Below are 111,270 nucleotides of genomic sequence, written 5' to 3'. Positions count from 1 at the left end.
AAAGCAAGGCGAAACAGAAAGGAGACGAAAGAAAACCCAACATGTGAGAGATGCCATTTTACCTGCTGAGGACCCACGCTGCTCTGGAGATGCAAGTCTCGTTTGTCTTCGCATGTCACAGCTTGTGGGGCTTCTCCTACTTTATGCACATTTATTTTGTGTAAGTCAAGATACAGTAAAATATAAGTAAACCAGAATAATTCTTCTTTAAGCCATAATTGTAAAATTCCTTCCAAATTTTTTCCTGTGAGATCATCAGTAAATCAATAGGGAGAATCCTATCAGATCGTGAGTAACATTAAGTACAGTAAAAAAACAGTCCTCACAAGTACAAATCACTTTTCTGTGTGCGAATCAGTTTTATTATAATCAGTTTTATTATATCGGTATCCTTAGGTCACAAGATGACCACAACCATTTTTCTTCTTCGCTGGTAAAGTAATCATTGGCACTATTTACTGATGTTCCAGTGGATTTGGCTTTCGGGTGAGTTTTGCTTTTGATCTCATGGCTTTGGGAGAATATCTCAGAGCCTCTGCCAGGGTGGGTGCAGGTGCCTCTGCAATTCCCCCCGCAAGGATGACACTGGCACAGCCTGGAGACAAGGTGTCCCCTGCAAAGGAGCCCAGGAACCAGCTCCTAAACCCTCGTCTCAAGGAATGTCTTAAGGGAGGGAGAGGAAAGGTAAGTGAGTCAGTGTGAAATGCTTTGCTTTCTTCCAAGCAGAAATAAAGGTCCCAGGAGCCTCCTTATGGCTGGAAGGGTGAAAGCCTGTGTGTGTGCATGTTGCCACGACACTGGCCACAGGGGTCTGGGCAGCCGCACCCTGCCAAAATCCCTGCTGCTTAAGCTGGGTTTGACCTCCTGCTTTTCACAGGCGGTTTCCTCGTGGCTGCTGGAAGGTGAGGGCTGGTTACCCTGGCCCCAGTGCAAGCACAATACAGCTGCACCCCTGCTCCTCGCACCTTCCCAGGGTGGCTCTGTGAGCCAGCCTGCCCTGATGCCCACCAGCCAGCCCCAAGCACCCATGGCTGTGGCCAGAGAGCCCGCATCATCCCACCAGGTGCGAGAGCCCTGGCATGCCAGGGGCTGCACGAGACCATCTCCTGCATCTTCGGGGCGCGGGGTTCGTGTGGTGCCCCCCTCCCGCCTCACGCTGCCTCCTCCGCCACATCTGCATCACCAGGCTGCGGTGCAACATATTGTACTCTTTAGGAAACAAGCTCAGCACTCCTGGAATTAGGATCCGAGTGACGCTGGCTGAATCATAACCTTTAAAAAATAGCAGATTTTTTTTTTTGGTCTATTTTTCCTGCAGTGGAACAAAGCCGGATTTAAAAGGTCTGCCGTGGGTGGATGATTGCAACCCTTGATCCCCAGCCAGAAGCATTACATTACATAAAGAGTTTTTTTCTTCATTAGGAATTAATCTGTGCTAACCAACTGTCAACTGCTGGTAACGACCATTTATTAACATGCTGCCCTCCCCGGATGAGGGGCATTTAACTGACTTATTACATTAGATGTAATATGAAAATGCACTTATCCATATCCCAGGCACGCACGGGGCCCAGCTTTCTGCCTGCCTGCCTGCCCACGCGTCTGCTGGGGCAGGGGAGCGAGGGCAGCGGGCAGGGCAAGGGCTCAGCCGCCCTCCTGCCTCCCCACTGCCCGGCTGCAGGACGTGGCCTCAGCTCATCAGAGCTTCCCTGCTGGAGGAGCAGAGCTGATCAGAGAGAGCCATCCTGTCAAAGTCCTGCTTTGGATTATACTGGGGGCATTATTGGCCACCATGGCAGGAACCAAAGCTTGCAGCGATGCGGAAGGCATGGAAAAGCACTTTGATGCGTTTACAGGATGTGTGAGTTTATTGTTGATTAAGGCAGGAGAGGGGTTTATTCTGCCCTGTAGAGCTTTTGTAAGTGTTCAAAACTAGTCACTTCTGGGCTGCCAGGTAATCTTAGCAGGTATTACGGTAAAGATGGGGTTGTTATTCATGGATGAGTTATCACCTCTATGTGGTATAGTGAGACATTTAATGAAAAACATACACCCTAAAAAAAAAAAAAAAATCAAATTCCAACATCAAACCATGCCGCTTCTTCCACAGAAGGAAATGGTGGGGGCAAGCAAGGCTGCTGTGAGGCTTTTCTGTGAACAAACTGGGGGCCTTCAAGGAGGGTCACAGACACAGTCCAAAGAAGTGAAGAGCCGAAGAAACCTGATAGATATCTGCACAATCTGAGGTACATAAACTTTCCTTCATACCCACTGCAGGTAGCACAACGCGTAACAGGCCCAAATTACAGCAAGGGAGATTCAGCCTGGTAACCAGTAAGCACTTTCTAATTTTAAGGCTGGTTAACCACCGGTATAAACTGCCTGGGGAGACTGGTGGATTGCAGGTTTTTAAGAGCAGGCTGCACGAGCATCTGTCAGAAATGATTTAAGTGCAGTGGATGCTGCCTTCGGGTGCAGGAGCTGGCTGGCTGGCCTCCCCACGGCCCCACCAAGCTGGTTTCGCCTGGCTGCTGCGGCTGTGCTTGGCATGGTGGCCTCGTCCCAGTGGTGGGGACATGCTCTGAGTCTACCATTCCTTGGCCAACAAGGTGTTGGTGTGGGAGCCAGGCTGGACTTCACCACACCATGGCAGAACCCCAGTCCCCACCAAGCCTTTGCACCATGTGTGCGCGCAGGCGCCCAGGGACCAAGCTCAGCAGCTTCACCTTCTCCAGCCTGCCCGTGCCTTGAGAAACGGAAAGAAGTACTGCAGCTGCCATTAGCTTGTTTCTGGGCAGTTCCCGAACTCCTCTCGCGGCCTCATGAGGAGCAGAAAGCAAGGTGCTCAAGGTGTTGAGGCACATCCAGGTTCAGGGAGGCAGGTGGGAAATGGCACTAGGGGCAGTTTAACACCACAGGGCTGAGCAGGGTGGACAAGCCTGAAGGCTCATCAGAGCATTCAGCTCCACCCAGGCTGCACCAAGGACCAGGGGCACGCCTCGGACCGACCATGAGGCTTCAAGGTGGTCTCCATACCAGGAACGGACATGCCTGGAAGCAAGTGGGAGCATTTTAGGACTTAGGCAGCAGCCCACCAGCACGGGATGGAGAAGCAGAGGAATGAAACTCTGGATCTAAAGTGCTTCCTGGATGGTTTCTTCAGTCCTGGGTGCACTGGTGGTTCCTCCTACGGGCTGCCTGCTGGACCTGCACCCGCCAGCCATCCGGGCCAGGCCTCTCATGGCTGTGTGCTATGCATCTCCACCATGTTGCTTGATACATGAAGTGATGGTGATCCTGTGACTTCTTTCTGAGGCTGCTTCCTCCTCTATGAAATCAAACAGAATATTTTTAATTTTGTTCTTTTCAGGCTTTGTAACAGGCTGGTTTACCTCCTCCTAATTAAACTGCTTCAAATAATTCTTTTATTTGCTTCATGCGGTAAGGAAATGGCCTTGCAGACAGCATTTGTACTTGTAAAACAGCCTCGATGGTTTCTTCCCTTGGCAGCACACCAGTACAAAGGTGTTTTGCACTGGAGCTGTTAGTCACATATTTTCATGGCTTTTGTCACCAGCTGAGACGTGGGAAGAATATTGACATGCTGCAATGTTTACGTCAGCTGCCAGAGGACTAAGGAAGAGAAAGCACATACATTACTGCCCATGATTAAAGAAAAGCTGGAGAAGTGAGGAGCGGCTAATGGCTTGGCAAAATACTGCCTTTGGCACAGTCACAACAATACTTGCTTTCATTTGTGGGGGGCACTTTTTCCCTCTTCTTGCCTCTTTCCCTACTTTTTTCTCTTTTTTTAAGGAAGCCATGTCCTGTTAAGCTCCTTATGGCTGGGCCTGCACGAGGGTGGGCAGGAGATGGGGGGAGCCCTTCTGTGGGAGGCTGAGCTTGGGGAAGGGCAAGCTGATGGGCAGCGTTGCTCCTGGGCAGCATCACTGCTGGATACCATCACCACCAGGCAGCATCACTGCCAGGCACCGGGCATTCCTGTGCATGTTAGCGAGGTAAAGATTGACATGCACAAAGCCCCAGCCTTACTCTGCGTGAGTGGCGATGACGGCTCTGGGCAGGTCAGCAAGTGCCACTTCCATTTAGCAGCTCAGTTCAAAATCGAGCTGCACATTTTTCATATCCTCTGTCATTTAGGGCACAGAGTGCCCAAGAGCCCGGGACAGACCATTTGACCCCAAGTAATCATAAGGCCCTCCCATTTCGATCCTTTCCTTTGCTTTCTGTGCTGTTCACCAGTCCCTCTCCAGACCAACCAGGCCTTTGAAGAAAGGGCTCCTCCTCCTCTCCTGGGCCACCGCTGGGATGAAAGGGAGGTCGGATGTGGCAGGAATCTGACAGGAAAATCCTGCAAACAGCCACCACATCCGCAGACTAGGGCACCAACCTCCCCATGGACAAAACATGCCTGGAGAGCCCCCACCCCAGCCCCAGAAGAAGAGAAACGTTTCCTGCAGTGTGCCATCCTGGGGCCAAATCAGAGCCATTTGGGGCAGGCGGACACTGACCCAGCAAAGAAAGGGTCTCACAGAGGCACAGCACGTGGGACCAAGCCCTGAGGAAGCATCCATCGTCACCTTCCCCAGGGTGGCAGTTTGAATGCATGTCACCATCATGGATGGCAGTCATGGTTAGGGTGATGACCATCTGAGGTGGTTAGTGTCTCCAGATATGGCCCAAGCAGGATTTTTCTTTCCTCCCCGGGCAGTCTTACAAAGTCCTACTCATTACCACCCCCGAGCACCCAGCAATACGCATCAGATGTCAAGGATTCTATCTATGTGGCGCAAATGATATGGTCTTTCTCTTGTCCAGCTCCTTGGAGAGTGTCTTGCCTCCCTGATGAATGGCTGACTAACTCTGCCTTTCCCCTTTTGTGGAATGGCGGCTGTTTGTCCTGAAACTCCAGGTGAAAAAAAGGAGCAGTATTTTCACTTGGAGGCTGCCGCAACTAAACAATCTGCACGCAGCACTGAAGGCCTCCTCCCAACTGTACCTATAAAAATGTGGTCATTATGCACCTTAATAAGAAAGGTTTAAAATTTCATGGTTGAAATAAATTTGGATCCTAATAAAAATCCAGATAAAATGGAAAGAGCCAGGAGGCAAGAGAGTTTTACAGCTCTAATGTTCTGTCCCATTTCCCAAAATATATTTGTTCAAGTAATTCAAACTGTCGTTACAATTAACTTGTCCTTTCATTTCCCTCTCCGAATTCCCTCTAAGCTAAACACACAATTTTCTTCTATAAATCTGCGTGACAAGTAGAGCAGTAAAATCTTTTTTTTTTTTTTTTCCCCACATCATTTATATGCGTTTTCCACGGAATGAGTTGCCAGGCGCTTTTCCCAAGCTAAATTCTATGGTTGCAAGTTGCACATATCTACACTCGGAGACCCCTAAAGGACTCGTGGGAGAAGTCCAGTTTGGACAACTGGCCATGATAAGTTTCATGCATTTTCTCAAAGGCAGGAAATCTTAAAATTCAGTGTTCAAATTATCTGCTAAGGACTTTGCTGCTTGCTCCGAGGAGCGGGCAATGCAGGGCTGTCCTGGTTTGGAGGTCTTCTTTTGTGGGCGCAATGCAGGCTAGTGTCAAAATTCGGCGGCACGAGGCATGATTCATTTAGAGAAAATTTTGTGGACAGCTGTGGGTGCAGATACTGCTTGTCTGTCAAGGTCTCCCTGTCTCAGGCCCCAGCCCATAGCCAGCCTAATCCTAGCTCCCAGCAGAAGGCAGCTTTTTCTTGCCCAAATCAAGGAGGGCCGTACATGGTGATGTGTGACGCCCAGGCGCAAAGTGCTTGGGAAAGCCGGGTCCTCCGATCCTTGCCTCCACAGTGGGATCTGATCAGCCTGGAGTCGCCCCTGTCACCGCCGCAAGAGCCAGATGCCAAGAGCAGCACCTTGCCCCTGCTCGTGCACCACTTCCCTCCCCACCCGTCTCGCTTCATCCAACACGGCAATTCCTCTGACCAGGAAAGTAATGACCCTGATACATTATTTTAAATGTCGTTTTTGCAGAGGAATTAATCAGCTTAGTGTGAGGCTGGATTACATTTTAATTTTAATAGTGCTAGAGTCTTGCTGTTTTTTAAATACGTTTTTCTCTTCTTTATATTTCACTTAGTTAGACTGCACCTTGCTGTAATCTCTCCATTGTGGAAATTTGACAGACAATAGCCATTATTCAGTGGTTTCGGTATCAGCCTGGCTCGTGCACATTTCGTTTAGTCCCATTGTCTGCATTAAGGATAATAGATGAGATCGGGCAGCCGGGACCTCAGAGGGGTTTTATCTTCCCTCGGTAAGTGTGGAGACAATCTTTTCAAAGGCTCAAAGGAGGAATTAAACGACAAGTTCTCTTTTATAGTCTAACGGAGATCGAGAAATATACCTGCCATTTGGGCTTTGAAAATGTGCCTTTAAGTGTAAAGTAATTATTAAAATATCTTCAGTTGTGGGCTCCAGTTTTCACAAAATGTCTCTGTAGCTTATAGCTGTAATTGACGGCTCAGTTTTCTCAAGGAGCTTTGCATACTTCAAAGTACTTGTCTGTTTCCACTACATTTCTTCCACCTTTTTAGGTGTTTTTTATTTAAAATCAATTACAAATGAGGTGTTTATTTAAGTCCTTTACCACAGGGCATTAGCTCATAGGTAACAGATATCCGAACAGAATTAAAATCACATTTTAAAGTTCACACCACGAAGTGGACTCTTTTCCACTCTTTCCATCTGTTATTTTATTACCGGGTTTGATTACAACAAGCAGCACAGTGGCATGTACACACTGTACAACCAGTTTAGCATCAGCCTTTCTTGCAAACTTCTCAACGCTTCCTTTTTCAGAAGGAAAATGTAGGAGAATCCATAATTTTTATTTATGGAATAACTTGCCATACCTCATTTCTTGGCCCCTGGCTGACAATAAGAGCCTTTTTTCAATTCAACATAGTAAGTTTTCTGGGCGTAATAAATGGTAATTTACATACAATATATTACAATTTCATGTATGTACACTATTTAATACAGGTACACGTCCCAGCGTCTTCCTTTGTTATATGCTATCTGCATATACATTATACATACAGAGAGAGAATTACTTTCTTTCAAAGACAGGATTTGGTTAGGAGTAAGTAAAAGTACAATGGAGCCAGATGCAGAACGAGCAGGGCTGACATTTTCTCTCTTTGCCGTTGGATCAGGTTACTTGGAGAAGGCATATTCATCAATGGGCTTCATTTGCCCAAATCCCTTATGAAAATCCTGGCCTTCGGTAGGTTAATCGTCCAGACGCTCAGTGCTTCACAGAATTGGATTGTATCCATCAAACAGTACTCAGAGCCCAGCTTCAGGCATTATTTCTCAAAACATTGGTTGGATGTTGCAGCCAGAAGTCAGGCAGTGCTCGTGAAGTCTCTTGTAACCCAGGGGAGATGAAAGGTGAAATACATTCTCAGGACCACACTTCACACATTCGTTCTAGCTTCATGCGCAGCCACTCTCCTCTTAATAGGCAGAAAAATACAATTCATACGCTGCCTGAAGGACATGTCTAGGTTTTATTTGCATATATACTTTTCATCTATTGTCTTAATGAACAATAATTGTAAGTGGTGCCCGAGATAGGGACTTTTTTTTTCCCTTTAATGGAAAACTACCCTCCTTGATGGTTTTATAGGCTGTGTAATTGTGTCTGGTAGAAACACACATCAATTTCTATCAGTTATGTACACATGCATATAAAATAAGAGTAAGGTAGCCTTTCCAGAAGATGTTTATTAGCTGGCATTTAAACTACAGGCAGCGTTAGTGCAAAGACGACAGGATCTAAAGGACTGTCTCTGCCACCACATAACCTTTAAGGAAACAGGAGCTGTAATAAAAAATGGCAAAGTAAAGCACTAGGACTTCTTTTTTTTTTTTTTTTTTTCTATGCCAGGAGGCATTATTCATTGACAATGTTCACTTTTTGGCTGTTGGGCTACATTTATCTCTGGTTTAATATCGTTATAATGCAGGGGAGATACCTGCTTTCTTCCAGCTGGACTGATTCAGAGGACACATTTGATGAACTCACTGGTAACTAAGACAAAACCCTTTGGATTCCCACCAGGTGACCCGCTCAGAAATCATAACCGTGCCTCACACACATGTTAGTTAAGCAGGTGAAGCCCCTCGGCACCTCATGAGGTAGGTAAATGTTATTGCTCCCCACTTTCCCGATAGAGATGAGGCACTGAGAGGTTAAATGGCATCCCGTGCCACAGGTGATGTAGGAAGACCGGCAAAAGGGGGGGCACGGGAACTGAGTTTCCCGCTCCCTGCACTGGCACCTTCCTGGTGCAGTTCTGCTGCCTTCCCCCAGCAAAGGTCCCTCCGCTGCGCTGCCCTGCTGCCAGTCGCGGCGTTGGTTCCCGTTTTACACTCCAAAACCGCTAAGGCTGAAGAACACACACCGTTACGTCCAGGCTTTAACCTCTCAAAAGATGGGTGAGCTATGTCTTTAATATTTTTTGCCTCTGTATTGTAGTGCCTGTTGATGGGAGAAGTACACAGGTTTCAGCTCCAAGAAGAGCTGTGCGTGGTAAATTCTCAGGAGAGAAGTCAGATACTGCCCTTCCATGGCTCCCCTTCTCACCAGTGGTTTCAGGACTGTATTTTCTTAGTTGTATGACCACACAGAACTCTCGTTAATGTCAGTTAATGACATGGCTGATGAAAGGGGAACAGAGTTGTTATTTTTAGTTTCTCTTGTCAATTTTCTTTCCAGTAAATCAGTGTGACTTAGCAATACTAGAGGCACAAGAAAAATTCTGAGTATTGTTGACAGCCTGGAGTTGACACTCCAGTGATGGAGTTCCCTGACATCTTCTACATCCCTTGAGACTTCAGACATAAGAATTACTGCTACAGTAAGCAGAAAATTTCACACACCAACAAATAGTTACGGTTGTATTAGTATTTTTGTTTGTTTTTTCTTTATTCGTGTGATTTATCTGAATCTTCATGGCCCAACCCCAGTCAGATGTGTAACTTAATCTCATCATTGAGGCAGCTTCTAACCTCAGTCCTGGGTGTTCACGCTTCAGGCTCTGCCCACCCTGCTGAGTTTGAGCTTAGTAACCAAATGTTTTGGTGAACGTAAACTCCGCCAAAGCCAAAAAGTCATGATGTTTTCTAAAAATAAGGAGCACGCAAACCTGGGCATTGTTGTCTTGCTGCTATCGTTTTTCTACATTTGGATTTTGCTGTCAGCTTTGTTAGCAAAGGAAAGGGAGATATCACAGGATGAAAAATGAAATGCCAAGCACAGAAGCTCGTTACAATGCTCTCCAGCAGCTTAAAATGACTTACATGGCCCTTGGAGCCAGAGGCCAAACAGGGTCTCATTGAATCCCACAGTATTATTCTTGGCCGTTCAATCTCTGACATGTCTGCGTTTCTGCAGAGAGAGGTTCTGGCAGACATCCCTCCCTCTTGATCCAAAATGCCTGAAGAGAAGGACAATGCGTTGACTGGGAGAGGCACACTGGGATATACAGTTTCTCTGTGGGCTGCACTTTCCTCACAGGGGTTAGGAAAATCCTCGGAAGCGACCAGTGCTGCACTCAACACTGTTTTCTGCTTCTGGAGAGAGAAAGTGATGGTCCCAGAGATGCTGCCTGTTCACCATGTGCTGACTGTACTTACTACACACCATTTTCCCCTCTCATTTTGGAGGGCAGGTGCTATGTATCACGTGCTGGGCTCAAGTTACATGGAGAACACATGCCTAAACAACCCTGTTTTCATTACTCATGTACCCAGTGAGTCTGTGAGCTTCTTTGCTCTGCTTCATCATCACTCCTTACCTCTAATCTAGAAAAAAAAATTACCACCAAGTCAAACTTACCACCTGCGCTCTGTAACCAACTCTGCTGATCCCGGCCAGTCAGCTGTCCTAGCGGTATCAAAGAAGGTCCTAGCCAGAGAAAGCAGAATTTGGATCCTAAAAGGGGATTTTGTTTATAAACTAATGGAAAGAAACATGATGTTCCTACACCAAAGAAAAATAAAAGGATTTGCTCAAAAGCAGAGATTTTGAAAAGGAAAGGCCTCATTCAGTTCCCTTACAGGAGATGCACTCTCCAGACCCCTCGTTGCGATTGTGCAGTCCCTCAGGACAGCCTCTGTGAGCATTGTGTCTGGTTGTCCATTGCACAGCAGGCACCACCAGTGTGGCCGGCCTTAAATGAACATACAGCACCTTTTGGGTGAACGGCGAGCACGTATTTTCAAGTAAGAGAAACGACGTGTCATAAAGCAAATAGGAGCTGGGGTGTGAGTTGGGAAGCAACCGCCACAGCAGGTTCCTCCATGATACCTATGCATGGAGTTGCCCACTGGAGGATGCCCTCCAAAGAAGCAATAAAATAATCAGTTTTCTGGCTTTGCATCCAGATTAGACTGAAAAAGAACCAACAAAAGAGAGTTTTATAAATGTCTTCTGCTTCAGTCACTGCTGTGCCAGCATGCTTAGCTAAAGACAGACCAATATATCAAATTAAAAAATATATAGGTGCCTGGAAATATTAATCTTGAGTATTTATCAATTGCATGAGTGTTCTGGATGATGCGCAAGCCCACATGGCCCTTCAGGCCTCTCTTCCTTGATGAATTAGATTCATTGCTCATAGCTAAGTGCACAACCATCTTTTCTTGTTTTTCCTCCTCTGGGACCACCTGGTTTCTTGTATATCCTGCCAGGCTGTTGGCATCAGATTCACTGTAGTTTCCATCCAGCATCATAGTTTTCGAATGAGATATTCCACACGTGCATGGAAACTAGGAACATAAACAAGAAATATAGCTGAACACTGGAAGAACGCATTAGCAACAGAAACGATGCCTTTCTATTAACAAACAGCTTGTAAACAGTTGAGCTTGAAATTTTAGTTGAGATACTATAAAGATACTATAAGTTTCTCTTTGGAAAAAAAAAAAAAGACACTTTTTTTTTCTTGCATTCCAAAAAGGAAAAGACATGGTTTAGCTACACTGCTTGGACGAGCAGCTTCAGAAAAGATTAGAAAAATGCTGTAGGAGACACGAAAACTAACCAAAAGGTTTTCTTAGCTTGCTCTGTTCGGCCTTGCTGTCTTGAGATTGCTTTTTTTGCAGTCTTTGTGTTTATAATTATTCAAGGACAAGAAGCAGTTTTATCTGTGGAAATGACTTATCCAGTATATGTTATGGAAAAAAAAAGGGGCTAAGTTCTGGTTTCACAGATTCACATTTTCTTTGTAAATCTGATTTTAAATCAAGGAGAGGACCAGTTCAAAGCCTAATGTAAAACCCCAGCTCTATTGAAATTGATGTCAAAACTTGCATTGACTTCAGCAGCACCAGCATGAATCCCAAAAATCTAAGAAAACCAACGAATAAAGGTAGAATTTTGCATAGCAAATGCTGTCTTTTACTGTTTAAAATCTGCAGTTTTTCTGTCTCAGAAACATGGATTATATATTTGTATGTAATGAAAATGGACTCCAAAACCTCCCTTCTGCCAGGAGGTCCTGCCTCTGATTCCTCACAGGCTGCTTTCCTTACCCAAGAACAGTTTGCCCCCATTTCCCTCGTCCACCAACTTTGATGTGTGGCTTTTCCAAGGACTTGTTCAGGACTTGTCCTGAAAGGACAAGGAAAGTCCAAGGACTTTCAAGGATAAGTTCAGCTAAAGTAATTAAGTATATATACACAGAAATTTATATACCCTGGGGGGGGGGGGGGAAGGTACATATACCTGAATATGTAATATTCAGGGTGCCACTGGAAAACTCTGCACTAGAGGCTTTTTCTTTGAATTATTTAACCAACAGATCATATTGCCTGCTGAAAAGCTGAAAATCAGTTTAGGAATTGTTTTCTGTGTTCTGGTCATAATCAAATGATTTGGTATCAGCAGATTGCGTGCAGAAAAACATGACAAGTTTGTAGCCCATTTGCTCTACTTGTTAGGCCCATCAGTCCAGGAATTTTTTGGAGCACTCCATGGGTACAGTTGAACATCAGTTGGGATTTAAGACATATTTTATACTAAACCGGTGTACCTAAAAAAAAAAACAACCCACCACCAAAAAAAAACCACAGGGAAGAATTACATCAAGCTCTTTATCATCAACTGATGACAGGTCTGGGAGATGGTGGGTGGGTGGGTGGAAGGGAAAGCAGTTAGTGGCAATAAGCTAATTGCTGCAGGACCCAGAAGAGAAAGAAATTCTGCAGATTTATTCTTAGCCCGCAGGTCAAATTACAGTTCCCTTGGCTTCACGAACAGGTGACAACAGTCACCCCTATGGACAAGGGAGCCTAATGTACCAGAAACCCACCTCCACAGAGTCTTGAATTACACCCATCTTCACATAGGCACACACATGCAGAAATACGCTACACAATTTCACCCTGCAGCAATTTTAGTCTGTAGAACACTAGTGTAGAACACTAATAAATTAAACATGGCCAAAGAGCCTCCCTGGGCACGGGAACTCAGCTGACAATACTATTAGAGTGTCAGAAATGTCTCCGGCCTGAATTTTGTCCAGGCCAACAAGCACCAAAAGTCCCTGTGTACAGTTCAAGAGTTAGCATGGGCCACGGACCATTTGCCACAGGCAATTCACAGCAACTACTCTGATTTTGAGGAAAAGAAGGTTTCGCTTTAGTTACTCCAGGTCCATCCGCCTTGGTCCCAGGCACATTTAATTTCTTAATGTAGACATAACATAGAGCTCTTCTCTGGGAAGCCTGACATATTCGTATTCAGATTCTTTGGGTCTTTCTGTATTTCTCAATTACAGTGAAAAATGTCTCTTCTGCTTCTTCAAGAGCATTCACCGACATTTTGACACAATCCCCTCAAGTAACGCTGCTTATTATCTCTGCTCCTATTATCATTGTTGAGGATTAATATTGTCACGTGCTGGAGACTGGATAGAATATTTTACCTTGTGTAGTAAAAACACGTTTGCTGAATATAGAATTCAAGGCACAAGACTCGATAAAGGGCAGATTTGTGATATAAATAACACGCTACGCCACCACTGGGTGTGGGAAAACCTTCCTGAAAACTTAGCAGAACAGTAACAAACCCTCTCAAGTTCATTTCATCCCTCTGATACAGAAGGGGAGTTTTCTTGCCAGTAAAAAAAAGCAGGTTTATTCCAGGCATGCCGAACCTAGAAAGAGTGATTTTTTTGTTATTTCCTGAGTACTGTCAAGATGCGCTTTACACAAACACTGTCTTCTTTGGACATGGGAAGTCTGAGCAGGGCTGGCTTCAAGGCCACAGGCACACTTGACTTGCTGCGCACACACAGAGCATCTCTACCTTGTGAGCAGAGAACTGCTGGGCCCTGGGTGGGGACTAGGATGGGGACACAGATAAATCAAGATACCCAGGATCTGTTCAACTAGCTTTCCAGAATCACACTGTTGTTGAGAAGGCCTTGAAAAGAGGTCAGATTTTGTTGCAGGAGTCTGTTTAATTTATTCCAATTGCTTTTTAAAATGTATCTATCTGACTATGTTTTTGATGAGATGTCAAATAGGAAAGGTACTGGGCTGATAGATGGTGTATTCTCTACTTCAAGGAAGTCCTTCAAGGGGAAGAGAAGGACATGCAAAGCCAACAGAGTAGTTCAGAGAGGGAAATGTCACGGTCAAATCATATGAAAAATGATTCTGCATTGGCATTTCTGAAAGGCTGAAATAAATTTCTCCAGGAGTCGGAGTAAAAGGCAGTAGGTGACCAATTGTTACCTGTGAACTGATGTTGGGAGCTCCTAATGGGAAGAAAGAAGCTGTAAAACACAGTGATGTTCTGGCTGTACAGGGACTGAAAAAAATTAGGTCCCAAGCCTTAGTGTTCAAAAGGTGATGATGTTCCATTTAATGACAAAGAAGAACGAATCACAGATCTGTAGGATAATTCAGGCTGGAAGAGACCTCAGGAGGCCTCTAGTCCTCTCTCCTGCTCCCAGCAGGGCCAGGCTGCTTGGAGCTGTATCTAGTCAGGTCTTGAAAACCTCCAAGGATGAAGGATAAGACCCTTCATAGCACATCAGAGCATAATTTGGCTGATTGTTATTTGAGTTTGGTAATAAGGAACAATTCCACTATTACATCCATTGAATCCAGTTTCTGGAGTGAAGCTGACTGTAGAGAGGGGAAATGAATTTGCTCCAAATAACACCTTTAGTTTAAAAATATAGCAATTGTAGCAGACGCAGGGAAGTATCAGATTTGATACTTTCCCCTCTTGTGATCTTCACACAGTCCCGGGTTGCAGAATTCCCCAGTTCAGGTCACACTCTCCTCTGCTCTGATGTTTCTACAAAGACCCATGAGACCAACTCCTGTTTTTCTGGTGTTAGCAATTCAGCCTGAGATGCAGCGGTCTAAACAGATCCACTTATACACACATGGATGTCAGTGTTTTCCCATTCAGAGACACAAACCAGTCAATATAAAGACCAGGTCAGGTGTAAGAAAAAAAGGAATAAATGGATGAACAAAACAAAAGTTTTTCTCACCCTCTCCCGCAGTTTCCTCTCCTTCCGCTCTTGCACCGTAGTCAGGTAATTCACTGCTGCGTATTCCAGCACCGAGAGGAAGACAAACACAAAACTGACCCACAGGTAAATGTCCACTGCTTTGATGTAGGAAACACGAGGCATGGAGGCGTTCACCCCAGTGATGATCGTGGACATGGTCAGCACAGTGGTTATCCCTAGAAAGAACAAAGAGAAATAAATTTTATTGACTGATACAGTCCATAAGGCTTTTGCCTCAAGAGAAACAGAAATTACGCTCTACATGATAGTCTAAAAGATGTTAGATACGAAATAAATTTGTGATAAGTATCTCTCCTGTCAATGCAGAACTGTTCCACTGTCTGCACTTTTGTGCGCAGGATGGGTTTAGTTTTGAGTAGCAACAGAAGAGCCATCGTTTTGCTAGGAACAGCATTTAACTCCCTCCCCAACCTCTTTTTTTTAACACATGCTTAGAGTCGGGTCTGCTAAGGCCAGGGGTGACAAGGACGCCTGTTTCCTACCTGTACCAATCTGTGCTACAGGCACCACCAGAAAGCAATCTAGTATTGATTTTTGGTCACAGCTAAAGAGGATTTGATCTAAACCACTGGTCTTAAAAGGGATGTTCAATAATGATAAAATGTTTTGCATGAAACCATGCAAAAGGAAAGCATTATATTTTTACCTCTAGGAATATTTGTTTACAGTTCAAGCTGTGTGAATCAAAACAGTTTTGAACAACAACCATTGTATTTTTTATATATATATGTGTGTATGTGTTTATAAACCTATATGTATGTATTTATGTTTATATACATTTATATGTGTGTTAATATGTATATATATACACGCGTATGTGTGTATATATATATTTAGACAGATAGAGATAAAATCCTGCAAAATAGTATGTACTTTGGGTCATCATAGAGAGAAAAATATTTACAAGTTCCCAAAGCCACTTAAACAGAGAACACAGAGCCAAAAAGCATTCATAGCTACTTCAGCCATTTCAAAATGGTGACCACCGTAAGCACAGCTGCTGTTGTTCACTTTTCATCAGGATCTAATTTATTTTTTTTTAAATAATATCCGCTGAACACATTTCTTTCAGTGGAGCAGACTCTCGCCTGCCTCTTCTCATACGTTTGCTGCAGTGCGTGGCTCTCCAAGTGAGACAAACTTGTGGGGCTAAAACACTGTTTTTATGCTGTTGGCATCGGAAGCCTTACACATTAACATTCAGAGGTTTTTCCTATCACATTTTTGCCTTCCTCTAACCTATGCATGGAATGATGAACAAATTGTCTCTCTTTAGAATCATAGAATCATTTAGGTTGGAAAAGACCTTAATGATCATCGAGTCCAACCGTCAACCTAGTACTACCAAATCCACCACTAAACCATGTTCCATTTTTATGCTCAGCTGAAAGAATTCCCTCCACTCCTGACACAGACAAAGCTCCTCCTGATGGGTTTTAGATGTCCAGAGAGGCAGGTTGGTGTGTGCAGGACTTTCAAGCAGCTCCTTCTTTGTGTTCCCACTCCCTCAAATGAGAGACCTCCCTGCCCCAGAAACACTGGACCGTCAGCGAGAGGCACCCTTGGGAGAGGAGAAACCCAACCTCCAATTCACCTCGGGGCTGGTGGCCTCTCATCCACAGCACTGCAGATGTGAGAGGAAAGGCATGTTTCCTTCACTGCCCCACTGTTGTCCAAGGCCTGATGTTACAGACATGCCCTGAGTGTCCCCAGGGGTACAACAGATGGAGGGACACGTAATAGGACAAGATCCTTTGCTGCCTTTCTTTCCCAGCTTTGTGAAGATGTGCCACATTGGTGCCCCCCAGGCAGCCTGGAGAAAGCCACCGGCCACAGCACCGCGCCAGCTGGTTGGGAAGACACATACCTGGGCTGGGTCACCCTCTGTGGCAGCTGGGACATGGCAGGATCCTGCTCACGAAAGGCACTCATGAAAATTGTCACAGAAGCTTTTAACTCCCTGTAGGTGCCTAAACTCCTATGAAACTCTACCCTCCCCAATGGCAATGCGTGTCTCAGAACTGCAGGGCTGGACAACAGGGAATAATCTTGATTCACTGACTCATAAAGACTGAAACCTCTCTTCTCTGCCCAACTTTATTTTTAAAACCACAGCCCTTTCTGTCCTGAGCTAAGTACAGATCAGGAGGATTGCTTAGTGATAAAGGACTTGAAACAAACTCCAAGTTTGACATTATATTAATCATCAGATAAAACAAACATTTGCTTGCCCAATATCTTTAACCATCAAAATGAACAGTTCCCTTTCCTGTCAAAACAGTCGCGTTCAAAGATTTTCACGCAGTCATGGCTTGTTGCAGCTGCTCTCACCCAAAGAGACTCTGGCAGGAACTGCTCGGCGATCGATCCAGAAGGACACCCAGGACAACATGACCATGAGGGTGGCAGGGAAGTAGGTTTGGAGCAAGAAGAAGAAGATGTGTCGGCGTAAAGTGAAGTTTATGTAGAGGCGATTGTACCAACCTTTGGGAGGGGAGGAAAGACAGAATCAGTGAGAACAGCCGAGATGGTAGGCACAGAGAGACAATATCTTTCTTTTGATTTTTTTTTATTTCTAAAGCATAGTGAAAAGACAAACTGGTCTTTCAAAACATGTATTGTCCAGACTGTAGAGACTGCATTTCAGTGACATATAATCCCAAGAGCTCTCTCACAAGTAGTTAATACGGCATTAGCTTTAGCAATAAATCGGAAAAGGCCATACCCGTGCTACTGTAGAAAGCCAGTCTTGATGTAGTGTGGAATTTTTGGATCAAAAACTGAGACAAAGAAATCTTTTCATCAGTTTTCAGAGATTCATTCCCATTTTTCCAATACAGCATCAGATCTTCATCAGTGTAAGCATCTTAGGAAAGAAGAAAACACAATGTGATATGACTTTATCTTGGAGGGGAAGCAGAAGTTAATAGATCCAGACAAAATTAATAAACACAAAAGCATCTTTGGCATGAAATAATGCCACAAATAAGTTTTCTAACAACAGTGAGTTGAAAAGATCTTGCCGTATGATGTACCATGACAACAATAACAACAACAAAAATCCAGATCACCCTGATTCAGCGAAACACACCCTCTTTTTACTCCACACTGACGAAATCACAGCTAGAATGGTACTTTTCTGAGCATCACATATCAAAAATCATAGACAAGTAATTGCTAAATGATAAGAGTAACTCAGGAAATAGTCATGGGTAAAATGGCTGAATTGAGAGGAAGGAGGAAACACAGAGGCACCTCAAACTATAAAAACAAAAGCGACACGTGTGATTCAAAGCAAAAGTCTAGAAATACTTGAAGAGGGTAAAAGAAAAACTTAAAGAATTAGTTCGCATGCTAGGTAGCAGGAATGGGGAATGAAAACAGTGTTATCAAGATGGTCAGGGGGCTGGAGCACGTGGCATAAGCTGAGAGGCTGGCGAAGCCGGGTTTGTTCAGCTGGAAAAAGAGGAGCCTGTGGTGGGGTCCAACTGCTGCCCTGCTGAGGGTCATACAGACGATGAAGATGGGCTTTTCTCAGGCTTTTCTCTGAGGTGCAGAATGAAAGGACAAGAGGAAAGGGATGCTAGCTGCAGCAAGGGATTTTTTTCCAAGCAGGTAAAAGGAAAATTTTTCAGGATAAGGGCTGTCAAACATTTCAATAGGTTGCACAGAAAAGTTGTGGAATGACCACTACCTTGGAGATGTTCAAAACCCAGTTGGACACAGCCTTTAACAACCCACTCTAGAGCTCCCTGCTCTGAGCAGGGTGTTGGAGCAGCTGACCTCAAGATCAACCTAAAGCTCTCCTCCCAGTCTAAATTACCCAATGACTCTGTGATCCTGTTGTTTATAGAGGAAAATTTCAGTTAAATAGCTGGGAAGACCTCAAAACAACTAGATTGTTAGCCTTGGCACACCCTGCAGAAAGTTTACAGAACAGTCATGAAAATCTTACTCTTTAAATCAATTTGTCTGCAGAATAACTCCTTCCCAAAGAAGCCGACCCCAAGTCGCAGTGTTTGCATGATCAGAATTATATCATACATAAACCCCTTTGGTGACAAAGTTTAGAGAACATTAACAATCGTTACACTCAACTTTTTACTACGCCACTTGAAAGCATCACCTTCCTGTCACAAGCCATGAACAGTGCAAAACTTCTCCCCCAGATTTCTCATCAGCAAGCTGCTGAGAACCAGTATATATTGAACATTTCTGTTGGTGTTTTTTTTTGAAAGTGCCATCTACTAAATGCTTTCCTTGCAAATTCCCGCCTTGCAGCATAAGGGCTAGACACACAACACAGGAAGTTAATAAAAAGACTCCAAATAACTCTGGTGAGCTTTTCTTTCAGGCTCTAAAATAGACTGTAAGGTGAAATGCCTCCGGTCTATGTGTGTGCAGCCAGCCATGGAGCATGTCTAGCTAGAAACATAGACACAACGTACAGCTTTCCAGCTCCAGAGAACACGTCTGAGAGTCCAGGGGGAAGCGGCTGAAGTCCATGTTACACATTGCTGTCACTGTGATTCTAGAAGTCAAAAATGAGAAAGGCTGGTTTCTATGAGGAGCAATGAAGGGAGAATGTTAACACAGATAAATCATTCTGCAACTTTAAAGCCAGCAATTATGCATAATGTTAGCATAAAAATCCCCAGGAAAATGCCTTACCTATTCTCCAAGTCCAAATCCAAGTGAGGTGGATACACAGACACTCCAAAGGCAGCTGTAATTTCAATACCTACCAGGAAACTAAAGTTCTGTCTTGGACATTACTGTAATACTAATGTCAGTACAGATACTTCCACCATGTTTTATATCCAACTATTTCCCTACAAGACAACAACATAAAATAACTTCAGCATTTACACTTGAAGGTTGCCTCATGTCCAGTTTAATTGAGGTTTCCTCATTTTCTCCATTGCTCAGTTCCCTCCACAGTCACCCCAACAACAGCCCAATCCTGAGGAACACGACCAGCCTTAATACAAGCCACAACGTTCCTCCGGTGTATACATTATTAAGGCAAAAGCAGTTTCTTGCAATCCTTGATCAAATTCTTTTACTCCGGGGGCTGTTTTTCTGGGGCAGGGAGTGTAAAACAGGTGCAGCTGTTTTTCAACAAGTGAGATTTGCCTCTCTTAAGTTTGTGTCTTAGGTAAGGAGCTGCAGCAATCACAGCTCCCAGTTTTAAATGAGTCCAGTTGTGCACATTACGTAACGAGTCTTCCAGTGGGTCACTGAACTTTTCTCTTGTGGACAGATTTGCCGTGGAGCTCCCGATTTAGTAGGGGCAAATCATCTGTGAGTCATCATTTCAGAGGCCGACTTATGTTGTCCGTGACCATTTTCTAGATTCGTTGCAGATGTTGATAAAGAACTTTTCTTCTGTTCAAGGGATTGTGATCCAAATCCTACTCTGACCTACACACTCATCGCCCCTGAAAAGCACACGCTGTTCATTTTGACTATAAAACTAAAGCAGAATTTTGCCGCGTGAGCTAAACTTAAAGAAGGGTTTTGGGGATATGCTCCAGAAAGTATATTGTAGCAATGACCCCCCGTAGTTGGGTGTAGCCTTTAAACGTTGCATGACTCGGTCTCATTATAGTGTTCTATTTTCTTTCCTGGGGGTTACTTAAACTGTGGCACAACCTGTGGTCATAAACAATTTGTTAGTCAGGGGCAGCACAGAAACTCAGCTCGTCAATAAAATATTCCTCAACTCAAGCCCTGTGCCAACCCCATGCAGATATCTCAAGACATCTTGGCATATCATGGAGGACATTTCCAATGCCACTGGACACCCATGCTTGGACAGCCGGATCACATTCTGAGTGTCCTAAACACCAACAGGGCCCAATATCATGTAGATTCTTGCTCTCCTTGGATTTTATGAATCAAAGTACCCTTTTAACTCTTGTGCAGTCAGCTGTGGTTACTCACATCCTTCTCTCTCGTGTGGTAACATAAGAAAGTCACATCACCTCCTTGACAGCTCACAGAAAATTTTGGAAGTAAAAACTCTGCATGTGCGCAAATGAGCAGAGCTAATGTTTTCTATTAAAAGTACTTGTTCCTTCATTTTGGCTGTTGAGCACTGCTAACTAGTAGTGTGACGCTGGCTTCAGCACATGAGAAGTGCGGGACGTGAGCAATGGAAACCAATATTTAGCTGTTCCTAAATGTTTAGTCAAGATGAGATTTTCATCATTAAGGCCATGCAAAACAAAGTGGCTATGTGGTGCATACTCTCTTTCTTACACACCCACACTTTTCTTTGTGATTTTAATAATTTGTCCAGGTTTTTTTAAATAAATTAATTAGAATTATACTTGGACTATGAAACCAGTGAACTTTAGAGCCCTCTGGTTCGGTAGGATATTGTCCTACTTGGGACAATATCATCCACTATGCTCATTCTTCAAAGAGAAATAGCGTCCTGAATCAAACTTTATAAAAAACCTTTCCTTGTTTTTGGAAATTATTTTACCATAGCTTAAGTGAATAAGTTCCAGAAAAATCCTAAAACAGAAATCCTTGTGTTTGTTACAAAACATTCAAAGGTCACTGTACACTGAGAGCAAGTTTTCTGTCCTGGGGAAATGTTCTTTTGTCTGAGCTCTCAAGTTTTTCTCCTCTGGCAGTGTGTTTTCTCTGCATCTCTTTTTACATTCTTCTGAAGGAAATGAAATCTGCTGGGATGCTGATGTGAGCAGCCACAAAGGTGTCCTGGTTAGAAGGGGAAAATCACTGAGCAAAAGAAAACATCCACTGAAAAATACTGTCAGAGAAAGGCCTGCCAGCCCGGGAAGCTGCAGCATCCTTGAGAAGTGCTGCCACCCTCTTTGAAGTGCAGCTGGGTACACAGGAACCTGAAACATCCTGAGATACCATCAACAAGCACAAAAACAAAGGACTGTAACAGCAATTTATTGTCTGAATAGGTGGAAAACAGTCTGGAAAATAAAAATTGGTCTGAAAGAACAAAACCCATCATCATCTATTGACCGTTTCAGGTGAAAAATAGAAATGAACAGCACCTATTGGCTGCTTGAAGTGGTGGTGTCCTGCATCCTTTTATACCTCTTTGGTTAAGGAGGACTTAATTTTTAGCCAAAATGGAGCCTCTCTCTCTGAGAACTTCCTGTGCTGCATGTACTTTTCCATTCCTAAACAGGTTGAATTCACTGCGTGAACTTTCTGCCAGCTCTTGGACTCTCACTGGGGACGCCCGGCTGACTCCAAACCTTGTGACACGGAGCATCGCTGAAGTGAGACTCTGTCTGTTGTCGCGTTGATCCCCCTCTGGGCCTACTTTTGGGGCTGTTTTGGTTTGTCCTCCCACCACTAGGATAATTTTGTTCACTTGATGACAGTTTCACTTGGTACCAGTATTATACATCCATATAAGCATATCCATCGTAAGTATATCTGCTGTTATATTGTCGATGAGTTGCCCCACTAATGATAAATTTGTAGTAACCTGTAATAGTATATACCTACTTGGTTATTGCTGTTATTGGCTGTTGCTATATGATTTACTGATGCTATATTATTGATCGCTGACAGTAATTTGTAAAGTCATGATACATACATACTCACTTTATTAATCATAGGTATACTTGCTAGTGGTGATTTTTGTGGTATTTTTGGAATCTGTAATAAGGTAGAGAAGTTTTGAGGACAAAGCCTCCATGTCCTTGTGTATTACAGAATCCTGCAAACCCACAGTCACGATCTCTGTACACCCGCAGGCCGGGTAGCCCTTTAGGTCATGACAGACACACATCAGGATTCTTCCAGCCGACAAACCTGCTAGAAAATCAGGGACTACAGGGGGCCTTTAATGCTGCCATTTCATAAATAAACTAAACTTAAACCTTTACATCAACATGAAAATGAAAAAAAAAAAAAGTTTTTCTAGACAAACAGGAAGCAAAATAGGATAATTATAGAGGTCACCATCTGGTATATCAGCAGCTTCCAGTTTAATCGCACACTGACCCCGGGATGAACATTCCCGCTTGACTAAGCCCTCCTCTGACTGCAAAGAATTAGGGAAACGTTTCCTCCCAGGAGAAGATTATCCTGTTACTGCCCACAGCATGGGTTCTCGCAGCTTCCTGTGAAGCGTCTTGTACTGGCCACGCTGGAAACAGGTTTCTGCATCAGCAGTGGGAGTAGGAGGGTTGGCAGTAGCAGTCCTGGTCGTCACCAAAGCCACACTGGGAGCAAAATTGACAGTGAAGCCCCGGGGGGTGTCCAGGAGCAGTGCCGTTACCTCATGCTGTAGAGGACATGACCATCGGGGAACACTCGCAGCATGATGTTGTCCGTGGTGGTGTCGTGAGTGAAGGACCTTTTGGAGTGCACAAAGAAGACGTCGGGGACCCAGATCTTCTTCACCAGCCTGCCATCAAAGGTCATGCTCTTGTTGGTGGTGCTGGGAAACGAGAGACGCTCATCCCTCCAGTAGTGCCTTAAGTACAGAGTCATAGTGAAATCCTTCACGAAAAAGGAAGAGAAACAGAGAGAGGTCTGTCAGAGTTGGTTTCTACACCTAGGAAACGCCAGAAATAAAACTCACTTCTACCAAGAAGATGAGATCCCTCCCCTCTCAACTCCTGTTTCTTCCCTAGACCAGTGCTCTTTGTGAATAGATTTTCCTGACAAAATTATTTCAGACAAAAAAAAAAAATAAACGCCTAATCAATGTGTTACAGTATTTAGTAATGTTCAGTCCTAAAAGGTGTATAAATATTCCCTGAGAGCAGCACTGCCCTGCAGAAATGATTCTTCCATCCCAGCAAAATTATCTTGTAGGACTACGGTATCAATAACATGTTCAAGAAGGAAAAACTTTCAGAATTACCTTAATGATCAGGCTAAAGACTAAGCAATTTATCCCCAAAAGAACTAAATTGTTACAAACAGCAACCAAGTGAGGGAACCATTTTTCCTACTGTACAAGTGTATAAATAAAGCTCTCTTTTAAGCTCATTGAGGGGGCAGGAGCTTCAGTTACACAAAGGAAAACATCTGTTTGTTGATCCCAACCTGGCAGCTGCTGCTTTCAGAGCGGAGTTTACTCTCTCATGCTGTGAGATCAAATACAGTCATTTTCTTTATATTCCCAATTAAGCCAGTGGTTACAGGAGCCGCAGCTGCCAAGCCCGGGCAGGCAGCAACGCAGGCTGGGATCTCTTTCTAACCACTTGGCAACTGCTTTCTAAAACCACCATCACCACCTCATTTTGCTTTCCCGATGACAAACCATCGGTTAACCCAACTCTCCATTTCAAAGGGCTGCCCTGGCAACAGTCTCACATTGCCAATAGGTTTTTCCATTAATTTGTCAAAGAATTCCCCAGCGCCAGCCCTTGCCTTGCTGTCCTGCATGGGGCAGAGCTGGCCAGACACCTCCCTCTCTGACCATGGCAGGGACCTGCCAGAAGGGACACTTCTGCTCACCCACCTGCAGGTCCCCGCCTTGGCAGACTGGTCCCAGCCTCCATCCCTGCTCCCCCCAGGGATGCTGCCAGATCCTGTTCCCTACTGGACACTGGCCACCTTCCTCTTCCAGCTACAGTCCCAAAGAAACTCTTCTAGCGACTGCTGCTACCAGCAGGGCTGAGGTTGCAACCTGGCTGGAGAAGTCAACATCAGGGGCTGGATGAGGAAAGCACATCAGCTTGACTGGAGCTGGGGAAAAGGAAAGCAGGGAAGAGGCGTAACTGATGGTTTCTTAGGAGTTAGTGCCACTTACACCAGAAGGAAAAAAAGGGGTAAAAATATGGTTGGCTATTCAGGGTGAACAGCTCTGACCAGCCCTCTGGCCGTGGTGCAAGAGGAGGGCCAGGCAGCCTAAGGCTGCAGAATGCCTCTGGGCAGCTCCATCATGGGAGCACAGGGACCAACGTGGCATCCGCCAGGCACCCCCGGCGTGACTTACAGCCACCACAGTGGGGCACAGAGACTGCCTGCAGGGACAGCGTGGGAAGGGCTGTCCTTCCCAGGTGTGGCCCTTTCCCCATCCCGCCAGGCAGGAGCCCTCTCCTCCCTCGCCTTCTGCGCCCTTCTCTCTCCAAACAGGCCCCCAATGGCCAACACACAAGTTGGCCAATGGCGACCAAGTGCTGCCAACATCAAGCCCGAGTGGCAGCTGGCACAGCTTCTAGGCACAAAATCCAACTTATGGATGTTTTCTCATGGACTGAGTCAAAGGAGGCAATTTGCAATCACTTGTTCCGTTCTGACCAGCACACGTACTGGTTACAAACCAAGAAAAGGCATTTATTTCACCATTCATGAGCAGGAAAATCCCTTAGGAAACAAGTTTTACAATGAGTGAGAGAACGATGGTACCTGCTGGAGGCACGGTGAATGAGCGTGCACAAATGCTTCACTTCTGGCAGCACATTTCATGTTTGTGCCGTGCTCCGGGCAGCCTTGAGAGCATCCCCCACCCGTGCACACAGCAGCAGCCAGCTTCAGTGTGCTGCCTCTTTGGGACACCAGGTGCCTGTTGAAGCAGCGGTAGCCAAATGCTTCCTGACCAAGGGTACCCAGTTTCCAAGGCCACTAACCCTTCAGAGCAGTTTGAAAGTCCTGCCTGCAGCTCTGCTCTGCAGCGGGGAGCCGAAGAGGCTAGTCTGGTGCAGGCACAGTGTTATGGTTTGAGAAACCCATAACAATTTATTGTCGTTTAGACAATTATTCTCTCACCTGATGAACCCTCCCCAACCAGGAAGGAGAATCGGGGAAAACAAGGAAACACGAGGGTTGAAATATAAATAGATTTAATAGGATAAGACTAAACAATTAATAATATTAAAGAACCATATATATATATGGTGTATATATATATAGGTATATATAAAATATACAAGGATTATACTCAGCCAATGCTATCAGCAGGAAGCTGTGCACTCCCCGCAGGGGACAGCAAATGTGGGACACTGCAAGCGCTACGGCTCCGGGAGGAAGAGAAGGGCTCAGGGGTCTGGCACCGGGGCAAGGAGTTCTCCGGATCACCACCATCAAGGGAGAGAGCACCACGCAGCAAACATTCTAATTTAGATGGAATGTGACGTTCATGGTATGAAATAATCCTGTTGGCAGCTTGGGTCAAGTGCCCGGGTCTCGCTCCTCCTCATCCCTGCACCTGGCAAGGCTTGAAAACACCGAGACCTTGAATCCCATGTGGCCTAGCTGGCTATAAAGTAAATATTTTCATGAATTCAGACACTGGAGTCTTCTAAAAGTGTAGTTTTCCCAAGCATTAGAAGATAAATTAGTCCTGTGTCGCTCAAACCAGGACACACAGCCAACCTGGCTCCCCTGGCTGTGCTTCCTGCCCGCTCTCCTCTCCGTGAACACCCACGCTGGGCCAAACTGCTGGAAAACCAAACCAGCATATCCCAGGCTGATCTGGGAGACCGTTCTTCTGCCCCAAATACAAATCAGCAACTGCTGTGGAAAGTACTTGTCCTGTGCTGGGAAAATAGGACTGCAGAGCTGTCTACAGCAAAGGGAGGGAGAGCTGCCCTCAGAGCTTCCTGATGGGCAAGACTTTTGTTGAAATCAGATGCTCCTGACAGAAAGCATTGCAAGTTATTTATTTGCACTAATTGGGTCTTTTTGCGGCTACGACATTCTCTTGATACATTAGAGCAGCAAGTCTCCTTGCGACAGCCATTGCCCGCACTGAAAGCTCCCTCCCACCCGCTTCATTGCAGGCATCCCCCCAGGCCCCCTCTTCCAATATTCAGGCAGGCGAGCTCCCTTCTTTTAATGATAGATGGTATTGCACCACAATAAAAATTCATCAGCCTAAAGCTCTTCCTTTAAGTCTTCATGTCTTGCCTAGACCAGAGAAGGTGCCCAAAAGCAGGGAGGAAAAGGCAGAAGGAGGAAGGAATCAAGAAGCTTCCGCTTCTCCTCTATGTTCCCCTTTCCACTTCTCTTTCCAGTGTTTTAATTCCATTTCCTATAGTTTGGAAAAAAAAAAGACAAACCCAAACCAAAAAAGCAAACCCACCCCAAAACCAAGCAAGAAAATGCTTGTGAACACTCTTTTCACTGGAAACACCTTGAAACCTGTTGAGGGTTAACAACGGCATGTATTTCCTCCTGTTTTTTAATTAATTAAAAAATAAAGTAAATCACAATTGAACTTGGTGCAAATCTCCTGAACAGCATCATCAGTGACTGAAAGACTATTCCCTCACACCAAATTCCAGTTGTGCAGAGGCAGCCCAGGCTCCCCCCTGGCAGCCCCTCAGTGAGGTTACTCCCAGTGATGAAGGAGCAGGAGCGGCTCCTTCTCATCTACATTGCCCACTTAATTTTCTAACGCACCTCCCAGAATTACGCATTTAAAACAAATGGACTCAACGGTTCCCTAAGGAAGAAAACTCCTACAGTTAAGCGCAGCTTATGTGAACTTCACCATATATCTTCAAATCTTCTTAAGCAGCCATTTCTATTTTCGGTTGTGATAGATCCTTCATAGCACTGATTTTTCCCCCACTTAAGGCCCCTTTTTCCTTCATACTTTTAATCTTTATCTGAAGATCACCCGATTTTATCAAGTCTCAGGTTCTGAGTATCAACCTCTTTGCATTTGCCAAATGCTGCCATTACTTTCCTCTGACCAATAATTTGACATCCATAGATTTCCAGTGGGAGGGACTTTTTATGACTAGGAATAATTGAGGCTTAAAAGAGGATTACGTACCATGTCAACCTCAGAAATACTGTCCAAGCTTTCAACTTGCACATCCACCCCAACAGGAATTGCAGGGCCTGTAGGAGAATGAGATTTAGATATGTAAATAACTGTTCTTTTACATCATTTGCATTTAATTAGCACTATAAGGTAGCATGCAAAACATTTCTGAGCTTATGCTATACTTTTCTATCCATGATTCTTCATGAGGGGGCTGATGGAAGAGTCAGTGAATAACCATGTAAGGCCCCTTCTGAAACACTGAATTATCTTGCCCTTGGCAAGCACTGCAATGTTGACACTGCCCAGCTAATCCAGAGCTTGGATGAAACATTTGCATATGTTTCTAAAAGCTGAGCCATCCCATCATAAATTTTAGGCCTTTATGAACAAGTGTGGCTGCAAGAACAGGGGACTGAGAAGAAGAAACTGCGAGTAAAGAACTCTGCCTCGCGGGCTTCTCATTTCTTATCAACAAGACAAGCTACATTAAACTCTCAAGAGCCCATCACCATTTTCTTTCATATACCCATTGATGATGTTAAGAGTTTTCCACAGCAGTTTTAAAATTAGCAATCAGAAAATTCACAAAGAAAATTCATACTCCTCTATAACTAGAAACCCTATATCAAAATTTCACCGTAGACTGCTGCTCATTAGTGAAGAGGACCTCCTCAGGTTACTCACGTTCCATATAGTGTGTCCTTATACAGCTTTTTTTCACCTTTTCCAGTGCACTGAGGAGGTAAGTGCCTACAGAGATGTGCCCACCAAGGCAGGTCAGCTGGAACTGCTGAGGAACAGTCCAGGTGGATCCACTGTTACGTTGAGCTCTCAGTGTGTGGCAGTGGGTCTCACAGGGCTTGTGCCGATGCGCGTACCTAGAGCGTACCTCCAGCCTGGCCACTGTCAGCGAGACAGACTGCTCTGCTGACATGTCTGGGACTTGCCCTGCAGAAATGAATTTTCCGAGGACCATAGTGGCTTCCATGAAGGTTTGCAAAGATTTTTAGCACCTAGGTCTTGAACCTGATTAGCAGTTGGATGGTATTTAAGAGGCACCACAGTCCCTTTGTAGACCCAGACCCATATCTGCGCAGTGCCATGCAGTACTTAGCTACAGTAGCATCTTCTTCAAGACCACATCCAAGCTCTGAATGCACCGTAAGCCTAAGAAGGCAGCAGAACTGCTGTTTTGAGACCGCAGAGCGCTTTTGCAAGCTGCCATCCATCCTGCTTCTGTACCTGCAGCGGCACACACAGAGTCACACCCATCTTCAGGGCTTTTGAACACAACCTTGCATTTTCCTCTGCTGGAGGAGAAAGAAGCACCAACTTGGCTTTGGTAGGGAAAGGGTAATCACAAAGCCCATGAGACAAGCTGATTACTGGGACTGGCCCCGATACAGGTTTTGCTAGGGCTTTGGTAAGCCAGCCTCACCGAATTAGAGCAGAGCGTGCTGACGGTGACACTGTCCCCCTTCCACCCGCCCTGTCCATCAGCGGCTGTGCTGGGTACAGGCACCCTGAAGCGAACCCTGTGGAGCAGGGCCAGGGTCCTCGGCACCACCAATTCCAATTTAAGTGACTGTTGCCCCCAGCAATGAAGCTGAAACGTGGCTAACCCAGCACTTTTAGATGACTCCTAGATGCTTACAGACACCTACCTGTCACGTTCAGATGCAGAGCTGCGCAATTCATGCTTAAAAAAAATGCCAGCAAACATTTCCTCACTCCTATTTGTGTCTTGCTGGTGTCTGTCCAAGCTGAAGGGTGTTTGCAGGAAGATTTACTTGGGGAGAAATTTCAATTAATCAGCACTGGCATGTTTCCCAGGAGCCTAGAGACTTTGGTAAGATTTTTCACTCTAATGACATGAGCCCATCTTGCTCCCTGTTATAAGGAGGCCAAGGAAATTCTCACCATGTTGGTGTTCAGTTCCCCTTCTCCCAGGTATTCCCCAAAACTGGGAAAAGCCACAAAGCCCGAGACTGCACCCACTGATGAAATGCAGACATGCTGCCACAACCATGCCCAGCAGCGGGGCTGAGAAGTGCTGAAGATTTTTTTCCTCTTGCACACAGGGCTTCACAACACAGGGGTGCTCGTTCAGCAGGCCAGAACGGCCCTCAGCCCCCTGCCCGAACTACACAGGGAATGACTTTCAGCAAAGGGTGAAGTTGCATAGAGGAGTAGACCGAGCTTGTGATGGGACCTTCTACAAGGCTCTTCAGCTCACAGAATATTAACCCAGCCAAAACCAACAGTAGCAGCAGCAATTGGACTATTTTCTTCCAAATCAGTGACTTGAATCAGGCCAGGGAAAGACCTGTCAGGTGGCTGAGTTGGCCACCAGGGCCGGGGGAGACAGGCAGGGAGGAGGACGGCAGGTCAGAGAGCCCTCAGCTTTTGGTCACCCCAGCTCAGCTCGTCAGGAGCCAGTTCCTGCCTGCTGGGCCAGGAAACGTGCTCCGTTCCTACTGATCTGGCTACAGGATGCAACCATTCATCAGACAGTAGATTCCTTCTCAGACCATTGTAACTTATCAAAGAGAGGCAAATCCGTGGCAAAATCACAGATATCTTTTCCTTGTCAGCCTTGCCGTGCATCCTTTCTTTTAACTGGCCCCTTGCTCCAGGAGGAGACATCGCAAGATGTGTCCTTCCTAATCTACAATCCAGCATTCAGCAGACAATGACTAGCACACGGCCCTTCTGTCACCCCACAAATCCATCACCTTCTGGTTTGACCAGAGGAATTAGCGGCTTCATTAAGTGGAAATATTGTGGCAATAGCTTTGCAGTATTCTGCTCCCCTTCGTCCTTGTCAGTTGAGTGGTTGTGGAATATGACAAGATCTAACAAGCAAATCAGCTTATAGAGTGCTGTTTTTAAGGAGGTGGTTTGTTACTTACGGTTCTTTCAGTTGATCCAATAAGTGATGCTACATCTCACTACATACCCTGCCCATCTTACATACAGTATTTGAAAGCAGTTCCTTTTCAATCAGAAATCACTCTGTGAGTTTACACCTTGGTTGCAGCCACACTTCCTTCTACTCTCTATGATTATTTAGGACATTGATGAAAAAGAAGTTAAACAACGCCTAAAGAAAAAATTTCTATATGACATTCCTCCAGCTTAGTAAAGCTTGCTTTGTTGTTGTTTTTTTTTTAAACAAGGCAGTGAAAAGTACTGTATCTGTGGTAATAACAAGTTGACATGCAGTATTATCAACAGGGAACCAACACAGTGCCCTGTTGGTAGCCAATTAGCCTTTCTTTGCTCAGATATCTCGTGAAGTCACACATGGTGGTCAAGAAGAGCCTAAGCAATGACTGAAATATTTATCTATTCCCTTAATGTCTTTAAATAACCTCATAGCTCTTCAGCGTAGACATGTTTGTGATACTTGGGCCTCTGCTACAGCAAGGCTCAATGCTCGGAGTAAGTCACTTCAGAAAGGCTCCACGGTCCAACACAGCCCACGTCAGGGCAGGCACAAGGCTGGCCTCAGCACTGCCTCTGGCCCTTGCCAGAGAAGGCATTTGTAACTAATACTATTTGTTGTCACACACAGCTGTTGACATCGCAGTCGCGCCCGCAGTGCTTCCAAACAGCCGCGTCACGGGAGGCACAGTGCGAAGAGAGAAGGCACGGCCCCTGCCAGGGCGGCTTCTCAGCGCAATCAGGGTGTGCTGGAAGAGGAAGGCAGCAGCCTGCCGTGGTACTTCCCACTGCATCTCCCCGGTGCCCAGGGGCTGCGTGCCCACCACGTGATGGGCAGCCCCCCCTTCAGCTTCCAGACTGCAAGAGACACTCTCCGTGTATCACTGCTTAATTTAGCCTTGATTCAGGAAATCAAAACCAATCCAAAGTCTATTTACTGCTGCAATTTCCACGCCTGTCTGAACACTAATCAGAGACTAAAAAAAAAAAAAAAACCAAACCAAAAAACAAACCAAAAACAAAAGCAAAACCACAAAAAACAAAACCACAAAAAGAAGATCACTCTCAAGTTGGCATTTGTCCCTCTCTCCTGTTCCTTCCCTATCTGCTCTTGAAGATAAAATACCATGTCCATATTCTTATTTTCATGTTCCTGCACCAAATGCTCAGTTTGACTCCCAGATAACCAGCAGTTACCTCATTGCAAGGACAAGGTCTAAAGTTCATTCTAGAGCTGCCATGAAGCTTTATTAAATCCCAAATAAAGGGTGTTCAGTGTGAAGCTGGGTGGTCTGGAAAGCCCCTGAGAGAAGAGGCCTGAGGTTGGGTTATGTGTCTTGCACATCAATGACACTGCTTTTACTTTTTTCTTTTCTGCAATTAATCACAAATTTGAGGGATGATAAAACAGTGAGTATAAGAGAGAGAGGGAGAATTCATTTGAGCCCTGGACTCAAACATGAAGTTCTTAATACAGACAGTATGAAGATGAGACTGTAAAACTTACTTATCAGTGGAAATACTTACCCTGCCTTTCTTGGGCAAATTCCTACTATAATCAGCAGGAGAAATCACTGCTTTTCCCTTCTGCCTGCTCCTCACTCAGCACCTGGGGCTGAGGCAATGAGAAAGCGCAGGAATAGGGATGAGGGCATGTTGAGACACTGACACCCTTTGGAGGAGGCTTGGCCAAGAGGTTGGGCTGAGCAGGGAAGAGTGGGTGAAGGGCCAGTGGGGACAGCCCAAATGTTACTGATCTCCAACTCCTGCTTTAGACAATGAGCATAACTGATAACGATAATGATAATTGCATATTCACTTGGCCCATCACACTTCGATACTTCTACTAAGATGCAGTTCGGCAGAGGCACTTGATGCGAGGAACATTGTACATGCATGCACTGTCTGAAGCAAAAAACAGAAGTCCCATAAAGAAATGCCCTCTTTAAACCACAGAAACAAACCCTGGGTTTCCTTAAAGGTCATCTTGGCTACAGCACATACGATTGAATCAAACGGCTGTTGATCAGTCACAGAAAGTTGTCAAGAGATGTTTGATCTCTCTAATCCTTGGAGTCAGTCGGGAACTGCTAGATTTTTAATCCCGTTCCTCTGGAAACTAAACTGTTCGACCACTGGGACTGCAGATGCTTTGGCAAATTCCCCATCAAATGCCACTAGGGATGAGCAAACAGAAAAAAATCTCTTTATTGAGAGGGAGCAGAGGATGAGGAAGGTGTGAATGGGAAGGAAAAAGAACAGCTGAGATGGTGTCTGACACACTGAGCAGGTAGACAGAGGACAAGAAACCCAGATAACAGCACTGAATGTAAAAAAGCCCTCATCGACTAGCTTTTTCTTGTCATAAACGATATTTTATCAATATTCATTTTTTCTTCAGAGAGAGGAAATACAGAAGGATCAGCTTGGAGAATTACAAGCGGGAAAAGACCTGAATACTGAACACTGGAGAAATCTCAAACCTCAGGTTCCTCTCTAGGATGGGATCCTCACTGCTGGATGGGAAGCTACACGGATCCCTGTGAAAGCTGTGGATTTGGCTGAGAAGAGGAAGCGGTGCTGCTTTGCTCAAAGACTGCAGGCCAGCAAAGCTTTTCAGCTCATACTTTCAGGTCTCTGAAAAGTGTCATCCAAATTCATGGAATTATTCAAATTAAGCATGAGCTCAAGTATTTATAGATCAAGGTCCAGAGAGAAATTGTACAACCTTCAACTGAAGCATTTCTTCCAGAAACAGCAAACACGTCAACATCCATTATCTCCATCACTGTCCACAGCAGTATCTTGCAGAACACAAATCCTAATTCAGCAGGACTGACACAACCAGAAAGCAAAACCTGGAATCTTAAAAAGCTTCATAAAAGTCACGGACTTCCACTTAAAACACAGAAACTAACATATCAATAAACTATTCCCCTTGCACCTCAGACACAGCACAGTGGCAGCTTCCAAGTAAGCTCAAGACACTCACACAGTCATTAGCAAATCTGATGACATAAAAATTAGAAATGGAAAATATTTTTTCATTTTGAGGGAGATATATTATATTCGCATGCTGAGAGAGGATTTAAGTGACCTGAAGCACAACCCGAGGCTGATGGGAGCACTTCTACTTTCTCTCTTGTATTAGGCAGTAGCCTAATTTAGCTAGCCCCACAATTTCTGTATGGGACTTAGAAGTGATACGACAGAGCACCCTCGCACCTTCTCACTGTAAAGGTACCACCTTCTGAAACTGCATCAGCAACATCTTCTTTCTCTAAATTCCTGCATGTCAGTGTCTTTGCCTCAAACAACTGAACTTGGGTATTAAAAAGATAATCAGGGACCAGCCTGATTTGTGGCTGGCCACCAAGGTGTTTGTGGCTTTATAGGTCTTTATTCCTTTGCCAAGTTCACAACCCAGTGTCCTGAGAATCAGCAGTAAGAGTCCTCCCTCGTTTCTCTTCCCTCTGCAGTGAGCTGCTCTGTTTTGTGACCTGCTCTTCAGTAGAAAGACACATTCGACTTAGGTGCTGCATATAGAAAAGATGCATTACAAATTACCTTTAGAGAAGACTCACTTTGCATCTGCATTCAGTGGTTGTACATACAGAACAGATGGATCCAACAAGTCTCCATTTTGTGTGGGTTCTGACACTGAGAAGGCTTTGTGGCTTGTTTCACCTTGCAAAAACTCCAGTTTGAATACTAAACTCTGTCCCAGGTTGAATGGAACATCTGGTCTGGAGCTAAACCCTCCGGGGAACCCAGGAGGTTTCCACAAGTCCCCTTCAGGAATGACTTCAGAAGGTGCCCAACATTAAAGCCTGTCGCATCCCAGCGTGTTTTGGCACCTAAAAGCACCCACTGAGGAGCAGCCAGTAAAGCTGCAAAGGGTGAGTCCGTTCCCAGTCAGAAACAGGTGCTGAATATAAACATGGTTTTTATTTTTTAACACTGCAGCAGGTTTTGGAAGACAGGGAAGAGCGTGCTACCGTGAAAATGCCTGGAGTCAGTTCTCCACTCCAACTCTGAGACTAAAGCTTCGCGACATCTCTTTAATATTTTCTCTTTGGCTGTGATTTCAAAGGCTCACTGGTTTTCTCTGAGACAGTCTCCCTGTCCCCTCATCTATCTTTGAAGGAGTGAGGCAGATGTAGGCCCCGAGATAAAAATATCTGCATAGGAAACAAGCAGGTTTGAGACTTTCTTTGCTGCCAGATATTTTGTGCACGCCCAGAGAGCCTTGCAAAAGTCCGTAAGAAAGCCCACGTCTGCAAAGGGCGAAAGAGCCTTCAGTGTTTCTGCATGAGTGTGTGTGTGCAAATATATACATATTATTTATTTTTTTAATGAAAGTATATGTGTTTGGGACCTCTTAGGTGTGGGCAGCTTGCAGGCAGCCACCACCAGGATGCTCTCCTCAGCTGCCACATGGCTGTGGAGAGCTTCATTCCTCTGCATCCCACTGACGGCTGGTCATCGAGGGAGAAGCAAGTTTTATTCCAGCCCTTGATACTAACCCTAAGGGAACTACTTATGCTTCATTCACCCCACCATTCATCCATCCACCCTGACAAAAATACCGCCCAGAAAGGGCAGCGAGGACCAGCTGACATTAGGCTATTGGGCTATGAAGAAATATAATAAAAGTACAGCATTAGGTTGTTCCTCAGCGAAGAAGATACAGCTATTTTAAGTATCAACTAAAGCTGCTTATTCACAAGCTCCCTGTAAAATACGAGATGTCATAGATGAAATGCTTAAAATGGATGTTTAAGGAAGGCAGCAAAATAAACATTTACATAATCTTTAAATATTAATATTTGTAAATAATACCTGAACATCTGCTGGCTAGAACAAAGTCGCTGACATGGAGATAACTCCCTAAGGGCTAAAACAAACACAGTCTATTTTCGCTTATGTAGGCTACTTTGAACATCAGCAAAGTAAAAATCTCTGTCATTACCACCGTAGCCAATAGCCTGTCTCTAATGGGCTGAGAGCAGGCAAGACAACCGTGCTCACTGGGCTGTTAATAACACAACTTACACAACACTTGCTTGCTCACTTGCTCTTTACAAAGATACTTTTTCTTGAAAAAAACCTTCACCTTTCTCTAATTTCACCTTGCAGAACCCCAGACTGCTCTGGCCAGTGGTCACAGCTGTGGTGGGCTGGCAGCTTGATGACTGGGCTCTGCAGACCAACAAGAGTCACCGTGGCCACAGTAAAGCAGCTGCAGACCCCATCCCCTTTTTAGCTTAAAGTTGTAGACTAGTCTACCAAAAATATTGAGTCATGGAATTGCCTAGGTTGGAAGGGACCTTTCAGATCATCGAGTCCAACCGTTGAAGGTTAACAGCTGCCCATTATTCCCCCAAGCTTGAGAACCATCGCTTTTACAGTACTGGGTTTCTTTATAGTCTAACGTCACTCACAATCTCCTTATGATACTATTTATGTTTTCCAGAGATGAGTTGCCTTTCCCACCTGCGCCATAACATCAAAGTGCCAATGCAATGCCATGGGGCTGGACTCTCCCTTAGACCATGAGCTGCTCTTAGAAAGCAGAGACGGTCTTAGGGCAGTGAGCAGTTACACACACATCCCATGAGCTCCTCTACTCCGCTTCAGGAGTACAAAAGCCTTTTTCTCCTGTGCGGGTCAGACCACATCAGTGTGACTGGCATTGCCACAGGAAAAAAACTGGAAGGACTCACAGGGCGTAGCAAATCACTGTGACTGCCCGATGAATGACATACAGAAGAAAATGTAAGGATCGCCTCTTACCAGGCTTTTGTTTCCTTTCCTTTATATATTCTTTTTGGTCAGGCTTATCATCTGTCACTAGAAATACACTGCGTAATTCTGCAGCTGCGCAAGAACCTGTAGCACCCGAGCCACCTCCATGCATGTGAATCAGGCTTTCCAAGGCTGGAGCCTCGACAAAGCTGTCGCCGTGTTTTGTTCTTTACCACATGCAACTTTAACGCAACTATCCTAACACCCCATCTTTGTCCCAGGTAGCTCTACAAGATAAGGAGGTTTTGAGCAAAAATTACAGAAACACCATGTTTTTCCTTTACAGAAAGTCACCTTCTCACTGAAGGCTGTTAGGATATTCCTCAATTTTATAAAGGTTACTCCAAGTTTTTAGGTTTTAGCAGTATCCTAATGCCTGTGATGGGAGCTATCATGGGAAACAAGACAAGGAAATTAAAATGCAGTTCCATTAGCACCGGAGGAGTAACCATGTAACTAAGTGTGTCTTCTCAGTGGGAACTGTGCACAAAGGTGTTCCTCATGGGCTCTGTGACACTGATAAAAATAGTAAAAATTTGGTCTGTTTACATAAATACAGTGCAGTGGTGACACTGGACATGAAAACCTAAACTGTCAGTGCAACAGAACAAAACCCCTCAGCTTCCCCAAAAAGCACAGGCATCATGTCCCTGGCATACAACCAACTAGGGGAAAAAAGAAAAAAAATCACAGTGGCTCCCCAGCTATCTCCAACCGAGTCGAGGGAAGGAGTCCAGATCTCCTCCCAGAGAATCCCTGACATACCACTGACATCCCACCCCATCAACCCCAGGGGCCAGCAGGTATTTTGGCCAGAGTGGTGACACCGAGGAGAGAGTGGTGCTTCCAGTCTGTCCACATCAGGCATTCAGAAGTCATCAGCCAAACTGCAAAAAAATGAGGTTGGCTTAAAAAAAAAAATAATCTGAAAAACCAACATGGCACCACAATCTTTAATGATTTGGGTTTCTAAAGATTCAACGCACATGCTTTGAGGCTTTTCTCTGCTACCTAGATTACCAAGATTCTCTCTCTGACGCTGACATTGATTTTTGCCCCACCAAAGGGAAAGCTCCATCCCATCCCTTTGGGAAGAGCAGAGTTTGTCACTGACTTCACTGGCCGCGAAAACCATTTACTGTTAAACCCAACTCTACTCAACCCAGAGCCACCAAGACAAATAGGGATCCCATAGCTGCACTCTCTCTGAGCTGGCTATTTTTCTTTGCTTGTTCTATTCCCTTGCATTTTAATATGATGAAATACAGCTTGGATGGCCGCCCCCACTGAGACCAGTTCAGCGGTGACTGCTGTCTCGTGAGCTGGCAAAAGGCAAGCATTTGGGATTCCCCTCCTTCCCACCGCTGTAATGTACAAGCTGGGCATGGTCCTGTCCATTCAGAGCCTGCAACTGCATACGATGCACACTCTACCTGGCCCAGGGGCTGCCAGCCTGGGGTCCTGTGTGCTTTCCAATCTAAGCCTGACTCCACACTTTGCTTCTCCCCTCTCATTTGCTCCAGGAGAGCCGCTGGAATGAGCAAGCTCACCTCCTGACCGGACTAGAGGTAAGCAGGGATGGTCTTCAGCACAAGAAGCACCATCTTCTCTTCTCAGAGAGAAAAGGAACAATTCCAGCACAGGCACCAGCCTGGCAGTAAGGAGTGAAAATGGTCAGAGGAAAACGTATTTGCAGCCAGATTATTATATGATAGTGGTTCCTTCCCACTGGTACAGCTGGCCAGAGGCTTTTTTTTTTTTTTAATAATTACATGATTGTTTAGATGAGTTTTTATTAGATGAGCGTGAAATCAAGTGAACTGTTTTATTCTCACCTCCAAAAGCCGGCCGCATGGTGAAGTCATGGTCATCAACCCTGAGAAGCTGCTCCGTCTTTCCTCTCCAAGTTTTGGTCACGTCATGATTCTTCTTATAGATGTGACTGCAAAAGACAGTGAAAGCGTTGGTCTGACGTTCCTGTGGCCCAAGCAGCACTCTGCAACCGACTTCTGCCTGCCCCATTTCAGAGCCGCAGGACCAGCAGCTTTGTGGGCACAGACCCATGGAGGGAAGCGGGGCTGCTGCCAGCACCACGGCGTAGGTACCTGCTTGGCTGGGTACCAGGGTGATATTATCAGGAGAAAGATCTTTCTGACGGTGGTCACTCAATGTCATATGCTATTCTGAGACTACCTATCTGCCCCACGAAGTACCAGCAGTTTGTCTGCACTTGCTTTGCCTTTTAACAATGACAAAAATCACCCATTTCCCCGCACAGGAATGGCTGGAGGCAAAAGTTTAGCCTCTAACTGCTTGCTGCAGGGGGAGGTTGTGTTTCTCTGCAGAGGTCGGGGCTGCTGACAAAGCTCTCCACTTCGCAGTCCCCGGTATTGCCTCTGCTCCTGAAAAGCTGCAAGTGGAGAAGAATGATCCTGCTGTGTCTGCTTGGCTTTAACCATCAGGGAAAGGCCTAAGTACCAATAAATGTTCAATCAAATCTCTCTACTCAAAGTATGGCGGGGGGGAATCAAATTAAAAATCCAATAAAACTTTGGATTGCGTGCTGTATGAGGAAATAGTATGGAAAACCCTGACGGTATTACAACGCCATCCTGTAAATCGATGGCACGGCCTCGCTGAAATGCCAAGCTCTGATCAATTAGTTTAAAAATCATCAAACAGTAAATAGCACACAAGAGAGTTGCTAAGAACAAATCTGTGGCTGCAGAGGCTCCACAGGGCTGGTGGGGGACACCGACGCTGCCTTAGGAAGAAAACAGAGGTTTTCAGGAATTTCCTGAGCCTGGGATTACGTTTAATAGCCAGAGTTTAACCATCAGTTCATGCCCAGTCCTTCAGGTACATGACGGATGATTCCGAATTTACAGACAGAGGTCTGTCATTTAATTTTTAATCAATTTAACCCATTTACAAAGATTTTTGTATAGAGCTATTTTTAATGACAGGCAGTCTACACAGCCTTTGAAATGCATAACTCTTTTTGTCAATTTAATCCAAAAGCAAGACCAAGGTTGTTTGAAAAAAAAAAAAACCAAACAAACCCATACTTTACAACAGTGCGTGACAACAGCTATGCTGGTATCTTCTGACCCTTTCCGGTGGGTTTCCCATGCCGCCCCCACCACTCTTTGGCATAGGAAGTATCTCATTATCTGCAGCAAAGGTGAATAGAGCCGCCGGTGCCTTTGCAGAGCTGAAGGATGCTCTGGACACTCCTGCCCATCGGGCGCCTTTTCTGACAATCTGATCACCAGTATCTGGTAAATCCTCCCTGATGTACTTTTGGTCTTTAGCACTTCTGATCATAGCTTGGGGGGGGGTTCTTTCAGCTTTATGTACTTTCTGCAACTCGCCACTATTCATTTATAAGCCGCACATCTCTTTTTTTGCCATGTTTTTCATGTATAATTTTATTGCTGTTTACATGTGGGATGAGTTTGATAAAACTGTCTTTTGTGACAACTTGTTCCTGTTTATACAGGAGAGCAGGTGACAGGTATCAACTAAAGTTTCTGTAAAGGCTTCTCCATTATTGCCCTAAATTTTTTGATATATTTTTCTTTCCAGCCACTTTTAGTCAGAACTGTTCTTGATTGCATGAGATAGATCTTTTTTTCTTATTGCCAAATACATCAAAGAAAATTAAATTTTGATGGCATGAGAAATCACAGGTAATAGCAGAGCAGGACTCAAAAAAGCAGTGGGTATCTATGCAGGTGTTCAGACCTTCCCAGAGCAAGATAAAGAACTTATAAAATTGGAAACAATTGTCATGCTGTAAGGCATAAGGCAATGGCCAAGTGGTGAGCCTGAAAGGAAACATGATTCCCGACCGGAGCATGGTGCAGCTGCCGGCAGCCAGGGTCCGTGAGGTTTCTGCACCTCCCTCTGGAAAATTCAGTGTTGACTTTGGTCACAAGAAAATGGTATCTCATAGTCATGGGACATCGGCTCCTATTATCCCATTTTCTGTCAGGATTTGGTCAATATTTCTACAGCTTCAATGAAAATCTTACTGCATTTCAGTATATTCTCTGGGGAAAAAACCCAAAACACATTAGTTGAAGGTGCCATTAACTTTGTTTTTCTAACCAGTAAAATATATGACTGATGCAAAGGTGCCCGAGAAGATAAATGAAAAAGAGAAGGTGCAATAACAGTTTATGACTGCCATAACAATTAACTCGCTCCTAGATGAGCATTCCAAATTTATTCTCTCCATTACTCTATCAGCGTACCCCACATAGATGTGTATCTTTAATATTAATGTACACAGATCACATGGGATCAGATTCGATCGAGAACTTTCTGATAAGTTGGGAACATCAAGATCTCGATTTTGGGGAGGTCTCCTTCCATTGCCTGTTCGGGCCACCAATTCAAGGGCTTGACAAGTCCCAGTTGCCCAAGAGGCCCTGGTAGCTCCATAAAAAGACAGGTCTATCTGGTTTACATGAATGGCTGCACCGGTCCCTATTGTTCCCAAAGCCACAGGGGAGAGAGACTCTGTTGCCCCACATCTGGATATAACATGCTCCACACTTACACATCTGTGGTTTTACACCTGAAGCGAGAAAGAACGGAAAGTGACTTTCCTTGCCAGATTTCTAGAAAAAAAAACCCTAAATCATATCCTGGAAAATGATGGACACAAACTCAGAGGATGCACACAATCACTGTTATTATACAGATTAGGAAAATTTCACGGTCACACGCCTAACACACCTTATCATCTGTTGCTTAGGATCCCCCATTTTTGCTTGGTTTTGGTAAAGTACGGGTTTTAACCAGAAAAAAACGCCAAATCTGTTCTATGGTTTTGCATGTTTTCAGTTTATTAAAGATGAATGCAGAATACATTCGTTCTTTGCAGCAATAAATGGTACCTCTTTTTTAGCAAGTGTATCCCAAGCCCTGCACTCTTTGCTTCTCCCTACATCTATCCAGCCCAAAACCAAGAGCAGTAACACAAGCAGAAGGTAAAATGTCTCGCAAAGGGAGCTGAAGAGGCAGGAGGAGGCATGACTGCCGAAGAGACAGGGCTGAACGCAGGCAGGCTGGGGAGGAAGCAGTGTGGAGGCTCGAACATCTCACACTCTACACCGGCAACTGCACAGCTACTACAAAGTCAGAGGGGGCAACATTTGTAACAGCAGAGAAGTCGAAATGGCAAACATGAAGACGTGGAGCACGCAGCCAAGATAAGGCATGAGGTTTGCTTCTGAGACCTGTCATTTTTGTGTGTGCATGGCTGTCCCTGCTTTTGTTTCATGCTGGTATTTGGCCCTGCTACGGTGTCGGTGAAAAAAAATCTCAGGAGACATCAAACCTTGCAGAACTAGAGGCTGTGCAATGCCCTGGACTTGAACCCCAGGTGAGCAAGAGAATCACATGTAGCGGTCCCTCAGCATTATCAACTCTGAAGGTAGTCTTAAAATAACTCTGTATTTCTATCACAGCATTTACCAATGACCAGCTACTGAAAAAAATTAGTATTTTCTCAGCAGAGTAAACAAAGCCAAAATGCTGAACAAATCACAGAATGGTAGGGTTGGAAGGGACCTCTGGAGATCATCTAGTCCAACATCCCTGCCAGAGCAGGGTCACCTAGAGCAGGTTGCACAGGAACGCATCCAGGCGGGTTTTGAATGTCTCCAGAGTTGGAGACTCCACCACCTCTCTGGGCAGCCTGTTCCAGTGCTCTGCCACCCTCAAAGTAAAGTTCCTCCTCATGTTTAGGTGGAACTTCCTATGCTCAAGTTTGTGCCCATTACCTCTTGTCCTGTCACTGGGCACCACTGAAAAGAGCCTGGCCCCATCCTCCTGACAGCCATCCTTTAAGTATTCATAAGAATTGATAAGATCCCCCCTCAGTCATCTTTTTTCCAGACTGAAGAGACCCAAATCCTTCAGCCCTTCTTCATAAGAGAGGCGTTCCAATCCCCTCATCATCTTCATAGCCCTGTAAAAAATGGTTATCAACATTTTAACCACTAAGCCACTTACAAATATCAAATTTTCTGAAAATCCACCACAGAGCAGAAGGGATCAGTAGGGGTTGGGAGGTACCACAGGCCAGAAGACATGTCTGCAGCACCTGGTTGAAAGTTGGGGGGGGAAAAATGCAGCCCTGCAAGGTGACGGTGGGAGCATGCCTGCCAGCCGCAGACGTTTCAGCAGGGATCAGCAGATACTTGCCCCAGCGGCCCGCTCTTTGGAAAAACAGTCCATGTGCTGAGCCTTGTGCTGCCAATGCCCTGATGGTTGTCTTCTGCTTCTGGGTCCCAACCTAAGGCTGGCATGTAGCATGCCCTGAAAATTACATCTCTAATGAGATGATACTCCAAACCACTGACCATTTCCAAAAAACCTTGGCAGGAAGCGTTTAGCTGACAGAAGCTCAAAGCCACTTCAGTTTCAAAAGCCCAATGTTTCTGCTGGTTGAAGCACAAGGCTTCACACAACTTGCAGGAGAGAGGAACAGGCTCGGAGACTCGGAGCCAGATGGGCAGGGGCCACTGGAAACACGGCATTCAACGGCACAATCCAGATGGCAAATGTCTCCAGAGCCCTCTCTTCTAGGACAATTTATGCAGAGCAATAAACATTACCAGAAGCATTTTCAGCAACTTTTATAGAGCAAAAAGCACTGTTTTTCAGAGTTTCTCTTTTTCTGTGAGGAAATCCTGTCCAGCTGGATAGTCTGGGAGGACTGCCGGCACTTCGCGATTCCCGAGACGCCGCCGCTGCAGAGCTACTGAAGAGTACCCCACACGGTTTCAAAACCCCCACGTTGGACGTGCCAACAGCACTTGCTTGGCACTTCCAGTTCGGCTGATGCTCTGAGGAAGCTACAGGCCCGCGCACACGCGCGCTGTACAGTCAGTACGACGGTGATATATAAATGTCAGAGACTGCGTCGCTGGGAAATGTAAAACCCCTACTATTAAAGTACCAATTCTCAAGGAGCACACCCCCACTTCCTACGCAAATCCCAGGCTCTCCAGAGCACAACATGAAGCTGCACCAGGCAATGGTCATGGCAATGCGGCACAGAGGCAGTTTTTTAAGTTATACCTCACTTTGTAGAAGAGCTGCATTATCAGTGAGGCGGGGGGATGCAGAAATAAGGGAAAATTAAACATGACACAGTTTCTAATTAAGCAAGCGTTACCCATTCAGCATGCTGAGTGAGGTACCGCTCCCAGAAAAAATAATGCGTGACAGCTCAATATTGACGTAAAACAAGGAGAGTAATTAAGGATGCACAGGCAACCCTTCACCTGGCATTTCTCAGTTGGGGTTCCTAGCCCCACAGCCCTAACCTGGCTTCAGCATTTTCCTTTCCCATGAAGGCACGGGCTCAGCTTCTCTGCGTAGACTCGGCCGAGAGCTGCCTCGGCACCTGCAGGACCAGTGACCCCCCGCCCCCAGAGCCCCGCGGGCAAGAGCCTCCCTACAACCTTCAAGTAACGAGCTACAGAAACGGAGATGCTCTGCACTCGCGCAACTCAAGCTAGCTTCCTAAAATCAGTGTAAAGATCTTTAGATCAGGTTGATGCATCGCCTTAAAGGACACGAAGCATCAAACTTGTCAAATGTAGATTCCCAAACTTAGAAATAAATTTTCTTGGCTAATACATTTACTGTAAAATTTACTGCATTTCTTACGGTAAGTCAACAAGAGAAATACGAAGCAGAAAATGTGATGAAATTATTAAAAAGGACACTGTTTTCTGTTCTTTTGCATGATTAGAAAACCAGCACAGGAATTGGTTTTAATTTCCTTTTACTAGAAGTGTCCGCTATTCATTGCTGGTTTAGAGACAACTACATTTTTTCTACATAACTGAAAATTTAAAATATCAATGTCATGGCTCCATACACTTTTTTGGTTTTTTTTTTTTGGCAGTATTGCAGAATTTTCTGTATTTAAAATATCATTCACACTTGATAGTCCCTAAAACTTGATTTTATATACTTTTAAATAACTACATTGCATAGGAAATGTGTGTGAGTGTACATATATATCTCAAAAAGACATATACTTCCTCAGGTTCTACCAGGCTGGAAAACTGTTCATTAAAATCATTATTCCACAGGAAACCAAACGGTATCACTTAATTCTTTATAGTAAACTCATTTATATAAATAATTTTAGTGCTGCTTTGACTTCCACTCTATCAGAGCTTCAGAAAAATAACGGCACTATATAAATGGTAATTTATTTTCACAATGTTTAAATGAAGTACAAAATATTCAAACATCTTTTAACCCAGAGAATGGCACTACTTTGGGGAAAAGTCATTTTTAAAAGAAGGATTTATACTATTTGGTTACTTCAAAGTAGATGATCTCTACTACATGTGAATGGTTTGCAAGAAAATGATGCTGATGAATTCTCCGTATTTCCCAGAAATAGACTTGGAAAAAATTTCAAAGTTAAATGAAATAATGGAGATTTTGTGGAAATCAGTGGAAAATCTTCAGTTGGCTTTAGGATTTCAGAATCAGGCCCTAGCTGTTCCAGCTTTATAACATTTATGTCACTAAAAGCATATGCTACTGTATTTTCCAATATATAGTAAAAATCTGAGAGCACATTAGGTATTCTTTGCTTTCAATTGTATCACAACATTTCTTTGTAAAATGTTCAAGTAACCACTTGAATCAATCAAGTAATCACTCTCCACAGAAGTGTTGAGTGTTAAACTAAAAAACCCAACAAAATAAATGAAAAGACGCAGGTTTACAGCCATAGCGAAGCCGTTTAATAAGGCGGATTAACCCAATTTTATTTTTGAGCCCTTCAAACAATGAACAATCTTGTAAGATATAATTGCCACTGGATGACATAACTACAAAAAAGGATAACATACTTTGCACTGTCTGACAGGTTTGGAAGATTATCTTTCCTAATGTAAACCTCTGGTCAAATCTCAGCAACAGTAAATCTAATAAACTTTGCTAAGACCTTTAACTCTTTCTTGTGCCTTTATTTGATTTTAAAATATGTATTTTTGTAAAGCTTCCGTGTATTTCTTCAAAATGTATTTTTAATTTTACAATCCCTGGGTAACTTCCAGGGATTTAGAAGTTGTTAGTTAATACCACGCATGCTAACCAACACCCCCACCTCAAATTGTAAGAAAATAAATATATTTCGCGTGAATGTAAGCAGCACAGACATTCCAGCAAGCAGGGTAAATAACCTGCTCTTGAAACAGTGCTGAAACAACACGCAGATTTGAACATCTCTATTAATTGCAACTTCTCCAAATTCTCTCTGAAATTCACATACAAGGCTAAAAATATTTTTACCAAGCTGAAGTAGACAACCTATCTGCAAAACATGCCTCGTTAAGAGTTAATTCTCATTAAACACATCCATTTGCAGTTAAAACTGAATATAGTAGCAGACACGATTCAGAAAACATTACCTATAAAGCTGTTTGCCCGTACAATAGACACAAAGACACTGACAAGGCAGATTTTTATGTCTATGTAGTAATGCATTTATAGCATTACAGGAAGAGAAACCTACGTGCTTTAATAACCCTTACCTTGCCCTCTGCACCTCCAGCTGGCTTGTCCACCTCCTCCTCCTGTGCCTTCTGCTTTCCACAAGAAGAACTAAGCAGAAGATTAATAAAAGGAGTTTTGCAAAATAAGGCATCTTGCTGGCAACAGGAGCCGGGCACTCTGCGCTCCAGTAACCTCCTGCAGTGCAAGTCCCCCCGGGTTTAAACATCGAATCCACTCTAATTCCGGCGTCGCATGTTCGCCGGCGATGGGTGGTAGGAACGCTGCTTTCCCCACGCGGTGTTTCCGAGAGGCTTTCAGGGGTTTCTCACTCAAAGCTCTTCCCTCATCACCGCTTAACGATTGGCCATTACTCATGAAGTTTGCCTCACCAAACATTTCCACTGGGTCCTAAAGGATATTTACTAAAGCCATTACATAAAAACCCGCAATTCTGCACGCCAGCTTTTTGCTCAATCCCCTAATCTCGGGGCAGCGCTATCCTTCTGCCAGACTCTGTAAAACCGGGCTGTCCCCTTTCATTAGGCTTTCCAGATTTTCTGTTCCTTCGCCGGGCTTCTTCTTCCGCTGGGAAGTGCCTGTGCCATGTCTCAGACACATATCATTGTAAAATGTACATATTTCAATGGTTTTGTAGCAGTCGAGATTTTGTTTTCCAGTTTAGCCTGGCTCTTTGTGCTGTTGAAGATAAAAGATGAGCTATTTCCTCTGAAAATTAATTTTCTTTACTGTTAACTTTTAAAGGAGAATTAAAACACGGTAACCCCCGCAGTATCTATACATGCAATAGACTCTTTACATAAATCAAGTCACCATTAATATTTAATTTTTCAAATAGGTATTTGCACAATCAGGCATTTTAACTTTTTTTTATTAATAGAAGTCTGAAAATAAAAATGAAAAGCTACAAAGCAGCTATTTCTTTAATCACAAAGAGGAGGCCATTTTCAGAACCGTTCAAATCTTATTTTCTGCTAGCCCAAAGGGCGATGTAGGCTGCCTCTCTGCAGAAGACTTGGCTGCTTTAATAGCCAGCACGTGGTACAGGTAGGAGAGCAAAAGTTTGCTTGGCACAGACCAGTGAGTCTCCAGGGAAAGAAAAGCACATTCACAGCAGAGCAGTCAAAATCCAGCAAAGTTTTCTTTTGGGTCAGAGCCCTTCCAGAACCCTCTTCTGTGAGCCCAGGTTTGCAATATTTGAACAGAGCAGGTATTCAAGCAACATACCAACTAGGAAACACTCGTACTTTTATTTTAGAGGCTACAGGATCTGGAGAGGGTTTTGGGGGGATTTTGGTGACGGTTTTTCTGGTTGCTGTTGGCTTTTTTAAATTTCTAATGAAATAAACATACAAATTAGGTAAAACCACATCAATTAAAATACTGACATCAAATTGTTCTGCAGCAGAATGTGGAAGCAACTGCTGAACTGGCTGAACAAACTACACGCTTTTGTCTGAACTTAACAAAACTATTTTTTGATTTTTGTTCCATTGTACCTGCAAACAAGATTATCAACAACCCAGAAGAAGCGCTAAAAAAGAACTCAGGTTTTGTGGGTTTTGGTTTTGATTTGTTTTTTAAATTTCCACATTCGCCTTAGACACAAAATGGGCTTTCCTAATTTTAGATGTTATTTTACCTACTTCAATGTTTCAAAACATTAATACATACTCTATACTTAACAAAATTCTAGAAAGTTGCAGGCAGCCTGATAAATACTTGCTGAGAAACAGGATGACAATCCCACTTAAGTCAGTGCTACCAGGTTTGACAGCAACGTAATGAAAGTTAGCTAAATTTCATTGTCTTTGAAATAAACGTGCTAGAATACATTTAAATCTGAACAATAATACAAGAGGAAAATTATCCCACTGATTGCTTTCTTCTACTTCACTGCAGTACTTAAATGTTCACAGACAAAACCTCCCAAAACCCTTACAATTGTAGGTCTACTGCTTGTATATGTGATTTCACAGCATTCATGAAAATTACCAATTGTTTATTTTTTTAGTAAACTAATAATGCAGAAAGCCTCTGGGTCCAATATTGATTTTAGGTTTTGAAAAGAAACTGAAACTAAAAAAAAAAGCCACCAACCAAACAAAAGGCCATGTGATACTTGAAACATAACTGAAGACTGGCTTGAAACTCTTTATTACTACCAAGGTTTTAATAAATATTTCTCTTAAGCATGTTCATATAGATGAGAGTTTAAGTATAATACGGTTTAAATTTTCTTTAGTAATTAAAACCACACATGAAACATTCAGTTCAACACATTATGTATATTCTGGTATAATTAAAAGACAATAGCTCTGGGTAAATAATTATATTACATATTTATAACTATTGCAAGAATAGACATGTTTTATATAACCTTCAACTTTAAAAAAACAAGATATACAATTGAGAGTATTGGAAGAGGATATTCAAATCTTGCAAAAGATTATCCAATCTTTCTTCCAAAAAATAAAAATCAGAATAATGCAAGTAGTTTACTGGCCCCTTCTTTCCTCCCCTACTCCTTTCTCCCTTTCACACACACAAAGCAGCATCACAACCAATTTGTATGTGCTCTCCCTCTAGAAATGTGTCATGGTAAATAAAAGTGGTTACAAAACTGTACCCCCTCTAAATTAAGAGGTCACTGGACACAAACACATATTCGTGTTTCACTTTAGAATTCCTTGTCAAATGTTATACTAATTTCGATGGAGTGATTAATTGCATTTATGTTCCATAAAAAAAGTGAATCAACCACTTAATTTTTAAATTGTCTTTTTCTAGTTGATAAATTACTTAAAATGACTCCCCTCCCCACATGCCTTAACGTTACTGTTCCACCATACTCGTTCTCCAAGTATCTAGTGGGCACTCAATTAACACTTGTTGTAGTTAAATGTCCAACTTCGCTTTTCTTACAAGTAATGTATCTGTAGGTACATTAACATTCATAAGGATTTAAGCGTAAATACAAAAAGTAACCTTTGTAAACAGTTCTCATGTCATACCCAATACAGAATGTTCAATGAAGCATTCAAGTCACCGCTGTTACGACAGAAACAACCTTATAACTCAAATATATACTCGTTAGCCAAACATATTCTACGAAATATAAGAGCTGCCAATGCAAAAGTCAGCAGGACAATCAGAACAGTCGACCCAGTGTGGTTCATGTTGACTCTTGGTTGCTGTACCCGATTGAAGTCAGTTGAAGATGGAGGCCGCCTCTGACTCTGCTGCTGGGCACGGCGCTGCCGAGGGCTCATAGACATGTTGGTGGACGCAGGCGGAGTATGCTCTTGACCAGACGCTGCACCGCTATTCTGAGTTTCAGACTAAAAAGGAAACACGAAGAGTCGTGAGGCAAGGCAGTGCATATGATTAGCAAGGAATAAAATCATTAGGACTAAAATGCGTTCTTCAGATAATTGTTAATACTTGAAAGCCTGGTAATACATGTCACTAGTAGTTACCAGATTGTTAGTGTATGGACAAAAGTGATGGCTATCTTGAGAAGTCATCTATTTCAAGCTGCAAATTAGCAGTTCTAAGGACAAGAGAAGTGTGAAGAAAGTCTGTGAAACAATATTTGAATTCTGCCTGCGTTACAAATTAAGATATTTCAAGTATCTTTGTCCAGGATTTGCGTAACTCTTTTCAGTTCAAGTAATCTTCAATAATCCTGCAGATAGTTAAGGCTCTGAGAATTTGTAATGTCATCTCTACTGAAGGAAAAACAAGTTGGGGAGGGCAAGAAAGAAAGGACAGAAGTCCAGAGATCTCCAATTATGCAACACTGCCCAGCTTCCTGTGGACAGCTGGGTCCAAAATTCAGCTCTCATCACCAACAACAACAGTGGAAAAAACAAAACCCCTGAACATGAAACATCCAAGTGACTCCAGCACAAATTATGGAGCATTGTACCTACGCATGCACATACCCATTGCCCTCTACTGGTCAAACGTTGGTGTACCATTATATGCAGTAAAAAAATAAATGTTGACAACTGATGTTCAGAGTATTCTAAAGAAAATAATTTTTCAGTTTGTAAGATTGAAACGATGAGTTCTGATATTTCACTGGCCTAACACTGCTTGCAATACTAAAAGCCCAAACTTTCAACATTTCAATATTAAAAATAGCAACACAGCATAGTTGCTGGAAATAAACATTTTGACAAGGTTCCATTTTAAGGTGTTTTAAAAAGAAAGTAGCTATGACAAAAAGTTTGGGGTTTTTTTTTTTAAGTCTTCTTTTTACTTCTTAGAACAGTTTTAAGGTATTCCCACTGCAACTTGCAGCTATTTTCCAGAGTTTTTCCAAAGCTAGTTTTCCCCCCTCCTCCCTTCTTCTAAAAGATTGATCATCATTACAGCAGGTAAAAGTAGAATTCTGGACATTTTATATTTGCGTGCAAGCAAAAGCCTCCTACACAATATACATAACCCTAAGCACTGCTCTGGTCAGCTACTATATCCACAAAAGATATCCTTTCCATATGGCCAGTTAGGGAACGTCCTCAACTGCGTATCAGGTTGGATGATCCACAAGACAGTAAATAGTACTTGCCCCTGTGACTCTTTGGCCACATATTCTGTATATGGGAGAATAATCTCCAAATTTTCACCTAGTCGGTGATTTGACTAGCCCAGGGAAAAGACCTTCCTTTCTTGCCTCCTCATCTTTACTATTTCCCACTGTTCATTATCAGCAAGGAAGTACTGATGTGATTACTCACCACATTTGACAACTTGCCTATTTACATAGGTTTCTTGCCTAAGCAAGCAAGCAGCTATGGTAGCTTCAAATAAAAATGTTTGTAAGAGATTTATTTTATCAGCAGAGACAGCCAAGAACACCACAAGCAGCTTGCCATGATTTCCACTACACTGCAGAAGAGTGTCATTCTCCTTCATGCTGAACCCACTTGAAAGCTCCTCATGCCAAGGAAAATAAAGACTTAAGAAAGCTGAGCCTTTGAAAAGAAAGTTCCTAGATTCATCCACACTCCCATCTTTCAGAAGGGGAGAGGCAGAGAAGTGAATTCAGGAAGCAAGAACGGCAAATTCAGCAGGCAAAGTGTTATTCTTCTTAAAGTAGCTTTTTTTAAAAAGGAATTTAAAAAAAAAAAGTCTAGAAATATTCCTGATCCCTCATGCTTCCTAACTAAAGTAACTAGCATTAGTTGTCACATATGTGGGTTTCTACCCAACACTGCAAATTTTTAATTTAAAAATAAAACAAAAAGACCCCGTTCTGAATGAGACAAAGTGCCATACACTGACATGAACGGAGCTGTAATTCAAGAGAAACCTCACTGACAATTCCAAGGCTTCAAATTATTTTTTGGGAGGAAATCATATAGACACATCAGGGCAGGAGAAGACCGAGTGCTTCACCCAAAGCTGAGCTAACCCACTGCCTTGGGATTCCCAACATAATCAACAACCAAGTATTAGCAGACATGCAGAAGGAAGTTAGATAAGAAAGGAGCGATCATTACCCGATATAAACTTGGCACCAGATGCTAGCGTATCTTAAATAATATATACATCTAGAAAAAGATTTTTTTGTTTGAAGACTTAAGAATCCCCAAAATGACAGATGGGCTGTATGATAAATAAAATTTAAAAAAATAAATAAATCACAATCTTCGTGTTTTCACTTATGGCAAGTTTTTAGATTCTCCTTAAGCAAAAATGTCAAGATTCTTAGACTAACCCAACACCTCACATGACACAATTTCCATCCAATTTTAAGTATTTTCTGCCAGAGCATACTGACAATGTTGGGGATAAGAACTTAATAGACTAAAAATAAAAATATTTAATAAAAGCTACATTGTAGTCACCTTTAACATGTGATATTTACAGTCACTGAATACGCACTTTGTGTGTCCTATTATTTCTGAAGCTTCTGAAACTGTTAGGACTGGTAGAAAACTTTGCTTCAAGGACATCTGAGTTTGATAAATAAGGCTAGTTTAGTAAAATGGACATTTATTAGAATTACCAAAGAGTTCTATTTTGTAAGAAAATGCAAGTCAGGAAATCTACCCTGTGTTCAGTCTACTGCAGAATGGTAGCATTCACTGCATCACTTATGTCTCCAGGCCGTTATTTTAAAAACATTTATCAGAATGCTAGAAGTATTAAATAATCATCTTGGAAGGGATGTTTTAAAAATATAGCAAACTCTAGGAACTCAGAACCAACTCATACCTCTGGGTTACTGAAGCCTCCTTCAGTTATACTCATGATCTCAGAGAGATACAGAAACAAGAAGATAGAAGGATAGGTGAAATACTTGTTTGTCCATATAACTTCCAACTGAAGAACAGCTGAAGTTTGATACAGCAGGACTGAAAGGCTAATAATGAATCAAAGTCAGGCCAAGTACTCCAGATTGCCAAGACATTTAAAATTGTTGCTGTAGTACTACAAAACTTAAGACACCACTTAACAGGGATAAACAGAAACACTTTTTAACAATATATAATTCAGAACATATGATTAAAAATAAGGGCTTCTATAAATCTCATGTATCAGAACATAGCCTCCTTTTCTCATAGAAACCTCCCTCATCAGGTCAAGATTAGTTGACTTCAGTTACACTCTTTATGTCATCACTCCTCATTACAACGCTTCATCTGGCCAGTACATTAGTTGAGGACGCTACTACAGTATATCGTTTAATAGTAGGCGTACTGAGGTCTAATCTATTGCCAGGTTATCAGTAAAAAGCCTAACCACAGCTTTTAGCTTGTGGTTTTGGTACTTGATAAGAATTATAATTTTATACATCGACTGTAAACACCAAGGTGGGACATCACCAAAAGCTTCTGCTTCTCAGTGAGCCGAAGTGCTCTCCAGCCCCAATAACTAGTCCCACGGGCTGTGATGGGTTTTGGTACCAACATTTAGAGGACCAATGGCATAGCAGGTGACTTTATCCGGACCTGAGTCCAACCTGAGTATCTACAATATATTCATTCAAAAACATTCTTTTGCTCAGATGTGGAAGAATCTAATTTTCTTTTAATCAAGCCAACTTTCAGCAGTACTTTGCTTGCAATCTGAATATTCAAACAGGAGTAATGTACCATTACTACGCCCTAAGTAGATATCAACAGCTACTACAAACTTAATAAATTAATTTTTAGAAGTGTGTCTGCATACTTATAGAGTCAGAAGTAGTCTAGTCAGAGGTGTTTTGTAAGACTACTCCGCACTGGCTCTTCACACAAGAATTCCACTAAACCTATCCCAGGAAGGCATCTCTGTACTCACAATTGTCCTGCCATTAATTCATTGCAAAATCTCTATCCTTTCAAGCAGCTTCAAGGTAAAAATCAGGGAACAGACAATTGTTGCTGGAAAAAACAAACTTGCCCATGAAGCATTCTGTAAATTGGTTTTCCCATATAAAAGAGTTTACAGATTCCCTCTTCACCTACAGGTTCACCCTCTCCTTAGCACCTATTTCCCATCATGTTTTCAAGGAAGATCGGTTACAACTGTTACAAGAGCAGAAGAAAGGTAACACTTCATTCTTCCTGCATGATTACTGCTACTTTTTTCCTCTGTATTGTGTAGCAGGACATAAGGTCCCATGACTTCAGAATTAGGTGCATTAGATCTACTACACCAGAAGGAAGGATGTAAGCTAATACAAGGATTGAGCATTAAGTCTACCTCTGCCCTTTTTATTCTCAAAGGGCATAACATTTCAAGTTCCCAACAGCAAATTTTCTACGATAGCTTTTAATTAAACACGCATTTGTAGAGTAAGTGGTAAATATTTTATCCAAGAAGAGAACAAAAATATAATTTTGATGTTGCCCACATCTAACACTTACAACTCAGCAAGTTAGAATTACACAAGAACTAACCCAACAAACTGACTTTACACATGCAAGAAGCCCAGCCGAGTAGAAAGGGTCTGAGGTTTGCATGCCTTTTAGCAGTTCAAGACCTCCAGCCCCCTACTTTGGGACGACATGTATTAACTTTTGCATGTATAAGAACACAAAAATAGCAAGCTCAAATTCTTTACAATAGTCTTTCCTGTTACCCATTTCTTTCTTCCACTGTGTGGCTGTATGCTTTCACTCCCCAATGGCTCCAGAATATTACTAACACTTAAAATGTGGCAGCTCAGAAACACAGGTATTGCTTCAAACTCTACCAGTCATGAGTGTGACAGTCTGATCTCTTAAAACATGAATACATTTTTCATCATTTAAACTTTATCACACATAAATATTTTTACATACATTTAAATGTTTAAAAGTTTCATCTTGCATGGGACTGTTCTGATGAAAATTAAGTCAATCATTACTTACTAAATCAGCATAATTGACTAGAACAAATTTCTAAGAAGTGGTATTAATAAAAGGAAAAATCAGTCTCTTTTTCCTCAAGGAAATACTAGCAATGCCTTGGTATTTTGGCTAGTTCTGCTATATTAGCCAGGATTTGTAATAAGAAGAATAAAATAAAATGGTTTATTAAATCCTGGAAAATCTGGAAAAATCCTTATTGTGGGAAAAAAGTATGCTATTAGCACGTTTATATTTCTACATAGCTTGAAAATACATTGCAAACATGCAACAGATGGTCTGACGTTATTTGACGTGTTTTAGTTTTTTTAACCGATCTGCAGACCCATCCTCCCTAAAAAAGACAGCTTAGCTGGGATTTGCCTGCAATTTATCAGTGAATTCAGATTGCATTTGCCACAGTCATACCAGCAGCTGCCTTGGCCCACCACCAGGCCCCGGTCACTTCTGAAACCATTATGTAAGCCCTACACCTAGCAGTACTAAAACAGAAGTGTCATACTTCAAATGGTTAGAATATTTTATTCAGATTTACTTAAGAGGTTATAAAAAACAGGAAGATACCCTTAATTAATATTTAAAAGTTGCAAATTATCACTGAAACATTTTTTGCCTCTAGCTAAGAATTCTATTGCAAAAAACTATGATATGTTATGCAGATGGTAAATTGTAGTACTTCAGACACCGTAATATTTTAATGAACTGTTAACCCATACATTAAAGGAACTACTGGGAACAAGAATTGCTAGAAGAACATTATTTATTCTTTTTAAGAGAAGGAAGTGAAAGCAAAAAGGCTTATTTCTAAAAACGATTCAGCATACTGTTTGCTAAAGTTTACATGTAAATTTTATATAAAATTATGCAGAAGGTACAGAAGAAAAGCATGAACTACATATTCTTAATGAAGCCTCCAATCAACTTAATAGTATTGATTTCATGTGCAGACTATGCCTGTACTTGCACTGATAAAGCTCAAAGACGGACCATACCGCCGCACTTGTTGGATCCTGGAATGCTCTAGCTGCACCATCCTGCTGGGGCTCACGTGAAGCAGCAGAGTAGTTCAGTCCTGACACATTTGAGGGTCCAGCATCAGACTTCCTGGATGAATTGACTTCTGCCTACAAGGAGGACACACGTACGCTTCAGAGACAAGATGAAAATTGCTCCTAAGAGACTTGGCTTATTTTGGAATGTGTATTTTAATTTATGGAGAATATGAGACTTATTGAAATGTAATAATCAAGTACGCCAACTACATTTCACACCAACAGGTTTAAGAAAATCTCATTCTTTAGAAATAAGAGTATAGATGTGCAAATATCAGTTTAAAAAACAATTTTGTTTGCACATAACAACAGCTAAAACATTCAAGAAATGCACAGATGTATAGAGCAAAAAAGAAAAATCTTTAGAAGATCCAGGTCAACATTATGCCAGAAATAACACCATTTCTCAAAACTTCTGTTTCTCGTGTCCTTAAGTGAATGCTGACTACTGTTGTTACAAGTGAACTAATCTAGCTTACTTCTCACAGCAGGGCTAATGAGCCTCCAGTAAGCGCTAATTAAATGTGGCTATACTGGTTCGAGTACCAAAGCTGCTTCACAGTCAGAGTGAGCATATAGACCCTGCACTACACTGTGTCAGGCACACGTCCCTCAGTTTCCAGTATTTAAATTTCAGCACAAGCAAAAGTAAAAATACAAGTCTTATAATACCACTTCTGTACATGTGTATAAAATGTCTAATAAGCATCAATTCCCAGAATTTAGGTTTCATGCTTTTAGAAATTTTAGACAAGAGATCAGTAGTGACATGTACAAGACCATGAACAAACCTCTTGTTTAAACAGTATATATGCCTGTAATAATCCCTTGGGAATGGAAAAGGACATAGCATCATAGTTCTGAACTGAAACACTTTAAAATTGACACGTTAAAAAAAAATAAATTCATGACCAGATCAATTTTTATCAGCAAGCAAGTTACCTCCCAAGTTATGTATCTAGATCTCAATTTATTATAAAGATGACAATTCCAAATGTAGTATTTGTCTTCAGATGCAGATATAAGTAGTGGTAGTAGTAGTAAGAAATAGTGTATTAGAAAACAACCAGTTATGGTGATAAAAAGCTGATAAGATCATAAGATAACAATATTCTTTTTCATGATACTATTTTGTGTGAGGAAATTAAATTCCCTGTTTCTTGATGTATATTATCTTAGGAGAATATGAAAAATATATCACTGAAACAACCTGAATTTAAGACTTAAAAACACTTATAATCTGACAACACTGCTTTCCTTTTGCACTTGACTATTATGAACTCTAATATTAGTTAGGACAAGTTATGACTCAAATACAGACCAGCAACAAAGCAACACAGGATTATGAATCATTTAGGCTGGAATTGACCTCTAGATGTCACCTGGTCAAACTCCCTCCTCAAAGTAGAGTAATGTTCAGTCAAGTTTTGAGCATCTCCAGAGCTGCAGACTCCACAGCCTCTCTGGTCAGCCTACTCCAGCATTTGACAACCAGCAGGGTGAATTTTCCTTTCCCATATCCAGTTGCAAGTTCCTTCCCTGGAATCCGCGACCACTGCTTTTCATACTTCTGCTTTTTCCAAGAAAAGCTCACTTCATCTTTACTGTTAATCTCTACAAAGCACATACTCTACAAAATGTGTACTTGATTTATTTTAGTTCATGAAGGTACTAAGTCTAGTATGCTAGACTGAAGTCAGACTAACATTCAAATAAATAAAGTACTTGAAAGTTTCCAAAACTGAAATATTTTTTTGTCACCAAGTCTCTCTTTTCTCCAGCCCTTACCTCTGTGTCCAGAAAAGCTGGAGAGAATACAGAAGATCACCATGTTTAAAAATAATAATGAGGGTGAGTGGAGAATTTATTTTACTGCAAAATGTGTCTTGTGATGGCAACATGTAGATAAACTATATCGTTTTACAGTAATGCATATGCTATTAGTCATCTATCCTTTCTTTTTTTAAGGTGAATGGAATTTATGGTATATAGCACCTAAAATGCACAAAACAATCTGCAAGTCAATTTAAAGCTGATTAAAAAAAATAATGTAATTTTCTATTAAAACAGATGGGAACAAAAGGTGGAGGCTCACAGAAGAAGGAAAACTGCAGTGTGAAAACATGGTTTGTTTTTTTTTTTTCTCCTGAATTTCATATTCCTTTCTCGATACTACACATGGGTTGTTTTTTTTAAAGTTACCATTTTGCTTAAAACTGGTATTAAATAATTTCTCATCATCCCAGGATCACCTAGAAAAAGTTAGGAAATCTCTTCTTTAAGGATCAAGATAAGGTAGAGATTGCCAGTATAATTGCTAGTAGAGAGGCTCTCTCGAATTATGCACTCAATCAGCAATCTGATGTTAAATCTTACCCCATAAATTGACATGGGATATATCCAAACGATTAAAAACTTTTGTATTCCCTGCCAGTAATTCATACTATTTATTTACTACAAACACATCAATCAAATGCCTCAGCTTAACATAAATCAAACAAACAATAACAAAGCAAAGCAGAGAAGCATGAAGCTTAAAAAACAGATCAATCCCTAAAATTTGATCTGAGAAAGGGAGGGAAGGTGCAACCAGTGGATAGAACTGATTTACCTTGTAAAAAACCCACAATGGATTGTAAATGGCTGGAGAAACCTGAGGCGTTTGTTCATTTTTCCCTTGCTAAGTGCTTGTTCTTAGGAGGTGGAGTTACATGGAACGCACTAATATTCTTTAGAGATTGATGTCCCCAAGTCCTTCATTTTAAAACTGATAAAGGTATGAAATTTAAGTTAAGAGTTCTTTCAAAAAAAAAAAATTATACTCTGATATTTCTAGAATTTCTGTGACGAAAATTAGTAGTTCTTAAGCAAAAATTAATCCTGCACTTTTTAACCCTTATATGTTGTAAAAAAGCCAGGAGACAGCAGTCCATTGCTTCTCTAAGTAGCTCAGCTTTAAACTCTGTCCCTGTACCTTCTCATCTTTGTAAAATATTTTGAGATGTCTTTATCATAAGCGTTATTACACACAGATGCAACTGTGTCAACATGTCTAGATGTAAGATTGCACAGCAGTATGCAGGTCCTGCAAAATTGGCAGTAATCAGAGTCATGGAATCATAGAATTGCCTAGGTTGGAAGGGACCTTTCAGATCATCGAGTCCAACCGTTGAAGGTTAACAGCTGCCCATTATTCCCCCAAGCTTGAGAACCATTGCTTTTACAGTACTGGGTTTCTTTATAGTCTAATGTCACTCACAATCTCCTTATGATACTATTTATGTTTTCCAGAGATGAGTTGCCTTTCCCACCTGCGCCATAACATCAAAGTGCCAATGCAATGCCATGGGGCTGGACTCTCCCTTAGACCATGAGCTGCTCTAATGCTCTGCAGGAGGCAATCTTTACTCTCATGGCATTTACACACAGAAAAAAAAAGTACTCTTTAGGACAAGAAGGAGACCAATGGTGATAAAAGAGGACATACTATCATCCCTGACCTTAGTGAGGACGCATTCTGCACCAATGTCACATTGTCATAATATATTTCACTGCAGTTCCCTGCCTCATGCACAGCAGTCTTCCTTAGTGGCTGATTTAAGAGTTTAGTGGAAAATCCAGTGAAAAACACCACTGTGCATGCAACACATGCAATTTCCTAAGGCACATATTTGGCTAAACAAACCTTACTTTCACTGAAACACAAGCTAGAGAACACATTTTTGGGTAACAGCAACTTCCATACCAGAGTTCAACTTTCAGTATCTTCAGCTGTAGAGTAGATCAAAAGAATTTGCAACCATTTTTCAGTAGGAATATGTTTTATTCCTTCCACAAGCCAAAAAAGGGGGGGGGGGGAGGGGGACGGGGAATCACAAAGGAAAAAAAAAATTTAGTTAGCTTTGCCAAAACTTAGTCCTAACACTTTTTATGTTAAGACTAATTCTGGAGAATTTAATCAAGTTATTAGTGACTGAAAACATGGAAGTAAAAACAACATAGATAGGCAGTTCTTACCACAGTGATCACCACTGAAATTAAAGCTAATCAATCAGTGTTTGAGATGCACAATTTATTAATTGGCACAATGCAAGAGATCCACTCCTATTTTTCTTTTTTGGACTGTCCAAAAAAAAAAAAAAAAAAACAGGTTTCCACGTAGTGATTGATGAAGGTTTATGAAATGATGAATGTTTCTGCAATTTACAAGTTTTTCCTCAATAATTTTTTTACATCTATACAACAGAGATGAAAGTTTAAACAGTGACTTCACCTTGAAGCTAATTTGTCTTGCAAGTTCCTTAGCCTCCTTGTCTGCCTGGCTTGACACGCTTCCGGATGTTAGTGGTAAGAGGGCTGTCTTCATAGATGTGCCACACATTTCACAACAGAAGTCTTGTGACCTGGCCACAAACGACATAGCTCAGAATAGCATGTTCTCGTAATGTTCCTGTGTGCTTGTTTAAACAAACTATTTGCAAAACAATCCACAGAAAGACAATTGGTGTCAAGACCAGTAGCTTGAAAGTACTTCCCCCCGATCCAAATCACACTATCTTGAAAAAAAATACGTTAAGAATTATCTATACTACAAATAGATATTCTCTCATGTCATTTAGGAAAATATTAACTGACTTATATATTGTTATTATTTATACTTTATTAATATTTTTTTTACCATTTTAAAACTTACTTTATATCTGCAGCAAATTAAAATCGTAAATTATTACTATTAATTAACTATTATTACAAACATTAAATTTGACCCAGGAGCTTGCACCTCACATGCAGGAATTTCAGCTTCTATGAGAGCATCACCCTTCCTCTCTAGCACACATAATTTGTCTACAGGGCACACTGCAGGCAGCTCTCCAAGACCATGAGAAACCACACCGCCTCGATAGCATAGTATCAAGACCAATCCACCAAACCCTGCTTCTCAGTAGGGTTTATTAGCTTTGACTCAGTGCCACGCTGACAGAAAAGTTGGAGCTTCTGACTGTCTCAGAATACAGGCAGAATAAGCTCACAGCTGCCTTCAAAATAAGGTACTAGTTACAATTTAGAATACAGTAACTTTGCTTATAAGATAGGGATATGGTCAAGTACCTTCTCCTCCCAATACAGGGAAAGGAGAAAGATCAAAAAAAGCCCCCACAGGTGTAAGAGTTCATTTAAGGATAATCACAGAATAGCTGAGGTTGGGAGGAACCTCTGGAGATCATTTAGTCCAGTCTCCTTACTCAAAGCAGAGTCAAACAGAGCAATTTGCCCAGGTCTGTTTCCACTCACATTTTTATACCTCCAAGGACAGAGACTCCACCACCTCTCTGGGCAGCCCGTGCTAGTGCTTTGACCATCTTCACAGTAAAAAGTGTTTTCTTGCATTCAGATTGAATTTTGTGGGTTTCAGTTTGTGCCCATTGCCTCATACCAACACTGGATGCCAGTGAAAAGGCTCTGCCTTCTTTACACCTTCCTCTCAGGTATTTGTACATATGGATAAGATCCCCTGAGCCTTCTCTTCTCCAGGCTGAACACTCCCAGCTCTCTTAGCCTCTCCTGGTATGAAACACATTCCAGCCCCTCAATCACATTCGTGGCACTGCACTGGATTCCCTCCAGTAAGTCCGTATCTTTCTTGTTGTATGTTGATATGGACACAGCCCCGAATTGGACCCAGCACTCCAGATATCTCACCAGCGCTGAGTACAGATGAGGGATCATGTCCCTCAACCTTCTCGCAATGCTCTTCCGACTGCAGCCCAAAATATAACTAGCTTTCTTTGCTGCAAGGGCACATTGGTGCCTCATGATCAGCTTGGTATCCACCAGACCCCCAGGCTGTCCCCTTCCAAGCTCCTTTCCAGCTGGTGTTATTCCTCCCCAGGGGCAGGACTTTTGCGTTTCTTTTTATTGAACTTGGTGACATTCCTCCAGCCCGTTGAAGTTCCTCTGGATGGCAGCACAACCTCATGGTGTATCAGCCATTCCTCCCAGATTTGCATTGTCTGCCAACTTGCTGGGCGTGCACTCTGCCCCCTCATCCAGGTTGTTAATGACACTGAATAGTGCTGGTGCCAGTACCAACCCCTGGAGTACACCAGTAGCAATCGGCCTGCAGCTGGACTTTGTGCTGCTTACCACAATCCTCTGAGCCAGGCAGCTCAGCCAGTTCTTAATCCACCTTACTGACCCCACTTACCTAGGCTGTACTTCATGAGTTTCTCTGAGGATAGTAAGGAAGACAGCACCAAAAGCCTTGCTAAAGTCACGACAAACAACATCCACTGCTTTCTCCTTATCCACTAAGCTAATCATTTCATCATAGGCACAAATCTAATTTTAAGTTAATTTCCTAAAAATCATTCAGAAACTGGTGCTTCATATTTTTATTGTTGTTGTTTCATTATTATTTACTCAAGGGAAATGATGCATCATTGTTTTGGTTGTTTTCTCTCCCACTTACACTTACTATCAATTCCATCAGACTCATTTTCCCTCCACGCTGCAATTACCACTGCATCACAATGTTAATTGTACCTCTCAGAGTCAATTTCAGGCAAACCTCTAATTTGACCACACAAAGCTGGGAGGAACACAGCCCTCTCAAAGTATTTTATTTGACCATAAGTTCTGAGTTTGCACAGTGTTCAGGAAAAAAAGAAATACACAAGGTATAGACCTTTTTTTATATTTGTAATAAATGCAAGAGAACGGACTGAAGTGACTTACTTTCTACTCAATCGTTTACCCTAAAAGAGAGTGTGTGTGTGTATATATATATATACATACACATATATACACCTACAGTAACAAACTTAAGTGCTTACTTCTTTGCAAGAGCTCTTCTTTCTTCTGGTGTATAATCTAGAGATCCTATTGCTCCTTCACCTTTGGTTGGCATAAATCCAATAATGGCTAGTAAAGCTGTTCTTACTAAAATGGGAAAACAGAGATAGAAACAAGGTTGCAGAAACAACTATTATTTTATCTCACTCTACACGAAGTACAGAAAAGTTGCAGTTCTGCCTGCAGAACTTAATTTTGTCCAAAGGAGTAGTCTGAATTTCACACAAGCAGCACCGGCTTTTTTGGTACACAGCAAGGCTTTCTTCACTTTTTTTAAACTTCACATTATAACTGAAAGGCAAGCCCTTATTCTTCCATCAGTCAACACAGAGAAGAAAAGTTGTCACAAAAACATTGCATCAATATAAAGATTAGAGTTCCAGACGTTAAAACGGGTTCTGAAGAAATAAAGGTAAGGCAGTATTAAAATATAAATGGTGAGGAAAAGAAGAGGATTCATAACGCCACCTTCTTTTTGTGTGTGTTTTCTATTAGACATGAATTCCGCGATTCAGTGCGCACAAGCTCAGTGGTTTTCTTTAAGCAACGTACCACTGAATTTGTTCCTTGTATGTAATTATGCTGCGGAAAGAGCTTACTTAACTACCACTAACAGCTCATAACAGAATTGTCATCTATAACACCTCTTTTGACAATATCTATCCTTCATTTTTACAGAGTCATGAAATTTAAGAATTCAAGACACTTTGCTAGTAGATTTGGTAAATAAATATCACATGAATATAAGCACCACAAAACAGAGATAGGATATTTACACCTCCTACTTAGAAGACAGTATTTTCTACTCTTTAAAAATAACATAAGAGACTTCACAAAAGTTGAAGAGTGGTCTGCTAGAAAACTCCTAAGATCTTATCACCATCTTTTAAAAGCGCAACTGATATCCAAAGAAATAACTGATGTACTGTACTCAGCAAGACAAAAATTATATAAATGCAGAAATATTGCCTTGAATGAATTGTGTGAAGTCTCAATTTCTGCGATAATGAAATTTAAAAAAAACGGTAAAAAACATTCAGTTATTCCGAACTCAGACCACGTTGTCTTTCCTCTTGAGTGTTCAGAAGTACAGCACCAGATTTAAAAGTCGACCACACTCCCCTCTATCAACATTCAAGCTGATTTTAGTGATTATACAAACAGGATAAAGTAATACGATTTAAAGTATTTTCATAAGAACAATTTAATAAAAAAAAAAAAAAACAACAAAGAATATTCTAAGTAGTCTGAGAATTCTTAATGCTTGTGCATCCAAATAAATAAGAGCTTACCATCACCGCTCAGTTTCTCAATCCTTTCACCCCACATTTATTTAATACCATTCCCAAATCCTCCTATGTCGCTCTTTCATGACTTTACATTTCTCAAATTCTCCCGTGCCTTTAATCCCTCAAAATCTGTCTCCTTTTCCTCTATAAACACTCTTTATGAGATTATTTTTTTTCAGTTTAAAGATCTTGTTGCTTGAGGGGGGTAACATTTTCCAAATAATTGCTACTTACTACTCCATGAAGGCTGCCATGTTTCAGGATGATGCCCTGAGATGCTTAAACAAATTTTCTTCCCCACTTCAAACCTGCCATTGGCCTTCAAAAAAAGAAGGAGGATATAATAAAACATGCTGAAGTAAACTCTTGGGGTTTGGTACAAGTTGTAAAAAAACCCAAACAAATCATCTATATGCAAACAATACTTGATAATTATATTACTGCCAACCTCACAAAATTGGCATTCAGCTTTCTGAACAAAGAAGTCTGCCTGCTGCTTCTATTCATTCATGAAGAAACTCTTAACTGATACCTCAGATGTCCCAATGTGATATGGTGGCTTGCCTGTTGCTCCTGTAACCCACACACCACTTGCAAGATTGAAAAGCTATAGCTCTATTAAACTATGCAAAAATGTGGGCCTTTGCCCCAAACAATAGGTCTGCCTTCCTATATGTGACCAATGTCTCCAACAGAGACCAAGATGGCCCCATGGAGAGAAAGGAAGATGAGACAATCACATCAGAAACGCGACTGTCTCCTGGAGAAAACTTCCATCTATTAGGTGGCAAAGCTTCATGTAATTACAGAACACCAAAGTCACCTTGGGAGACTTCTGGCCTTCAGTTGGCAGCATTAACTGTACTATGCCACCTTTCTTACAAAAACAACATTACCCTAGATGTCAAGAATGTCCCTCTGACACCTGCAGTTAAATTGATTACGTAAAAAGGAAAAACTAGTAAACATGCTTACCGTCAGCAAAATAATGCTGGGTGGTTTCATGGGATATTCCGGTGGTAGTACTATTCGCCCGTGATAAATCCCTCCATCAAAATCTGAATCTGGAGGGCCTCTAACAGTAAAGTGCCATTCAAAAAGATTATCCTAAAATGTCCCCACCAAACAGAGAAGAAAAAAAAAAAAAGAAAGAAGAATGCGTCAAAGAAGTAGACAATTAAACACCATTTTCTTGACCAAGGACAGGCTAAACAAACAGTGCACAGCAGAATTTTTAAGAAGTCAAAATCACATGGAGAGTAAGACAACCAACACAGTACTAAGATTCTGGTTAAAACGATAAAGTATTCTAGCTGTCTGGTAATTTTCTTACACGATGGTTTTGTTGCAACCCTCAAATTTATTATTCAGGCTCTCCATTCTAGTTGTAACAATCATGACAAGAGTTTTATTACCTGACAGATGGAAAACTGAGTCAAGTAAGGGAATACTGGGTCTTTGCCCCAGTGATTAATAGTTTCTTGAGAACAGAGGGGAGACCTACCCCAAGAAAGAACATTAATGACAGCCTCCCCAAAGCCCCTTCCATGACCAAGCCAACACAGTGACTTGACTCACACCCCAGAGAATTCTCATCCTCTTTTGCTTCTCCATAGATGTACTGGGTTTGCATTGCAAGGTTTTGGTAGCAGGAGGGCTACAGGGGTGTCTTCTGTGAGAAGCTGCTAGAAGCTCCTCCACGTCCAACAAAGCCAACTGGCTACAAGACGGACCCACCCGCTAGTCAAGGCTGAGTCCATCAGCAATGGTGGTAGCGCCTCTGGGTTAACACATTTAATAAGAGGGAAATAAAACCTGTGCACAACAGCCAGAAGAGAGGAGTGAGAATATGTGAGAGAAACAACTCTGCAGACACCACGGTCAGTGAAGAAGGAGGGGGAGGAGGTGCTCCAGGCACTGGAGCAGAGATTCCCCTGCAGCCTGTGGTGAAGACCACGGTGAGGCAGGCTGTCCCCCTGCAGCCCATGGAAGTCCATGGTGGAGCAGATATCCACCTGCAGCCCGTGGAGGTCCATGGTGGAGCAGATATCCACCGGCAGCCCATGGAGGACCCCACACCGAAGCAGGTGGATGCCTGAAGGAGGCTGTAGCCCCATGGGAAGCCTGCGCTGGAGCCAGCTCCTGGCAGGACCGGTGGCCCCACGGAGAGGGGTGCCCACACTGGAGCAGGTTTGCTGTCAGGACTTGTGACCCCATGGGGGACCCACACTGGAACAGTTTGTTCCTGAAGGACTATACCCCATGGAAGAGACCTATGCTGGAGCAGTTGGTGAAGAACTGCAGCCTGTGGAAAGGACTCACATTGGAGAGGTTTGTGGAGGCAGGGACCCCAAGCTGGACCAGGGGAAGAGTGTGAGGAGTTGTCCCCCTGAGGAGGAAGGAGCGGCAGAGACAACGTGTAATGAACTGAGCACAACCCCCATTCCCCGTCACCCTGCACCACTTGCGAGGAGGAGATAGAGAATCCCAGAGTAAAGTTAAGCCTGGGAAGGAGAGAGGAGTCGGGGGAAGGTGTTTTAAGATTTAGGTTTTACTTCTCATTACACTACTCTGACTTTGGTAATAAAATCAAACAAATTTTCCCAAGCTGAGCCTGTTTTGTCCATGATGGTAATTGTTGAATGATCTCCCTGTCCTTATCTTTACCCACAAGTCTTTCATTATATTTTCTCTCCCCTGTCCCCCTGAGGAAGGCAGTGATAGAGTGGCTTTGGTGGGCAGCTGGCATCCAGCCAGGGTCAACCCACCACAATACTGAAATACGTACTGTGCCTTACTGCACAACAGGTGCAATTTGAAATTTGGAATATTATTTTCATTGGACATATAATGCTTAAAGAGAAGTTATTTATATCTTTGGGGTTCCATGTTTGGCTTTGTGTATCAGATCACGTGACACCCACAACTTCCAGGATATTTACAAACCAAACAACTCCTACTGTTAGGACAGGAGTCCAAATAAGCCTTGCTGTCAGTGAGCAACATCTCTCAACTAATGCTGAACATTGGTATCACAGGGCTGTGGCTGCCCACCTAGTTATAATTTTTTCAAGGTTGGGAAGTAACTGTGAACACTTGAAGCATTTCCTTTCTTCTGCTGCTCTTCTCTTCCCAGCGCATCACTGTTCTAACCCAGAAATAAGACCTTCATGTAAGTTACAAGTAACAGCATAAACTAAACTTTACATTTCACCACAAGAAGGGGAAACATAAGGTACAGACAAAAACTAGTCAATAATAAGGTATATTTTATAGCACCTAGGAACATGCTATTTTCTCTAAGCATGTTAAGTGCGCTATGCATTTCTGTGAACAGCTAAATCAACCCCCCTAACTGAATACCACAGAACATTGCCTTTTTTATTATTCCTATGAAATCAGATGGAGTTGCTGTTTAAGCTTCTAACCGCCAGAACTTCACTGCCCTCTCAGCCCAAAAACTTAACTGGGTGTTTATAAGGCTTCAAGAAGCTACTATTTAAGTGGAATCTCAGCATTTTCTCTTACAAGGCATCTGGAATTGCATCCATTTATGTTTTTCACAGTTTTTTGTATGCAAAATAGTCAGCTATGGTGAATCCTCATAGATCACCTAGGCTTAAGTGTTTTGTTGAGCAACTCAGCAACTGAGCCAAATGTCAGGTTTGGGTGTAAAAAGGTTAACTTAAAACATAATGCATTTATGTAGTCTCAGGAAGGAGGAGGAGGAATAAATGTATTGTACCTGTGTGATAAAATTACTCAGGTGCAATGTAAAATCACTATTATGTACTTTCCCTAACAACCCGGAACTACAATACTACTAAAGTGGAATTCTGCTGTTGATTCCCATCATAGGAAAAAAAGAACGGAATCAGTTCTAAAAGTATCTAGTATCTAAATATGTACATTTTAAATACATATTCAAATTTCCCTGTATGAATATATCTTAATAACACAGCCCAATTACAAGCTCTTGCAAACATACAGAGAAACAAACCTCCAAAGGCTGTGCATGATAATGATCTGTAGGATCCTTCAGTTCTGCGGCCTCTTTCATCAAACGTTTGACAGCTGAAAAAGAGAAAGCATAAGACATGGAAATAAAGAATAAAGTTAATACGCGTTGCATAAAAAAATATATGAACATTTCATGAAGAGCTCCCTTCAACTAACTAATTTTTTCAGCACGTCCCAGCTGCTTCAATTGAGTTAATAATCCAAGACAAAATATAAAATCCTCATGCTGAATAAATCTTAAATGAGTTATACAAAGTTATTAAAAATATGTCACTAAGTTTCTCAACACTAAACACTGGTACTAATGTAGTTTTACATTATTAATTGCACCAAAGACATGAGGAAAAACATAGGTGTCATTAACAGAGTTTCAGACTTTAAATACAAGGTGTACAAGACTAATAACCTCAATATTTTATCATAAAGGACATCATGTGCATCTTTAAACAACTGCTGAAAAGCCTTATCCTGACACCTCCCATGACTACTCCCTTAATTATTCCAAAGGAGGTCACAATACGATTTGAGAGAAACCAACCCACCAGTAGTATAAGGAGATGACATTTTATACTAGATTTGAAAACGCAGATGCCTAGCTAGAAAAATTTACCCAGGGCCTTTGAAATTTGAACCTTCTACTAAGTGTGGACACATAGGTATTTTTCTATCCTAAATTCAGGATGGTAATTAGTTACCCTCTCCAATCTTCCACTTCAGAACCACCAGCATCACCTGCATTTTCTGCGTCTCCTTTTTCCTTCCCCTTTAGTGAGTTCTGTCACATCACTTGTCCTGACACACACCCTCATGCGTATCATGCATTAACACCTAGTAAAGAACTGAGCCAAACTGAAGAGCAGACTAAACATAAGAACTACAGACAAGAAATTCAAAGATGCCGCCTCATGAATAAGGTTAGGTAGAAAGTTCTTACTCCCTCCTACTCACTGGAAAAAGTGCAAATACCAGTAACCTCTTTAAGCAACTACATAGGACCAGGATCCCTTAACGCATCCTCCATGTTCAGTTCGAACCATGGACGTCCCTCCCACTGTGTAGTTTTCTAACAACAAAGAAGAAGAAACACTGCCCAAATTCCCTTACAGTGTAAGCATAAAGATACGGTGAAACTGAACTGGAGTTCCTCAATTTACAAAGCCTGGCATCACCAGCTGACTGTCGGCTGCGTAACATGCTCAGACTCCAGGGCTTTACTTGCTTTCATGACGCTGTGAGGGAAGCTACCATAACCTTCCCACAGAGGAATTTTTATTTCAATCTACTGTGAGAAGTTCTTTTCCTCCTTCACACTTCTTGACAGCTATAAACAACAGCTCAAAGTCTGAGAATTTGACTTCTTACAACCCAAAAAGCAAACTGACTATGTGGAAATTTGCTGCTGCCAGTTGTCCCAATTCTGCTGCTGCCAGGGGGAGGCGTCAGTTAAACACCCTGCAGAGCCCATGAGGTCACACGTCACAGGCAGCAGCGTCCAGGCTCCACTGGAAAACAGTTTGCCTCTTTCATCTGCATTAAGGCTTACCAGTTCATTAGTGAGGAATAATAAGAAAACCAGCCTAGACCAGAAAACGCTTCAGACTCAGAACTGCTTCACAGCCAACAAGCCTGGATACTTGGCTTCAGAAGAGTGGCACGCACCAAGATGAGTTAATACAGAAGGGAACTCCCCATGAAGCAAAAGGGTAACCATGAGAAAACTGAGAATGGACATAACGAAGCCTAACGAAGACAGAATAGTTGTCGACAAGGCAGACAGCTCTGTTACTGAGATCTCCTAGATAAGGGACCAAGAAAGAAAAGAAATACAGTGCCCTTACATCAGCATCAAGTGGAGTTACCCATGTTAACTGAGGGAAAGCTATTAGAGCAAAATAAAAGTATTTTAAGACTGTTCTACAAAAGTCTACTGAGACTGAGCCTACCAGCCTAAAACTGGGCACAGGATTTTTGGCAGTGCAGATTAGCACTTTGGATTTGTCCCAAAAGGAACAACTTTTTGACCACCTTAGCTCCAAGGCTGTTCCCTGGGTGCTGAGTGCCAGCAGCTGGCAGGCAGACACACAGAAACCAAGGGTTTGCACTGAGAAGTAATCGAAACAGCAGCCAGGTGTGGACAACAAGCAGGTGGGCTCCTCTTTCATAGAATTTAAAATGGAAGCAGTTTAAAGCATGTTTTTTTAACATATTTTTGTATTTAATTAACAGTGACAGTGATACTGTATGTATTTTTTCATAGCATTACTTTATTATCAAGAAGTCAGACTACAAATATTTTAAGAAGCCAGCATAAAATACACTGAAAGAACATGAAATACTACTGCACTCCTGGAGCACGAAATACACCAAAATATGTAATTTAGCTTTTGTGCATCATAGAGACAATTTGTTTATAAGAAGTTTGCAGTATTAAGCAACCTAGGATATCTTAAGAAAAAGAAGGACATGTATATGAAGAAAGGCTGAGAGAGTTGGGGCTGTTCAGCCTGGAGAAGAGAAGGCTCTGGGGAGACCTTATAGCGGCCTTCCAGTACTTAAAGGGGGACTATAAGAAAGATGGAGAAAGACTTTACCAAGGCCTCCAGTGACAGGACATGGGGCAATGGTTTTAAACTGAAAGAGGATAGGTTTAGATCAGACATAAAAAAGAAATTTTTCACTATGAGGGTGGTGAGGCACTGGAACAGGTTGCCCAGAGAAGCTGTGGATGCCCCATCCCTGGAAGTGTTCAAGGCCAGGCTGGATGGGGCTTTGAGCAGCCTGGTCTAGTGGGAGGTGTCCCTGCCCATGGCAGGGGGTTGGAACTAGATGATCTTTGAAGGTCCCTTCCAACCAAAACCATTCTGTGGTTCTATTTCCACATTGCTGAAAAATGCCAACTGACAGGCTGCACAGAACAGCCTAGAACAATAAAGGTTCATTCTAAGAATGTATGATCTAGTGAAGAAAGCATTAAATTATTTCTTCTTTAAACACACCTGCAGCATTCGTGAACACAGTCCCTCCTTTGACTACTGAAAACTGCAATGGAAGAAACAAACGTAATTCACGAAGTCTGCCTGCAACAAGTACAGGACATTCTTATCCAAACTTCATTAAGAAGAATTTTGATTCAAAATATGGTATTTCAACCCACTTAAAAATCACACTGAGTCATCTGAGTAAATGTCTGGCAATGGCAATTCTGAAAAATGAGAACCGTTTGTGCCCATTCAAAATAAAGAATTGCAAACTGTCAAGAAAGTCAAAACGTATCACTAATTTGGCCCAAAAAAAAAAAAAAATCAAATCAAGACACTCAACTTGCTGAAAACAGGCTTTAGAGAAAAAATAATCAAGGTATTTTTTAACATGGCATGACTGTCAGCATGAAAAATCACCATGCTTTCACAGGTACACTTGGCAACAATTTATCATAATGTTCATTGACGTTAAATACTGAGGAAATCAAGTTTCTGGGCTAACTCTAGAGAGCACAGGAGAGTTACCGCTCTGGCAGGAGGGGTGGAAGCTCTCCACTGCTCTGGGGAGGAAAGAGCGGGTGCTGTGGGCCAGCGGCTCTGCCTGACAATCTGCCTCCTGTATTACGCCCAACTTAACCAAATTTTCCTGAAAAGCAAAATGTGGACATTAAAAATCTGAGAATCAAATTTAAAGCCACCAGCTTGCTGTAGGATTGAGTGGTGGCGGAATAACACGATTAATGAGCAAAATTTGTGTAACGCATGCATGTATAATCTGTAGATTTATTTCTGTCAAAAACTATCTCCTGATCAAATCCTACTTCTTATTAACATTTACTTTAATCTCTCCTGAAATTTCTGTTCAACGTAACTGCTTCTCTTGGATATATCTTGAGGTCACATTCAAGTACTCCTGCTACCATGCCCAATTAGGCAAGTCTGCGCCTTGTGTCCGTGGAAACCCTTCTGTACACAGGAACGCAAGAAAACAGTCTCCATAAATGTTAAAATTACTGCTTGAATAGAGGATGGGATTTGAATATCGGTAGTGTTCTCTTAGTAAAATATTATGCCTTATTTTTAAAAAATCTGTTATTGTGAAAATAAAAATAGTCTAAAAATAAAGCAATTCTATTTAGCCTTACAGAGCTTTGTTTTGTTAGTAGTCTTCTGTATTTAGTAAGAAAAGGTTTCAGTTCATTTTTACAATATCAGTGAACAGCACATGCGCCAATCACATGAGCCGACAAAGGTTAAATTAACGTAAACATAACACGCAATATTGCAACAGGATTTATTTCAGCATGACAAAGTTGCATACCTTTTGCTCACTGGAAGTTCAGAAAACCTGATACAAGTTCCAACTCCCACCAACAACCCAGACACCATTACAAGCTTCCTGAAGATCTGCCACAACTTGTCTACAAAAGGCACTGGCACTCAGGTACAAGAGCTCAACAGGAGAAACAGACCCGGGTGAGGGAAGTGGTAGAGGTGAGGTGGGTGACACTAATCAAACCCAAGTTCAGAAGCACGGGGAGGGTGGTCTCAGTTCAGCAAGGCTCAGCCCCTACTACTTCATCACCTGAAGAGACAGCATGTTGCACACACAAAGATGACTGCAAGATCATCAGTGAAACAAACACATATTTAAGTAATACGGGTTGCGCGTGACAGTATCTTCTTCAAATGGATAGCAACCATTTCATTCTGCCCATTTTCGGTTCTCTTGTTTGAAAAAGAAAGTACGTAATGAACAAATAAATAAAGGAACCTGAAACAGCTGGCATAAAGCTACAGACCTCTTCATCTTTCAAGTTGACTTATCTGATCTGGAAAAAAAGGAATAAAACAATCTGACAGCTTTTACTGCTTGAGCAAATGCTTTCTACCTTTTTTTTTTTTAATGGCTTCTATCTTTTTTTTTTTTTCTTCATTTTAAATAAGATTTAGAGGTCTACTCAGGAGAAATACAGAAAAAGTAGTAATTTTTTCCCATGGTTCTCCTGACCAAGACAGTATAAGGATGCAATTTCCTTATCGAATGCAGGTTTTCCAATGAATTAGTAAAACTCTTATAAAGTTTCTCTGGGATTAAAGGTTTTATAACTACTCAGCCCACTTAAGCTATTAGTAAAATACAAGTAATTCTTTGTAACATGTTTGTCTATTAATGATGCTACTATCTACATTTAGGAAAAAAAATACACAATAATACTAGAAAAATAAAAAAATTGAAACCACACAATCAATTTGAGACAAGCATCAAGGCCCTTCAATTAGATGATGGGTATGTTCTGGACGACATTTTGGGGAAAGTCTTTTTAAGTCCAGCTAGCTTTGGTTTTTCCCCCTCTGCTCAATACCCAACTGCTGAGCCAACAGTGCCTGGCCCATGGCTGGTGTAGCCACCAAGTGACTTCAGGGCTCCCAGTGCCCAGTGTCACCTGCTAAACGACCACTACCACCAGTCCCCGCAGCAGTCCAAGGCACCTGGGAAACCATTCATCCAAACTGCCTGTCTTAGCACTCAAAAGAAAATCCTGCCTACTAAAGGTAATTTTAAATTCCATGTAAGGGGAAAAATAACACGGAATCACAGTCAGTAGTACAACTGCACAAAGACTGGATCACACAATTAAAAAAAAAGTCAGGATTAAATTTATGTGCAAAGTACACAGAATTTCTCATAAGACAATAACACTCGATGAGCTTTGATGTTTTAAGTCAAAGAAATCACTTTAAATGATGTGGTCATTAAAGCATGCAAGAAAACATATTCAAAGCAAAGGGCACAGCAGACTGGAGAGTTATGAAATACTTTTACTTCAGCTCTTTGATATGCCGAACGATATTTTTTTAAGTAGTGTTGTAATAGCTAGAGAATGGTTTATTAAATCTATGCGTACAGAGACTCTAACAGGTTCACAGCGACCTGCACAGTGTCACTAGCTAATTGTGTGCCACATACTCACTGTGAATGTGATTTTCATTGACAGCTTAGAACCTGTGAATGGTACGTGATCATTAGCAAATAAAAAACAATAGAAGGGGGGCTTGAGACAAAAGTACCCTGAAATATAATCATAGAATTGTTAGGATTGGAAGGGACCTTAAAGATCATCTAGTTCCAACCCCCCTGCCGCAGGCAGGGACATATAATATAAATTCTAATGTAAATATATATAAATTATATATAAATAAATTACTATCCTTTTGCAGAATAGTGTCAAATGGTATCTACTCTAGAAATAAACCCACACTACCACACTTTCAAGTGAGTTCCATATTACTAATGCTATTCTTCTCTACCTCTGCATTTCTTGTGTTTATTCACTTTGCCCCCACCTTTCTTAACCCTTCTGAGTTCATGCCTGTCTTTAAATACATTTTTGAGTTCCTGTATATATTTTTGTATGTCATTTCACAAAAACATGACTATATTTTCATAAAAATCTGCACAGCAGTTTATAGTCACTTAATTTCGAATCAAGACCACATTTCCAGTTTCATTAGGACTGAGATACCCTATCTTTCTTCATTTAGGAAAAAAACCCAAAAAAACAAGCAACATACATCCCAGTCACATCCATCCAAATTGAAATCCCTGGAAGACACATGAAACTTCCAGTTGGGCATATCTTTAAACCACCGATGAGGAGAACATACTATATATTCTGTTTCTTTAAAGCTCTTTTACAAAGCTTTCCCTACTGCCTCTGTCTATGATGGGACAGTGGACTACACAAATCTTTGTTCTAAAACTCAGCAACAGAAGTATGTAGAAACAGGCATACTTGCAACAGACCATGCAAAGATTTCCATATTTTTTAGTCTTCTGGAACTAGAAAGCCAGCAGCGGAAGCAATCCGTAATGGTAATGATCCTTCCCGTACCACCGGCAACCACCTTATCAAACCTACATCCTGCAGTGCTAGAGGAATGGGCAAAATGAAGAAGAGTTAAAACTTCAGTCTCAGGTGAACAGCATCACCATTTTAAAGTAAACTCTACCCAAATGTACTCCAGTTTCAACATTATTCTAAACATCATTATCTGCAGAACACTATTTCTCCATACTTGAGAAATCACACTTCTCTGCCTAAATAAAAAAAATTGAGACAATGAAGTTGCTCATCATTCACTGCTTCTGTAATATTCTCCACTAGTCAAGTTCCCATTTTATGCTGATTTCATGTAACAAGACAAAACAACTCTTATTACAAAAAGGAAATCTGCAATTGCAGAACTGCCCCAGACAGTTGTTACAGTCATAGGGTCCAAAGTGACTTTATTTTAAAATTCAGTTTGATGGTTCCTTTGACTTCTGCTACAATAACAAATGGAAATACTGTTTGCCAAGAGACAGGCCAGCTGCTTTACAGCCTTGGGGGTCTCAGATACATCCTTTCCCAAAAACCACAAGCTGCCCAAACAGCTGCTCTATGTCTTCACAGCCTCATGTATATTCTTTAGCAAGACCCACGAGCCTTCTGTACTCATACAAAGTATTGAAACCCCTCTCCCCCCCCCAAAAAAAAGAGAGAATACTCTTAATTAGTCTGCTCTCTCTTTCCTCTCACCCTTAGAAGCAACAGACCTTTAGTCCTCATTTGTCTCAGAGCAGCAGGAAGTACAGGCCTCTTTCTGTAGTTACAATTCAAAACAACTGTTCAGCCAACACAAAAGGAGATAAAACTTATCAAGTGTAAGGTGCTTGTTGAAAACACTAAGATCAATGTCTTCAGCTTTAATCAATTTTTAACATCCATTCAACTTTTTATTTGTAAAAAATTGTATCTGTATTTCATACACGGAAGGTACCAAGAAGCACAGTACCTACTGGCTATTTTATATTAACTGTTTTTTATTAGCAAAGAACTGATGCATGCTTGTTGGCAAGGAATACTTGTTAACTTGTAAAAAGTATGCAGCGGAAAGAGGAGTACAGTTTGTAGGAAAAGCAGTATACATATTGAAGATGACAGCTAAGAGGATCACAGTCTCAGCATGTTACGTTCCCTGGGCGTCTAAGATCCAAAAGCACCGTCCCTGGGCAGCAAATGCAGGACACGCTCCACGCCTCCCTCCATGTGCTCTCCCCAGTCCTCCAGTGCCCTCGCTAGTCAAATTCCAGATGAGGTCGGCTGAAAACAAACCAGAAAACCCTCCCAAAAGAAAATAAAAAAGCACTGTTGTTTGTGGACTCCATGTGAGTCACTGTAAGTAGCTCTTCATAATTCTTCAAGTGTGCTAATACCCGCTCAGAGGACTGGTAACAACATCCTACATGAAAGAGGGAGACTGTCACTACAAAAACAGTGACTAAAAGATTTGGTGTCTGATCTTGCAGCAGGCTGTGGGTCACAGCTCTTGGGAAAAAAAGCAGAGATTAGTGCAAGTAGCTGTCTTACAAATTTCATAAAATAGGGATGTTCCTGAAGCATCAAGAGGATGAAGTCTGTGCTTTAGTCAGCTGAGCTTTAATATTGATGGGAGAGGTTTATCAGCCATATGGTAGCAGGCTGATATACATTGACTAATCCATTTTGAAATCCTAAAACAGAAAATAGCTTGCCCTTTTACAAATACCAAAACCAGGCATAAAAATATGAAGCAACAGCTTAAAAGGCTTTGCCTTATTGAGGCAATACAAAGAAGCCTGAAGTGTGGAGTGTGAAATTTCTTCCCTTCAAAATTAATGGTCTTTTGGGGAAGAAATAAAAAACAAACAAACAAACGTGTTCATAGATGGTGTGAGGAGGCAGCTTCAGGTGAGTTCCCCGACACCTCCCTGCCCTTATAGAGGGTAAGTGACAGGGGCCAGCAGCAACTTAGCACACCACCCTCACCAACCTCCTATCTGTCGCAGCCTCGACGTGTACCTATGGTAAACCAAGAGCTGCCAGAGCACCAGCTGCAGTGCCTCTCATCGACAGAGACACAGCGCGCAGTGGAACAATTTGCTTCATGTTTTGGAGAGTTACTGTCTTTTAGATACATTGAGATGAACTAACATTAGCTGAAGAAACTGGAATAAGGAAGAACGATGAATATATTGACTAGCAGCAATTAGCAGCAGGACAAAGCTGTGTAGCAACATTGCTCTTTATGTGGTCTATATGAAAGCACACAAAAAAGAAAGGCACTAGAGAGCCCAGCTGATCCTCCTTGATCAATCTGGTCTAGCACACCTACTCATAGAAGAGGGATCCACGTAGCCATGTATCACCATAGATGAACTGCAGCTCCTGTCATAGATCTACAGCAGATTTTAGCTTAAAAGCAAGATCAATAAAAGCACAGGTTTCTTTTAATGAAATTTTCCTACCTTAAATGTGTTTTCCTTTATGATATTCCTGATATAGCCTACTATAATCATTAAAATAACTTATACTAAAACTATAAGTGGTATTTGCTCTCTTTAAAACTACTGAGCAGACAGAAATCACCATCTGCAACCGGAGTTTGCTCAAGTCCCAAAACAAATTTCAACAGAAGCCTCTTGTGCAGGTACAAAACTATTATTTTCTTCACTCAGTCTCAAGATAGCACATTCCAAATCCCTAAAGCTGACCAGGACCTAAAGGTTAGCAGATGGATTTTTCCTCTATTCAAGTCAGAACAAGGAGAGCAACAGGCACGAGGACAGGTACTAGTTCTAAAGCCTTAGAGAGCTCAGTTACCAAAACAATCCCATCAGTCCACAGATGACACAATTATTTAAAACAGGAAATATGGTGGATTTGCTTTTATGTATTTCGGTGCATTGACATTAATTAAACCCACCTTAATATTAAAACACTCTACACTTCCATCTTAAGCCTTCAGTTGAATGGCAAGTGTAAGACACCATCATTAAACTGCACGTGTAGCCATAACAAGATGGGAATTTGTAAAACACACACAAAAATATTGAATCATTACATATGCTTATCTACCTGATTAGCAAGAAAAGTGCCAGACTAATAGCAATGGCTATACGTAACTGCAGTTAACTCATTTTCATGGACAACCACTGCTGAAGAAACAATATTTTAAATCAATTTTGGTATTTATTCAATACCTTTTTGCCCATCTTTTTTAATTAAAGATTTCACTTTAATTTTCAATTAAGTTACTATTGAAATAAGCGTTCTAAATAATATTAGAGATTTTAAAAAGTTATTTAAATCATTTATAGAATTTCAGCATCCACATGGAAAGAAATAATTTAATACATTAATATGCTATAGAGCATGTTTAATTTGGGGAATCAATATTGACCCATTGTATGAGTCATTCATCTTTGCCAAGAAGGTTCATTTTGCCACGGAACAGCACAGGTACCGAAAATCAATTCCAGTAAAGATAATTTTCTCATGAAAACAAGGGGAACTAGTAACAACACAGGGGAAGAACATTTTTAAATTAAACCACAAATATTTGCCCTCTCCACCCAGATCCCAGGAGCGCATCATACAGCACACCACCACTATTTCCAATGACGTGGCAAACCATAACTAGTGACCATGTTCATGTGGCCTTGTAAATTCACATATGCAACATATCCAGCATGTCTCCCCCCCCAAAAAAAACCCAAAAAAACCAAAAAAACAAAAAACAAACCAAAACAACAAAAAAGACCCAAACCACACAATCCTCCTTCCTGGTATTTTAAACTATAACAAGTAATTGTGATCCTTCTTATCTTTCAGTTATGCAACTTGGGTGTGAGGGCAAGGGACATAATTTAGCAATAGACACATCATCCATGAGGGATGTTTTGTAAATAAGCCTGTCATTCACCTTTGTAAGGCACAAGTCATCATAATGTTAAGTTTCTCCCCAGCTCCCACGCTGGTTATCGGACAGTATGATTAAAGAATAAAGCCACTATTCATCATAATAACATGAGGCTGATAATACCTAGTACCCAAAAATGGATTTAGGGGAAAGCAGGGGCAGGACAGTGACCGGCACACAAACCCAAGTAGCCCTTACAAGCTGTGGAAGAAGTTTTGCTACAGCATCGATGGGCCTCCGTCTGCGCGTGCAGCTCCCAGGAGATGAAGCCTCCAGGCCGATGAGGGGCCGCAGCACAAACGCAGACGGACAGGAGAGACCCAACCTGACCTCAGTTTCCCTCCCTAGGGAGCAAAACCTTCCCTTCTAGCGCCGTTCCTCAAGACATCTCACACATCTCTTGAGGCATCCCTCTAACTTCAAGGGTTCAAAAGAAAATCTAGCGGGCATGCGTGTTAACGCAGAATCCCATGAAAACCGCACACACATGCCTGTAAATACAGCATGTACAGTGACACTTCTGTAGAACAAACTTATACCACACAGACTACACTATCATTGGCAATTTGTCCCCTCACATGCACCTTCTTGGAAAGGAGGCAATACCCAGGGGAACAGGGCACAGCCACCAGATGGTCAGTAACGCTTCCACGAACCAGCAAAAACGCGTGGGCGCACACACCCCCTCCCCAGGTAGCCAGGCTGATCTGAACCGAATTACAGCTCGGAGGGCGTTTTCAACGTTGGAGAGCTTAAGGGACCCAGCCGGCCTCCGCCTGAACGCCGACACCTCCCCGTCCCGCAGCTGACGCGCACCCGCGGGCACCGCCGCGGCCCAGGGCCCCCATCCATCCTTCCCTCCCTCCCCTCCTTCCTCCCCACCGCGGCCTGGCCGTGGCCGCTGCACCTGCCCCACCGCGCCCCGGCAGGCGACTGCCGGCCCCGGCAGCGGCCCCCGAACACCCCGCGAACGGCGGCAGCCCCAGGGCGGGCACACCGCGCCTCAGGCAGCGCCCTGGGCAGCCCGCAAGGCACCCCCCGCCCGGCCCCGCCACCCCCCGCCCGCTCGCGGCCTGCGGGCGAGACCGACGGCCGCCTCCCCGGGGCCTGCCAGGCCGCCTACCCGGGCTCTTGAGGTTGTAGCGGGCCTCCATGGCAGCGGGCACCGCTGGCTCGCTCGCTCGCTCCCTCCCTCCGCGACGAAGTCCGGCAGCGGGGGCCGGGGCAGGGGGCGGAGGAGGAGAAGGCGGAGGAGGAAGGCCGGGCCCTGCCTAGCCCAGCCCGCCTCGCCTCGGGAAACTCCCCTGACGTGGCAGCGGCGGCCCCGCCGTGACCGCGGAGGGAGGCACCTGCCGCGCCGTCTCCCCGCCCCGCGGCCTGGCCCCTCGGCGGGGCCCGCCCAGGCCGGGGCCCGGAGCAGGCCGCGAAGCCGGGGGCGGCCGGGCTGGGACACGGCGGGCCACGTCGAGGGGCGAAAATTCAGGACTCTTCTCGGCTGTCTGCAGAAGAAGTCAGTTTCCATCGGCCATGGGTGACGCTGGGGCCCCGCGGCAGAGCCGCCGCTGCGGGCGCAGCAGGCGGGCCGGGACGCCATGCTGCAAGCAGCAGGCCGTAGTTCTGCCCGGTAGCTGCGATAGTGAAAATGCCTCCCCCCTCCATCCCCCCGCGTCCCCGCCCGGCCTCTGCCTTGGACCGCAGAGGTGACGGGGTGAGGTGCCTCAAGACCTCACAGCACAAGGAGGTTGATTTGAAAACTGGGGGATTAGAAAAGGGGCCTGTCCAGGACCCTGCGGACCCACCAACACCCCAACCAAAAGACTTAACTGTGCTGGCAGCCTTAGTAGCATCTTGTTTGTTGCTTTTCAGGATCACGAAAGGCTGAAATGGTGTTGTACGCCAAGGACTATTAGTTCAGGCAAGAATCGTTAGCGAGAGCTTGACTTGATGGGCAGATCCCCCTCGTCCATCCTGCAGTGCCAGAGGAATTGTTTGCCTGTCCGACTTTGGTTTCTCTGCTGCCTAGTTATAGCCACAGTAGGAGATAGCACTTTTTATAGCTACAGAAATACATAACAAATTAAAATGGTCATTTTCACAGCAGTCTCAGTTTCCCTTTAATTCAGTACAAGCTGTAAATAAGAAACATGTCTGAGCTTCTATGTGCTTGTCATCCCCAGCATAAGCTTGAAACTCTTGGCTCTAGCTCATGAATTGTCCTTAATTTCATCTACCTTGCGTTTATATTTTTCCTAATCATCTTGAAAAAAATTTTTTTTTTCATGTTTTGATGTCTTCGTTCTCTTTTCCTCTTTCCTGCTTTGATTGAACAGCAATAGAAAGCAGTTGTAAACAAAAACATCTGAGTAGGTGTATTTTTTCCTCAGAATTGCAAAACCAGGTGTTACTCTTCCCTTTCCCGTTCTGTTGCACAGTGATGTTGTGGTAACAGCAATAAATAAATAAAGCAACTCCAATTTACTCCACCTTATCAAGTAGCTGAATTTTCGAAGGGACAAAGTGATCTTCCTTTTTACAGGACAAAGCACTACGAATAATGTAAAGCATAAATAAGGTATATAGCAGAAGGGAAGGGATGGCGGCAGACCCTGGGGTTGCCTCTTACACCAAAAGCACCCCACAGGGTACATTTAATGGCCAAAATCTCTTGATGACATCTCAGCATTTCTGGCTAACAACAGCTGATCTCAAGATGGTGAGCTGCAGGCACTGGGTGTCAGGTTTACAAACTGTTTTGGTTGTTCTTAGGAAGTATGTCACATCTTTCCTCGTGGGCCGGAGCCAACTTGCTGTGCAGTGGGAGAAGGGCTCTGGGACCATCTGTGACTAAATCTCGCCCTTCCCCGAAGTGGAAGAGCAGTATTTTGCTTTTGGAAATCTGGATTTCCATGTAAAAAGTTCTGGGATCTATTTTGATAGAAGATAATTTTAAAAGTTGTATTATAATGTGGCATGAATTGAGAAATGATAATTATGAACTTGTTAAGAGTAATGTGGAGTTCAGCTTTCCCTCCTGGGCGCTGGCCTTTGACCCTGCATGCACTTGCAATGTCTTTTTATATAGTTCAAGGAGGAAGCACCTGCAGTTAACATGAAACTTGGGGTTTTAGCTAAAAAAAGAAATACACAGTCACTGTAACTACATGACAGCTAAGCACTATTGAGAATAAGCTGAATAAACTTAAATTTTAAGTAACAGAAATTTCCCAATGGGACGTATACATTCTCCCCCTTTAAGCAAGCTACATTGTGGCCTGGCTGTGTGCTGGGGTCATCGCCACATGAAATTGTGCAGAGATAGAAGCACGACACCACTTTCATTTTCATCCGTATTATTAGTTAAAAATCAGAGCTGCATGAGGTCAATGCTGCCAGATGAAACCACCAATTCCTGTGAAAGTAGTCAGCGTAGGGCTAGAAATCTGGGGATTAATTCCCAGACCCACATGTCAGCTGCTGCTTGGGGCAGATGAGGAGCAGGCACTGCAGAGCTCCTGCACAGTCAGTGTTGCCAGTCCCGAGCAGCAGCATCCCTCCTCTTCCTGCCTCCGGTCAAAAATGCCCTTTGGATTTGTGTTTTCGTCTGCCTTTGGTTTAGACTTTTGCACGGAGAAGCCATTTTGTGCTTGAACTGGTGGGGTTTTTTAAACCAAACACTGAATATAGCAACAAAATTGCAGTCAAATCCTACATGCTGGCAGCACTTCTTGTAGCTTGTGTATCCTGTCATATGATCTAACTTGGTGAAAAAATAAACATGGTCAGCTGAAGCATATAGAAACTGAAAGTTTGCCTGGACGCTGCTGCAACAAAGATTTCGTCATTTAATAACAGTGAATCCTTGCAGAAAGATTTTGCACTTCACCAAGCTGGTTGCAGACATCAAGAATCATCAGTTTTGAAAATATTAAAAACTGTGTGGCTTTAGTAAATGTTTTACATTGAAATAAACATTCAGCTTGACCCCCCAAAAAATCACTAATAATTTCTAATTATTTTTTTTTATTTCTAGTTTCCGAGAAGATGGTTTTGCCCGTGTTTCTATGTACTTTTCTGCAGTTGGGATATACTGATTTTTTTTTTTCTTTTGGAAGAGAACAGAGACTGATACAGCCACCTAGCTTCTGAGCAACGGAGCATTTAGGCCCCCCTCTATGCTAAAAATACTACAATATTAATGACAATCATAAGGTCTGATAAAAATGCATATTAAAAAATTAATGTCAATCAAAAGATTTGATGAAAAGCATAATTATTCAATTGCAGTCATATCTACAGTGAAAGAAAGGCCAAATCAGAGGGGCAGAATTCCCTGGGCAACTGCAGGTTACGGATGTACATTTCTGAGCTGATTACCAGAGGCTCGCTTTATAGCTAACGAAGAGAAACAGGAGCTTTTACAGCAGAGTTCATCTTGCCTGGAATAAATGTTAGCTGTAGATCCAACAAATCATGTTTTAAAAGTTCCTGGATTTCTCCATTAGCTGCAAAGGGTGATTAGGCTGTCATCTGTGTTCTGGATCATCCTAGTTAGGAATTCTCATATGTATGTATAGCTGTATCTGATATATATAGAATCATAGAATCATATAGCTCTCTGTATCTGATACAAACGTATCATGCGTTTCCCCTCAGTTTAAAAGAATGACAAACATTTCAGTCGATAGAGCCTCTTATTTTTAGCAGTTAAGACTCTTGATGAACTGACTTTAAAAGGTCTAAGAGGGGAGCTCAGCAGGTAGGAATGGGAATCAGAGTTCAGCATGCGGAGTTGGGAGAATGGACACCAAGAAGCCTCCAGCAGAAGCCCCTAAAGAGGGAGTTCCTCCTGAAACCTCCCCTTTCTCTTGGAGGCAGGACACATGCGTGACACAGGGGTTCAGTTTTTGCACTGATGCATCAGTGTATATTCTTGCAGACCTCAGGGTATTAAGCTAGGAAGTGTGACATTGAACTATTATTTATTTCTCTGTGCAGGTCATGCAATTGTGTGAGGTAAGGTACATTTCAACAGTGTGTACTATACGTTAATAACTTTACGTGATTACCTAAAGTCAGCTCAGAGTGGGGTGTGTATGCTTTGTAGGCTGTCTCATAAACTCAGCTACAAAACATTTCTTCTGGAGAAGGTTTGAGATCACGAAAGCTTATGACAATACAATAGTTCTTTGTACAAAGCATTCACACCCTGCTTTCACCAATTCACAAAATGTAGAGCGGTTTGCTTCATTTATAATGCTACCCTTTCAATAGACAGTTGGCTGCAGAATTAAACTCTAATGGAATTAAGGAATCTAATATTAATATGCCTATATTATCAGTGGGAACAGATATGACTCACTTGGAAGAGAAATCATTATTGTGCTCTTTGGTGACTAATACAGTCTCAGCTTTTATAATCCTTTATGTGAATTCAGACCTGGTAAATCTGGATTCAACAAGTGCACCTCCTCCTCACCAATGAAAACAAGCACGGCATTGTGTAACCAATGCCCTGTAGCAATTGCACAGATGCTCGGTGCTTTCTCAGGAAAGTGATTACTGTCTTTTCTTCAAGCTTAGTTCTAAAGCAACCCATCTCACAAAATGGGCGGCTTTGCCAGCTGACTTTTAATTAGCATTATCTCAGAACTGGAAGAAAGAGAGTGAAGGAAGAAGTTACCAGTCTGCTGTAACTGCCCAAGCAAGCAAGTGCCTGATGTGGACCACTGGTGCAGAGTTTGTGGAACATCTTGCAGTAGTCCACACTATGTGAAGTCAAAATAAAGGTACATATTTTTCACCTCTTTCTTCCCTCTCTGAAGAACGGGAAGAGTCACACCAGTCACTTGACTCACACCCCTCTGGCATCATCGTTTTAATAGTTCAGATGGTTTCCTGTTCAGAAGAAACATGCAAAGGCACAAGTCAAAGCTGAAGCTGCTGTCTGAGTGACAGCTGTTTGTGTCTCTGGACTTTGCTTATCTAGTAACTCTATAGCAACTACGGGTAATGGCATCAGTTTTCTCTGGTGCATATTCTTTACCATCCAAATTGCAGAGCGCTAGATAGTTGGAGAGTAGTTGTGAACCATTCCGATTAAAAATTATTTTGCTCCTGTGCTACTCTTTCGCAAGAAAATGCCAGGCATAGCCTTGACTCATGCAGCCAGTTTTTCATGTTCCTCCCGCTTCAGGCCCCAGAATTTCTTTTTGTCACTTTTTCCATATGTGAGTTGCTCCCCATGTCCCTTCACTTTAACGTACTCCCATAAGCTTCCTTCTAGGAAGGGAGACTCTGTCTTCACAATTACACAGCAGCTAGAGGGAGAGCAGTCAGGATTACATCTGCCAGATTGCCATCAAGCAGTGTTTCCACCCCATCCATTCCAAAAATGTTACTCAGGACTCTAATGTGAACTTGCGTGTACCTGCTTATGTACAGCTGCTCGCGCACAGCTCCTGCTGACTCAGCAATGGCAATAAAGGATTTATGAGCAGGCTCTTAATTTAAAGCTCCTCAAAAAAGTGTTTTACAATCAGTATAAGGATGATTAAAGCTTACTGTGTCATTAACCAAGATACATTGAGTTATCGGTCATCTCTGCAAGCTCCCTGCAGATATCTGGGACAGCCAGGAGTTTCTCAGATGGTTAGTGGAAATCTAGGGCTTGATTCAATTGCACACCCGTAAGCATCTGATGCCATATGAGGTATCCTAAGGTATGGCAGACAGCCATATGGAGCAGAAAGGTATGATATGGGATACCGGTGCCTAGAGCACCTCCAATGATGTGAGGGACCCATGCGGGCAACTGGACTAAACCCCTAATGACAACAGTCAAGAGAGCTCAGAGCATGGCTCTGCTGACCAAACAGGTCTACCCTCTGGCAAATTGCATTGCTTTCCAGGCTCCAGCTGACCATATTAACCCGCTCTCCACTGCTAGCAAGACACCTTCCTCTACAGGTTCAGCTGCTTGGGCTCCAGAGCCCAGCCCCGGTAGGGCCCAGCCCCATCGCCTTGGTTGAGCACCCTCAGAGGATTGCTGCACCCTGAGAAAGAGCTGCACAGGAAAGCCAGACAAGATAAGGCAGAACCAGAGATGGAGGTAGGGTTGTGGAGATGAGGTCCAGAAGAAAAACACCGATATGAAAAGGTATAAAATGCTGGAAGGCAAAGGTGGAGAGTCAGAAACTGGTGACACTGGCCGGTGAAGACTCATCACGTGTCTTGCCAGGGGGAGGTGAGCAAGTTAATGCTTAGTCTAGTAGGTTGCTAGTCACAGCCACCTGTATTAAATCAATAAATTATTACTTTGCACTTTTAAATTGTGTGTATCTGCTTGCAGGGTTTTTTTGCAGATGGTGGAAGGTGTCTTGCAAAGTGACTCACGAGGGATGCAGATTGGCAAGGGATGCAGGCTGCAGAGGAATTTTGTTATTCTGAAAGAGGAATAACAAAAGCTGAAAACAATTGTGCAGTCTGGTGTTGTCGTAACTATTCAAATTAGAGATTTAGAGCTTGGATTTCATGGGGACTATTAATGGTAGCAATGTAACGAGGGGAAAGAAGAAGGGAATGAATTTCTCCCATCATGAGGAACTTTTAAGGATACACTCAGTTCATGGGAGAGGGCACACTGAGAAAAGCAGGAAAGGCATTTATAATCTGTCAAGAGAACACTAAATTTAAAGCCAATGCTCAAGTTTCTGCATAACAGGCTTTATGAATTGCAGAACTTGGAATGACAACTGCTGCTTTATAGATAGAAAATGTGGAATTGAAATATGAAATGAAATTGCTGAAGGAACATGAGTGGAAACGGTGCTGAGCAAGGAGAACAGGAGTGGTGGGAGTGAGGCGATTCATGTGCCTCTGCTGCAGAGCTTGCCTTCAGCACTTAGGATGTGAGACCAGACAGCGTGATGAATGGCATATTGGCAGCCAAAAGAAGTTCGTGCAGCTGTGGAGTATTGAAAGAAAAGCAATTTGTGGATCAGACCATTTGGCTCACCAGAGGATGATTCAGTCTTTGAAAAGAGCACTGCGGAACAGCAGAGTATGCTTCCACCTCTCAGTGCAGGGTTTAGAGATAAAGATGTTGGCCCCCAGGACCTTTTGATTTGGCTCTGCACACCCTGGTTCTCTTCTGCTTTGCAAAAGGAGTTGAAACAGATTACATTTCCCACAGCTCAGATGGCTCTGGTTGTTACCAAAGTAGTCTCCAGAACTGATATGGATGTGCAGAAACAACAGGGGAAAGTTCAAACAGCAGCTGATTTAACCTCAGAACAAGTAGGAATTGTATCACAGGTGTCAGGTCCCTTGAATGATACCACTGCCAAGTGGATGGTGGGGCTTCTAGAAACCCCAGGGGTGCTGGTTAAAGTTTTTAACTTTATTGCTAGGACATCCACCACTCCATCCGGTCAGGCAGTCTTTTAATTACGAGGACCAAGAACATAAAGCTGCAGTGATGAATGGATTGGTACTGGCTGCGCAGACACCCACCTGACATAGAAACACCTACATGCATCAAGAGTTCATCTGGGTCAGAAACTCACAGTGCCGATGGGAAAGTGCGTTAGGACTATACCTGGTTTATGCTATTTGTACCAGCACTATCCTTTAAGTTCAGCAGAGTCCAGAATGGCTTTTAGTTCACACTGAGTGGGGATTAAAACCTATATAAAAGGTAAATCCTGCTATAATAGCAAAAGCGGCTGTGATACTGTCCTGTAAGTCACTGCTGGGGCACCACTGCGTGGGCCCTTGAGGACCATATGGTGCACCTGAGCTCGCCCAGACCACCTCAGCATGGTTCGACATACACGTGTGCATATTGTTAGGATAAGCCCATTGTCTTTCTTGGCTTGCATGTTGTAAAAGAAGGCAGCTTGGAATACACTATGAAATGTTCTGGCCTACACACCAGGCCACTCTGTATTTTTTTTTTTTTCTCTCTCACATTTACACTCATTGATGAGGTGTTTAATCCCAAGTCTTCTCAATTTAGGCCGTGTTTGGTTGTTGGATGGTTGTGTTTTTTTTAAAGAGGACATCAGTGGTTTTTTTTCTCTACCTTTTGGTACTCAGCAATTCTGAAATAAATAATCCTTCCTTCTTATAGCAGCTCCTCATATTATTAAGGAAAATATCTAGTAGAGTATCTCCTCTGACTACCCTCCTGAATATCTTTTGCCTTATCAAAAATATGTTCAGTCCAAGAGGTGTTGTGACAGACTGCTGCATTAGATCATTTTTTTTCTTCCCCTGGATGTACTTATCTATATGAATCTTTTATTTTAAAATATGTTCTGGAGATGATTAAGAAATGTTCAAAATCTGACTGCCAGCATAATCTGTGACGTGAATATGAATAGGTATTTTATGGTGTGCATACATACCAAGATTACATAAACGTCGTATCGTTTTAAGGATGTTATAGTAGCATGTAATGGATTTTACACAATTTAGATATTTTTGTACTTAATATTCAGTAGCTTTTTACTCAAGACCTTGCCTGTAGCTCATAATGCTTATAAGCCAAAGAGAATAGGCTGGCAGGAACCAAGAAGACTGGGTACCCGACCTGCTTACAACAAAACATCTGTACAGAGATAGCAAAATGAGAAAGGTAACACAGGAGGTATCAGGGAGAAAACAAATGAAAAGAAACAGTCTGTTAGAGTCTTTTTTAAACGTAGCCGTTTGAAGATATATGTATGAGCTAATGTGGAAATATTAATACAGTAGGAAATCAAGTGGGATGTCAACCATATGCCACCGTATCAGAGGAGCCCAAAAGAATTTCCCAACCGAACTTATTTCTCAGTTTCCACACAGCTGAAATGGGGGAAGTTGATGTGTTTGTCTGTAATTGAGTAAATTCAATTTCGGCTATCTATAAATATTTAGAATCTGAACAAGAAATTTTAAAATAAAAACTAGAATTTCAATAAAATTTAAAAGAAAAAGAGATTTGAAATTATATTTTCTTTAAAAAAAACCAACAACCTTGCATGCCTCACTCAGTGCTCAATCACTTCAGCTAGAACATGAAAACCTGAGGTACTAATTAGCAAATTACTCAAAATTGAAACACGCAAGTCATCACCTAAACTGAAAATACTGAAGTTAAATAGTAAAACTAATGTGTTTTTAACATTCTTTCAATTTCATAATTAAACACATTTGAAACATAAATAATCTGATAAAAATTATGCTTACTCTGATAATATCCAATTAGAAATTTTATACATTAGCTAAAGTCACCTTCACTGAATTATGTAATATAATCTATGCCAAATTCTGGAGTGGACTATAAAAGCTAATTTAATTCTCTTAAAAAAGTTGTTAGTCTCTAAATTCCAGGGTATGCATGACTACATAGAACTCAGGCAAAATATATGGAAACCACATTCTTTAGTTATTATTCATACCATAGCCAGTATGAGGAGATACTTTATTAAAAACAAAACCCAACACTGTCTGGTCCAGTGTGGTAGGTGCTCTTTGTCCCACATAGTCACCTATACCTGAAGGAGTGAAGGGGGAAGGACCAAGACTGTGACCCAAGGGTGGGTCTCAACAAAATGAAAGACAAATGTGTGGCCAGAAATTATGGCAGCCCTTCAATCAAAGTCCTGTGGACTGGAAGGCTGTCAAAAGGTGGCTCTTCACCACAGCAATGGTGTAATTGGGTAATGGGTAATTCTGAAGACAGCTTTGTGTTACTTTAACTGAGGGGCTGGTCAGAAGAGATGCCCTCATCTAAGATGACAGGTGGTGACAGTACCAAAAGGAATTTGAACTCTGCATTTTTGAAGCGTTCTGCTTTGATTACAGCTACTGTCATTATACTTCACACTAGCACCAGGACTGGTACTTTTGGTTATGTTCAATGTTTCTCACCTTCCTGAGCACCTAGAATTGCATTACTTATCAATTGAGCCTTGATGGAGCTGAGCTCCATCTACTGACTAGAACCTTTTTCTAAGAACTCCACATATATTCAGTAGACCCATGCCAAAAGAGCCAATTTGTTCCAAAAAGATAAGTCACGTGCATCAGGCAGCAGTAAAGGTCTTGGTAACTACTGGTCTCCCCCATTTTGGCAGTGTTTGTGTAGAGCGCCTTTGCATTCATGCCAGCTGTCTCTCCCAGCTCATGTATTCAGTACAGTACTACAGCAACTCTGCATTTACATTCAAACCACAACTGAACTGAGACTTGCTTACCACAGGCTAAACCCCTCCTTGTTCAACAGAAGCCAGCAAACACTGGGGGCTCCTAATTCACTGATAAACACGCAGCATTATGCCTTATCGTGGATAACAGAAAACTTTGCAATTCCATCTTCCCTTCTGCCTCCAGAGCTATCTCAGCGAGGGGCAGATTAGTTATGAACGAGTGCGGTATAGCTCCCCTTACCTGCTTCTGGTGTACGGCTAGCTGCCTCCCATTCGGGTCAAGCTCTTCCTGCTCCCGAGAGTTGCTGACAACACCGCTGGACTGCGCACGCAATTGGTTTGCGGAGGGACTGGGAAAAGAAAAGAGTTGCTCTTCCGACCATAAACTCTAATTTTGTATCGTCAATTAAACAAAAACAGTGAATACAGAACTCAGAAAGTAAGTTTTACTTCTTTTTAGGTTTGAGAGTGCTCTGCTGTCCTGGCTGATCCTGTGGCAAGTCTGCCCACATTCAATATTAAAATAAGAAGTAGTGATGTACGCTGATTACTACAGCAGGTAGATTGTCCAGTCCTCATTTTAATGGTCTCTTCTTGATGTCAATAACAGATGTACTCCTGTTAGAGGGAATCAGAACTCAGTGCTCACATCTTTAGGACTTCTATCAGTACATCAGAACATCAGGGTGGAAATACGTACAGATTCTTCACTGCGCCAACTGTAGATCTGCAGGCTCTCAAAACAAACTTAGCAATGTAAATTCAACGTCTCAGATACAACACCCTCCTCTGAAACCTTATAAAAATACCAGTGCAACATAGAGCCATTTTACAAAACAATTATCTTTATAGAAAGGTATTTTAGTGGTAAATGCTGAGGTAAATAATAAAAACAGACCCAACAGAGGGCAAGACCAGTGTTATGGAGAACTCCGGATGAAATGTGGCCAAAAGCCTGTTTTATAAAAGCTAATATTTACCTACCAGTTATGATCCCTGGTAAGGTGCTTATTGCTGTAATACTTCAAAATTAGTCTTCAGTTTACAAATTGAAAAATATACGAAATTAGATCTGTATGAATGTTAGGTATTAGCTGTCACAAATTTTAAAAGGCATTGTACCAAGTTTTCGTAATTGTTTACTAACCAATTGGATTGTAGCAGGTAAATAAACTACAGCATACATTTTACCTGACACCATGCATCAAAATCACCATAAAAACTAAGTTTATCAAAGTCCAACTCCACAAGGAAAACATGAAAAAGTGCAAATTATGTACCCAGTATTTCTGTCACAGCTGTTTTTTCTTAATATGGCATGAAAAAGGTTTACAGCATATATTAAGAAAATTCTTACAAGTGTTCACCTCAATGCTTATATATACAACATTTTGCTCAAAGTGCTCACTATATGAAAAAAACTGATTGGATAAAAATATTTAAACAGTGCTTTCTGAACGTTCAGGGAAAATTCATATAATACATCAGTCCCATTTGTTTTCCTCTTCACTCAGTGCAACGAGATGCAGAAGTCACATCAGCTTCATGAAAACTTTGCTTGCCACCGTGACAGAAAAACCTCAGTTACAGTGGCATTCTTGGTGTCCCATTGGGAGTGGGTCTTTTATTTTTTTGCATGTGGCTTTGATGTTTTCGCGATCTTACTACTTTCATTCTTACTTCAAATACTTCTTGTATGGCTTTTCGAAAACAATGGAAATTGTAGTCTATTAATCCTACGGAGACAGAAATGTTTTCCATATTAATAAAGATATTTATACAAATTAGGTACTGAAAACATTGCTTATATTCTACATTTAGTGAAATACTACACTGTCTCTCATCTCTCTGGAGGCTATAATCAGGGATTTTTCCAGGCATTTTTTAATATGCTAAGCAAAAGCACGTTTGATAAATACAAATAATTCCGTGAGCATTATAGTTTCATACTATGTCTGATATTAAATATATTTATTAGTCTTAAGAGAAAACAAATAGAAGTTCATTGGCAGATAACAAAGCCTTAACTTAATAAAGAGCTTTGGAGAAGTGCTCAGTACAAGAAAAAATAAAATCTTTCATAAAATATGGTGTCATTTTGTAAATTTCCTTTACAGAATAACTGTGATAAAAATAAGTAGCATCTAGTAATCAAAGAATATTCATTTTTTGAAAATGCATAAGCTTTGAAATGGATACTTGATAGAAATACTGCCAAGTGACAGCCAGCCATATTTCATCTTACATTGTAATTGAAAAACAACACGAGAGACATGCTGTTAGTTTACATTCATACATAATAGGCAGATAATATTGTCATGTGAGTCAGCTGAATGTGATCCCACAGAAAAGCTGTAAAGCCATATTGGTAGTCAATCGGAAGGTGCTACAATTGTGCAATACAATTTTAGAATTTTGGTACTGAGCTTATGACCTCATTCAAGGTTAAAGCCATAAACTTTCTTAACTCAAATACTGCAGTATTTTCCACTTCAACTTCCCTAACAGGAGATGATACATATTTTAAGTGGTTTAAATCCACCATGTTACACTTTTGATTTTTTTTCAGGAATTATTTTCCCTCTCCCTAGAGTTCAGACAAAATATTATGTGGAAGTCATCAGGCACCAACAGCTGATCTGCATTAACTACCAAAACTGTACAGTTAAAGAGTACAGGCTACAGCACTAAGTGTCCCAAACTATGTAGACACAACAACCTGAGAGCTGTGGACAAACCCTAATGGCTGTTTATTCAACATGGTGTCTTTTCTGAAACAGTGTTTTTGGTAGGTATGTCAAAGTAACGCTTCTTATGCTTACAGGAAAAAAAAAAAGGTGACCACATCTAACATTCATTAGATAATAAAGGCGGTATGAGTATTAAAGAAAATTCCACAAGTTCTATAAAATAAAAGCTAAACAGCCTGTCAAACAGCCCAGCAGACGTAATGGTATGAGTACTGCATTCACAAACACACCAACTGGTGAATTACATATCACAAGATGGGGACACAAGCCCAGATGATGTCTCATTCTTACACTGCTCAGTTCTGGTCTCAGGGCATTTCACCAAGACCAATAACTCAGTGAACATCATGCCAGCGAGCAGAGCGATCGTGATCTAAGGTTTCAGTATCAACCTTGACCAGACTCAGAGAGATAACTTTATGCACTTTAACTGCAAACTATGAAAGCCACCTAGTTCCCAAACATGCAGCTTTTCAAAAACCTCCTTTCAGAGATGAGAAAAGCAAGAACATATTTCTTTCTATCAGCCAGTTTCAATAATTTTCCTTTAGTTATGGCACGCAAGCTGTTCCAAATGCGTATGCTGGCGCCAACAGGTACAACTCCATGTTAGCCAAGATAAACTGACACATTCTACTGTTGCAGATGGAAGCTTTACTGTACTGGATGTAAACTTTCATATGCTTTCATATCGGAAAGTTGTCAAATACATTTATGATTTCATCTTATTTTAATGCCAGTACAAATACCTCATGCCTTTAAACACGTTATGTAAGCTCTATCAAGCTGTACTTACCTTTAATATTTGTGGTACAGCTAAAGACTTATCAGCTAATGACAACCACTGTTATTCATTAACTCGCTAATACAAGGGAAAAGTAATGCAATACTAGAAAAGGGAAAAATACCTTTTCTCTCAAAGCTTTCTTCTCTGACAAAACAAACAAGAGCAAGGAATTTTGTCACTTCTTTTAAATAAAGGACAGTTGTATTGTTCAGTTTTATGATTGCCATTGATTCTTTGTCATAAGGAGTTCCAGTGCCATCATCTTTAAGTCTATAGGGCAATATTCAAACAAACAAACAAACAAGGAAAGATAGGCCATCAGATGAGCTAACAAAAGCACTCCCACATTGGTTCTTTCAACAGATAATCTCAAACTTTATGAAATTTTTATTATAACCTTTCAGAGACTCTTCTCCAAACTACACAATACATAAACTAAGAAGACATAGAGATTAAATCATTCATCCAATCAAACACCAAACCTTAGATCTAGAGCTAGAAATCAGATTGACTGATTGCAAGTACCTGAACTGGAGCCTTATTTGTACCTCTATTAGTTGCCAACCATTTAATACAAGGTTGTCTGTTTTCTTTTAATCAATGCACTATGTTATGACTTTATCTAAACATGTGAACCAGTAGGTCTGTACTGATAACTCCAAATCTAGTAACCTTGCTTGAGCAGTGGCAGCTGACTTACAGTTTGAGCCATCATGAGACTTTCCTCATGAGATGTTGGCTTTTGCAACGTCAAATCATGAAAAGAAACAGATGATGTGCCGTGATGATTACTGTATTAGTTTTATACCCTGTAATTTTACCCTCATTCCTGAATGCACACACAGATCTTATCAAATGGGTAGTTATCACCACCACCCCAGAACAATTAGTATCAATAATATATTAAGGTAGCAAGTTCCACAGATACTCCGGGAACAGAGCAGAAGAAATTAATTGTAATATCATGTCTTTATAGCTAAAAAATCCACAGCAAGCAGATTTCTGGTGATAAATGCTAAATGGTTACACAAAGACAGCGGCAGAGTGACATTTTGCAAAGAGAGAGCCCACAAGTGGTGTTGTACAAATAATAATTTTTGAACTACACAGCAGCATCTTTCTCTGTACAAAAAAATTGCCACAGAATCAGCATCCTTTATGGTATATTTCTATAAAACACATGTTCTTGTACAGTTACTGAAGTGACCAACTCAAAAATCTGAAACATACAGCAGAATGTGCAACCGTAAGAAATTTTAGAAAGATATTCCACAATTTGTTGTTCTTTTGAAGTTCTAGTGCTTAGTGCACATCTACACTAGGATACTCCCTCGTTATCTTCTCCAAGAGTGCAAGAAGTCTACCAATGGGTAAGAATGCAAGGCTACCAAAGACTGCCAGCACTCTAAGCATGCTGCGGTTTAGCCGCCAAGTCCATGCATCTTAATGCACTAATTTTTCATGTGCCCCTGCCTTTCCCAGGAATAGCTGGCATTACATTTCGCCAAGGGCCAAGCCATTTAAAACAAAACTTGGAAGAAGTACATGCTACCCCAGTTGCTAATGTAGAAGGAGAGGAAACTGAAAAAAAACAACCCCCAACCCACAAAGGTCATGTAGACAAAAGAGGACTAACAGAGAACTGAAGCAAGAGTGAAGCAGCTCTTTAAGGCCAGCAGAGGCCACTAGCTATTAAACATTTTAAATATGGGCCCACTTTCTTTTTTTTTTTTTTCCTAAATGGGAGGCATCCTTCAGTTGTATTCGTCCCTGGGGAACAAAAAAAGTTAATGTTAATGTTTCCTTTTATTTTAGGTTGGTTACTTTCCACTCCTTCCTCCACATAAAATTATTAGCACAGAAAGAGGAAGGTGTTCACAAAAGAGGCTGGGCAGGGAACAGTGCCTGTCGCTGGCAGGGGATCTGTATCTGAGGCCTGCCATTCCCGCCTCCTCTCCCGTCCTGACAAATTACACATTCTCATTATTGTTTATACCCACATTATTTTAATTTTGAGGCCACTCAGATTCTAGGTACACAGTTTTATGAAAAACATCAACAATTTACTTACCCATATATACAAGAAATGTCAATCACAACATCTATCATATCACAGCAGAGCTCGTAAGTTTGCATATCCACTGGAGTACTGTCCGTTGCAATATAGATCTTACTGACTACATCAAATAAAAATGCTTTTTCAATCCCGGAATTCTATTTAAGAAAAAAAGAAAGAAAAATAAAATGGAAGCCATATCTTCAAATAAATACTGAGCTTTTTTTTTTCCCCTATTTGCCTGTTATACAAAAAGCTAGGCTGAAGAAGTGGAACTTAAAACTGCAATCAACCTCATTTTGAAAGAACTGTACATACAGCACTGCCATATTTGTAGCAAACCATGATGCTCACAGACCTTCCAACAGTTTCTGTCTCTGAGCAGCCATAATGCCAAGTTACGCTCCCAAACCTCCCCTCTCTGCAAAACATCTGGAGAAATTACATTTATTTTCAGTGGCGGGGCGGGGGGGCAGGGTGTCCTCCAAGATCAAGGTTTTGGGTTTTCGGTTGTAACAACAGATGTAAACAGAGAGCTGTAATTTAAAGTTGTTCTAGCTGGACACGTGAGAAGGTAGAAAGAAGGAAAGTAAAAAGTTGATGGACAAAGGCAGCAGTAGTGTTCAGGAACTAATTTCTCAAGGCAATTGAGAAATTGTCTCACAGGGATCTGTAGCTGTTTTACTGTCTGGTTCCTTAGAACATCTTTTAGGATCACAGGAGAAAGACCAGTATTTTGATGGTGCTCTTTCAGTTTTCATGTAGCATTGGTGGTTAAAGCCACATTTGTAATGCTAAGGCTTGCTAATGTGATGACAGCTATGTTCCTCTCATCCTGCCAAGCTGATTAAGACTCTCTCCATGCTGGAGATGTATCATATTCACAGCTCTGCGAGGCTAGCCAGGAATGCTAGCTCATACTCTTTGGGTAGATAAGTAAACTGCCATAAGCTTCTACTTCCTGGGAAAAAAAAAAAAAGAAAAAAAAAAAGAGGAAAAAAATGTGTACTGTTTAACTGAAAACAGTAAGTCTGCTTGCTGATATCAAGGAGTTGCACCTGGGCAGCTGTCCCAGCATGAACACAAAGGGCAATTTCCCAGCACTGCTAAAGCTCAAACTATGAAATATGCTTCAGAATCCACCTATATAAAGAAGAGAAGCAACTTTCTCCCATCAAACCAAATTTTCTACATATACGGGCTTCCCTTTTTAAGATCGTTTGGGAATGCTGCCACAGCACTTTTGTAACTACCGAAAAAAACACACTGAAAACCCCTCACTAGTTTTAATAGCTTCAGCTTCCTTTGTAGTTACAGAACTTTTCCTCCTTCTTCTTCTTCTTCTTCAAGTCAACTATTTAACACACAGTTAAGAGACTAAAGTGACGCTCCCAGTTTCCAAATTTCCCAAAATAGATAGAAAAATGTCAACCCTAGGTATGTTATTTAACAATGGCCAGCAATATTTTGGGCATTTTCTTTTTAAAGAGGCTTGGAACTTGATGATCCCTTCCAACTCTAACCATTCTATGATTCTATGAATTCTGCCACCATTGCACATGCAACTAAGGCTGGAAATACCCATCAATAATAAAAGAGTATAGAGGTGAATTTCTTGCATTTCATTACAGAAAAAACTCTGTGAGTGCCACATTTCAGTAATTCATTAATAAAAAATATTCAAAACAAAGTATACACTGTGGATACCTTAGGTACATCAGCTAAAGCACACAATGTACATGGAGAGTCCCAGAGAACTGGGTTTTTTCAGCCTGAAGAAGAGAAGGCTCATTGCTATCTACAAATATTTAACGTAAGGGTGCACAGAAGACAGAGCCAAACTCTTCTCAGAGCTACAGTGTTGAAGGACCAGAGGCAAAAGGCACAAGCTAGAATTCTGACTTGATACAAGCAAAAAAAAAAAAAATAGCATGAGAATGATGAAGCACTGGGAGCATGCTGACCTGAGAGGTTATAGAGTTTCCATTCTTGGATATATACAAAGCCGGACTGGACCAAGCCATGAGCAACCTGCTCTAACCAGCCTGACTCTGAGCAGGAGCCAACCTCTAAAAGATACCTTTCAGCCTACATGGATCTATGAGCCTACGTTCTTTGAGCACTAAGAACAAACACGTATGCATATTTATGTTGGTTATTCTGGCCACATGGGATAGTTCTGCAATTTTAATTTTTAAATAATAATTCTGACAGCTCTTCACATACTTCAACAGCTGCTGTCAAATAACGTTAATCAGAAGATTCACCTGTAAATATCACAGAGTCATAGGGCTGGAAGGGACCTCTGGAGATCATCTAGTCCAACCCTCTGACAGAGTAGGGTCACCTAGAGCAGGTTGCATCACATACATATATTGCCATAATTCACTGCCAAAATACTATTTGAAAATAAAAGTAATTTTAGATAAAAGAAGCTGGAACTCGAGCCCTGTAGTGTACTCATGAGAAGTCGATTATAAAATTTTGTATTATATAAAGATAGACATAGTGATAATTTCAGCTGTACAGGTAAGATGTACCTTAAATTATTAAAATGCCAGTGACAATATAATAACATTTAACAACGGTAAGTGATTTTTCCATCTCTGAACTCTGGCTGCTGCAGCCTGCCTGTATGTGCAGTTTAAAAGGTTTTCTTGAGATGTTGCCATGCCAGCAGTTATGCCTGCCGGTAAGGGCAGAACTTGGTGTCTTTAACTTAAACCTTGCTCTTTTTCAGTTGGAACTAATACATCCTGGTAGGACCTGCTGAGAAGCTGGCATATATTTGCTTCTGCTGAACCTTGTACGGTGACAGAAACCTTGGTGAAAGGGTAGGATGGACTGCCAGGAGTAGTAAGGACTTAATTGTACTCACATGACTTCGCATATTTCATTTGCCAGGGTTTTTAGTACAACTTTAACTGAAAAAGCAAAGGATGTGCCAGAATGTGTATGAGAAAATTGCTCAAGGAAAAAAAAATACCAGTACAAACAATAATTACAAGTCATAAAAAAATCAGGAAACAGTGAATAAAAAAAATATTATTCAAAGAGACATTATATCATTAACGCTCAGTCAGGGAAAATGATAATAAGAAATCAACTGTTTCTGTTACTAGAGCAGGAGGGTTCCTTATTAGAGAAACAAAGGCCAACAGCTGCCTTATGCAACTGAATGAAATGCTGCTATTGATGTCAATGACAGCAGGGCCAGAATAAGCAATAGTCATCTCTGACACAACCCTACGGTCTGGAAAGAAGATGTTAGCATTTTGGATAGGTAAAAACCATGAGGTTGTTGAAATTCAAATCATGTTTCTGAACTATACTGGGCTTGAGAGAGTAGAAGGCAGTTTCTGTTCTTTAAATGGATTGGGCTCAATAAAACTGGTAGAATTACTCCAATTCCTAGGTTAGGTAAATGGGCCTATCTTTTTCCTTCTTGAAAGTATGAGAAGTAAGCCAAAATTTGTCCCTAAAAAAGTAATTTTTAAAAGAACTTACCAGTCACTTACAGTTAGGGATGAATTTTGGGCAGTTATTTAAACAGGACTTGTGGCAAACCGCAGATTTAGTGACTGAATTTTAAATACAACGTTTGAATTTACAGATTATGAAATTTAAAGCATTAAATAAACAAAACTGCACTTAATTTTATTTTTACCACGATAACTCATTGTTTGTTTTTAACATCTACTTTTTAATATCCCTCAAAAAAAAAAACAGCAACCCTAAAATTAAAATTCCTGTGTCACACAACTTGATTGCTTGGTAAGGCCACAGTAATTGAAAAAAAGACATCCTTCTATATGAAACTGATATCGAGTGTTAGGTAACATTTACATGGGTTTTGAATGCCAAACCAACTGTTATCTTATGCTTTACAAGCAGTTACATTAAAGAACGTAGAAGCAGTATTATCACACTGGTGGTTCCTCAAACGTACAAGCTAACGCACTGTGGCACTACAAAGTTAGGCAAAAACCTGCTGTGAACTTAAGAATGATCACAGATCTATTTTTGTAATCATCAGCTTTTCATCTCGGAAGTCTTCATGGCATAATGAAAGCAAATCCTCATGAATATTGCTGCAAAACCCAAACTAGAACACCAGTACACCCACACTTTGATATCCAGCACACTGGCTTCCTGAGGTAAAGCATGACCAAAATCCATGTCAAGATTTGTTGTCACTAAGTTGTTAAAGTAAAAAGGCAGCCGCTAACTAATTGTATGCTGGAGAATGATGTTTAGTCTTCCTGTGGTTGCAAATAGATTCATTCCGAGTCTTCTGTCTACAGATAGAAGACACTCATAAAAACAGACAGCAAGCATGCTAAGGACATAGTGATATAGCTACGCCATGCTCTAGGTCATAAACAAACTGGATTTTGCTCTATTCGGAGATAAAAAACAGTCTGAGACTGCTTCCCCTACCAAATAGGGGAAATAGGCTCTCTCTCACTTTTTTTGGACTTCCCATTCATTTGAAAGACTTGTTCTTCCTTACAAATTACATTTGATATTCTAGATATTAGTGGAGCTGCCTTCTGGGTGTTCCAGACACACAAGTAACTATCATCAGTCATTCAGGAAGCAGCTCGTGCTCGATTCATCTGGTTTGGCAGAAATTCTTCACCAATTCCAAACAGTGAGGAGACCTCGTACAGAGCTCTGACTCACAATATGAGCGACTGGGGTGACTCTGGCACGAGGGCTATCATTGAAACAGCTTTCTCTTTAAGACTGTGTAGCATATTCCACATCCAATTGCTCCAGAACTGTTGTCATCACTCCTCCATTACGTTCCTGTCCTAAGTGGATGATAACTGGCATGTGGTCCAGCTATTTTGGTAGAAACATATCTTTTTAACAAACCGTTCGTTACGAAATAGCATCATTTGTTGCCTAATAGTAAGAAAATGAGTTGCAGAAAAACCTTCCTGTAATCCTAGCACTCTCTTTCAGCAACACATCTAACTTTTTTCTCTCTCCATTTTCACACCCTACACTGAGAAACTGTGAAGCCTAATTTTATCTTACAGGCTGTTGAATGATACTAAATAATTTCATTACTTCAAAATCACAAAAAGGCACAAGAAAATTCCTTGCTTAGAAATTGAAGCTTGACAAATTAATGCTAGATGCAAGGTGCAAAATTAGAATACTATGAGAAAGGGTGCAGTTTCAGGAGCCACTATGACCTAACTTCACCACCACCAAAACAGGGAGTTCCTCCTTTTCACAACCTACTCACTGTGTCCCCCTCTACTCATGGCCCCATGTTCCCATCTTGTGTCAAAACAGGAGCATGTTGGACTCCCCCATGACCTGCTTTTAACTAAATTAAACAGTGCATTAGTATGTGTCATAGTGACTCCTCCATAGTGAGGGAACAGGTCAGTGTCAGAACCATTACAAAGGAGAGGAAGGGACCACACATATAGGAACAGTGGAGAAAGCAAGTACCTCCACAGTGATAACAAGCCACTAGATATATGAAGCTTTCTAACTGCCCTTGGGAGTAATTATGGAAGCTGTGAAAGTTATGATGGACTCTACCTCTAAAAATTTCAAGACAAGAGAAGATTTTCTTAAGCGGGTTAAACTTCGATACAAAATAGAATTAATTCTAGGAAGCACTATAGACAGCTCTACATAAGAGGTCAGACTAGATGACGTTCCTTTAATTCCCATTAATTTACACAAATTTTAAGTACTACTTAAACAAATGCATGCAGCGCAGACCTTTGCAACACTCAGATTAATGTATGAGCAGAAAAGGGATGGCTGCTAACCCACTTTATGCAATTCAGGAAATATGGTGAGTATCTCAGCAGCTCAGCAATACTGTTTAATAGACAGGGAGGTGAGGCCAAGCAATGCATGTGGGTGTACTTCAACTAAGTTTTGCTAATTTCTCTTGAGAGTTCACGTTGTTCATAATCTCTCAGAAGACCGAGAACAGAGTATCTGAACATGCATGCTGGACACAGCCAGATCTACAGACAAAGTATTTAACAAATACTTACTGAAATAAAGATGTTAAGCAGGTTTTCCAGTGTTGGGAGCTGTGGAATCAGTTTCTGTACCACTTTGCTAAACGCTTCAAATATAGAATGATCATATATGCTTGTCAGATAAAAGCTGGAAAAAAACGTCACCACATTTTCCTTTTAGCCACATACTGTGAACATGATGCACCTTTCATAATATGAGTGAAATGAAATATTGTCAAACAGCAAGTGCCTACACTTATGCAATTACCCCTTGTGATCAAAAATCACACGTTACAATCGAAGCCTAGGGCTTCATCTCCACAAAAAAAACCACCCTAGACACTGCAAACTAGACCTCAATGTAGAACTTCGGATGCAACTCCCACCTTGGTATTCTTATGAAAATATTTTTCAAATTGCAGGAGAGGAACATTACTGAGTATGTCTGTTGTGATCTACTTTTGGAAAGCTGCAGACCTATTTATCAATGCAACAATGCAGTCAATTTGCTAAGAGCTCAAAAGAGCTGGCATTTTCACAGAGCAGGTGTCTCTTTTTAGTGTATTTGTACTTGGCTTAAAGTGCTAAGAAAGACATGAAACTTGATGTCCTCTAGTTCCCAGTCTGCAGAAGTTCACTGTTTTTCATTATCTGCTAGAATAATCTGCTTTATCAGCAGACATAAGGCAAAGATACAACACTAGTCTTCCCAAGTGGTTCCAAGCAGGCTGCAGCAGTGAGGACTAGTGATTGGGAAGGGACTGTGAGGCAGAGAGGTTTCAAAGAATGCAAAAGTGATGTAGGTGGCATATACATTCTACTGGCTGGAGTTCTACTGGTTGCTGCCACTGTCCAAGCAACTTATTTCAAGACAGCAGCTGCAGCAAAAACTGGCAGGACTCTGGAGTATTTGTTATCTGTTTTTAAGTACATCTCCTCTCCATCTTTCCCTCCAAGACAGCAATCAGAAATAAGATATTTTGTTTGGCTCAGGTTGAATGCAATGTCTCCGATTATCTTTTTCCTTCATATATCAAAAGCTTGTTGTCTGCTACTTCAAGAGAACAGAAAATGGTAACTTGTCAAATAAGCTGCTCTCCTCTTTAGGATTTACTGCACAGCAGCTTTTCTCACCTGAGGTGAATCTTCTCCAATCCAGCATCTGCAAGGTCATCATTTGCCCTCTGGTGAATATCTCTTTGTGTTTCAATCTTGTGATCATCAGACAAACCATCCACTTTATGGATAAAGATTTCAAAGTTGATATCCGGGTTCACTTTATAGGCTCTGGTCACAGTAAGATGCAGCCGAGCTAATGCTTCCATATAATCATCCTAATGAAGGAAAAAGAAAAGCTATAACTGTAGGAAAGTTCTTAAAAAAATATACAAAATCTTATGCTACTTACTTTTAGATAATGCTAAAGTTCAAGAAGAACTTAATTTTTTTTATTTCTTACAAGTAGAAGCCTGAGACTACAACCAGCATGTGCACCAATCTCACACTGTCAGCACTTACGAATCTGAGATGTTAAAGCAAATTAGTTAACTTCTGAACATACCGCAGAGAGAGATTAAAAAATAACCAAGCAGTTCTTCAAGTTTTAATGACCTTCTTTTAATGTGTGTCTGTGATGTAAGTGATGTCATTTATTTGCTTTCAAAAAATCTATGCTTTACAATCCATTTGTCTGTTGATGAAGAAAGAAAGCAAAAAGATAGCTTAAACCCCCTTTTTTTACCTGAGAATCAATAACAAATATCAGTGCTCCAGTGCCTCTGAAAATCATCTCATAGTCAAACGTAGGGTCAAAAAAGTCAATTTGGCCAGGAAAATCCCATATCTGAAAGTTCACAAAGGAGCTGTTGGAAACATCCTCTCTGCATATCTTGTTGGTGCTCTCCAGAAAGAGAGTCTCATTCGGCGACATTTTGTGAAAGACAACTTTCTGAATGGAAGACTTTCCACTTCTTCTCAATCCCATGAGCAGGATTCTTGGCTTAACTTCAGTACTGAAGGGATCATTGAAATCCAAAACTGAATAAAATCACACAAGAACAACATTAATAAACTATGACAATATAATCAGTAACTGCCAGATAACAAGCATTTGACATAAATTTTCATGACATTTTTACTTGGATATATGTAAATGTTACCAATTTTTAAGCTTAGGGAGCAGTACTACAGGCATTTTAACTTGAATTTTTGCCCCTTAGGCTATACTATCAGAAAACCTACTTCTCATTTGTAAGACAGTTTGTGTGTGAAAAACATTGTCACATACAGACATCCTAAAATACCTAATTTTACTCTAATTAACACTATGCCACACATACATTCTAACCCAACTTTAAAAGAATATCACCTGGAAACAAATACCCTTGTCACCCGATAGCTACATCACACTGCTGAAAGAAAGGAGTAGGTTTGTATTAGTTACATCTGTGTGATCTTCCTAAGGCAACACGAGGGCTTCCTTCCTCTTAAATGAAGACACAAATAAAAAAAAAAAAAAAAAAAATCACACATCCTAGGAGCTATAGGAAGAGGACAACTCAGCAGTCACACAGTTCCTCTATGGCAGGACTTACAACACAGTACTGAGCTCACGAGGAGTCCTTTTCTAAGGTGGTTAGGATTTCATCTGCTATCAAATAGTTTGTGTTACAATCTGTAAAAGTTTGTTATCCAAGAAATAAGATTACAACATATCCCCCGCCTATTTGCAAAACAAAGGCCTGGGAACACAGTGATTTCATTGTGTTACCCACCCCAGTTTGAAACTGGTACCACTAAACCAGAACGTTTTCTAGTGATGATGCACTTATATTAGCATAAAGGTAGTTACAGGAGTAAACTATACTGTTATACCTGTGAACACATGAGGGTATAGCTATCCACACCTGTAAGCACACCAACTTAAGTTTCAGGATCTCCAATCAAACAGCTACAACAGTCTCAATTGCTTCATTTAGTTGGCCTGTAACATTGAAATGTCCAAGCTGAAGATGGTACTGCACATAGATACAAAAAGCTTTCAAACGCCTCTGTGATATCCTGTCTGCAGCATCAAACACAAGCAATGCAAAAAACCAAGTTGTCAATGCTAAATCCACAGAGCTCACAGCACAGTCATCACGTTTAAAATACTGATCAGCCAACAGGCTAAACGCACTAGCTGTCAGGCAGACCTCCTCCCATCCACTGCAGTATAGGCTATTCAACATTATTCAGAGCACAACATAATTGCCTTTCTTTGTCTTTTTCTGCTGGAATAAATTTTGAATTGCAGAAAATCAGCACATATTTGTTCATACGCATCCTTCCTGCATCTCCCTGCATGCTTTAAGTGATCAGCTTTACCCCTGAAGTATGAAAATCCAAAGCAAGAAACCTTAGCAACAACAACTCAAACCTGTCAATTTATTATATGGCTTTGTGTGCTAAAAAATTGAAAGCTTGAAGGAATCGTTTGCCTTGGAGCATGTTTTGCACCCAGGGGTGGTGATTGCATCCATCCTCCTGTGTTCCTCAAGCCTCACTCACAACTTTCAAGAACACAACAGCAGGATGTGCCTGCCAGGAGGGCACAGAACCTTGTTCAAGTCTGTCTGTGCCTCCTGAGCTTCGGTTACCCAGAATTAGGGCTTCTCAACTGAAGGTCTTGCGGCGTTAGCACAGAACATCCCTTGGCACCATCTACTGGCTTGTGAGTGGCTACACCACTCAGTGTGGGACCGTGTCAACACAGTGACTGACAGGCATTGAAAACTCATTTTTGGTGGGATCCTAGCCATTTTAAATACATTTGAAAGGCCTTGACAGGTATTACCACTTACTGCGCTCTCGTGAATTATCACACATGAAACACTGCCAAGCTGCAGCAGGGCACAGCTGAAACTCCTTCAAGCAGAATAGCAACAGGTAACTCCATAAGAATCTCATCTTCCTAATGCAGCAATGGCCAACTTCTGCTGATCCACGGACAACAAATTTAGGAATTAATAAAGTGCAGTCAACACGCTGCTTTACTCTTCCTGTCAACCTGAACAGTGATAGTACCCTCCTGTGGCTGCAATAAACGTGTACCTACAATACTTCACAGCTATAGAGGAATAATAAACATCTGCTCTAGGAGGATGTACCAGTATTTTTTTGGGTACAGTCTTGTCAATAAAGCAAACCAAAGGTACAGGATTTAACAGGGTTTCCTCCACCCCATTCTCGTCTTTAACACGCAAATCTTCCACAGCTGCCAAACGTATAGTCACAATTTCATTAGTGTGCACATATCCATACATCATACAATTTGCATTTCGGCCATCAAAAGGGAAAATAATTTATTCAAAGCTTTACAAGAACTAGTTTGAATAAAATACTTTATAAAGACATATAAAGAACAGTCTTCTCGTTGAGGCTTTACGGCATGTTTCAGAAGATTTAAAAAAAAAAAATCCCATTTGCTCTGTACGCAACAGAACTTACAAAGTCTAATTTGCTACGGATGTGTACTTTGTGTCCCCTTCCTCTCCCCACCACAATAACACCAACTTCCCCCTGTATGTCTTATGACATATCCTCCAAATAACAGATATGACATGCTGTGGCTGATCTGTAGCTCAACACATGCCGGTTGGCTAGACCTTACACATGTGTACACCAGTTTGCCAGCTGCTGCCACGGAGAATGCACACATCTGCTTGCCTGTCCCTCTGAAGACACTTTCATTTGGTCTCTCCACTCTTCTGAATGCCAGTTTTCATCAAACTTGTATAAACTTAATAATCTTTGAGACACCCTTCATTCGAATTTGGTTAAATGTAGACAGCAGTTTCCAAAGTTCTGACCGGTGATGAGACAACCAGAAGACAGGCTACCTACCCACCTTTTCTTTAAGAAATAGGCTAAAAACTCACATGTATCTAAAAAAAAAAAATTTTAAATAACTTGTGGGTTTACATAGTTTACATTATTCGAGGCTGTTAGATTTTTATGGACTATAATACTTACTAGAAAGAAATTGCTTTATATTAAAGCCATACTAAAAAAAAAAATACAGTTGCAAGTGCAGAGTTACCGATGAGAAGAATGAACACCAGCTCTTCTGCTAGTAAGACTGTTACTTAGCTTTTGAAATCCTGCCAGTTCAAAGACAGATAAATGTAAATGAGTATCATCTAAACCTGACTAGATAGCAAGGCTGCTATGGCACTTTCCTCTGAGAGAGAGTTAAGAGATTACCTTATATGTAAAGGAATTGGACGATGCGCTGCCTGCCCACATTCCTTTGCAGAGTACATGACAACTCCTCCTTTAATTTGCCACAGAAATGCCAGTAGATGTATCACTGCAACTTCCCAGACTAGGTTACTGAGTGAGATCATAATATGCCTAAGAGAAACACTAAACTTTTCTCTATTCTGTAATGGGAAAGATAATTTTCCCTATTGTGAGTAGGGAAAATTCAATCATTTTTGCAAAGAGTGAATGTTATAAAACGGCAGTTTCTAATGTCTATCAACAGTCCTTCATAGTTCAACTTTTCTAAGCAGCCATAAAGAACAGAAGTCACGCTGGTTAGAGGCCACATCCTTTGAACTATTCACAAGTCAAACTTAACAAACTCAAAAGCACTCTCCCGAGAGAAGCACTCAATTCCTTACAAAATTTCTTTAATTGCAGTTGTGTCTTTGCTTATGGAGTGCAATTTGCGTGCATTGCAACATGCAAAAGAGCATTAACTCCTCCTTTCTGAGGAAGTTAATCGGTAACTGCACACAGTAGTCCTGACCTGTCTCACTAGGATGCACAGTACACAAACGGATATTGTAATACCTCCTTCACGCTACTAGCGATATTCATTGATAACCAAAATAGTTTTTGAAGCCCATCCTGAATTCCACATCAGTTGCAATTAATTGTCAAAGCAAGTGACTGTCAGTGCTTCACAGGCATATGCAACAGGGATGCCATGTTGGAAGGTGTATTTGTAGATCTCACCAATATTCAAAGATCCAAATAAAGCACTGTATTTCATCTGCTCAAGTGATGTCAAGCCAAAAGAAATTATTTGGCTCATGTTACCATCTGTAAGGTAACAAGCCTCTGAGTCTAGTTTTAAACTAATACAGCTAATTTTTTTTGACCACTAATGCAATTACATTATTTTAAAGTTTTAACTTTTTTTGTGTAAAGAAGAAATAGCAGTCCCAAACTTTCCACTCATGTACCTTCAAGCCCACTGACCTCGTAGCATTTCCAGTACTACTGTGACTGTGGTATTTGCAGCACTTTGGAGTACTGTCAAGACAAGAGCCTTACAAAACACATACAATGAACTTCTTCACTGGTAACAGATGGCCCGAGCCTAAAGAGTTAACAGAAAAAGCGTACATGCAATCAGGAAAGCTGTTCAGCTACTGTGAGTTCATAAACATTGCAGAAATGCCTGGTGGAAGGAAATTCTTGTGGCTAAAGAAAAGACTCAGAACCAGAAGACCTGGTTCCACTCCGCCACGAGTGCGGCACTCTGCAATCATATGTCTTAAAGCTACTTCCTTGGACACTCTGCCGACTGCTTCCCCACTTCTAAATACTTTTTAATTGCATATATCAAAAATATGACTAGGCTTTATGTAAACTAAGTGCCTTAAAGGTCTCTGAATATGATCCTATGCGTAGAGTAAAAAGATTAAGAAGAGGACAAGAGCCGTGGTTTCAGCATTCAGGCTGAAGACAAGAAACCAGTGTGGGCTGAGAAATGACCAATATGAAGTTTTGAAATCTCCTGTATGCCTACAAGCAGAAGTTAAGCTTTTACTTTTAAGCCTGGCTTCTTCCTTCACTTTCAACACACATGTATTGAAGCTGTTCTCCTTATATTGCCCTTTCCATTCTTTCTTTGTAGAAAAGTGGAGGCTGTGACACTGAATTTTGGACTATTTACTGTACAGGTCCAGGAAGAGTGAGGAGAAAAACTGGGAAAAGAAAAACCCCTTGCCCTGCAGCCCAGTGTTAAATACACAAAACACAGACCCAAATCCCAAGCCCCTTCATGACAGATGCTCTATGCCTCCTTTTGCGGAGACTTCAGAATGGAACAGAAAGACAAAGCCGTTAAAATGGACCCTTGTTTTAACCCTGCGTAAAAAAGGTCCCTGCATGGACTGCCTTCTCCTGCTATTCAGGATGCAAAGGTTTGTTTCTGTTAAGTACAATATTCTGGTGTCAGTACGAAGAAGCAATTTAAATTAGCAGTCTAACAAAGTTCCTATTGAAAAATATCCAAATAAATTCCTCTGAGGACAGAATACGGATTACTTTTCTACAGAAAATGCTGTTAGTTGAGCACTAAAGAAATACGCTAAAATATATTCGCTTTGCATAGAAATAAAAGCAATTCTTTAGCAGTTTCAAGTAAGACTTTAATTAGTCCCAGCTACAGCTCTTACAACCTAGCATTCCCACAGACTTTAACCATGAAGGCTTATACTCAAAGCACTGACCTTCTCCCCCTCCCCAAAATTGCATTACTCGATGCGATACCTCCCATGGCAGCCTGCAGGACTGGGCCTTTAAGGAGAAGGGTTCTGCATGCTAATAATCGAAGTAGCCTTAAAACATGTGGCCTTTTATTATGCTCTTATAAAAAAGCAATGCTTTTTCTCTCCCTGAGATACTGAGAGTTTTCCAAGCTCCTTTGTGAAATATGTCTCAGAAGAATGAATTCAGGCTCTGAATGAAAGCAACAGGCTCTGAGCTGGCATTGCCTCTTTTTACTGAATGAGGCTGCTTTTTCCCGGTAAGTCTGTCCTTCCTAGCATCACCATCCATACCGACACGGGTCCGCAGCGAGTAACGTGGGTCCTCATATGCAGAGACAGACGGACAAGAGACATTTAGCGGAACCTGCCGCTGCGGGGACTGACATCCACAGCTGCAGAGCAGCCCTGGACACACAGCTGCGTGCTGCCACTGCCTTTTATAGCCTGACACCCAACCCCCCCCCCCCCGCCCCTTGGCACACTCAAGTCACATCGCCAGGTTGTGGCCACTAATAACTCGCACCCCAGACGCGGAAAATACTGAAAGGACGTTACCCACCACCACCACCACTCTGCCTGTACGCCTTTTGCCTCCTCCCTCTCTGCCAACCCTCCCTGCTACCTGTCAGCCCTTGCCCTCACAGCTCCCTGCTCTCTCTGGCTCCACGGTAGTGCCCAAGGAGCACCCTGTCCCCATCCCATCCCCTCCCCTCCCACGGTCACCCCCGCAGCATCCCCGCTCAGCCCAGCCTCTTACTACCCGCCCCCGGCCCCGGCGAGGCCTGCCCCCTCCCTCCAACTCCTCCGGACGCCTCGTCTCCCCCACACCGCTACCCCCGGCTCCCTTCGTGCCCTGCTCCCCCTCGCCCTGCCCCATTCCCCGGGGAGCCATGCCTCCTCCCTGACCCACATCCGCAGGCAGCCAGGCCCGACAACCCCCCCGCCCCCGCCTCCCCCGGGCAGCCAAACCTCACCTCCCCGGCGGCGGCCCCGTCCCGCCCGCCGCCGTCCCCGCCTCACCCACGTCTCCCCACACATGGCGCCGGCCCTGCCCCGCACCTCACGCCACTGCACCCGTCGCCCCACAGCCCCCTCCGAGGCCGGTACCTGTCCCCCCCCCCCGGCCCTCCGGGAGCAACCCCACGGCGGCCGTCACGCCGCTCCCCGCCGCCCGCGATGGCACTCACACGCCTCATCGCCGCCGCTCTCCGCGTCCCCGTCCGAGAAGGACTCGGCCCCGTCGGCGTAGCCCGCCAAGCCCACCATCTCCTCCTCCTCTTCCTCCTCCTCCTCCCCCTCCTCCTCCTCCGGCAGCTTCCTCGGCACCTGGCTCATGCCGGCCACGTTCCCGGCGGGGCTCCGAGGAGCCCCCTCTGTCTCCGGGCGGCCTCGGAACGCGCCTGGCCGCGGGTGCGGGCGGGGGGGGTCCCAGGTGCCGCCCTGCCGCCGGTCCCCGCCGCCGCCGCTCCCCTCCCCCGCACGGCGCTCGGCAGAGCGCGCGGCGCAGGCTGCCGGCGGGGCGCGCACCGAGCGGGCGGGGGAGGCGGCGGCGGCGGCGTGACCCGCGTCACCTGACGCGGCCGGTCAGGGGCCGGCGGGGCCTCCGCCGCTCGCCCAGGCCCGGCCCACGCCGCTGGCGCTGCCCCGCTCACCGGCGGCCTCTATGGCCTGCTGGCCGCCGCCTCCCACCCCGGGCCCTGCGGTCCCGCGGGCCTAGAGACACCCGTGGGACCGGCGCACAGGCAGCCTCAGGGGGGCCAGGGCGGGCGAGCGGAGTGGCGGCGGCGGCCAGGTGGAGCATGTGGAGTACTGTGTCCAGTTCTGGGCTCCCCAGTTCAAGAAGGACAGGGAACTACTGGAGGGAGTGCAGCAGAGGGCTACAAAGATGATCAAGGGACTGGAGCACCTCTCTTATGGGGAAAGGCTGAGACCTGGGTCTGTTTAGCCTGGAGAAGAGAAGACTGAGAGGGGATCTCGTCAGTGCTTATAAACATCTAAAGGGCGGGTGTCAAGAGGATGGGGCCAGACTCTTCAGTGGTGCTCGGTGACAGGACAAGGGGAAATGGACACAAACTGGAACACAAGAAATTCCATGTTAATATGAGGAAAAACTTTACAGTAAGGGTGTCAGAGCACTGGAACAGGCTGCCCAGAGAGGTGGTGGAGTCCCTTCCCTGGAGATACTGAAAACCCGCCTGGATGCATTCCTGTCCAGCTTGCTCTAGGTGAACCTGCTTCGGCAGGAGGTTGGACTAGATGATCTCTGAAGGTCCCTTCCAACCCCTACCATTCTGTGATTCTGTGTGCCGCTCTGTGGTGCCAAAATTAACTGCTGGCGTCTTTATTACAGGAGCTCTCCCGGCCGGCCTCAAAGTCAGTCAAGTCCTTGGCATTGGCACGACCGGAGCCCAAAATGGGATTCTCGGGGCCCCACGCACTCCTCAGCCTTCAGCAAGTGGGAGACGGTGGGACTTGGGCAGGGCCTGTGTCTGCCCCACACCACTCAGCTCATGGATCCGCCGTGGGGCCCAGATGGTGCCAGCAGCACTCCCATAGTGGTGAAAGCCATATTAGTGAAAGGTCTGTGGAAGAGGATGGGATTTGGAAGCCCCTGACAGACCGAGGTGTGCTCAGCTGCCTGCCATTGCTTCCTCCAGACCTGCGCTGTGAATCAGACAGACCTTGTGCCCCTCAGCAAGGCCCCTTCTCAGGAGTTCCCAGCGCTGGTCTTCTTGTCCCATACCAGTTTAAGCACTGGAGCGTGTGTGTTAGCCCCTGGCTGTCATCCCACGCTGCCTGCTGTGCTGACTGGCATCTGAGTTCCCAATTATCCAGCAGCACATTTTCCTCTGTTTCTGTTTCTCTCTTACTGCTTCTTCCTGTCCCATTCTCCCTCCTTGCACTCAGTGTAAT

At 42.4% G+C, this 111,270-nt stretch overlaps 3 protein-coding genes across 5 annotated transcripts; all 3 read right to left on the bottom strand.

Annotated features, from left to right (window-relative positions):
- Positions 1-10,545: 10,545 nt before the first annotated feature.
- LOC134513383 (gamma-aminobutyric acid receptor subunit rho-2) lies at positions 10,546-46,362 on the bottom strand. The gene is made up of 9 exons (XM_063329993.1): positions 45,717-46,362; positions 37,968-38,074; positions 27,385-27,452; positions 22,927-23,150; positions 19,091-19,173; positions 17,368-17,508; positions 16,974-17,126; positions 14,601-14,797; positions 10,546-10,854 (listed from the first exon to the last, which is right to left on the bottom strand). Exons 1-9 carry the CDS (start codon positions 45,902-45,904, stop codon positions 10,546-10,548), a joined length of 1,470 nt encoding a protein of 489 aa, XP_063186063.1. The 5' UTR covers positions 45,905-46,362.
- Positions 46,363-46,500: 138 nt separating this feature from the next.
- UBE2J1 (ubiquitin conjugating enzyme E2 J1) lies at positions 46,501-79,373 on the bottom strand. Its single transcript, XM_063329994.1, has 8 exons — positions 79,147-79,373; positions 67,238-67,311; positions 64,213-64,344; positions 63,472-63,556; positions 61,930-62,035; positions 59,370-59,499; positions 55,037-55,168; positions 46,501-49,037 (listed from the first exon to the last, which is right to left on the bottom strand). Exons 1-8 carry the CDS (start codon positions 79,175-79,177, stop codon positions 48,768-48,770), a joined length of 960 nt encoding a protein of 319 aa, XP_063186064.1. The 5' UTR covers positions 79,178-79,373; the 3' UTR covers positions 46,501-48,767.
- Positions 79,374-89,647: 10,274 nt separating this feature from the next.
- Positions 89,648-109,897, bottom strand: RRAGD (Ras related GTP binding D). Of its 3 annotated transcripts, XM_063329990.1 has the most exons (8): positions 109,545-109,612; positions 103,685-103,793; positions 102,552-102,847; positions 101,945-102,144; positions 100,844-100,958; positions 94,824-94,966; positions 92,874-93,022; positions 89,648-90,951 (listed from the first exon to the last, which is right to left on the bottom strand). In XM_063329990.1, the coding sequence occupies exons 3-8, from the start codon at positions 102,792-102,794 to the stop codon at positions 90,800-90,802; spliced, it is 1,002 nt and encodes a 333-aa protein (XP_063186060.1). In that variant the 5' UTR covers positions 102,795-102,847; positions 103,685-103,793; positions 109,545-109,612; the 3' UTR covers positions 89,648-90,799. The 3 variants fall into 3 exon arrangements, with proteins under 3 accessions (XP_063186060.1, XP_063186062.1, XP_063186059.1); XM_063329992.1 differs by lacking the exon at positions 103,685-103,793 and having other exon boundaries at positions 109,545-109,897; XM_063329989.1 differs by lacking the exons at positions 103,685-103,793; positions 109,545-109,612 and adding an exon at positions 107,060-107,158.
- Between the last annotated feature and the right edge of the window lie 1,373 nt (positions 109,898-111,270).

This window comes from Chroicocephalus ridibundus, chromosome 3 (genome assembly GCF_963924245.1).
Source record: "Chroicocephalus ridibundus chromosome 3, bChrRid1.1, whole genome shotgun sequence".
Lineage (NCBI taxonomy): Eukaryota > Metazoa > Chordata > Aves > Charadriiformes > Laridae > Chroicocephalus > Chroicocephalus ridibundus.
This window is presented reverse-complemented; position numbering and strand designations above follow the sequence as displayed.

Excerpts from the sequence above, each read along its gene's own strand:
- LOC134513383 (XM_063329993.1), bottom strand. The coding sequence starts at position 45,904 with ATGTTTAAACCCGGGGGGACTTGCACTGCAGGAGGTTACTGGAGCGCA. Across the intron at positions 38,075-45,716 it reads CTGGAGGTGCAGAGGGCAAG|TCACATCTATAAGAAGAATC; the intron begins GTAAGGGTTATT and ends TGTCTTTTGCAG. Across the intron at positions 27,453-37,967 it reads CATGCGGCCGGCTTTTGGAG|GCCCTGCAATTCCTGTTGGG; the intron begins GTGAGAATAAAA and ends ATTCTCCTACAG.
- UBE2J1 (XM_063329994.1), bottom strand. The coding sequence starts at position 79,177 with ATGGAGGCCCGCTACAACCTCAAGAGCCCGG. Across the intron at positions 64,345-67,237 it reads ATCATGCACAGCCTTTGGAG|GATAATCTTTTTGAATGGCA; the intron begins GTTTGTTTCTCT and ends GGGACATTTTAG. Across the intron at positions 49,038-55,036 it reads AGGATCCAACAAGTGCGGCG|TCTGAAACTCAGAATAGCGG; the intron begins GTATGGTCCGTC and ends TTTCCTTTTTAG.
- RRAGD (XM_063329992.1), bottom strand. The coding sequence starts at position 109,692 with ATGAGCCAGGTGCCGAGGAAGCTGCCGGAGGAGGAGGAGGGGGAGGAG. Across the intron at positions 94,967-100,843 it reads TGCTTAACATCTTTATTTCA|AATTCCGGGATTGAAAAAGC; the intron begins GTAAGTATTTGT and ends TTTCTTAAATAG. Across the intron at positions 90,952-92,873 it reads AGAAAGCTTTGAGAGAAAAG|GATTAATAGACTACAATTTC; the intron begins GTATTTTTCCCT and ends CTGTCTCCGTAG.